This window comes from Erythrolamprus reginae, chromosome 5 (genome assembly GCF_031021105.1).
Source record: "Erythrolamprus reginae isolate rEryReg1 chromosome 5, rEryReg1.hap1, whole genome shotgun sequence".
In the NCBI taxonomy this organism is placed as follows: Eukaryota; Metazoa; Chordata; class Lepidosauria; order Squamata; family Dipsadidae; genus Erythrolamprus; species Erythrolamprus reginae.
In genome coordinates this window covers 117640938-117785116 of record NC_091954.1, presented here as the reverse complement: position 1 = coordinate 117785116, position 144179 = coordinate 117640938, and the positions used below count along the sequence as shown (strand labels likewise).

Genomic DNA, 144179 nt, shown 5'->3' with positions numbered 1-144179 from the left:
GTTCAGTTCTGGAGACCTTGCCTACAAAAAGAGATTGATAAAATTGAATGGGTTCAAAGATGGGCTACAAAAATGGTGGAAGGTCTTCAGCATAAAACCTCTCAGGAAAGACTTCATGAACTCCATCTGTAGAGACTGGAGGACAGAAGGGAAAAGGGGGGACATGATCGAAACATTTAAATGTGTGAAACTGTTCAATAAGGTTCAGGAGGGAAGTGTTTTTAATAGGAAAGTGAACACAAGAACAAGGGGACACAATCTGAGGTTAGGTGGGGGAAAGATCAGAAGCCATGTGAGAAAATATTATTTGACTCAAAGAGTAGTAGATGCTTGGAACAAATTTGCAGCAGACATGGTTGGTAAAGCCACAGGAACTGAATTGGAATATGCCTGGGATAAACATAGATGCATCCTAAGATAAAATACAGGAAATAGTATAAGGGCAGACTAGATGGACCATGAGGTCTTTTTCTGCCATCAATCTTCTATGTTTCTATGTTTATATACATGATACTAGTAAGAGAGAAACATGAGGACAGGGGATGGAAGGCACTTATGCACGCCCCTTACTGACCTCTTACGAATCAGGAGAGGTCAACAGTGGAGAGTCTGAGTGTAAAGTTTTGGGGGTTAGGTGATGATGCTACAGAGTCTGGGAGTGAGTTCCAGGCATCAACTACTCGGTTACTAAAGTCGTATTTCCTCCAGCTGAGTTTACTTTGAGTTTGTGTCTGTTGTGTGCTCGTGTGCTGCTGTGGTTGAAGCTGAAGTAGTCATTGACAGGAAGAACGTTGTAGCAGATGATTTTTCACATAATATAACTAACCAAACACACAACAACCTTCACACAAGGTAACTAGCCAAACCATAGCTAGCCAAACCAGCCGCTTTCGTGCACCTTCTACAGCATATGGAACGAACCAGGGATATGGATTCATCTTCAAAACTTAGTGGAATTGCTTCTCAGGTGTGAACGTGTTGGGTGAACCCAAGTTCCCAAGTGGCTGGGTGGGGTCTTTTGGGGTTGATTGGGAAGGGGGCGGTTTCTGGAAAATTGAAGTTGACTCGGATCTTTCTAACCCCACACCTTTGAGTCCAGTTCGGCTTAGATCCCTGCTGAATCGGAGAAAATAAAGCATTTGTAGATTATTTTGAGTGTTTGCTGCCAAATCCTTTTGCAGTTCAGTTTAACTTTCCAAGTTTTGTAAAGTTTTAAGTTTGCAAGTGCCAATGTCAGCGTTTTTTTACTGGTTGGCGACAGCTGATTGTTACATTTTCTGAAAGTTTGTGCAGTTTGTTGAGTCTTCGGAGAGGGGCGGCATACAAATCCAAATAATAAAATAAAAATAAATAAAATAAATAAATTGTTTGAGCCCCTACTACGCCTGGTATGCCAATCAAATGTTTGATACCTACATGGGTCTTTCTTCTTTCTTATCTTCTTTATCACCTCCTCCTATTGGTATTATTTATTTATGTATGTATTTATTAGATTTTTTTATGCCGCCCTTCTCCTTAGACTCAGGGCGGCTGACAACATGTTAGCCATAGCAATTATGGTGGTGGTGCTGGTGATGATTCTGTTGCTTTTGGGTGTACACTGGACTTTCTGCATCGGAGACAAATTCCTTGTGTTGCACTTGGCCAAATAAAGTACAGTGGTGCCTCTACCTAAGAAGGCCTCCACTTAAGAACTTTCCTAGATAAGAACCGGCTGTTCAAGATTTTTTGCCTCTTCTTAAGAACCATTTTCTACTTAAGAACCTGAGCCTGGAAAAATTTCCTAGGAAATTTGAGAGCGGCACGAAGGCCCGGCCAGTTTCCTGCCATTCCCCCTTTAACCCCGGCCATCTCGGGCTTTTCTGGGCTGCCAGAGGAGCCTTTCGGTGGCGCTTAAGGAGGCTTTGGCGGCCCAGAGCGAATGGAGCGTTTTCCTTTCTCTGGGCGCTTGGAGAGGGAATAAACCACTTCGCTGTGGTGACTCCCTCGCACTGCCTCCCATACACCCGGCAAGAGGTTGCTTCCCGGAGCGTTTGGGCCCAGAAAGGCAAAAGGGGGCACTTCACCCCGGCCAGATCAAGTCGGCTTCAGACAAACCAAGGAGTCACCACAGTGAAGGAAAGGTGACGGCTACAAAGGAGGCGAGCGAGATGAGAGGGCAGCCCTTCAGCATGGGAAGGAAGAGGAAGCAGGTAGCAGCAACAGCAGCAGCCGCCTTTCGGTCAAAAGAGCAGGAGGCTCCCTCATCTCACCCGCCTGGGTTTCTCTCTCTGGCGCAGTGTACGGGAGGCAGCTTTGCGCCGGGTGTATGGGAGGCACATGCTCCTCCTCACCGCCTCAGAGTCCCTCTTTTTTTTAAAGCCTTAAAGTTTTGGATCTTTTTGATTCTCCTCACCTCACCTTCTTCCTTCGGCAGTGACTGTCCTCCTCCTCCTCCTCCTCTTCCTCCTCCTCCTCCTCCCACCCAAATTCCGAGTTTTTATTTCTTCCCTAATGGGTTTGCACACATTATTTGCTTTTACATGGATCCCTATGGGAAAAATGGCTCCTACTTACAAACTTTTCTACTTAAGCACCTGGCCACGGAATGAATTAAGTCCATAAATGGAGGTACCACTGTATTGTAATTCTTTTATAAATTCTTTCGGGTGAATAGCTCATCCAGACACAAAGTGTTGGGTTGTGTCGGTTAGTCTAGCATCCAAATTAATTCCTTTATTAGCTGATACACTTTTTGTTTTGTTTTGTTTTTTAAATATTTTTTATTGTTTTCAAATGAATAAAACAAAGCATTACAAACAAACATAAAAAGACCAGACAAAACACATAACATAAAAAGGAGCTACAATTGCTCTGCTCCGAATAGAAGTCTTCTTGATACAAAAAGGAAAAACTATTATAGGTTAGATCAGTTCAGAGAAATAAACACATCTATTACAAAACTCTATCTAAGAACATTTCTATCTATTAAATTTAACTATTATTTTAACATCGTTAAGCATTTTTTAAATTCCACCAGATATAGACCCTCTGCCAAATTTCATAAAATTCCGATTCTTCTTGGTTGTTCAACCGCCTCGTCATCATGTCCAACTCTGCACATTCTATGATTTTCCTAAACACCTCCTCTTCTTAAGGTATTTCCATTTCTTTCCATCTTTCTGCAAAAACAATCCTGGCAGCTACTAATATGGGAGTTATTAAGTAATATATTTCTTTTTTATATTTATTATTTGTAATACCTAATAAGAAAAATTCTGGAGTTTTCCTAATTTCTTGTTGTGCAATTTCCCTTAACAATTGATACACTTTTTGGAACAAGCAGGTGATGACTATTTAAAACCTGAGCGTTTAGAAGAAATAAAGTCCACAGGTGAATTTGCCCTGTCGGTGAATCCTTCTCCTCCACAGGTGAAGGTTTTACGCAACTGGGAGAAAAGTATCTGTAATTACCTTCTTCATAATATTTGTCCAGTGACATGTTCGCGTCATGCAAGAGTTTTTCCCATATCAAAACTTTGCAATATAGGACTTGCAACAGCTCGTAGGAAACGATCGATTGAGAAACTTCTGCTGTCCCCGACTTTGCAGAACCAAGCGATAGGTTTGAAAACGCAACTTTTTGACAGTTAGAGTGACAGTTAGACCTCAGATTGGAATTTCAAACTTTGCATTTATTAAATCCACGTTTGGAAACTGGGAGCCGCTGGCAACTGGAAAGGCCAAATGGACACGGTGGCGAAATTGCAAACCCACAACGTTGTGGAGTTATTGGTTTTTTTCATCCAATGATACATTCCTTGGAGTCACACATGGAACTGCTAAGCTTGGTTAAAACAGGGTTGTGTAGTTTGGGATGAAGAAAGTTGTGAGAACCAGAAGCTCTGAGTAGCGTTGAACTATTTTCTCTTTGTCTGTTGGCTTTTGCAAGTGATGGAAACCCTGGAATTGTGGTTTGCGAAACCTGGTGCGTGATTCTACACACTGCGTGAACGTACAGGGACCTCGGTGTTTTTTTTAAAACTATTTTTTAAATTAATTTTCCACTTTTAAAAAGAAAACACAAAAGTAAATGAAAGAAAATTAAATTAATAATAGTATATACAAATATTAGCATTATATTACCATTAAAGTCACTATATTTATATTATATCAATTATACACTAGACCTCGGTGTTTTGTTGTGCAAAATATTATTTTTCATTTGGTGGGCAGGGAGGGATCCAAAAAAATACCTGGAGCAGTTCTTTCTTGTTATAGCTTGTCCTTTTCCCCCATGCCAGAGAGACAAGACGTGGATATAAAGAAATGCACTGTGTGCTTTTTAAAAAATAATAATAATAATATGTGAAACTCCCTGAATTTCTAAGGAATTCTCAACTCATCCAAGTCCTGGTTGACCCAAATTTGTTTTTTTTCTCCAAAAGCCAAGTGGAGTTTTTCCTTGTAAATTCCTTCCTCAACAGATCATGCCAAACCAATTTTATTCCATTCTTCCACATCATGACGAAACTAGTAGACCGGCGAAATACTGTAGAATAGAGTTGTAGAATTCTTTTTATTGGCCAAGTGTGATTGGACATACAAGGAATTTGTCATTGGTGCAGATGCTCTCAAAGAAAATACAGATTTATTTATTTATTCATTCATTCATTTATTTATTTATTTATTTATTTATCAAGAATCATGAGATACAACTCTTAATGGTTGTCATAGGAGTCAAATAAGAAATCCAAAAACAGTTAATATTAATATAAATCCTAAGGATACAAGCAACAAGTCACAGTCACAGAGTCATAAGTGGGCGGAGATGGGTGATAGGAAGATGAGAATAATAGTAATAGTAATGCAGCCTTAGTGAATTGTTTGACGGTGATGAGGCAATTGTTTTTTTAGCAGAGTGATGGCATTTGGGGAAAAATCTGTTCTTGTGTCTAGTTGTCTTGGTGTGCAGTACTCTATAGCGACGTTTTGAGGGTAAAAGTTGAAACAATTTATGTCCAGGATATGATGTGTCTGTAAATATTTTCACAGCCTTCTTTTTGACTCATGCAGTCTACAGGTCCTCAATGGAAGGCAGGTTGGCAGCCATTGTTTTTTCTGCAGTTCCGATTCTCCTCTGAATTATATCCTGTGGACAAATGTTTAGGCTTCAGCAAGGCATTCGACAAAGTAGACCACAACCTACGGTACCTCTTTGTAAAGTCTTCGGAGAGTGGCGGCATACAAATCTAAATAAATAAATAAAAAATAAATAAAAATAAAAAAATGGGATAGACAGCTTCACCACCAGATGGATTCACAGCTGGCTGACAAACCATGCCCAATGAGTAGTCCTTAAGGGGTCTAAGTCTACATGGAGAGAAGTAAGCAGTGGGATAGCACCAAGTTCCATTTGGGGGCCCGTACTCTTCAGTATCTGCATAAATGACTTAGATGAGGAACCTTACAAAATTTACAGATGATACTAAGCTGGCAAGAATAACTAACACCCTAGAGGCCAACTGCACTGGCTACCGCTCTGTTTCTGGACACAATTCAAAGTGTTGGGTATGACCTATAAAGCCCTACTTGGCATCGGACCAGACTATCTCCAAGACCGCCTTCTGCCGCACGAATCCCAGTGACCGGTGAGGTCCCACAGACTTGGTCTTCTCAGGGTCCTGTTGACCAAACAATGTCAGCTGGTGGGACTAGGGGAAGAGCCTTCTCGGGGGGTGGGCGGCCCTCTGTAATCAGCTCCCCCCAGAGATTCGTACTGCCCCCACCCTCCTCGCCTTCCGAAAGGGTTTAAAACCTCATCTTTGCTGCCAGGCTTGGGGTTCCTTAAATAATAATAATAATAATAATAATAATAATAATAATAATAATAATAATTATTATTATTATTATTATTATTATTATTATTATTATTATTATTAATTGGATTTGTATGCCGCCCCTCTCCGCAGACTCTTCCCCCTGACCGATGAATGCTTTAGTTTGATTGTTGAATGAATGATATTGATAGTTTTTTAATTAGAATTTTAAAGATTGTTTTTTAATGTATTAATTGGATTGTTATTCTTGTTTCTTGTTTTTCTGTGCATGCTGTGAGCCGCCCCGAGTCCTCGGAGAGGGGTGGCATACAAATCCAATTAAATCTAAATCTAGAAGATAGGCTCAAGGTCCAGACAGATCTTGAGAGACTTGAACCCTTGACTCTATCTAGCAAAATTCAATTCAATGTAAAGAAAAGTAAAGTCCTACACTTAGATAAGGAAAGAAAACCCCCATATATAAACTGGGTGAAACCACACTCAATAGCAGTGACTGTGAGAGGGATCTTGGAGTCTTAGTAGACAACTAGCCAACTATGAGCCAGCAGTGTGGGACCAGAGCTACAAGAGCCAATGGATCTTCAATTGCATTAACAGAGGGATACAATCACCATCCTGGAATTATAAAATACCATGCTATAAAGGCTTAGTAAGGCCACACCTAGAGTACTGCGTCCAGTTTTGGTCACCACACTGTAAAAAAAGATGTTGAGACTCTAGAGAAAATGCAGAGAAGAGCAACCAAGATGATTAGTGGACTGGAGACTAACATGGCTAAGGTGGGACTAGAACTCAATGTCTCCTAGTGATTGGCCCAAAGTCACCCAGCTTTGCTTTCATGACTAAGGCAGGACTAGAACTCACCCTCTCCTGGTGATTGGCCCAAAGTCACCCAATTGGTTTTCGTTCCTAAGGCAGATTTGAATTTATGGTCTGTCATCTCGCTGTGGATTTCTGGGAGTTATAGTCTGCAGCTCTTAACCTTGCCAAGTTTAATCCAAATGGCCCGATTGAAATGGTAAATTTATAAATCCATCATATTTTGCCTGATAAACTTTCAAAGTTTAAATCAATTCAGTCCTGAGCTTTTCACTCCCTGGCTTTAAAATGGAGGGGGGGGGGGGGGTTCGCGGCTTTTATATTGTTTGCCTTCTTTTTTCCTCCTTTTTTTTGATGTTTCAAAATAAGCCGTGTGCAATTTTTGGTACTTTCTTTGCATAGCTTTGTAAATCCTACCTTCCGGAGTGGGTTAAAAAGAGAATAAATCACCAATCTATGGACCAAACTAAAATAAAGGTGCTGAGCTCAACACACCAGAGATGTTGTTTTAAGTTCCTTGTTGCCGTGTGTCATCGTTATTACTTTTCCCTTGTATAATATTTATTTATTTATTTATTTACTATTTATTTATTAGACTTCTATGCTGCCCTTCTCAACCATCTCAGGGTGGCGATTCCTCTTTTAATAATTAGGAATATTCTTAACAATATTTTTAATAATTAGGAATAATTAGGAATATTCTTCCTCTTCTCTTTTTTAAATTGAAGGACGCAGGATAAATATTGTTCTCAGAGGAAATTTTATTTATAAATAATATAGGTGGCACTTTGTAGACTGACTTGGAAAGGGAATGCTTTGACAGGGAATACAGATGTTTAGCAAGAAATCGAGACTGAATCAGTAAAGATGTAAAATTCATGTTGGCAGCTGGATTCGAATCCAGGACGGGCTGTGCTTGAGTGTGTGCACACAAGTCCATCTTGATTCGCAATGGATAGGAAAGCAGGGGTTTTGGCAAACAGAAGATGTGATTCCTACGATTGTAATAAGTTCGGGAAGGGCCCTCGCAGGTCATCTAGTCCAACCCTCCACCTGCTACAGACCAAGACAGGAGGTCACACGGCAGCGCTTGGATTGGCTTCAAGTCAAAACATCACCTACTCACTATTTGGTCACACCCAACTTGACGCTTCCTTGTTAAAATAAGGAGAGGGCCAAAAACAATTGTCTTTCTCAATCCTGACAGCTTTCAGATGGGTGGACTCCAACTCCCAGAATTCCCTAGCCAGGGGAATTATGGGAGTCAGAGTCCAGCCACCTGAAAGCTGCCAGGATTCCAGCCATCTGAAAGCTGTCAAGATAGAGAAACAGTAGGTCAGACCCTCCTGTTAGCACCTGTCCTGGAAAGTTGGAAGCCCAGGCCAGTAAATCCTAGAAAGGCACATTTCACATGCTCAGAGGCTCCCTCTTCGCTCCCTTTTTTGCTCCAACACCGAACTTTAAAACAGTTGAGAATGGTGGAAACTTCTTCTCATGTTCCTGGTTGGGAAAATCTGCACTCGGCACCCGAAACTTCTTGATTGATTGGGGAAAGTTGCTCCTCAAGATGCAGCCAATGCCCTCTGTGCATGACCAGAGGCCCCACTTGTGAGGGACTCAGAGAACCAACCAATAGCTTTGCAGAAGACCCTGTGCATTTTTTCTGGGTCTCTCGAGCAAGTTAAGGGCGGTGTGCCAATGTGATTCATATTGTGGGGAGCCACTTTGGGCTGGGAGTCACCCCAAATTCGGTCTCAGGAAGAACCTGTCCCGCACGGCTGCCCCTCCCTTGTGGCACAGCCACACCCAGGCAGCTCCTGTTGTTGGGATCAGCTGCGATTTGAACCCTTTTTCTCAGGAGCTGGAAAATGGAAAAATACTCTGGAGGTATCTGAGGGAGTGGAAGAGAAGAGAAGAGAGGAGAGGAGAAGAGGAGAGCAGAGAAGAGAATAATTGGAGAATAGAATAGAAGGGAAGGGAAGGAAAGAGAAGAGGATGGAAGGGAAGAGAGGAGAGGAGAGGAGAGGAGAAGAGAAGAGAAGAATTGGATAATTGAATTGAAGAGAAGAAAAGAAAAGAGAAGAGAAGAGGATGAAATGGAATGGAAGGGAAGGGAAGGGAAGGGAAGGGAAGAGAAGAGGATGAAACAATCACCTCATAAATAGCACCTTGCATTTCTGCAGCTTTTCTACCCATTTTTAATTAATTAAATTTATATGCCATCAACTCTCTTGTTGGCTTATTTATTTAAAAAAACTGGGGGCTGTTAAAAATGCTACTAATTTTCTCACCATCCTGACTCTCCTCTCCCAAAAATAGGGTTTTTTTGTACCATCAAACACCAGGAACTTCAGGCTCAGCAGATGCCAGACAACACCCTGAACCTGGTTTCCAAAATCATCCCATTTCTGGATTTCCTTAGTCTCCTGAACAATCATTGGATGTTCAACCAACTAACTCAGCCAACTGGAGGAGGGAAGTTCTCCATGGCCAAACCCTGTAAAGAATCCATTCAGGAGGCTTCTGGTTTGGGGCATTAAAATGTGCCACAATCCATCCAGGTGGGAGGGAAGGAATATGCAGAATATTTGGGCAACCGGGTCAGAAAAGGCGGATGAGTGGGTAGATGGTATCGCCTTCCATCTATACCGGGAAACCCTGGGGCAAAATTGGCAGCCCTGGCTCCAGCTCAGAAACCAACCAGGAGCTCCTATGCACTCTGTTGCCACACGCAGTCTCCACTCTCTTTTTATTAATTAATTAATTTATTTATTTATGGGATTTATCTGCCGCCCATCTCCAATTGGACTTTACTTTTTACTAGTAGACGCTCCTTTATCATCCTGTAGCCCCTCCCTATCTCCTCCCCTTTTTCATAAGCAGGAACTTTTTTATCTATACTATGGCTCCACCCAGTCTCCGCCCCTTTTCCCAAGAGTTCCTTTATCCATCCTATGGGCCCATCCTATGCCCTCCGCCCAGTGAAGGGCTACCAAAATTTTCTATACTACACTGTGGGCTTGGCTTATTTTGTGGGTATGGATTGATGGTCATGTGACCAGGTAGGAGTGCTTGCTGGCCATGTGACCAAGTGGGAGTAACAATCATGTGACTTGACCAAATATCTGCAATTTTCCCTGCGATAGTGATGACAAGGAAATAGGAAAGACTCTTTTAAAAGCACAAATATTATCCGTGGCTTTGAGTTCCAGCTCTGCGTTGCTCTGCCAAAGTTTCTCTTCCTTCGTTCTCTGCAAGAGTCCACACCCTTTCATGTATGTCGTGTGAACTTAGACAAGTCCTGTCTTGCTTCTGGGAAGCGAAGCCTCGTTCCCTTCTCCTGCAGGTCCTATCGCTGGAGTTCCAGCTCTTGCGAAGGCTCCTCAAACCAGACCTCATTTGGTTCCAAACAGCAAAGTGCTGCAAAAGTTTTTACTAACATGCTGTGAGTGTGGCTTATTTTGTGGGTGTGGCTTGCTGGCCATGGTGGGAGTGGCTTGATTAAAGGTGGGCAACATGAGGTCACTCACATCAAGGGTTTGGGTTAGGGTGCCTGGACTCTCCTCACCTCAAAGAGTTATAATTTCCCTCTCTATTTACTATGACTCAACATCCAAAACATACTATTTAATTCTATGTATATAGGCCATATGTGTGCATACGTATTACACACAGGCACACAAAAATATACATTATGTACTATATTAACTGCATGTGTATGTACACACACATGCATGCACAGCTCTTCTAAAATTATACACATTCAACCTAGAAACATAGAAACCTAGAAGATTGACAGCAGAAAGAGACCTCCTGGTCCATCTAGTCAGCCCTTATACTATTTTCTGTATTTTATCTTAGGATGAATCTATGTTTATCCCAGGCATGTTTCAAGTCAGTTCCTGTGGATTGACCAACCATGTCTGCTGGAAGTTTTTTCCAAGCATCTATGACTCTTTCAGTCAAATAATATTTTCTCACATGGCTTCTGATCTTTCCCCCAACTAACCTCAGATTGTGTCCCCTTGTTCTTGTGTTCACTTTCCTATTAAAAACACTTCCTTCCTGCATCTTATTGAACCCTTTAACGTATTTAAATGTTCCGATCATGTCCCCCCTTTCCCTTCTGTCCTCCAGACTATACAGATTGAGTTCATGAAGTCTTTCCTGATACGTTTTATGCTTAAGACCTTCCACCATTCTTGTAGCCTGTCTTTGGACCCCTTCAATTTGATCCATCTCTTTTTGTAGGCGAGGTCTCCAGAACTGGACACAGTATTCCAAATGTGGTCTCACCAGCGCTCTATACAGCGGGATCACAATCTCTCTCTTCTTGCTTGTTAGACCTCTTTTAGCGTGATAGGAAAAACATACCCAGAACCCAGAAGGGAAAAAAGAAAAAAAATTCTACCGCTTCTGCGTAACTGACCAAAATTTCTCTACCAGTTCTGGGTATACTGGGTATACCTGACCATACCCATAGGAGCCCATCCCTGGTTCCAAACCCTCCCTAGAACCTCTGCTCCGTTGCCTCCGCGTCATCTCAGAAGCCCACCAGCCTCGAGGTGATGTTGAAAACCATCACGTCATTGTAGTTCTGGGCGTTTCCCTCCTGTTTTCTCCTTGGAAGCACATCAAAGGCCTCTCGGGTTATGAAAGAACAGCAAGGGAGCGTCACAAACGCGGGCGCCTGTTTTGGGGTATCGGTGTCGGGTTGCAAAACCCATCGTCCACAGAAGGGCGTCGGTGGGGAAGGTCCAAGAAGCCCACACAATGAGGGTTTGTTTATGTAGTTATATTGTGTGTGTGTGTTTGTTGATTTGTCTGTCCGTCCGTCCGTCCATCTATCTATCTGTCTGTCTGTCTGTCTGTCCATCCGTCCATCCGTCCATCCGTCCATCCGTCCATCCGTCCATCCGTCCATCCGTCCATCCGTCCATCCGTCCATCCGTCCATCCGTCCATCCGTCCATCCGTCCATCCGTCCATCCGTCCATCTGTCCATCCGTCCATCCGTCCATCCGTCCGTCCATCCATGCATCCATCTATATATCTTTCTATCTATTTAATTATTCCATTGGATTTGTATGCCGCCCCTCTTAATCCAATTAATATTAATCCAAGTAATATAACTAACTACAGTGACCCCTTGTTTTTCGCGGGGGATGCGTTCCGAGACCCCCTGTGAAAAACAAATTTCCGTGAAGTAGAGGAAAGATATTTTGTAATGTATTTAACAAGTATTTGGACTTTTAAAACCCACCCTTTGCATGAAACAGTCATTCTATAATGTTTCTCAGCTGGAACTACATGTGACGTCCTACCAGTTTCTTTAACAGAGTACAGGAGTACTGTAGAAGAATTTTATGAATTTTCAATGGATTTTAAATTTTTAATGGATTTAATGGATTTAAGCCCCTTTTGAAAACCCGTGAAGTAGCAAATCCGCAAAAGATGAACTGCGAAGTAGCGAAGGATTACTCTAAAACCCCAAAACATTAAAAATCATTCATTCACATTCAAGCAACCGCATTCATCACATTTGTCAGTCAGAAGCTGGGGTCAAGTGATCCCAAGCCTGACGACATAAATGGGTTTTCAAGTTCTTACGAAAGGCAAGGAGGGTGGGGGCAGTACAAATCTCCTGGGGGAGCTGACTCCAGAGGACAGGGGCCACCACAGAGAAGGCTCTTCCCCTAGGCCCTGCCAAGCAACATTGTCTAGTTGACGGGACCTGGAGAAGGCCGACTGTGTGGCACCTGACCAGGCGCTGGGATTCGTGCGGCAGGAGGCGGTCCTGCAGGTAACCTGGTTCAATGGAAGGCGGTCTTTCAAATGCATAGTTGCCATCCAGGGTGGGTTGTGAGCCAGGGACAGGTTCCTCTTACTGGTGCGCTGCACGAGCTCACATCCCCTGGTGCAATTTTGCTTCTGCACACAGCACATGCTCAGAGAGCAAAAAAAAAAAAATCCACAGAAAATTAGAGGGGGGAAAAGAGGGTGCCACACACGGACCGGCAAAGATGGAACTGGAGCTGTCGTGCGCAAATGGCGCTATCGGCGGCCCACTACCAGAGTGGTGCACTGGTGCGTGCTGCTAGAAACCCACCTCTGGTGGGAGCTGAGCATTAGATTACATGAATGCAGGGGGCTTTCAACTTGTCCACTTTAAGACTTGTGGCCTTCAACTCCAATCCTGGGAGTTGAAATCCACAAGTCTTAAAGTTGACAAGTTGAAGACCCCTGCATTAATAGAATAGAATAGAATGATCGGACACACAAGGAATTTGTCTTTGATGGAAATGCTCTCAGTGTACATAAAAGAAAAAGATACATTAGACTAAATTATACTAGACTATACTTGGAATGGAATGGAATGGAAAGGAAAGGAATGGAATGGAATGGAATGGAAGGGAATGGAATGGAAGGGAATGGAATAGAATAGAATAGAATAGAATAGAATAGAATAGAATTCTTTATTGGCCAAGTGTGATTGGACACACAAGGAACTTGTCTTTGATGCAGATGCTCTCAGTGTACATAAAGAAAAGAGACATTCATCAAGAATCAAGAGGTACAACACTTAATGATTGTCATAGGGGTCAAATAAGCAATGAAGAAACAACCAATATTAATAAAAATCTTAAAGATACAAGCAACAAGTTACAGTCACACGGTCATAAGTGGGAGGAAAACGGTGATAGAAATGATGAGAAAAAACTACTAGTAATAGTAGTGCAAATTTAGTGAATAGTTTGACAGTTGAGGGAATTATTTGTTTAGCAGAGTGATGGTGTTTATTTAAATAAACAGAATTTATTTCCATTCATAGCCCAATGCTCCAATGCAGATGGAACCTCTCAAAAGCTGGGACTCATAAGAATATAAGAACCTAAGAAGAGCCCTGCTGAATGGGGCCAAAGGCCATGGAGTCCAGCCTTCTGTGTCCCCCAGTGGCCCCCCAATTGTCCATGGGGGTCTTGAGCAGAAAGAGAAGGCAAGACCCTCCCTTTCCCCGGGCCCCTAACAAATGGGACCCCAGGGAACCCTGCCTGCCTCCACCAACATAGAGGCGGCACTTGGACATCCGTTTCAATCACCACTGACCGAGTCAAAGTCCCCAAGACTCAGGAGTCCTGGTTGACCCTTGTTGGGAGTTGGATCTGGAGTGACCTTCTGCCAGGGGGGGATCTTCTCTCCTCCCCCTACCCGGCCAGTTTTGCTGTTGTTCTCTCCATCTGGAGGGTCTCTTCCCAAGTTTGTTCCGCCTCCTCTCTTGGCACCGCCGTGTATTGTTCCTGGAATCCTTTGGAGGATTCGAACAGGGCGCGGCTGCCTCCACACATTCCGTTTTTGCAAAAGCTGCACCCTCTCAGCTGGCCCCGCAAACAAGCCAGCCAGCCGGGGGAAAGAGACGGCATGTCAGTGGGTCAGGAATGCGCCCTCCGTGACTTTTGCAAGGGTGGAGGAGAAGGTGCAGCCATCAACCGTCCCGGGACCGGCTACCACTTCAAAAAATAGCCCCAGGGGCGTCCGAGGGGGCTAGAAAAATAACTCCTGGCTACCAGATGTTCCAAAAGTTACAACTCCCCTTTCCCGGATTCCAGCAACTCCTCCGTGCAACCCTGGCGGGGGTGGGGGGTGGGGGGGTGGAAGCTGGGAGGCCCCGAAAAAAATATTTGTGTTTCTGGGATAAATGATGATGGGAGATTCTTCTCTTTCCAACAGCTGCTTCTGTTTAGGTGGCTCCATGGGGAAGGATGCAGAAGGCCAGGCGGGTGGGGGTAAACATCTGCCCCCCCCCCAGTCTGTGATCCACGAAACCCCCAAATTTTATCTGAAGGCTCCCTCGCACTCACTGTAGATTGGATTAAAGGGCAGGGGCCCAAAGAATGAATTTATTTGTTTGTTTGTTTATTTATTTATTTATTAGATTTTTATGCCACCCCTGTACAGAGACTCAGAGCGGCTCACAACACAAAACAAGACAAATCCAATGATTAAAACAATTTAACACCCTCAATATAAAAAGCAATCACACATCTCATATAAACCATACATAAAATGGAAAACGGCCCAGGGGAATCAATTCCCCCATGTCTGACGACAGAGGTGGGTTTTAAGGAGTTTGCAAAAGGCAAGGAGGGTGGGGGCAATCCTAATCTCCGGGGGAAGTTGGTTCCAGAGGGTCGGGGCCGCCACAGAGAAGGCTCTTCCCCTGGGTCCCACCAGATGACATGGTTTAGTCGACAGGAGCCGGAGAAGGCCAACTCTGTGGGATCTAATTGGTCGCTGGGATTCGTGCGGCAGAAGGCAGTCTTGGATATATTCTGGTCCAATGCCATGAAGGGCTTTATAGGTCATAACCAACACTTTGAATTGTGACCAAAAACTGATCGGCAGCCAATGCAGACTGCGGAGTGTTGGTGTAACATGGGCATATTTGGGGAAGCCCATGACTGCTCTCGCAGCTGCATTCTGCACAATCTGAAGTTTCCGAACACTCTTCAAAGGTAGCCCCATGTAGAGAGCATTACAGTAGTCGAGCCTCGAGGTGATGAGGGCATGAATGACTGTGAGCAATGAGTCCCGGTCCAGATAGGGCCGCAACTGGTGCACCAGGCGAACCTGGGCAAACGCCCCCCTCGCCACAGCTGAAAGGTGTTTCTCTAATGTGAGCTGTGGATGGAGGAGGACGCCCAAGTTGCGGACCCTCTCTGAGGGGGTCAATAATTCCCCCCCCAGGGTAATGGACGGACAGATGAAATTGTCCTTGGGAGGCAAAACCCACAAGCACTCCGTCTTATCAGGGTTGAGTTTGAGTCTGTTGGTTTAAACAGCACGGGTGAGGTCATGAAATGCCTTAATCAATTTAGAACTAAGGAGAAATTTCCTGAAAGTCAGGACAATTAATCCATGGAACAGCTTGCCACCAGAAGTTGTGAATGCGCTAACACTGTTTTTAAGAAGATGTTGGATAACCATCTGTCTGAAGTAGTGGAGGGTTTCCTGCCTAAGCAGGGGGTTGGACTAGAAGACCTCCAAGGTCCCTTCCAACTCTGTTGCTATTGTTGTTGTTGTTGTTGTTGTTGTTAAGATACCCAAATCTTCATCTGCCTTGGGTGGGACTTGCACATCTGGAACCTCCACCTAGCCAGGCTAAGGACCTTTCCAGCTGGCGTGGCCCTTGCAGGAAGAAGGAGGGTCCCCTGTGGCTCTTGGGGACTCATCAACGCTCCTTCTGGGTGCAGAGCTGGGACAGGAAATCAGGCAAAGGAGCCCAGAACTTCCCAAATCCTCTAAACGATCCTATTTTCAAGATAAGTATTAGGTTTGGCCTCCCCACCGTTGCTAAAAGACAATTACTGGCATTCTTTTTGCACCATAATTCATCGTTTCCTGTGTATTTTTTGTTTAAAGTAGCTAGCATTTTGGGAAAATTAGCTCTGCTCCTTTGGGTGGGGAGAGAAATTTGGGTTGAAATTAGCCACCCAACTTTGCGTCTAAGCAAAAGGTCCCTCGTCACAATGCAGGTGGTCAACTCACGAGGGAAATTCATTGGTTAACTCAGTTAAATGGAAACTGCAGTTTAATGTTTCCAAGTGTAAAATAATGCACTTGGGCAAAAGGAATCCTCAATCTAAGTATTGTATTGGCAGTTCTGTGCTAGCAAAAACTTCAGAAGAAAAGGATTTAGGGGTAGTGATTTCAGACAGTCTCAAAATGGGTGAACAGTGCAGTCAGGCGGTAGGGAAAGCAAGTAGGATGCTTGGCTGCATAGTTAGAGATATAACAAGCAGGAAGAGGGAGATTATGATCCCGCTATATAGAGTGCTGGTCAGACCACATTTGGAATACTGTGTTTAGTTCTGGAGACCTCACCTACAAAAAGATATTGACAAAATTGAACGGGTCCAAAGACGGGCTACAAGAATGGTGGAAGGTCTTAAGCATCAAACGTATCAGGAAAGACTTAATGAACTCAATCTGTAGAGTCTGGAGGACAGAAGGAAAAGGGGGGACATGATCGAAACATTTAAATATATTAAAGGGTTAAATAGGGTTCAGGAGGGTTTAAGTGGTTTTAATAGGAAAGTGAACACAAGAACAAGGGGACACAATCTGAAGTTAGTTGGGGGAAAGATCAAAAGCAACATGAGAAAATATTATTTTACTGAAAGAGTAGTAGATGCTTGGAACAAACTTCCAGCAGACATGGTTGGTAAATCCACAGTAACTGAATTTAAACATGCCTGGGATAAACATATATCCATCCTAAGATAAAACACAAAAAATAGTATAAGGGCAGACTAGATGGACCATGAGGTCTTTTTCTGCCATCAATCTTCTATGTTTCTATGTTTCTATGTTAAATAACTGCTGTAATTCACTTACCAACTGTTATCAGAGAGGTTGTAAAACATGGCAACATTCGCTTAACAGCCATCTCACTTAGCGACAGAAATTTGGGGTGGACTGACCCCAAAGTCATCCAGCCGGCTTTTGTGCCTAAGGTAGGACTTGAACTCACCATCGGCTGGTTTCTAGTCTGATGCTTTAACCACTAGACCAAATCAGTATACATTTTTTATTTTTTCTCCACCTTAAAAGCATACATACATAACAACACATATGCAGTGGTACCTCTACTTATGAACTTAATTCATTCCGTGACCAGGTTATCAAGTAGAAAAGTTTGTAAGAAGAAGCAATTTTCCCCATAGAAATCAATGTAAAAGCAAAGAATGCGTGCAATTGGGGAAACCACAGAGAGGGTGGAGGCCCTGTTTCCTCCCAGGAGATTCCTAGAGAGGCCCCACAGAGGATTCTTCCTGCCTTTTCCGGCCCTGTTTCCTCCCAGGAGATTCCTAGAGAGACCCCATGAAGGCTTCTCCCTGCCTTTTCCGGCCCTGTTTCCTTCCAGGAGATTCCTAGAAAGGCCCCATGGAGTCTTCTCCCTGCCTTTTCCGGCCCTGTTTCCTCCCAGGAGATTCCTAAAGAGCCCCCACGGAGACTTCTCCCTGCCTTTTCCGGTTACAGTTTTGGAGAGTCAGGTTTGTAAGTGGAAAATGGTTCTTGAGAAAATGCAAAAAAATCTTGAAGACCCGGTTCTTCTCTAGAAAAGTTCATAAGTAGAGGCATTCTTAGGTAGAGCTACCACTGTACTTAAAAGGTGGTAGATCTGAAATGCTGGGATGATGGAGCTGGACGGTGGATTTCCCTTCCTCTGGACCAGGAGAAAGGAATCAAATAGCAATAACCTTTAGATTTATATACCACTTCCTAGTGCTTTTCCAGCCCTCTCTAAGTGGTTTACAGAATCCGCCTCTTGCCCCCAACAATCTGGGTCCTCACTTGACCTCCCTCGGAAGGACGGAAGGCTGAGTCCACCTGGAGCCAGTGGTGAGATTTCATCTGCCAAACTGCTGGCAGCCGGTGATCAGCAGAAGGAGCTTTCAGTACTGCACTCTAACCACTGCACCACCGAGACTCTTTTATGTGGCTGCCCTCCAGTGAAGATCTTTCACATACAGGGGGCAGAAATTGGGGAGGTGGTCTTGCATCCTCTTGACTCTAGAACAGTGTTTCCCAATCTTGGCAACTTGAAGATATTTAGACTTCAACTCCCAGAATTCTGGGAGTTGAAGTCCAACTATCTTCAAGTTCCCAAGGTTGGGAAACACTGCTCTAGAATCTTCAACACTGGGAATTTTTAAGAAGATGTTGCATAACCATCTGTCTGAAGGGGTGTAGGGTTTCCTGCCTAAGCAGGGCGTTGGACTAGAAGACCTCCAAGGTCCCTTCCAACTCATTGTTGTTGTTGTTGTTGTTGTTGTTGTTGTTGTTGTTATTATTATTATTATTATTATTATTATTATTATTATTATATTAAGATGATCTTCTGCAGCTGAGATCAATAATGTTGGCTTAGCTGCTACTCCAAAGACCACTTGGAGAACATGGTTGGTGGCATTTGCTCTGGAGGGATGTGTTGGGTAGTTCTCCAGGTCATCTCAGTTATCAGATCCTGGGGTGTCCACTGCCCTTCTGAAACCAGAAGTTCCCTCCTCCTCCTCCTTCATCATCACCCCCAACATAATTCTCTTTCTCCTTCTCTTTATCACCTTAGAAACCTAGAAACCTAGAAGATTGTCGGCAGAAAAAGACCTCATGGTCCATCTAATCTGCCCTTATACTATTTCTTGTATTTTATCTTAGGATGGATCTATTGTTATCCCAGGTGGTATATGTTTATACCTTCTCCTCCACCACTTTTCCTACTTCTTCTCTGCCAGCATTTCTCCTTCTCCTCTACCAATACTCTTCCTCCTTCTACTCCTCCACCAGTTCTACTCCTTGTCCTCCACCGGTTCTCCTTTCTCTTTCTCCTCCTCTTCTCCTTGTCCCCCAGAAATTCTCCTTCTTTTCTTCTTCAATGGCATTTGGGGCAACCCCTGATATATTGGAAGGCTGCTATCCTGTCTCCCCTGGTCCTTCTCTTCATTAAACTAGCCAGGCCCAGTTCCTGCAACTATTCTTTGTATGTTTTAGCCTCCAGTCCCCTAATCATCTTTGTGGCTCTTCTCTGCACTCTTTCTAGAGTCTCCACATCCTTTTTGCATCGTGGCAACCAAAACTGAATGCCGTAGTCCAAGTGTGGCCTTATCAAGGCCTTATAAAGTGGTATTAATACTTCATATGATCTTGATTCTACCCCTCTGTTAATGCAGCCTAGAACTGTGTTGGCTTTTTTGGCAGCTATTGCACCCGGCTGGCTCATGTCCTTGTCCTTCTCCTCTTATCAGTTTTCCTACTCCTTCCTTCCTTCCTTCCTTCCTTCCCAGAATTTTGGATGAAGGGCAGCAGGAAGCGATTAAAGAACGGGAGTCATAATCCACCTCATTCCAAAGATGACACCGACAGAGGCGAGAACGTTTGTTTCATCCTCCGAGAACTTCAGATGCGGCTGGAGTTTGCACAAACACCGCTCCCCACTGTGAAAATGAAGGGGTTTTCGGTGCTTCTCTAGTCCTGAACTCTGCATTTAATTTATAACCAACGCCCTGAGCCACAAGGAAGCTGTTGACAGGAGGGGATCGAATGCTGTGATGTAAGGCAGCTTCTGAAGCCCCCTGGCAAACTCCACGCCACAGGAGCTACGAAGCCTCGCTCCCTGCGGAGGAAGGAAGGGGGTGTGGGGTATCCAGGAATCCATCCCCTCCTTCCCTTCTTTTAAGCCTCTTTTTGCCAGATTTCTCCCAGGCGCGTGGCCTCCTCAAGGCTGAATCTTGTACCTGTTTATTCAAAATCAGAACAGGGTGGAGGGGACACGGATTTGCATTATTTTGGAAGAATAACAGGAGTTGGAAGGGACCTTGGAGGTCTTCTAGTCTATCCCCCTTGCTCAAGCAGGAAACCTATGCCATTTCAATCCAATCTTTTCCTCATTTGACAATCATTAAGTGTTGCACCACATGATTCTTGGCGAATGTCTCTTTTTCTTTTATGTCCACTGAGAACATGTGCACCAAGACAAATTCCGTGTGTGCCCCATCACACTTGGCCAATAAAAATTCTATTCTATTCTATTTTACTTTTAAAAAAAATTAAACAGAACAACAAAAACATATAAATTGTTAACATTTTGAAGGGGGATGTATAATTTTTTAATTTTTGATCCAACCTACAATAAAACATACATAAAGTAATTTTAAAAAACACAGCATCAATGCCTAAACTGGTAATATATTGATTCCCCCGGCTGTCCCGTTTTATCCATGGTTTGTTGAGTTGTGTGATTGTTTTTAATAAAGGTTTCTTAATATGTTTTGTTTTAATATTGGATTTGTAGACTGTATTGTTTGTTGGAAGCCGCGGCATACAAATCTAATAAGTAATAATAGCAATAATAATTTCCTTCTTATATCAAACATTCAAAAGAGCATCTTAGAATATATTTTCCCTTTAAGCCATTCTCTCTTTCTTTCTAAAATATACTGCTCAAAATAAATAAATAAAGGGAACACTCAAAGAACACATCCTAGATCTGAATGAATGAAATATTCTCACTGAATATTTCATTTGCACAACTATTCCATTTGCACAACAGCCTGTGAAATTGATTGTTAATCAGTGTTGTTTCCTAAGGAGACAGTTTGATTTCACAGAAGTTTGATTGACTTGGACTTATATAGTGTTGTTTAAGTGTTCCCTTTATTTTTTTGAGCAGTGTATTTAAAATTAACTGAATATCAAGAACTTTCATATATAAAAATCATAAGCTAATATTCAATATCTCTTCCTCTATACAATTAATGTTCCCTTATCTTTCCCTTAAATTAAAATAAATAAATAAATAAATAATAAATAATAAATCTACTATAACTGATATATTAATATCTTACACTTTACCCCATTGGGTTTTCTCACGGCTCTTTCTATCGACATATTAATTACTATGGTTATTTATCTTATATATATTCTTGTTTTCCTTTTCCCCACATTACTGTAATCATTTTTTAAATTATTCAGTTAATACAGTTCATTCTATTGAGTACCATTTTAAAGAGGTTATTTATAAAACAAAGTCAATATCCTTAATTTTATAATTTGTTAATTATAACTAATAATTATAGAGGTGCAATCTGTTCTTCAAAACCTCCAGTGATGAGGCACCCACAACTTCTGGTGACAAGCAGTTCCACTGGTTAATTGTCCTCATTCTCAGGAAATTTCTCCTTAATCCCAGGTTTGCTTTTTCTCCTTAATTATTTTCCATTCATTGCTTCTTGTGCTGCCTTCTTTGGTGCTTTGGAGAATAATTTGACCCTCTCTTCTTTGAGGAAATCCCTCAAATATTGGAACAATGCTATCATACCACCCCTGGTGAGGCCACATTTGGAAGACTGTGTTCACTTCTAGAGACCTCACCTACAAAAAGATATGCATAAAATTGAAGGGGTCCAAAGACGAGCTACAAAATTGGTGGAAGGTCTTAAGCATGAAACGTATCAGGAAAGACTTGATGAACTCAATCTGTAAAGGTAGGTAGGTAGGTAGATAGATAGATAGATATTAATTGATTACCAATAAGATAGATAGATAGATAGATGATGGATAGATAGATGATATTCGTCCATCATGTTTGAAGAGGACCTTGACATCTAATGGGCTGTGTCCGCAAATGGCTGGTGAGATGGATGGATAGTCAGATTATAGATATTCATTGATTAATGATAGACAGATAGATGATAGACAGATAGTCCACAGGTGGCTGGTGAGGCCTATATGGGCATGAGATGTTCTGCCACATGTTGGGTAGACATGTGTGGACACCATTGTCACAGCATCTGCAGCTCTGGGTTTGCGGAGTGCTCGCTTCTCTTCCGCTATGAATGTTCTTCTGGTTTTGGATTCGACCTCCATGAAAGGCTGAAAGTCGGTGTGGACCCGAAATGCTCTTTTGTATTTCCCCCCCTCCGGAGAAGAAATTTGAGGTGTGAACAGCCCCTCCCTGATCTTCCAGGGTTGGGCTGGATTAAGACTTGAAAGCGAGACCACCGGAGGAGTTGCAAAGCCATGCCAGAATAAAGTCCTTTCCTGCGGTCTTCCAACAGGAAACCGGACGGATGAAGCTTGCATATAAAATAAAGCCAAACAGCAGAACGTCAACAACGAAAAAGTGAAAAGGAGGGAAGGGATGGGCTCAGAGACCCTCCCCTCCCCATTCCTTTCCTTTGGAGGCTCTCACCTCTTTCATTGTGTTGGTGGTTTGGATGCTTTCTGGGAAGAGAGTCATTAAGGCCTCCATTAGAACTTGATAATAATAATAATAATAATAATAATAATAATTTATTAGATTTGTATGCCGCCCCTCTCCGAGGACTTGTAGTGGCATACTTGATAAATTGATAAATTTATCAACTTGATAAATTGACGATAGAATTGAAAGAAAAGGGGGGTTCGGACTATTATAAAACTTGGGATTTATTGTATGAGTGGCTTGATAAAAGGAAATAAATAATGTACAGTATTAATGATTGGGATATTGTTATTGAAATAGTAAGGACAAATAATTATAGTATTTTATTCCATTAATATTTAGAAATATGTATATACCCTGTTTCCCTGAAAATAAGACAGCGTCTTATATTAATTTTTGCTCCCAAAGATGTGCGACGTCTTATTTTCAGGGGATGTCTTTTTTTTTTTCAATGAAGAAGAATTCACATTTATTGCAGAACAAAAAAAATGAACATTTAATATATACTGTACAGTAGTTGTCATCACAAACCAGCATAACCAGTAGTAGATCCTTGGAACAAACTTCCAGCAGACGTGGTAGATAAATCCACAGTAACTGAATTTAAACCTGCCTGGGATAAAATAGAGAAAATAGTATAAGGGCAGACTAGATGGACCACAAGGTCTTTTTCTGCCGTCAGACTTCTATGTTTCTATGTTTCTATAACCAGACAAACTGTGAATCCTATGAAGAATTTCTTACTACTACTGTACCATTATTTCCATGTACAACAATTATACTTTCTTCAAATCTAGGTTATATATGTTCTGTTTGGGAATGCTGCGAAACGAAATGACTCCTACGTCTTACTTTCAGGGGATGCCTTATATTAGGCAATTCTACAAAACCTCTCCTATGTCTTACTTTCGGGGGTGACTTATTTTCAGGGAAACAGGATATATATGTATGTATGTATGTAAAGTAATGGTGTTACAATTAAGATCCTTGAGATGTATTGATTATAAGCATAGTAGAAACAGGTAAAAATAGTAACCATAAAATAATAGTTGATACACACATCATAAAAATTGATGATAGAATTGGAAGAAAAAGAAGATTTGGAATATTATAAAACTTGGGATTTATTGAATGAGTGGCATGATAGAAGGAAATAATGTATTAATTATTATGATATTGTTGTTGAAATAGTAAGGACAAATAATTATAGTATAGAAGGGTCATCTAAGGCAGAGGTCTCCAACCTTGGCCACTCTAAGACTTGTGGACTTCAATTCCCAGAATTCCCCAGCCAGCCTTTTCTCTTATCACCTAAAGTAGAGAGATTGCAGAGGAAGGGATTGCAAGAGAGTAAGCTATGCCAGCTAGGAAATTCTGGGAGTTGAAAACCTCTATCCTAGTAGAACATGATAACTTTCTTTCAGATGGGAACATTGCAAATGGCATCACACTGTTGGTCCTTCCATCCAAGTGGATGTAAAACCACGTTCTCCTTTCTCTCTTTTCCAGGCAGCTTGCAAGGAACCCGGGCCTTAATGGTGGCCAGCATCCTTTTGGGTCTCATTGGATCTGTCGTCGCCATGGCTGGCATGAAATGCATGAAGTGCTTGGAAGACGACGAGGTGAAGAAGTTGAGGATGGCCATTCTCGGAGGTGTCATCTTCCTCATTTCAGGTGAGGAACCTCTGACTTCTTTAAATCCATGGCTACGGACCATGGTCCTTGGGTTATTTTGTGGTCTTGCAAAAAAAGACTTTGGTATGGAAGCTGTTGTGAGTGGCCCACAGCCAGCTCAGCTGGTCATGGACTTTGAGGAGGATGAGTAGGTCCGTCTGGGTATCCTAGGCCAGTGTTTTGCCAACTGAGTCTGAGAGTGAGAGTGAAGGGGAGTTAGAACCCGGGGAACATGGGGTACCACCAGAGACTGTAGAACCCCCAGCTATGGTAGTGTCTGAGTCAGGGGATGATGGGGACGTTGAGGACCCTATATTAGATGCGAGAGTCAGAAGAATGAGAGCCAGGCATGACTGTCTCTATAGACAGGGGTCTAGGCGTTGAATATCTCTATGGACATTTTCCCATCCTTGGTAGTATAAAAAGAGAGGCTCATGGGAAAGTGGGTGTGGAAGATCAACATTCCTAAAATGGAGAGCAAAGACTTGCACAGAGAACTTCTCCTAATCCTCCTGGATTCTGAATCCTGTTTTTGACTGGAGCTGAGTGAGCAAACTGTCCGAGTTGAGAATTAATGACTGAGAATTTATACAATTGTATAAGGTTGCCTGTGCATCCAAGTCTTAATTGTGGATTAATTACTGGTAATTGACCAGCCTGGGCAGAACAGAAGTCACCAGAGATGGGCTGGTAGGTTGGATTCCTGGGAAAGAGTGATACAAATGGAAAATCAACCATTTGTAGGATCTGGGTGGAGAGGAGGAGTCTACTCTGAGGTCAGACTTACTGAAGTTGAGGCTGATGGGTGGACAGTGGCTGACTTGAAGTGGACTTCGGAATCCTATCTGAAATTCAAGTGAGAAGACAACTGGGTGTAAATCTGGTCAATGAATAGTCTGAGCAAGACACAAAAAGGAGAAGTCCTATTTTGCAATGCAAGATGTTGACCAACCCTCTTCAAAGAAGGATCCTCCCACTCTGTAAACAATGGAGTAGTGTCTACAGAGTTGTGATACCTCCAACTCTTGAAGGCTTGTGCAAAGAAGAGGTCCTTCTCATGATGGCTTCGTTGGTTTTATTGCACATCGCAGAAGGATGAGATGGTTGTCTTCTCAAGGGTTGTCAATTTAAAGATGGGTAGACTTCAACTCCCACAATTCCCCAGGGAATTGTGGGAGTTGGGGCCCGCCCAAATTCAAGTTGACAATCCTGAGACATACTCTATGTCAGGGGTCCCCAACCTTGGCAAACATTAAGACTCGTGGAATCAATTCCCAGAGTTCCTCAACCACCAGGAATGCTGGAGTTGGAAGTCCACGAGTCTTAAAGTTGCCAAGGTTGGAGACCCCTGCTCTATACCATTCCTAGGTGTCCCAAACTATAATTCTGTTAATTTAGATGTATTGAACTTCCGTTCCCATATCACATCTGAAAGGGACCAACTTGAGAAAAGCTAGTGTGAGTTGGTGTCAAAGTAGCTACTCTCATTGGCTAACTACAAGTGGTCTTTCCTTCTTGGAAGTGGTTGACTTCACAATAACTCTCCTTTCTCTCCTTCCTTTCTATAGGCATGGCCGCGTTAGTGGCTACCTCCTGGTATGGCAACCTTGTCGCACAGGACTTCTTCAACCCCTACACACCCGTCAACTCCAAGTAAGTCAGATCTCAATGGACTCAACTGATGGGTGGGGCAGAAAGATCTCCACTGATATTCATGGTTGACCCTCTGCTGATGGAATAACAGAGTTGGAAGGGACCTCTGAGGTCTTCTAGTCCACCTCTTCTTAAAGCCTTCCAGTGATGGAACAACCATAACTTCTGGAGGGAAGTTGTTCCACTGATCGATTGGCAGGAAATTTATCCCGTTTCTCTCTTTGATTAGTTTTCATCCATTGCTTCTGGTTCTACCTTCTGGAGGTTTGGAGAATAGGAGGTTGACCCCCACTTCATCTTTGTGGCAGGCCCTTAAATTTAATTAAATTAAATTAAATTAATTGAATTTATATTCCCCCCACTCCCTGGGGACTCCCTTAAATCATAGGACTGCTATTGTATCATCCCCAGTTCTTCTCTTCATTAGACTTCATTAGGTCATCCTTCTGCTAGCTTCAACGTCTTCTTCATATCACGGTGACTCAAACTGGAGGCTGGTATTCCAGGTGTGGTCTTCCTAAGGCTTTGCAAAGAGCTCCTTCAAGTGATGTGGATTTTATGCCCTTGTTTATTCAACCAAGGATTGCATTAGCTTGTTTTGGCTGCCACCGTATACACCTGACTCATATTTAATTGATCCTCCACTATCATTCCAAGATCCCTTTCATGGTTCCTGTTTTTGAGCCAGGTTTCACCTAATCTATATTTGTAGCTTTGGTTTTTCCTACCTAAGTGTAAAGCCTGGCTTTGCTCCACCTTAAAATTCATTCTGTTGGATAGGGTCCCTTCTTCAAATCTCTCCAGATCTTTTCCCACCCCAAGCTGGTCTTCTGGGGTGTTGGCTATTCCTGCCAGCTTAGCGTCATCTGAAAATTTATTTATTTATTTATTGGATTTTTACGCCACCCCTCTCTGAGGTCTCAGGGCAGCTTACAATATGTAACAGAACAATATATAATGTCCTAAATCCATTTAATTTAAATTTAGAATCTAAACCCTCCAAAACCATAAGAAGACAGTCATTCCCATTCAATCAACTTACTCTCAACTTATTGGTCAGCCAGGGGGCTAGGGCATAGTGGCCCCAGGCTTGGCAGTATAGGTGAGTCTTAAGACTATTGCAAAAGGCAAGGAGGGTGGGGGCAGTGTGAATTTCTTGGGGGAGCTGATTCCAGAGAGCTGGGACCCACACAGAGAAGGCTCTTCTCCCAGGTCCTGCCAAATGACATTGCTTAGTTGATGGGACCTGGAGAAGGCCGACTCTGTGGGACCTAACCGGTCGTTGGGACTCATGTGGCAGAAACCGGTTCCGCAAGTATTCTGGGCCGCCGCCATGTAGGGCTTTATAGGTCATAAATTGGATGAGTTCCTCTTCCATCCCCTCATCTAAGTCATCGATGAAGAAATTGAAGAGTCCTAGGCCTAGGATGGAGCCTTGGGTTGCCCCACTGCTTACTTCTCTCCTTGTGGTTGCCGTACTAATAAGGACGACTTGTTGAGTAGGGTTTGCCAGCCAGTTCCAAATCCATTTGGTGGTGATGCTATTTATCCCCCATTTTTCTAGCATACAAAGAAGTAGTTTGTGGTTTATCTTGTCGATTGCCTTACTGAACTCTAAGCATATTATCTTCTCAGCATTTTACTGCTTTACTAATTTAGTCACTTTGTCAAAAAATGAAATAAGATTGGTTTGGCCCGATCTGCCCCTTTCTGGCTTCCAAAAAGAAAGTGCTTTCTCCTTGTCCCTTGGCCAGGCCACCTGCTCCAATCTGCCATTAGCGAGAGAAAGTCTAAAATCCATTTCCAAGGAGGCATATGAGCAATCTGCTCGGTGGTGATTTGCTCTGCGCTCCCCGACGCCCTTTTACCGCTCAGCAATGTTCACCAGACCTTACGTGCGCCCTGGGAAAAGGCCCGTGCCAATAGGAGAGGATTGTGCAATTCCACCCTCACTTCAGAACCTCATCAGGCCTCCCACTTTCATCCTTGCAACCTCAAGGAAGGCAGCCAAGACTCACGTGCTGAAACCTGTAGGTCATGTGGCTTTGTGTGCGGAATTTGGGAACCAGCCAAAGGATGTGAAAGAGGACAGAGCAGATTGTAAAGCAATGTCAGAATTATAAGGAGGAGGGGGGTTTACGCCTGCAGAGATGGGGGGACATTACTGGGAGAAAGATCTAAGCTAATGCTTCTCAGTTTTGGTCACTGTAAGTTGGCTGGGTTTTATAGGGTCTCCTGCTTGAGCAGAGGTTTGGACTAACAGAATACAGAGTACAGAATAACAGAGTTGGAAGGGACCTTGGAGGTCTTCTAGTCCAACCCCCTGCTTAAGCAGGAAACCTTACACCACTTCAATCAAATGGTTATTCAACATCTTCTTTAAAATTCAAAATGAATAGAATAGAATAGAATGGAATGGAATATCAGAATGGGAAGGGACCTTGGAGGTCTTCTAGTCCAACCCTCTACTTGGGCAGGAAACCCTACATTCAGACAGATGGATATCCAACATCTTCTTAAACATTTCCAGGGTTGGAGCATTCACAACTTCTGGTGGCAAGCTGTTCCACTGATTAATTGTTCTCACTGTCAGGAAATTCCTCCTTAGTTCTAAGTTGCTTCTCTCCTTGTTTAGTTTCCACCCATTGCTTTTTGTTCTACCCTCAGGTGCTTTGGAGAATAGCTTGACTCCAAAATCTTCTTTGTGTCCATCCCTGAGAACTTAGAAGACTGGTATCATGTCTCCCCTGGTCCTTCTTTTCGTTAAACTAGCCAGGCCCAGTTCCTGCAACCGTTCTTCATGTGTTTTAGCCTCCAGTCCCCTGATCATCTTTGTCGCTCTTCTCTGCACTCTTTCTAAAGTCTTGACAACTTTTTTATAATATGGTGACCAAAACTGGATGCTGTATTCAAAGTGTGGCCTTACCAAGGTCATATAAAGTGGTATTAACCCTTCACGTGATCTTGATTCTATTCTTCTGTTAATGCAACCTAGGAATTGCATTGGCCTTTTTGCTGCTGGCTCGTATTAAAGTGATTGTCCACTAGGACTTGCAAGATCCTCCAATATCTCAGGGGTTGCCCCAAAGAAGAAGGAGTCAACCTATTATCCAAAGTACCTGATCAAAAAACAGTGGATGGAAACAAAACAAGGGGGAAAGCTACTTAGAACTAAGGAGAAATTTCCTGACAGTGAGAACAATTAACCAGTGGAACAGCTTGCCACCAGACGTTGGGAATGCTCCAACACTGGAAGTTTTTAAGATGTTGGATAACCAGTGTAGGGTTTCCTGCCTAAGCAGAAGGTTGGACTAGAAGACCTTCTTGTTGTTGTTGTTGTTGTGATGATGATGATGATGATTATTATTAATCATTATTAATCATTATTAATCATTATTAATCATTATTAATCATTATTAATCATTATTAATCATTATTAATCATTATTAATCATTATTAATTATTATTATTATCCCTCTCATATGAGACCTCCAAGGTCCCTTCCAACTCTGTTTTCTGTTATTTTGAGTGTCACCCAAATCAAGGACTGAATTCTCGATGGATTGTCCCACTTCATCCTTGGACTTCGACTGACCATCTTCTTTCCTCCTCAGGTTTGAATTCGGCCAGGCGCTTTTCATTGGCTGGGCAGCCTCGTCCCTGAGCATTTTGGGAGGTGCCTTCCTTTGCTGCGCCTGCCCCCGGCGAGAGACCTCCTACCCCCCGACTCGGGCGTACCCCACGTGCGTCCCCTCCACTGGGAAGGATTATGTATAATACAACGGGGAAGGATGACATGAGAGGCTGGCCTCGGGCAACCGCCAATGGACACTGCTTTACTTCTGCCCTGCCCTGAACAGGATAATCCTGCTTCGCCCACCCACCACCATAAATGAACTAGGCCCCTTTGTAACCCCACACCCATTTCTGTTCCTGGTCGGATCCTGCTCTCGTCTCGGATAGGAAAACGGAGGAAAGGATTTGTCCATACATCATAGGTACCGTAACACCACTTTCTCTCGGTGAGAGGACCGACCATCCCCTTTATCGGACCCTCCCTCACTCTCTTCAAAGGATGGACAGTCTCTCTTTGAAACCTTGCAATAGATTTCTCCTGAAGGGCCAGAAGAAGTTTAAGTTAAGTTTAAGTTTATTGAGAACTCGGGGCGGCTTACAACATATAAAAAAGACAATATATATCGAAATCCAAATAATACATTCGGAACCACCTTCTGCCACACGAATCCTAGCGACCAGTTAGGTCCCACAGAGCTGGCCTTCTCTGGGTCCTGTCGACAAAACAATGCTGTCTGGCTGGACCCAGGGGAAGAGCCTTCTCTGTGTTGAGTTGAGTTGATTCCGCCCTCTGGAATCAACTCCCCCCTGGAGATTAGGACCGCCCCCACCCTCCTCGCCTTTCGTAAACTCCTAAAAACCCACATTTGCCACCAGGCATGGGGAAATTGATTCCCCTCGGCCGCTCCGTTTTATGTATGGTTTGTTTGAGTTGTATGAGTGTTTTTAAATCAAGGCAATTTCTGGGGGGAGCTGATTCCAGAGGGCCAGGCCCCCCCCAGAGAAGGCTCTTCCCTTAGGTCCCGCCAAGCGATATTGTCTAGTTCAGTGTTTCCGAACCTTGGCTGGGGAATGCTGGGAGTTGAAGTCCAAATATCTTCAAGTTGCCAAGGTTGGGAAACACTGGTCTAGTTGATGGGACCTGTAGAAGGCCGAATCGGTGGGACCTCACCGGTTGATGGGATTCATGTGGCAGGAGGTGGTCCCATAAGTAATCTGGTCCCGTGCGATGTAGAGGTCATGACCAACACTTTGAGTTGAGTCCGGAAACCAATCGGCAGCCAGCACAGACTGCGGAGTAGCCTGCAGTACTGCGCTCTAACCACTGCACCACCAAGGCTCTTAACCAGATGTAGCCCTGACTGCACCTGTGGGAATTCCCCCTGGGCTGATCCGCTGACCCATTAACTCTTCCTTCCCTGCAGTTGGAAAGGAAGCAAGGCAGAATTATAGAACTCGGAGGTACCTTAGTGTAGAATAGAGTTGAAGGCACCTTGGAGGTCTTCTAGTCCAGCCCCTATCTCAGACAAGTGACTGTTCCAATCTCTTCTTCAAAACTTCCAGTGATGAAGCTCCCACAACTTCTGGTGGCAGGCTGTTCCACCGGTTGAATTGTCCCCACTGTCAGGAGGTTTCTCCTTAATTCCCAGGTGGTCCCCTTGATTCATTGCTGGTCCATTGTTGTTTCTTCTGCTGCCTTCAGGTGCTTTGGAGAACAGGTGAATCACCTCTTCTTCTTTGGGGCAATTCCCTCAAGGCTGCTATCACGTCATCCCCATTCTCTCGGTTAGACTGCAGAGATTGCAAACACACGCAAACACATTTTGTTATTGTGTTAATCGCAGTCTTGAACACACAAGAACGGCCCCAGCTCGGAGGCATCCAGATGTGTTGGGTTGCAAGTTGCAACTGCGCAGTGCAAAAACATCTGGCGTGCAAGCCAACCTGGAGAAGCCAGAGATGGAACACAATCTTTGTAAAAACCCCTAACGGAAAGTGGAGGAAAAGTCCATTTTCCCACCCCTGTGGCAAAGCCCCCCGCCCCATTGTAAATAGGAATATTTCCACCTCTCTTGCTGCAGGAGTGGGCTGTGAAACACACTTACACACGCAAATACGCGCGCCTGGCCTCACCAAGGTAGGTTTCCTTGTTTTCACTACCAGGAACCTCACCTGAAGCGCTTCACCTGTGATTAAGTTTGCAAAGTGGCCAACTCTTACTTGGGAGTAAACCTCACCAGTCTTAGGGCCCTCCTGAGCAAATCTGTCTGGGATCCAAATAGCATTTTTTTATTAAAAAATAAAAACTGAGATTGTTGGTGAACTTTGAGCCAGCTCGGTCTGTCGATCGTGGGGGGCAGCTATGCCCTTTGGCGGGAGGGGGGGTTAGGGACACACAATTCTGTGAGGAATAAAACCTGTATAAAGTATTAACTGTTTTCAATAAATGTACCTTTTCATTTTTTAAGAAAACGAGTCTCGGTGTGTTGCTATTTAATTTGTTATTTCGGTGTGCAGAGAGAGTTTTCGTCAAAAGGAGAACGGTGGTGCCAAATTATTCTTTATAAGGACAATGCCACTAATGCAATCCAACAGAGAGGGGCGGCATACAAATCCAATAAATAAATAAACTTCAACGTAAAACTTTGGTTTTTTAAAAAGGCTGTGGGGGTTGCGGGAACTCAGGCTATGTTGGAGAGTAGTTTAGGGCAATGGTTCTCAACCTTGGTGGCTTGAAGATGGGTGAACTTCAACTCCCCAAATTCCCCCAACCAGGGTCTTTAAGATGTATAGGCTGCAACTCCCAGAATCCCCCAGAGATCTTGTTTTAGGATGGGTGGACTTTGACTCCCAGAATTCTCCAGCCAATAACCTTGAAAATGGGTGGACATTAATTCCCAGAATTCTCCAGCCAGTGTGCTTTAGCGTTGCTAGACGTCAACTCCCAGAATTCCCCAGCCAGCATGCTTGAAAATGGGTGGACTTCAACTTCTAGCATTCCATAACCAGCGTACTTTAACATTTACCAGTAATTTAATTTATTTGATTTATATGTCGCCCAATCCTATAGGACTCAGGGAGACTTGCAACAATAAAATAATACAGATACGAGCACATTATCTTTATAAGAGGATAGATATTTACCATAATTTTAGCTTGTGCTCTTATAAATGGAAGTTCTAGAATTGAGTTAAATTTAAAAGGTTTAGACATGGAAGAGATACATAAAAGCATACATACATAACAACACATATGCAGTGGTACCTCTACTTACGAACTTAATTCGTTCCGTACAAAAGTAGAAAAGTTTGTAAGTAGAAGCAATTTTCCCCATAGGAATCAATGTAAAAGCATATAATGTGTGCGATTGGGGAAACCACAGGGAGGGTGGAGGCCCTGTTTCCTCTCAGGAGATTCCTAGAGGGGCCCCACGGAGGCTTCTCCCTGCCTTCTCTGGCCCTGTTTCCTCCCAGGAGATTCCTACAGAGGCCCCACGGAGGCTTCTCCCCGCCTTTTCTGGTTACAGTTTTGGAGGCTCGGGTTTGGTAAGTGGAAAATGGTTCTTGAGAAGAGGCAAAAAAATCTTGAACACCTGGTTCTTATCTGGAAACGTTCGTAAGTCGAGGCGTCTGTAGGTAGAGGTACCACTGTATTAAATATATACCAATATATTTAGTAATTGATATAATATATATTTAAAAAAAAGAACGACAAACTGCTGAAATGTAAGCCTAAAAAAACTCAATTAATGTGAAACATGTTGGTTAATTTTGTTTATTTTAATTGTTCAATAAAATTTACTTTTTTTCAAAAATTAAAAAATAAACTAATCCACCAATTAAACGTTGGTGGACTTCAACTCCCAGAATTCCACAGTCAGTATGGCCAGCTGGGGAATTCTGGGAATTGAAGTCCACCCCTCTTAAAGTCCACCACGGTCAAGAAGCCCTGATTTATAGAGAGTTAGCATGAACCAGCTCACTCCAGAAGAGGTGATGGAGGAGTTACTCACTGGTCCATCCCTCCGCCACCCACTGGCCCCTTGCACAAACAGGGCGATGGTGTTGCAACGCGCTCCTTGAGTCAGTCTCCCCAAAACCGACCTTCCCAAAGAGATGAGCCGATTAGGGGGGAAATGCAAGCAGACCGGCCCGACCAGTTTCCCCGAACGAAGGCAGCCTCCCCCACATTCCTTCCAGGACACTCATCATCCCCGAAAGGAACATCCTGCAATTAAGACGGATGGATGGGAGGCACTCAAGTTCTCCTGCATTTGTTCTCTCTCTCTCTCTCTCTCTCCCCACACCGCCCTCCATCTTGCCCAACTCGTGGGAAGAAGATCCTGATTTGGGAAAAAACTTTCTGGCGCGGAGGAGAAGGGGATTTCAGCCAGGGCAGGGTGGGGTCTTCTCCATAGGAACATGCTAAGGAGGAGCATGGGGTGGCCCAGTGCCAAGACACATGACTGGATGGGTAGGCATGATGCATGCCTGTAGGCCTTCTGTGGATTGCACTGGCATTTAGCATTTGGACTTATATGCCGCTTCACAGGGCTTTCCAGCCCTCTCTAAGCGGTTTGGAGAGAGTAAGCATATTGCCCCCAACACAAAGATAGAAAGAAAGAAAGAGAGAGAGAGAGGGAGGGAGGGAGGGAGGGAGGGATGGAGAGAGAAAGGGAGGCAGCGAGGGAGGGAGGAAGAGAAACAAGAAAGAAAGAAAGAAAGAAAGAAGGAAGAGAGGAAGGAAGGAAGGAAGGAAGAGAGAGGGGGAGAGGGAGGAAAAGAAAGAATGAAAGAAAGAGAGAGAGAGAGAAAGGGAGGCAGCGAGGGAGGGAGGAAGAGAAATGAGAAAGAAAGAGAGAGAGAGAGGAAGGAAGGGAGAGGAAGAGAGGGAAGAAAAGAAAGAAAGAAAGAAAGAAAGAAAGAAAGAAAGCTTTAGCAATAGCCGCTCCGAGTCCCCAGAGAGGGGCAGCATACAAATCTAATAAATTATTTTTTTTTAATTTATTTTTATTTTTATTTTTATTTTTATTTTTATTTTTATTTTTTGTTTTTTGTTTTTTGTTTTTTGTTTTTTGTTTTTTATTTTTTTATTTTTTATTTTTTTATTTTTATTTATTTTTAATAGCATTGAGACTTATATACCGCTTCATCGTGCTCTTCCAGCCTTCTCTGAGCGGTTCACAGAGAGTGAGCCTGTGACCCCCCATAATCTGGGTCCTCATTTGACCCCTCCCCCTCGGAAGGACGGAAGGCTAAGTCAACCTGGAGCCTTCTGAGATTCGATGTGCAAAATTGCTGGCAGAAGGCGTTTGCAGTACTGCACTCTGACCACTGCGCCACTGAGGCTCATACTCATACATTCCACTAGTACGTGGAAAAAACACCTTGAGGTTAAGATTTGTTCCTTGGTATAGGCTGACCTACAAAGGCTGGAGGCTCTCCATCACAGTCTCTGGGGGCTTTGAAGAAGAAGAAGCTGGAAAAACCTGCAATTTTTTTTACTACCACCCTATGGGCGTGGCTTATTGTGTGGGTGTGGCTTGCCAGCCATGTGACCAGGTGGGAGTGGCTTGACGATCATGTGATCGAGGGTTGGCTTATAGGTCATGTGACCGGCTTAAAGGTTCCTCCCAGGAGATTCCTAGAGAGGCCCCACGGCCAGCTTGACGTCACTCACGTGAAGGGTTAGGGTGAGGGTGCCTGGCCTCCCCTCGCCTCACCAAGATACAATTTCCCCCTCTATTTACTATGACTGAACATCCAAAATATACTCTTGAATGTGTATATGCCATATGTGTACATGCATATTACACACAGGAACACAAAAATATTGATTATCTACTATATAAACTATATGTGTATGTACACACACACATGCACAACTCTTCTAGAATCATACACACTCAACCTCATTTACTGTGATAAGAAAAACATGCCCAGAGCCCAGTAGAGGAAAAAAGGAAAAAATTCAGAATTTTGCTACCGGTTCTGCATGCGACCAATTTTTTTGACTGGTTCTGCAAACCTGACTGTGCAAGTAAGAGGCCATCACTGGCGGAAGCAAAAAATTCACCGAAATCTCACCCGCCCGCGCATCTTCTCACGAGATTTGCTTCTTGTGCCTGTGCAGAAGCGAAATCTCGCTCCGATGCTCATGCGCGGCTGCCGGTCCCTGGAGCTGCGCCCCCATCAGCCCCACTAGCGGCTGTAAGTTGGAGCCCCCACCTGCCGAAGGATTATATCGACTGTCCATCTTTGGTTCTGGGGTGGGGGAGAGATTACGCCCCTCAAAATGGGTTCTCACTTTGGGTGTGCTTCTAGACTCACAGCTAGGATTAGACCAACATTTGACAGCTGTGGCTAGGGGGACCTTTGCCCAGGTTTGCCTGGTGCACCAATTGTGACCCTACTTGGATCAGGAGGCTCTTCTGACAGTCACTCGTGCCCTTGTCACCTCATGGCTGGACTATTGCAATGCACTCTACATGGGGCTACCCTTGGAGAGTGTTCAGAGACTACAATTGGTCCAGGATTTTATTTATTTTATTTTATTATTTAGATTTGTATGCCGCCCCTCTCCGAAGACTCGGAGGATGCAGCCACGTGAGCTGTTGTGGGTGCTCCTACACACACCCACATCACACCAACTCTCCGCGTACTGCACTGATTCCCGGTTGGTCTCTGGATGCAATTCAAGGTGTTGGTCCTTACCTTTAAAGCCATACATGGCTTAGGGCCAGGTTATCTTCGAGACTGCCATAGCTCCCAGCCTACAGAGTTAGCCTTCTCTGGATCCCACCAGCTAAACAGTGTTGGCTGGCAGGTCCGCAGGGAAGAGCCTCCTTGGTGGTGGCTCCAGCTTTCTGGAACCAGTTACCTTCTGAGATCTGCAGTACCCTCGCCCTACTGGCCTTCTGGAAAGCTCTAAGGAGCTGGCTTTTCCAGCAGGCCTGGAGACGTTGATCTGATGGTGGAAACCATGAAGATCTGGCCATAAATGGTAATGTATGGTTTTTAACTCTTGGATTTGAACTGTTTTTAAATTGGTTTTTTAGAGGTTTTAATATTATCTGTATGTTTTGATTTTGGATGTGAGCCGCCTAGAATCCCTCAGGAAATGAGCGGCATACAAATTGAATGAATTAATGGATGGATGGATGAGTAAATAAGTAAGTAAGCAAGCAAGTAAGTAAGTAAGTAAGTAAGTAAGTAAGTAAGTAAGTAGGCAACTAAGTAAATAAGTAAGTAAGCAAGCAAATAAGTAAGTACCGTAAGTAAGTAAGCAACTGAGTAACTAAATAGCTAAGCAAGCAAAAAAGTAAGTAAGTAAGTTGTAAGTAAGTAATTAAGTAAGCAAGCAAGCAAGTAAATAAATAAATAAACAAACCGCCTTCCAAGAATAACAAGGAAGTCCAGTTGCAAAGCATCTTTGAGACAACCACGACCTGGATGACTGAGAATCTCTCGTAGACATTTACAAGCGCCAGAGTGAATAATAAGGAACAGTCAGAACAAGACAAATAGAATGCAAAACACACAGGAATACGCGACATGTCTTGTTTGCTAATAACCACCAGTGGCTGCCAGGTGATAGTAACCTGCCCTGTGTCTCATCAAATGGCTATTTTCCTGTTTTGCCTGCCGCTTGCAGATGAGACCATCGGTCTGGGGTTCAAGCCCAGGAGTTTCTTGCCTGTCCTTCGGTAATTGTTCGACTTCTTTTACTGTATTGTATTTATTCTTATATTTGTACCGCTGTTGTAAGCTGCTCTGAGTCCTTCAGGATTTGGCAGCATAGAAGTCGGATAGATAGATAGATAGATAGATAGATAGATAGATAGATAGATAGATGATAGATAGATGATAGGTAGGTAGGTAGGCAGGCAGGCAGGCAGGCAGACAGACAGATAATGATAGATGGATGGATGGATGGACGGACGGACGGACGGACGGACAGACAGACAGACAGACAGATAGATGTGTGTGCTTTTCAACTCCCAGAATTCCCCAGCCAGCCATGAATTCTGGGAGTTGGAGCCTAGCTACAAAAGCTTGACGTTTTCCTTGGACTGAGCTGGATGTAGAATTCTGGGAGTGGAAAGCCCTATATCTTTTTTTTAAAAAAAATATTTTTATTGAATATAAACTATAGCTCCGCCTCCTTAAGCGCCACCGAAAGGCTCCTCTGGCAGCCCAGAAAGGCCCGAGATGGCCGGGATTAAAGGGGGAAGGGCAGGAAACTGACCAGGCCTTCGTGCCGCTCTGAAATTTCCTGGGAGATTTTTCCTGGCTCGGGTTCTTAAGTAGAAAATGGTTCTTGAGAAGAGGCAAAAAAATGTTGAACACCCGGTTCTCATCTAGAAAAGTTCTGAAGTCGAGGTGTCTGTAGGTAGAGGTCCCACTGTACACAGGAACATGCAAATGCATGCAAGCGAACCCAAGCTGTACATGCAGCACATCGGTAGTGGCGGCAATGGGAATCTGCCCAAGAGTGGAGCCCACCTTGGGTGGTGTGTAACGCTGGCGGTAGGCTCAGCAAATGGGAGGAGGCAGGGCAGGGAACCCCAAAAAACAAAGGGGTCACCCCAAAACTGACTCCTTCCAGGAAATGCCTCAGGTGACACAGAAGGATCGTCCGGCTGCCGTTCCAACTGGGGATTTCCTACCCCACTTTTCCAGGGCCATGTGCGAGTGTGAGCATGTGTTGCTGTGCTCTTGCCATCCCTTTACACAAATCCAAGACGCAGTGTTATGGAATCAGCACAGCCGGAATAACACACCTCTCCTGTTTGGCACACCTGGATTTTCAAGTGGTGCCAGGTTGCAAGAGGCAGCGAGGTCCTCGTGTGAGTATGCACGCACACACACATGTACACAGGCTGCCAGTAGAAGTGTGAAGATGTTAGTTGGGCCAGGTGGGGTCTCAAAGGGGGCTTGAGTTTAAATTAAACCACCTCCCTTGCTCAAAGGGGATTTAAAAACTCAAGCAATCAAACAGAATCCCCTACGCAACAAGAGCCTACAAAACTTTGGCCAGACCCATCCTTGAATACAGCTCATCTGTCTGGAACCCACACTGCATTTCAGACATAAACACTTGAGAAAACAGAGATACTTTAAGAGAAGAGCCCTCCACTCCTCCACTCACAACAGAATCCCCTACACAACTAGACTCACAATCCTGGGTTTAGGAAGCTTAGAATTATGCTGCCTTAAACACGACCAATCTCTCATAGATTATGGAGGGATGGATGGAGGGATGGAGAGAGGGGGGGAGGGAGAGAGATGGAGAGAGAGAGATCCAATCTCTGTGGCTCTTGGGCGAACCAAGGTGGCCGAATGGCCACTTCAAAGACAGGGCGGGCGGCATTGAAGGAGATGAAGTTTCTTTCTTCTTAAAACAGCAGATGGGGGGGGGGGATTGTGTAAAGGTATGGGGGGGTGGTAAGAGACTCTGGAAGAGACCCCCCCCCGGAAAAGGCACCCTAACAGGATTAAATTGGAGTGAGTGGAGAAGCCGGCAAATGGGTCACATCCAGACAAACACACACTCCAAAAATCCAGGAAACAAATTAAAGCCTCAAAGTTATTGCCACAAAGAAGGAGTCAGGCTATTCTCCAAAGCCCCTGAGGATAGAACGAGAAGCAACGGGTGGAAACTAAACAAGGAGAGAAGCAACTGAGAACTAAGGAGAAATTTCCTGACAGTTAGAACAATTAACCAGTGGAACAGCTTGCCACCATAAATTGTGAATACTCCTACACTGGAAATATGAGATATTGGAAGACTGAGATATTGGAAGACTGCTATCATGTCTTTCCTGGTCCTTTTCTTTCTTTCTTTCTTTCTTTCTTTCTTTCTTTCTTTCTTTCTTCCTCCCTCCCTTCCTTTCTTTCTTTCTCTACCTTCCTTCCTTCTTTCTTTTTCGTTGGAGAATAAGTTGACTCCTTCTTCTTTGTGGCAACCCCTGAGATACTGGAAGGCTGCTATCGTGTCTCCCCTGGTCCTTCTTCTCATTGAAATAGCCATGCCCAGTTCCTGCAACCGTTCTTCATGTGTTTTAGCCTCCAGTCCCCTGATCCTCTTTGTTGCTCTTCTCTGCACTCTGTCTAGAGTCACAGCATCCTTTTTGCATCGTGGTGACCAAAACCGGATGCCGTATTCCAAGTGTGGCTTTATAAAGTGGTATTAACCTTTCACATGATCTTGATTCTCTCCCTCTGTTGATGCAGCCGAGAACTGTGTTGGCTTTTTTGGCTGCTGCTGCACACGGCTGGATCCTATTTCAATGGTGGTCCACAAGGACCCCAAGATCCCTCTCTGTTGAGCAAGGTGCCTCATATACTGTACCTATGCTTTTTGTTTTTCTTGCCTAAATGTAGAACCTCATTTTTTTCACCCTTGAATTTCATTTTGTTAGAGAGTGCCCACTCTTCAAGTTTGTCTAGATCCTAATGCTACCTGAAACCTTGACATACACTCGAATCCCACCCACTTGTTGCTTGTATCCTGAGATTTATATTAATATTGACTGTTTCTTCATTGCTTATTTGACCCCTATGACAATCATTAAGTGTTGTACCACATGATTCTTGATGAATGTATATTTTTCTTTTATGTCCACTGAGAGAATCTGCACCAAAGACAAATTCCTTGTGTGTCCAATCACAATTGGCCAATAAAGAATTCTATTCTATTCTATTCTATTTTCTATTCTATTCTATTCTATTTTATATTCTATTCTATCCTATTTTATATTCTATTCTATTCTATTCTATTCTATTCTGCTAGAAACCGGGTGCCAGAATGAAGCAGCCCCTGAGAAGGTATCTCCTTGTAAGGGTTGAATGTGAGAAGAGTTGTGGATGAGACCTCCTTCCTACTTGGACAGGATCTGCCCAGCCCTTGATTAAATTCCTCCATGCTGGGCTCCACCCTCCGGGCTGCATTCCAGGAAACATATTAATAACCGGGAATCTTTTTTTTTTTCATTTTATAAAAGTAATTATCTCGGCAGCCGGCAGGGACTCGAATTGAAATATCTGTGGGGTGAGGAAACTGCCTGCATTGAAACGTGTGCCCTGCGCATTTTGGATAATGAGTGTGTATGTTGTGTGAATTGGTGTGCCCAAAGACAGGAGTGTTTCAACTACCCATCTATTATTATTATTATTATTATTATTATTATTATTATTATTTGCATGTTGCCCCTCTCCGAAGACTCAGAGTGGCTCACAACAAGAAAACAGTACAAATCCAATAGTTAAAAACAATTTAAAACCCCTTAATATAAAAAACAGTCACACATCTCAGACAAACCATACATAAACCATACATATCTCATCTTATTATTTTATTTTTTGTATTTATCAAAGAATTATAGGATGGTAATTTGTACAAATAAAATATTAAGTAAAAATAAAAGTAATGGTAGAAGACAATAGGACAGGGGTGGTAGGCACAATGGGACACTTATGCACGCCCCTTACAGACCTCTTACAAAAGGGGAGAGGTCAATTGTAGATAGCCTAAAGTTAAAGGTTTTAGGGTTAGGAGTAGAAACCACAGAGTCCAGGTGTTGCTCACTCTGTTGCTGAAGTCGTATTTTTTGCAGGCTAGTTTGGAGAGGTTGACATTGAGTTTGAATCTATTTCATGCTCGTGTGTTGTTGCGGTTGACGGTGAAGTAGTCACCTAACAGGATGATTTTATCTATCTATCTATCTATCTATCTATCTATCTATCTATCTATCTATCTATCTATCTATCTATCTATCTATCTATCTATTGGATTTGTATGCCGCCCCTCTCCGTAGACTCAGAGCGGCTAACAACAACAATAAAAAACAGCATGTAAATCCAATACTAAAACAACTAAAAAACCCTTATTGTAAAACTAATCATACATACAAGCAAACATACCATGCATAAATTGTAAAGGCCTAGGGGGAAAGTATATCTCAGTTCCCCCATGCCTGATGGCAGAGATGGGTTTTAAGGAGCTTACGAAAGGCGAGGAGGGTGGGGGCAATTCTAATCTCCGGGGGGAGTGGGTTCCAGAGGGCCGGGGCCTCCACAGAGAAGGCTCTTCCCCTGGGCTCCGCCAAATGACATTGTTTAGTTGACGGGACCTAGAGAAGGCCAACTCTGTGGGACCTAACTGGTCGCTGGGATTCGTGCAGCAGAAGGCGGTCCCTGAGATTTTATGAACTATGGTAAAGTCGGAACGGAGATGACGGAGCTGTAAGTTAAACCCATTTCCAATCCACCCATTTAATTAAGAGCAGGGTCCCATCGAGGGATCTGGCAAACAATGCATAAAAACAATGCAATAATCAGTGCAAAATTTAATCTGCCTCTTTGCATCCCTTTCATTTGCAACGGTGGAGAGCGTGAAGACTTGTGGAAAGGAGGGGGGGAGGAGAAGCCCTTGTATCTGCATCTTCATTTGCATAGATTTGCATGGTCTAGTCATCAGGGCATTGAACACTCGTGGACTTCCCTGCTAACTTCCATCCTCCACACAGAAGGAGAGGCGGTGAATAACATCTTCCTACAGATGTCGGGACGAACCGTGAAAAAATGGTGTTTGCACACAGTTTGGGGCGGGCCCTGGCATTGCACAAGAATGGAGTGGGAGGGGGGAGTGTGAAGTGTGTGTTCGCCTGTTCGCAATTGGACTCCCTCTCCCATCGTCCTCAGAGGTCAGCGTGGGAAGGAAGAGAGTAGACTATTCCCTGGAGGTCACCATGTCCAAATGTGGATTTTGCAACACTGGAAGTTTTTAGGAAGAGCTTGGACAACCTGAAAAAGTATAGGGGTTCCTGCCTGAGCAGGGGGTTGGACTAGAAGACCTCCAAGGTCCCTTCCAACTCTGTTATTATTCTGTTCTGTTCTGCTCTGTTCTATTCTTATTCCTAGTCTATTCCATTCCCTTCCAGTCCAGTCCATTTTCTATTCTATTCTAACAATAATAATAACAACAGATTTGGAAGGCTTGGAGGTCATCTAGTCCACCCCCCTGCTTAGGCAGGAAACCCTACACCCCTTCAGACAGATGGTTATCCAACATCTTCTTAAAAACTTCCAGTGTTGGAACATACACAACTTCTGGTGGCAAGCTGTTCCACTGGTTAATCATGTCTCCCCTGGTCCTTCTTGTCATTAAACTAGCCCTGCCTAGTTCCTGCAACCATCTTTCGTATGTTTTAGCCTCTAATTCCCTAATCATTTTTTGTCGCTCTTCTCTGCATTTTTTCTAGAGTCTCAATATCCTTTTTGCATCATGGCGACCAAAACTGGATGCCGTATTGCAAGTGTGGCCTCACCAAGGCCTTGTAAAGTGGTATTAACCCTTCACGTGATCTTGATTCTCTCCCTCTGTTGATGCAGCCGAGAACTGTGTTGGCTTTTTTGGCAGCTGCTGCACACGGCTGGGATTCCATTCCATCCCTATTCTATTCTATTCTATTCTATTCCATTCCATTCCATTCCATTCCATTCTATTCTCCAATTATTTTGTTCCATTTCATTCTATTCTCTAATTCTTCCCCTCCCTTCCCTTTTCTTTTCCAATTATTCTCTTCTCTTCTACTCTACTCTGCTCTGCTCTGCTCTGCTCTCCTCTCCTCTATTCTTCACTTCTCTCCTCTCCCATTCCATTCCATTCTTCTCTCTTCTCTTTGACTCCCTTTTCTTTGGGGCAGCCCCTGAGACATTGGGAGGCAACGAGTGCAGCTGTTGGTCCCTGGAGGAAAAGGCTGGTGGGCAAAAGGGGTAGGAGATCTCATCTACCAGGGTACAACTGTCTGCCTTCGGTGTTGGGGAAAACTTCCAAAAAGATGGTTGTCGGCTAGAAAAACACCACAAGGCTTCGTTGAACCAGCTGTTCAAAGTCTCAAGAACAAATGTAAGTTAACAAAATCAAAAGTGAGAAAGCTTCCTATCCTGACAGTGAAAACAACCAGCGGAACAATTTGCCTTCAGACGTTGTGGGTACTCCAAGACTGGAGGATTTTAAGCCCTGCAGGCTACTTCAGCTAACCACTAGCTGTAGTCCAGCAGTTCAAATCTCACCACCGGCTCAATAGCCTTCCATCCTTCCTTGGTGGGTCAAATGAGGACCCAGATTGTGGGGGGAAATATGGTGATTCTGTCAACCTCTTACAGAGAGCTGTAAAGCCCTCTGAAGGGGGATATAAGTCTAAATGCTATTGCGATTAAGAAGACACTACATAACATTTGGCCACAATGGTATATGGCAGTAATGGTCAACCTTTTCTGCCCACACTCAAAATGCAATGCCCTCCCTCCCTCCCAGCATATGTACACAAACACCGTGTTTATTTATTTATTTATTTATTTATTAAATTTGTGTGCCGCCCCTCTCCGTAGACTCGGGGCGGCTCACAATTGCCCCTTGTGCATGGACACAACCCAAACTATAGAGTCTCCTGCTTGAGCAGGGGGCTGGGTTAGATGATCCAGGGTCTTGGTAGACAACCAGCTAAATATGAGCCAGCCACCTGCAGCGGTAGCCGAAAAATACAACACAAGCCAAGATTGCAATTAACAAAGCGATTGAATTAAGATCAGGGGAGGTATTGCTACTAATACCACTCTATAAAGCCACACCTGGCATCCAGTTTGGGTCGCCATGATGCATAAAGGATGTTGAGACTCTAGAAAGAGTGCAGAGAAGAACCACAAAGAGGATCAGGGGACTGGAGGCTAAAACACATGAAGAACGGTTGCAGGAACTGGGCCTGGCTGGTTTAATGAAAAGAAGGACCAGGGGAGACAGGAGAGCTGTCTTCCAATATCTCAGGGGTTGCCAGAGAGAAGAGGAGGTCAAGCTATTCTCCAAAGCACCTGAAGGCCAGACAAGGAACAATGGATGGAAACGGAATAAGGAGAGATTGAACCTGGAAATAAGGAGGAACTTTCTGACAGTGAGAACAATCAACCCATGGGACAGAAGTTGCCTTCAGAAGTTGTGGGAGCTTCATCCCTGGAGGCTTTGAAGAAGAGACTGGACAGCCATCAGTCAGAAGTGATGTAGTCTTTTTCTGCTTGTGCCGGGGGTTGGACTAGATGACTTCCAAACTCTCTGAATCTGTTAAATCTGTTAAATCTTCAAAATCCCTTCCGACTCCTGTTATTCTGCCTCTTAAACCATCCATTGTGTTCTCCTCTAAAATAAAGCTTGGCTTTTAGCGCCCTCTACGGGCTATGGAAGTCTTGGCATTAAGTGACTCTGGGTTTCCCCATCAACTTGGCTTAGAAACATAGAAACATAGAAGATTGAGGGCAGAAAAAGACCTCCTGGTCCATCTAGTCTGCCTTTATACTATTTCCTGTATTTTATCTTAGGATGGATCTAGGTTTATCCCAGGCATGTTTACATTCAGTTACTGTGTATTTACCAACCACGTCTGCTGGAAGTTTGTTCCAAGGATCTACTACTCTTTCAGTCAAATAATATTTTCTCCCGTTGCTTTTGATCTTTCCCCCAACTAACTTCAGATTGTGTCCCCTTGTTCTTGGGTTCACTTTCCTATTAAAAACACTTCCCTCCTGAACCTTATTGAACCCTTTAACATATTTAAATGTTTCGATCCTCTCCCCCCTTTTCCTTCTGTCCTCCAGACTAGACAGATGGAGTTCATGAAGTCTTTCCTGATACGTTTTATACTTCAGACCTTCCACCATTCTTGTAGCCCGTCTTTGGACCTGTTCAATTTGACCCATCTCTTTTTGTAGGTGAGGTCTCCAGAACTGGACACAGTACTATTCCAAATGGAGTCTCACCAGCGCTCTATACAGCGGGATCACAATCTCCCTCTTCCTGCTTGTGATACCTCTAGCTATGCAGCCAAGCATTCGACTTGCTTTTCCTACCACCTGACTGGCTTGTCAGAATCCATCTGGGAAGACCGGAAATGGTGATCCTGTGGACCAAAGGAAGGATGCTGCAAACCACCATCGCTGCATGCAGGTGGTCAAGCGCCTAAATTTTGTCCGTGTAACCATAGGGATGCGACAACCATTATTAAGCGAGGACGCCAGTTGCCTTTTCAGCACAGTTAATAACTTTCAATGGACACTAAAAAAAATGATTATAAGTCAAGGCTGATTAATTCTCCCATTCGGTCTTGTGCTGTAAGTGTAGCTTTTTTGAAGCTTTTTTTTCCAGCCCTAACGAGGCTGAATAATCTTCCTGGCTTGCAGGCTTGTTTTCATTGCTACTCCCAATAAGTTTTTTTCCAGCCCTTTGCAGGCTTGTTTTCATTGCTAATCTCTCCGAAAAAGAGTTTTTTTTTCAGCCCTATCAAGGTGCTAACTTCCCAGCTTTCAGGATTTTTTCATTGCAAGTTTTTTTCTAGCCCTAAGACTTTGCAGGCTTGTTTCCATGGCTACTCCCAATAAGTTTTTTTGCAGCTCTTTGCAGGCTTGCTTTCATTGCTACTCTCTCCAAAGAAGAGGGGTTTTTCAGCCCTATCAAGGGATAAAATGATGTGCTGAAATTGACCAGACTAAGGATGCTTAGCCAGATGAATACCTGGTAGGCAGATTTCCCCCTCCCTATTTTCCTCCCCCAAAACTAAGCTGCGTCTTATACTCAAGCGCGTCTTATATTCCAAAAAATACGGTAGCTTTACAGAAGCCTGGAAATACAGCACTACAAAGAATGTCCACCAGGTGTCAGAAGACTCCCAGAATGAAAGCTGGAGATCTGCCTTTTTTCTAATCTCTGAACAAGATGAGGTCCAATGTAGATGCTCCTTGACCTGCAACCATTCATTCAGCGACTGTTCAAAGTTACAACGGCACAGAAAAAAAGTGACTTGCAACCGTTTTTCACTTAAACATAGAAACATAGAAGGTTGACGGCAGAAAGAGACCTCCTGGTCCATCTAGTCTGCCCTTCTACTATTTCCTGTATTTGATCTTAGGAGGAATCTATATTTATCCCAGGCAGGTTTCAATACAGTGACTGTGGATTTACCAATCACGCCTGCTGGAAGTTTGTTCCAAGCATCTACTCCTCTTTCAGTAAAATAATATTTTCTCATGTTGCTTTTGATCTTTCCCCCAACTGACCTCAGATTGTGCCCCCTTGTTCTTGGGTTCACTTTCCTATTAAAAACACTTCCCTCCTGGACCTTATTTAAACCTTTCACATATTTAAATGTTTCAGTCGTGTCCCCCCTTTTCCTTCGGTCCTCCAAACTAGACAGATGGAGTCCATGAAGTCTTTCCTGGTAAGTTTTAGGCTTAAGACCTTCCACCATTTTTGTAGCCTGTCTTTAGACTGGTTCAATTTGATCCATCTCTTTTTGTAGGTGAGGTCTCCAGAACTGGACACAGTTCTGTATACTTCACCAGAAGAGCCCTTCACTCCTCCACCATGAGACTAGATTTTCAACCCTGGGTCTAGAAAGCCTAGAACTGCAATGCCTTAAACATGATCTAAGTATTGCCCACAAGATCATATGCTGCAAAATCCTGCCTATCAACGGCTACTTCAATTTCAACCGCAACAACCCAAGAGCACGCAACAGATTCAAACTTAATATCAACCGCTCCAAACTTGACTGTAAAAAATATGACTTTAGCAATCGAGTCGTGAAAGGGTGGAACTCATTACCGGGCTCAGTTGTGTCAACCTCCAACCCCAACATTTTTCCCTTAGACTGTCCAAGATTGACCTCACCCGGTTCCTAACAGGTCAGTAAGGGGTGAGCATAAGTGCACCGGTGTGCCTCCCGTCCACTGTCCAATTGTCCCTCCTATATCTTATATATCTTCTCTTCCATTCATATATCTTTTTCTCTATTCTTCATTGATGTATTCTATTCTCATATCTTTTCTTCTATCCTTTCCTTGATATTTACTACTACATGTTTTTATTCTCTTTAACTTTCAATTTGTATTGGACAAAATAAATAAAATAAAATAAAATAAAATAAAATAAAATAAAATAAAATAAAATAAAATACATACATACATACATACATACATACATACATACATACATACATACATAAAGAGTATTATTCCAAATGGGGTCTCACCAGGGCTCTTTCCAGGAGGGAGCCCTTCCTGGCATCCTCCCATCACCCCCCACCATCGGCTGCCTCCACTGCAGTTCCCACCGACCCCTCCCTCCCTCCCGGCCGAGGCCCAGGGCTGTAAGAGGATCCCCTCTGGCTCTTGGGGGTCACCCCCAGCCCTCAGAAGCCTGGCCTTTGGGGGAGGGGGCTTCCGGAGAGGCACTGGGAGGAGGGGGAGGGGGAGGAAGCCAGAAACCCCATCTCGGTAAGAGAGCGCCGGCCACGTCTGTGATGCAAAGGGGGGGAGAGGTTTTGGGGGGGCTGAGTGGGAGGGAGGCATGTTTCTGCTCCCCACCCTCTGGAAAGAAGGAAGGAAAGAGAGGCAGGGGGAAGGGGAGGGGAGGAAAGGAAAGGAGGGAAGGGAAGAAGGGAAAGGAAGGAAAAAACAAGGAAGGGAAGGAGAAGGGAGGGGAGGAAAGGAAAGAGAAGAAAAAAATTCAAGGAAAGAACGGAATGAAAGAAGGGAAGGACACCACAATGGAGGGAAGGGAAGGGAAGAGGAAAGGGAGAGGGGATGGGATGGTATCTTTCTAGATGGATGGATAGATAGATAGATAGATAGATAGATAGATAGATAGATAGATAGATAGATAGATATAGATGATAGATAGATAGATAGATAGATAGATAGATAGATAGATAGATAGATAGATAGATAGATAGATAGATAGATAGATATAGATAGATAGATATGACGGTCTTGGTATATTCAGGTTTCTTCCCGTGTAGGATTCAGAGATTTCTGGCGACGTTTTGACGAGGTCCCACTCGTCATCTTCAGGCTGGTGCTTCTGTCCTTGTTCTAGGGCGAACACAGCGAGACCTGAGCTGCCTTCCCTCTGTAGATACTGGTGGGTGGGTTTGATGGCTCAGCAATTGCCTGCTGTGTAGAAACTTCCTGGTGAGTCAGTGGGGTAACACCTGGGGTCGTTGATGTAGCTGAGGTATGCTGATTAGTTGATGTTTGTGGGTTGGGGGTGATATCCTGAGTGGTTGGATCTCTAAATCCTACACGGGAAGAAACCCAAATATGCCAAGACCATCATACCTGTACCCGTGAAAATCTACGAAAACATATATATATGCTGAAGCTGAAGGGATTGGATACTGTAACCTAGAGGTTAATTCTCTGCCTTACAAGGCAACGGTTGCAGGTTCAAATCCCAGTGAGGGTATGGCTAGCTGATGAGGCCAAAATAAGATCAAAATAGATCTATTCTAGTTTCCCTTAATTTTCAAATTCAGCAAAAAGATTGTTCTGAGTTCGGGTTTTGCCCCGTGTAATATTTTGCGTGTCTATGCGACGTTTTGGTGAAATCACATTCACCATCATCAGGTTGAAGTTGTAAGCTTCGTGCTGCTGTATATGTTTGTATGTATGTATGTATGTATGTATGTATGTATGTATGTATGTATGTACGTATCATGTTTTTTGCTGAAATTTTAAAATTAAGGGAGACTAGGATGGCACACTTTCGGCCTTGTTCTGGCCTCATCAGCTAGCCACATATATATATATATATATATTTCTAAAATTGTTCTAACTGCCAGGAAGTTTCCCCTTAGTTCTAAGTTGTAAGTTGCTCCTCTCCTTGTTTAGTTTCCACCCATTGCTTTTTGTTCTACTCTCTGGTTTAATTTCTAGCCACTTGTAAAAAAAATTCCCCATACTGTACAGTCAAACACTCTCACCAAGCGAGGCCTTCAACCTCCTCACCGAGACCCCCCTGCAGGAAGATTTATCGAGCTGGCAGGACGGCCTCGTTCCTGTGTGTTCAAAATCCTGAAGTGTGTGCAAGCACACACACACAACGGCAGGCCTCCTGCAGCCTGGGTGTGATAAGCCCAAGAGGAGCGGAGCAACGTGGGGGTCTTTGGGGTATTTTTCAGACCCACCAGGTTGAAAAGATTTCCTCATCTTCCAGGCTTCAGGGGTGGATTAAGGCTGGCTTCGTTGCTTCTTAACTCCAGGTCTTTAAACAAAGTTTCCATAGGGGTCCCCCCCCCCCCCGTCACCCCCCAAGGACACCCCTCCCCCCATTCATTGCCCAAACAAAGCTCCAGCGAAGGCAGCCAGGCGTGGAGAGATTTGGGCTTTTGTGGTGCTGGTGGTAAGCAGTGAGTAAAACCAGAGGAAGCCCCTGCTAAAGTCGAAAAATGGTCCCCTTCACTGACATGCTCGCAAAAGGGGAAAGGTTGACATTACACATTTTACTGTCAATCACAAATGATTGAGAGTATGTATGATTTTTCTTAAGGTTTATTCATGTATTTATCCTGTTTTATTGTTGTTATTGCAGTTTATATTTATATTGTTTCAATTGCACAAAAAAAATCATTGGCAAAGGTAATAGAAACATAGAAGTCTGACGGCAGAAAAAGACCTCATGGTCCATCTAGTCTGCCCTTATACTATTTTCTGTATTTTATCTTAGGATGGATATATGTTTATCCCAGGCATGTTTAAATTCAGTTACTGTGGATTTATCTACCACATCTGCTGGAAGTCTTCAGAGAGGGGCGGCATACAAATCTAAGTAATAAAATAAATAAATAAAGTTTGTTCCAAGGATCTACTACTCTTTCAGTAAAATAATATTTTCTCATGTTGCTTTTGATCTTTCCCCCAACTAACTTCAGATTGTGTCCCCTTGTTCTTGTGTTCACTTTCCTATTAAAAACACTTCCCTCCTGGACCTTATTTAACCCTTTATCCTATTTAAATGTTTCGATCATGTCCCCCCTTTCCCTTCTGTCCTCCAGACTATACAGATTGAGTTCATTAAGTCTTTCCTGATACGTTTTATGCTTAAGACCTTCCACCATTCTTGTAGCCCGACTTTGGACCCGTTCAATTTTGTCAATATCTTTTTGTAGGTGAGGTCTCCAGAACTGAACACAGTATTCCAAATGTGGTCTCACCAGCATTCTATATAGTGGGATCATAATCTCCCTCTTCCTGCTTGTTATACCTCTAGCTATGCAGCCAAGCATCCTACTTGCTTTCCCTACCGCCTGACTGCACTGTTCACCCATTTTGAGACTGTCAGAAATCACTACCCCTAAATCCTTTTCTTTTGAAGTATTTGCCAACACTGAACTGCCAATGCAATACTCAGATTGAGGATTCCTTTTCCCCAAGTGCATTATTTTACATTTGGAAACATTAAACTGCAGTTTCCATTGCTTAGACCATTTATCTAGTAAAGCTAAATCATTTACCATATGTCTGTTTTAAGGAGTTCGATGGGCTGATTCCAAAAATATGCTCAAAGTTTCTGATATGGAAGCATTTTTGTTATCACGTAATTTTTACATTTTTAATGTATGGGGTAATGACTGTTTTCTTAATGTTGCCAGTGTATTTGGAGTCTTGTTGGAGTCTTCAGACAAGGGCAGCATACAAATCTAATAAATAATAATAATAATAATAATAATAATAATAATAATAATAATAAAACAATAACAACAATAATAATAGTAATAATAATAATTTCCTATTGGGTCATTCTTGTCAAGTGGACCAATTTTCAGAGTCTTCCCCACTCGACCACCTTCAATTTCAATGAAACTTTGCACAATTTTGTCACCCTGTACTTAAAGGCCTCTGAAACCCTGAATGTTTGCAATAGGGACCTAAAATTTTGCACATCTGAGTTTTACACCATAAGGGATATATGTGCAAAGTTTCACTGAAATTGAAGGTGGTCGAGTGGGGACACCTGGCCCACTTGACAAAGAATGACCCTATACCTTATCATAACGATGCTGCTCCATAGCAACTATACCTGCTACAGAAAATAACAATACACCTTTTTGAAATCAGAAACAAAAAATGATTAAGAAAAGTACAAAGTCAGCTGTGGTGACTGCAAAAAACATTTTTGGGTAGACCGGTGTTATTGTTATTATTGTGAGCCACCCATAGTTCAATTGGAGTGGCCAGAATAAAAATTGTACAATTAATTAATTAATTAATTACAGGACCACCTCCTGCCGCACGAGTCCCAGCGGCCGGTCAGGTCCCCCAGAATCGGCCTTCTCCAGGTCCCATCAACCAGATAATGTCACTTGGCGGGTCCAAAGGGAAGAGCCTTCTCTGTGGCAGCCCCAGCCCTCTGGAATAAACTCCCCCCCAGAGATTCAAACTCCCCCCACCCTCCTCGCCTTCTGCAAGAGTCTTAAGATTCACCTATGCCGCCAAGCATAGGCTTCCTGGCCAACGAATATTTTGTATGATTGCTGTTTGAATGAGTATGATAGATATTTTTAACATCAAGATCTACAGTCAGCTTCAGTGGCCTGCAGTATGTTGTAAGCCGCCCGGGTTTTTGGAGAGGGGCAGCATATAAATCCAATCAATCAATCAATCAATCAATCAATAATTGCTCCATCTCAACTGGAATAATAATTGCTTCATCTCATTTATTATTGAAAATGTCATGATTCCATATTTATTTATTTTTATTTATTTATTTTGTCCCATGCGCAATAATACACAATGAAAGTTTTAGTGGTTATACTCGAGTCAAGTATATTAGAGAAAGAACAGAAGGGAAAATTTAGGAATAGAAGATATCAATTACAGCAGTGTCTCCCAACCTTGGCAACTTGAAGATATCTGGACTTCAACTCCCAGAATCCCCCAGCCAGCAAATGCTGTCTGGGGGATTCTGGGAGTTGAAGTCCAGATATCTTCAAGTTGTCAAGGTTGGGAGACACTGAATTAGAGAATAGAAGGATATTATGAGAATAGCATAAGAAGAATAGGATAGAGGAATAGTAGATATGATATATGAGATATAAGAGAGACAATAGGACAGGGGATGGGAGGCACGCTAGTGTGCTTATGCACTAACCAAACCACATGGGTTTGGATGGCCGAGATACCCCCTAAAATCTTCCTTGGGTCTCTAACAACATTCAGAGCTGCCCCATCCCCCCTGCCTCAAAATGGGGCAGAAATGAGGAAATTCGTTTGGATGGACGCAAAGCAGCCTGGAACAATCCCCAAAAGTCACACACACAGAGCCACCAATTGGTGCGTCTGGCACCGAACATTTTGACGGCGGAAAAATATTTCAAAGGCGTCTTTGCAGAAGTGGGATGACGCAGCTGCCCAGGAATGCTGGATGGCAGCTGAAGGAGAGAGGGGGGAGGAGCTTTAAATAATGGGCTCATTCACCCAGGTGGGCAGGTGGGGGGGAGGAGAGGGGAGTGTCCAGACCAGTGAAACCAGACCCGAAGGAAAGGGAGAGGCTGGAGGAGACAAGGGTACTTTCTGGGTTGTGTGATGTCCTTGGTGCCCTCTTGAGCTTGGTTGGGGGCCTCCAGGCGTTTCCTTACCCAACTAGGTAAGATCATCAGGGAAGGGAGGAGGAAGAGGAGGACTGAGTGGTCCTTGGGGCTCTGCGAATTAGGTGGTTTCCTTGTAGATGTTTCATGAGCCATCTCGGGAACCTCATCAGTGCCAGAAGGGAGGAGGAGGAGGAAAGAGGGAAGGTGGAAGAGGAGGAAAGGAGGAGAGAGGAGGAGGACTGAGTAGTTTCCTTGTAGATGTTTCATGAGCCATCTCGGGAACCTCATCAGTGCCAGAAGGGAGGAGGAGGAGGAAAGAGGGAAGGTGGAAGAGGAGGAAAGGAGGAGAGAGGAGGAGGACTGAGTAGTTTCCTTTTAGATGTTTTGTGAGCCATCTCGGGAACCTCATCAGTGCCAGAAGGGAGGAGGAGGAGGAAAGAGGGAAGGTGGAAGAGGAGGAAAGGAGGAGGGAGGAGGAGGACTGAGTAGTTTCCTTGTAGATGTTTCATGAGCCATCTAGGTAACCTCATCAGTGCCAGAAGGGAGGAGGAAGAGGAAAAGGAGGAGGAGGAGGACTGGGGGTGTGTGTCCTTGGTTCAGTCTGAGATTGGTGGTTTCCTTGCAGACGTTTCATGACCCAACTAGCGAACATCATCAGTGTCAGATGGAAGGAGGAGGAGGAGGAGGAGGAAGAGGAGGAGGAGGAGGCAAGGCAGATGGATTTTTTTTCAGCCCTGGGAAGCCAGCAAAAGCACCTTCTCCTTCCAGACAGCGCTCAGTTGCAGAATCAACGTTTCCAGGTTGCCCATTCCTTGCACACTTATCTACTCACAACACACACACACACACCCACACACAACAGAAGTGCAAGGAATCCAGCTGTTGTGACATATCCCAGCAGTGATGGATCAACACTACTGCAAGGACGGGTTATGGTGACTGACCAGGCCGTGGTCTCCCCTCCTCTGGGGATGCGCTGGGAAGAGCCACTGATGCCCCAGGGCTGGGTGTGTGTGTCTCTCTTGCCCCCTTAAGAGCCGGGGTGGCTCAGTGGTTAGAGTGCAGCCCTGCAGGCTCCTTCAGCTAACTGCCAGCTGTAGTTCACCACCAGCTCAAGGTTAACTCAGCCTTCTATCCATGCAAGGTGGGTCATTTGAGGACCCGGATTATTGGGAGTGAGAGGCTGAGTCTCTGTCAACCGCTTAGAGTGGGCTGGAAAAGTAGTATGACGTGGGATATAAGGCTAAAGGCTAGTGCAATAAAGGAAGGAAGAAAGGAAGGGAAACAAAGAGAGAAGGGGAGAAAGAAGGATGGAAGGAAGGAAGGAAAAGAGAAGGAAGGGAGGGAGGAAGGGAGGAAGGAAGGAAGGGAGAGAGAGAGAGAAACAAAGAAAGAGAAGGAGAGAAAGGAAGGAAGGAAAAGAGAAGGAAGGGAGGAAAGAAAAAAGGAAGGGAGAGAGAGAGACAAAGAGGTAGAGAAGGAGAGAAAGGAAGGAAGGAAGGATGGAAGGAAAAGAGAAGGAAGGGAGGAAAGAAGGAAGGAAGGGTGGAAGGAAGGGTGGAAGGAAGGGAGAGAGAGAGGGAGAGAGAGAGACAAAGAGACAGAGAAGGAGAGAAAGGAAGGAAGGGAGGGAGGAAGGAAGGAAGGAGCTAGGGCATTGAGACCCACACGTGTGTGATATTGTCAAGGCCAGCAACCACACTCTAATGCTGAACAGCTGGGCACAAAAGGCACTTTGTGTAAAGATATTTTCTTTCTTTCTTTTTCCTCCAAGCCGAGGAGAGAAAGGGAAAACAAGGTACCGAGGCCTTCCAGTTCCAGGCAGAGTTGGGCTCTTTTTCTTCCCCTAAAAGCCGCTCTTCCGCTAGCCAAAGATGACCGCAGCACGTGCCTCCCTGAGGTTGGCGGCTTCCTCTCTTTTCAGGGATGGCAAGAGGAGGACGGTGGGATCCGGTTTCCTTCCTTGGAAGGGGGAGGGGATTACAGGGGGGAAGGGGGGTTCACACAGACCTTCAGAAAGGCTGCTGGTCACCCAAATGGGCAGCCTCGAGACGGGGCCCATGGCTGCTACAGTCCTGGCTGCGATTCAAAGTAAATGGGGCAAATCCTTGGAGATCAGCAGCTCTTAAGCAGGAGGGGGATTTGGGGGGGGGGGGTGATGAGAAATAAGAGGGAGGGAAGGAAAGAAGGGGGAGGAGAAAGAGGGAGGAAGGAAGGAAGAAGAAAGAGAGAGAGAAAAAGAAAGAGAGAGAAAGAGAGAAAGAAAGAAAGACAGAAAGAAAGACAGAAAGAACGAAAGACGGAGACAGAGGCAAAGACAGAGAAGGAGATGAAGGAAGGGGGAGAGAAAGAAAGAAAGAAAAGAAAGACAAAGAGACAGAGAAGGAGAGGAAGGAAGAAGGAAGAAAGGAAGGAAAAAGATGAAGAAAGGAAACAAAGAGGGCAGGAAAAAGTGGGAAAGGGAAAAGGGAGGGAGGGAGGGACAGGCAGGGAGGAAGGAAGATAAGACAGGTAGGGAGAGCGGATGATAGAAATAAAGGGAGGGAAGGACAGCAAAGGAGGGAGGATGGGACAGGGAGAAAGGGAGGCAAGGAAGGAAGAAAGGAAGGAAGAAAAAGAAAGAAAGAAAGAAAGAAAAGACAGAGACAGAGAAGGAGATGAAGGGAAGGAAGGAAAGAAAGAAGGGGGAAAGAGAAAAAGGGAGGGGGAAGGAAGTAAGGAAAAAGAAAGAAAGAAAAAGAGAGACAAAGGGTGATCAAATGCCATTTCCTGCTGCCATATTGGAAGTAGCCTCTTCTCTAAGACTCTCTCGGTGGAGCATCCGTGTAGTAGCAGGGCCTCTCCTGCTCCCAGCCTCCAGGAGGACCTTCCCAGGTGAGTCCTTGGCTGCCTCTTGCAGGGTACAGAAGGTGGGCCTGGTGTCTGATGCTGCTCCAGGACCTTCTCCAAACTGCCCACCACCTTGGATTCCTCGAGGACTTCTTGGATCTCATGACCCCCCTCCCACCCCCATAGGAAAAAACACCAAGCGGTGCCTGGTAGGAAAGAGATCCGAGGAGAGAGAGGTCCTGTTGGCTCCTTCTCCTTCTCTACTCCCTCTGCTTAGAATCCCCTAAGGCAGTGGTCTCCAACCTTGGACCCTTTCTCATGGACTTCAACTCCCAGCATTGAAGAGAATTCAATTAAAAGAGAGAGATTGCAGAGGAAGGGATTTCAAGAGAGTAAGCGTAGCTTAATCTCTTGCAATCCCTTCCTCTGCAATCTCTCTGGGCAATTCTGAGAGTTGAAGTCCACAAGTAGTAGTAGTAGTAGTAGTAGTAGTAGTAGTAGTAGTAGTGTAGTAGCAGTAGTTGTTGTTGTTGTTGTTGTTATTATTATTATTATTTGTACACAAACAACAAAAACAGACATACAGCAAACATTTGGGTTATTTATACACCCGTTTCTATCGTACGTTATTATCAGATACATGTATGTATGTATATATGTATGTATGCGTGCATGTAACATATTTTTGCTGATAATGAAAAGGAAGGGACATTGTTTTGTTGATGTTATGGTTGCACTTTCTTTATTTATACTGTAAATAAAATTACTTCTATTTGTTAACTTGCTATACAATGTCCCTGTGTAATTTTACTTCCATTCTCATTTCTTTCTTCCAAACAATTATAGAAATTTATTCCATATTATATAATCATCAGGATCCACTTTTCATTTTCCTAGCGAGCGCATCCATTTCTGCGCAGTCTGTAATTTTTTTCACTATCGTTCTCTCTTTTGCCTTTTCTTCATTTTTTCATTGTTGTGCATATAGACCATCATCGCCTCTGTCACAACGTGAATAATAAGATACTGAATTTCTTTTTTTGTAAACCTCATTAAAAATACCTAATAACAATCCTTTTTTTTCTATTTTTCATTTTTTAATTTCTATTTCATGTTTTATCATTTCTTTTAACCCTGGTTCCAATACATTTTTTGCTTCTGGGCCAGTCCACCATAGATGGTAAAATGTTCGCACAAGTTTTTAAGTGGCCAAGGTCAGAGAGTTTTCCTAATTTTTCCTAATTTGAAATACGGAGTCCGACTCAGCTCAAAGAAAGTCTTCAGATTGCCAATGGTGGGTATTTTTGCCACGGGAGTCACTTCAGGATAACGCCAGGTGCCAAAAACATCTCCCTTTCCATGCCATGCCATACCAAAGGTGTCTTTGGGTGAGTGGAATCCAGCTACTCCTTGAACTGCTCCCCTAAGCCACAAATTCCTGGGTTTTTTCCCAAACAATAATGTAAAATAAAAATAAACGATGGATAAAGGAACCTTTTCAGCAGAGCAGAGAAGCTGCCTATGGAAGCGAACGCAACTTGTCCTTCCAGGTAAAGCAGTAGTTCTCAACCGTTCCAATGCTGTGTGACCCCTTAATACAGTTCCTTGTGTGGTGGTGACCCCCAACCATAAGTATAGTGCTAATTCTCCCAACAGATAAGTCGTTAAGTCTGCACTACTATTAGTCTTCTCATCTCCTCCATTTATGACTGTATGACGGTAACTTGTTGCTTGTATCTTTAAAATTTTTATTAATATTGATTGTTTCCTGATTGCTTATTTGTATCCGATGACAATAATTAAGTATAGTACCTCACGATTCTTGACAAATCTATATTTTCTTTTATGTCCACTGAGAGCATCTGCACCAAAGACAAATTCCTTGTGTGTCCAATCACAGTTGGCCAATAAAGAATTCTATTCAGTTCTGTTCTGTTCTATTCCATATTCTATTCTATTCCATTCCATTCCATTCCATATTCTTTTTCATTCCAATTTCTATTCTATTCCATTCCATTCTATTCTATTTCTAACACTATTCCTATTCCATTCCATTCCATTCTATTCTATTCAGGAAGGGCTTCGATGGAGCAAAAAAGCCAATGCTTCTAGCAGATGTTTCTCCCAACCCGTCCTAATGGGAAGAGATGGATTGTTCTCTCTACTACAACCTCCTTCAGTCCCACTTCTCAAACAATAGATTGGAATTTTTAAATTGCTTTTGGCATCTCTAGACTCCTTTCCAGAGCAGCACCGAGGGGCTTCAAAATCCCCCTCCTCTCTCTCTCTCTTTCCCCCCAAAAAATAACTCATAAAAGTCTTGGATGCAGAAAGAAGCCATCTGAAAGACATCTGACTCAGCCAGCCGCAGATACATTTAAAATCCGTATTGGACCCACTTCTCCATTTCAACCTCCACGGAGTCCAACGTGCCAAGGAATTACCTAGAATGGAGTCCAGCTGGCACTTCTCTTTTCCTCTCTCTTCCTCTCCCTCTCTCTCTCCCCCCCCCCAACTTGGAAGAATGAAGCTGGACTGGGGGATCGTTCTGGCTACTTTCTCTTTAAAAAGCAAAGCGGCTCTGCTGATAATGACTTCAAGATAAATATACAGGTAGTCCTGGATTTACCGGCCGATCGTTTAGTCACCTTTCAAAAATTAACAATATTTTAATCGGAGTCGTTTTAATCTCTTCACTATGTTTTTAGCTGTTTGATGGCTTGTAAGCAGTCCACAGTCAATTTGTAGAGGAGATAGGTGGCATAATAATAATAATAATAATAATAATAATAATAATAATAGATCACATACTCAGCTTCTGCAAAAAGACCGCATAGACTGACTACAAGCACAGACATGATGCTGTGGCACAGATGATCCACTGGAACTTGTGCCATAACTACCATCTACCAGTGGCAAAGAACTGGTGGGATCACAAGCCTGAAAAAGTGGTCAAAAATGAGCAAGCAAAACTACAGTGGACTTCTGACTGACCGAATTTTGGAACATAACACACCAGACATCCTGATTGTGGAGAAAAAGAAAGTATTGATCATCGACATCGCAATCCCAGGAGACAGCAGAATATTGATATTATTATTATTGTTGTTGTTATTATTATTATTATTATTATTATTATTATTATTATTATTATTATTATGTCAATACAACACAGCAAGCAAGATCACTATGCTGGATTTCGTATTTCATCACCATCCCAAGCACCTAGGACTGTGTGATGTAGCGGTGAATTATGTGTGCGGATCCCAGTAAAGCGGCCTTTTGCAATTGACAGGTGGAGATTTTGTCAATTCCAATGGTTTTCAAATGTCCGCTGAGATCCTTTGGCACTGCGCCCAGCGTGCCAAGGACCACTGGGACCACTTTCACCAGCTTATGCCAGAGTCGTTGCAGCTCGATTTTTAGATCTTCTTCGTATTTCACTAATTTCTCTAGCTGCTTCTCCTCAATTCTGCTGTCTCCTGGGATTGCGATGTCGATGATCCATACTTTCTTTTTCTCCACAATCACAATGTCTGGTGTGTTATGCTTCAGAATTCGGTCAGTCTGAAGTCGGAAGTCCCACAGTAGTTTTGCTTGCTCATTTCCGACCACTTTTTCGGGGTTATGATCCCACCAGTTCTTTGCCACTGGGAAATGGTAGTTCCGGCACAAGTTCCAGTGGATCATCTGTGCCACAGCATCATGTCTATGCTTGTAGTTGGTCTGTGCAATCTTTTATTTTTTTTATTATTATTATTATTATTATTATTATTATTATTAAAACATGCAAGGTTTTAGTTTTAGTTATTATTATTATTATTATTATTATTATTATTATTATTATTTATTGGATTTGTATGCCGTCCCTCTCCCTCTTCGTTACATTCTTAGACCTTTTTGGAAAAGTAGGATGAACAACCGTGTCATTGCGTGGACCAATAATATGGTTTACATGTTCGCGTGCGTACAAAAAGGGAAGTAAAAAAGTAAAATCAACAGAAAATATGGTTTCATGGTGAAATAATGACAAGGTAAGTGCAAGTACAGCATATGGGATACGGGATACAGGATAGATATATATAGATTCTTCAGCATTCAGATGTTTCCTAAGTTTCACTTCCCAATTCCCGTCGCCTGGGTATGTGTCCATGCGCATGTTGCTCAAGGGAGAGAGATAAGAGAAAAAGGAAGCAAAGAAAAATACAGACTATGCAGTTATGAATCTTTTACAGGGTGGAACTAAGGATGAGAAGTTTTGCAAAACTTAAAGATTAAGAAAAGTGTTATAAAGGTACTTGAGATATATAGGATTCTTATTAAAGCACACCTGAGGTATATAGCCCCGGAGTGGCTGTGGATTCTGCCTCCCAAGGACACCTCCATCTGTCCATCCATTACCCTGGGGGGGGATGGTTGATCCCCTCAGAGAGGGTCTGCAACTTGGGCGTCCTCCTCGATCCACAGCTCACATTAGAGAAACATCTTTCAGCTGTGGCGAGGGGGCGTTTGCCCAGGTTCGCCTGGTGCACCAGTTGCGGCCCTATTTGGACCGGGACTCATTGCTCACAGTCACTCATGCCCTCATCACCTCGAGGTTCGACTACTGCAACACTCCCTACATGGGGCTGCCTTTGAAGAGGGTTTGAAAACTCCTGATCATGCAGAATGCGGCCGCGAGAGCAGTTTTGGGCCTCCCTAGGTACGCCCATGTCACACAAACACTCCGCAGCCTGCACTGGCTACTGATCAGTTTCCGGTCACAATTTAAAGTGTTGGTAATGACCTATAAAGCCCTACATGGCCTTGGACCAGAATACTTTCAGAACCACCTTCTGCCGCACGAATCCCAGCGGCCGATTAGGTCCTACAGAGTTGGCCTTCTCCGGGTCCTGTCGACTAAACAATGCTGTCTGGCGGAACCCAGGGGAAGAGCCTTCTCTGTGGGGGCCCCAGCCAGTGTTCCCTCTAATTTTTTGGGGGGTGGGCGGAAAAGTATAGTGTCTGAGTGGCAGTCCCAAACAAACAAACAAACAAACAAACAAACAAATAAAAAACCCACCCTGTTTTGCCTCAGAGAATTTCAAAATAAAATACTGTACTGTGTGTCTATAACAGTGAGCTCCTAATAGGGCAACTCTATCAATATCAAAATGCCACTTAAATAGTTGAGCTAGTTTCAAACTAGATTTTGATTTTCTTTCTCTCTTCCTTACTCCCATTCTTTTTCTTTCTCTTTTCCTTCCTCTCTTTTTTCTATCTGTTTCTCTCTCTTCCTCTCTCTCTCCTTCCCTCTCACTCTTTCCCTCTCGGCTTCTGGGCAGGTTTGGAAAACTCTGAGTTGATGATGATTTTTAAGTGAGCGATTGCTCCCTGCTCAGCTTAGAGGGAACTATGGCCCCAGCCCTTGGGAATCAACTCCCCACGGAGATTCAAATTTCCCCCACCCTCCCCATCTTCCACAAGATGTTAAAGACCCACTTAGGTCACCAGGCATGGGGGGACCAATTTCTCCCCCCCCCCTTTGCTGATTATAGCACTTGAGAATGGTATGATTGTGTAGTACTGATTGTTTTTTTTTAATATTAAGGGATTTTAACTTCAATTTTACTAATATTAGATTTGTACCACTGTTTATTGTATTTTATTATTGTTGTGAGCTGCCCCGAGTCCTTGGAGAGGGTCGGCATACAAATCTAATAAATTATTATTATTATTATTATTATTATTATTATTATTATTATTATTATTTATTTTATTTATTTATTCATTAGTCCAATACATAAATACATAGGAAGAAAATAGACATGTGATAATATAAAAAGAGGGTGAAGGTGAACTTAGAGGAGAGGATATATGAAAGGAAGAGAATATATACGATAGGTGAAGGAAAGGAAAGACAATTGGACAGGGGACGAAAGGCAAACCAGTGCACTTATATACGCCCCTTACTGGCCTCTTAGGAACCTGGAGAGGTCAATCGTGGAGAGTCTAAGGGAGAAATGTTGGGGGTTAGGGGTTGACACAATTGATAACTCGATTGTTGAAATCATATTTTTTACAGTCAAGTTTGGTGCGGTTCGTATTAAGTTTGAATCTGCTGTTATTATTAATTGGATTTTTTAGTTATGTATACTGTATATTGTTTTTCGACATGTTATGAGCCACCCATAGTCCTCGGAGAGGGGCAGCATACAAATCCAATCAAACAATAAATACATATTAAATAAATATGGGAAAATACATATGTTGGAGTGTCTCCCTCAAGTCCAACCCCGTTCTAGTGGCAAGCTGTTACACTGGTTAACTGTCCTCACCGCTAGGAAGTTTCTCCTTAGTTTCAGGTTAGCTTTCTTGATTGAACGGGTCCAAAGATGGGTTACAAGAATGGTGGAAGGTCTTAAGCATAAAAGTTATTAGGAAAGACTTCATGGACTTCATCTGTAGAGTCTGGAGGACAGAAGGAAAAGTGTGGACATGATCGAAGCATTTAAATATGTTAAAGGGTTAAATGAGGTTTAGGAGGGAAGTGTTTTTAATAGGAAAGTGAACCCAAGAACAAGGGGGCACAATCTGTGTTTTGTTGGGGGAAAGATCAGAAGCAACGTGAGAAAATATTATTTGACAGAAAGACTAGTAGATGCTTGAAACTAACTTCCCGCAGACCTGGTTGGTCAATCCACAACTGATGCCTGGGATAAACATCCATCCATCCTAAGATAAAATATAGGAAAAAGTATAAGGGCAGACTAGATGGACCAGGAGGTCTTTTTCTGCTGTCAATCTTCTATGTTTCCATGTTTGATGCCTTTCCACCGGGTGCTTCTTCATTTTTTTTTCCTTCTGGGACTTTGGAGAAAAAAGATCTCTGGGGATCGAAGGGGACGGGGATCTCCAACACTCCCCCGGGCGATCCAGAGGGCTGCGCGCGCTTCTCTCCCTACCTCCCCTCCCCAATCGAGATCTGGAGCGCGCTTCCCTCGCCGGCCGCCGCACGCCCTCCAGGGCGCAGCGTCGGGATGGCGGCCAGAATCCCTGGGGATCTCCGGCGGATCCTTTCCAGGCTGAAGGGGGCGGGCCAGGAGGGAGGAGGAGGAGGAGAGAAGCCCCGCCGGGGGAATCGCCCGATCGCCGCCCGGCAGCCGCAGAGCCCGGACGGCGGAGAGCCCGAGCGGCGGCGTCTCCTCCTCCTCCTCCTCCTCCTTCTCCGAGGCGGAGCGTCCGGGGAAGCCTGGCCGGTGTTGGGCGCCACCTGCCCGGGATGGCGTCAGGGCTGCGGCTGGTGCTGGTTCTGGTGCTGGCGGGCCGGGCGAGCTGCGCCCCCGAGCCGCCCTTCGAGGCTCTTTACGCGGCCGGGCTGGAGGCGCACCGTCGGGCGGACTTCGCGGGCGCGGCGCGCTGGTTGGAGGAGGCGCTGAGCGCCGAGCGGCGGCAGCGGGAGAAGCGGGCGGGCTGCGGGCTGCGCTGCCGCCGGGAAGAGCCGCTGGAGCCCGGCGGGGACCCACTGCCTTGGGCCGGCGCCTTCCTCCGCCGCGCCCGCTGCCTCCGCGCCTGCCTGGGGGCCCCGGGCGCCGCCGCCGCCCCCGCCGGCCAGGAGGTGCGCGCCGACTTCCAGCGCCGCCTGCCCTACAGCTACCTGCACCGCGCCTACGTCCAGGTGAGGCGGCGGCCGCGGCCTGGGAAGGGCTTCTCTTGGGCGGGCTGCTGGGCGGGCTGAGCGAGGCTCTTTCTTTTAGGCGCCTTCCCGAGTAGGGGGGTGGACTAGGAGACCTCGTAGGTCCCCTCCGATTCTGTTCTGTGATTCTGAGCTGGACAAGATGACCTCTAAGGTCCCTTCTAACTCTTATTATATGATTCTGAGCAGGGGTTGGACTAGATGACCTCTAAAGTCCCCTCCGATTCTGGGATTCTGAACAGGGGTTTGACTAGAAGACTTATAAGGTCCCTTCCAATTGTGTTATTCTCTGGTCTTGAGTAGAGGGTTGCAGAAGAAGCCCTCTAAGCTTGGCTTCCAATTCTGTTTTCCTGGGATTCTGAACAAGGAGTTGGACTAGATGACCTCTGAGGTCTCCTCCAACTTGTGATTCTGGGATTCTGAGCAGGGGGTTGGAGTACAAGACCCCTAAAGTCCCTCCCAATTATGATTTTGAGTAGGGTAGGGGGTTGCAGTAGAAGACCTCTAAGGTTCCCTCCAATTCTGTTATTCTGGGATTCCAAGCAGGGGGTTGGACTAGGTGACCTCTGAGGTTCCCCCAATTCTGTTATTCTGTTATTCTGAACAATGGATGGAAACGAACCAAGGAGAAAAGCAACTTGGAACTAAGGAGAAACTTCCTAACTGTGAAGACAATCAGCCAGTGGAACACCTTGCCACCACAAGTTGTGGATGCTCCAATGGGAAGGTGTTAAGAAGAGACTGGACAGCTACTTGTCTGAAAGGGAATAGGGTCTCCTGTTGGAGTACAGGGTCAAAGACCTCTAAGGTCCCTTCCAATTCTGTTATTCTATTATTCTGAGCAGGGTTTGGACTAGAAGACCTCTAGGTCCCTTCTAATTCTGTTATTCTGTGATTCTGAGCAGGGTGTTGGAGTAGATCAGGGGTAGGCAAAGTTGGCTCTTCTCTGACATGTGGACTTCAACTCCCAGAATTCCTGAGCCAATTTTTCTAGCTCAGGAATTCTGGGAGTTGGTCCACAAGTCATAGAAGAGCCAGCTTTGCCTACCCCTGAACTAGATGACCTCTAAATTCCCTAGGATACTGTTATTCTGTGATTCTGAACAGGGGTTGGACTAGGTGACCTCTAAGGTTCCGTAGAATACTGTTACAGTATTCTGTGATTCTGAGCAGGGGGTTGGACTAGGAGACCTTAATGTCCCTTCATGGCTAAGGCGCGACTAGAACTCCCAGCCTCCTGGTGATTGACCCAAAGTCTCCCAGCTGACTTTCTTTTCTAAGGCAGGACTAGAACTCATCGTCCCCTGGTATCCGAGTCTGCGGAGAGAGGCGGCATACAAATCTAATAAATTATTATTATTATTATTATTATTATTATTATTATTATTATTATTATTATTATGTCAATACAACACAGCAAACGAGATCACTATGCTGGATTTCGTATTTCATCACCAATCGGGCGCTTCCCAAGCACCTAGGACTGCGTGATGTAGCGGCAAATTATGTGTGTCGATCCCAGTAAAGCGGACTTTTGCAATTGACAGATGGAGATTTTGTCAATTCCAATGGTTTTCAAATGTCCGCTGAGATCCTTTGGCACTGCGCCCAGCATGCCAAGTACCACTGGGACCACTTTCACTGGCTTATGCCACAGTCGTTGCAGCTCGATTTTTAGCAAAGTCATTGCATCTTTATTATTATTATTATTATTATTATTATTATTATTATTATTATTATTATTATTGTATTTATTGTATTTATTGTATTTATTGTATTTATTATATTTATTATATTTATTATATTTATTATATTTATTATATTTATTATCAAGGTTGGCCCCTTAACCACTGGTTAATCCTGGCACCAGGAAAAAAGACTCCATTAAGTCTAACAGATAATATCTCTCTTTTAACCTTGGTCAAATAAACCAATGTTATATTCCTTCCTTTTACTTCTAACAAGCTTGATCTTTAGTCCCTTCAAATAATGTCTGAAAACTTGATTTCTTTTCCTTTTTTGAAGTGTGCGTGTGTGTCCCTTCTTAGATGCTGTTAACAAGCACTTTCCAAAAAAACGATCAGAAAGGAAATATGCCAACTTAGTGTCTTTGAGGCCGACTGCAATTCGAGCAGCATGTTTATTCCTTCCTGTCCCAAACCTCTAAACCTGCCAAAAACCAGTAGCTTGTGGTCTCTTGGCAAGAAGCAACTGTGTTGAAGCATTGGGCAATCTCAAATTCCCTCTTTGTCGAGAGAGGAATTATCAAAAGAACCACTTTGTTCACTGGCTCTTTGTACCACCGAGGTACCGTTATTGGAAGATATTGAAAAGAGTAGTAGATGCTTGGAACAAACTTCCAGCAGACGTGGTTGGTAAATCAACAGGAACTGAATTGAAACATGCCTGGGATAAACACAGATCCATCCTAAGGTAAAATACAGGAAATAGTATTAGGGCAGACTAGATGGACCATGAGGTCTTTGTCCACATATGATTCTGACATTTCTCCCCTGGTCCTTCTCTTCATTAAACCAGCCAGGCCCAGTTCCTGCAACCGTTCTTCATATGTTTTAGCCTCCAGTCCCCTGATCCTCTTTGTTGCTCTTCTCTACACTCTTTCTAGAGTCTTAATGTCTTTTTTTTACACCATAAAATGACATCGTAAATTACATTTACTTTGCAAATCTTGTCTGTTTGGGAGCTGCACTGGGGTGGGGGGCTAAGTTTGTTCCTTAGGCCTCTGCTTGGAGGTGAGTCGGTGGGAGGCTAAGAGAACCCAACCTTGCAATGCTCCTATCAAATGCCAAAGCCTGCAACAACATCGCCAAAAAGGCTTCAAGAGTTGTCAACCTAATCCTACGTAGCTTCTGCTCCGGGAATCTCACACTACTAACCAGAGCATACAAAGCTTTTGCCAGACCAATCCTCGAATACAGCTCATCTGTCTGGAACCCACACCGCATTTCGGACATCAACACACTAGGAAAACGTCCAGAGATACTTTACGAGAAGAGCCCTCCACTCCTCCACTCGCAACAGAATCCCCTACGCAACCAGACTCACAATCCTGGGCTTAGAAAGCTAAGAACTACGACCACTTAAATATGACTTAAGCATAGTCATAGAAACATAGAAACATAGAAGACTGACAGTCTGCCCTTATACTATTTCCTGTATTTTATCTTAGGATGGATATATGTTTATCCCAGGTGTGTTTAAATTCAGTTACTGTGAATTTACCAACCACGTCTGATGGAAGTTTGTTCCAAGGATCTACTACTCTTAGTCCATAAAATCATCTGCTACAACGTCCTTCCTGTCAATGACTACTTCAACTTCAACCACAACAACACACGAGCACACAATAGATACAAAGTTAAAGTAAACCATTCCAAGCTCGACTCCAGGAAATACGACTTTATTAACCGAGTAGTTGATGCCTGGAACTCAATACCTGACTCTGTAGTATCATCACCTAACCCCCAAACCTGATCCTCAGACTATCCACTGTTGACCTCTCCCTATTCCTAAGAGGTCAGTGAGGGCCGTGCATAAGTGCACCAGCGGGCCTTCCGTCCCCTGTCCTAGTTTTTCTCTCTTACTAGTATCATGTAGTTAAATATTGTTATATCTTTCTTTCTTTCTTTCTTTCTTTCTTTCTTTCTTTATTTATTTATTTATTTATTTATTTGATTTTTTTTTTAATGCCGCCCTTCTCCTTAGACTCAGGGTGGCTTACAACATGTTAGCAATAGCACCAATGCGTACTTGGCAAAGCAAATAACTAAATTCCCACCTTGCAAGATTGTGTTATAAGTGCTGGAGAGCTAATGGACATTTTGCAGACTTGCTGGAGTTTTTACAACCAATATTGTGGATTGTGAAAGGACTCTTTTTTTCCATTCATTATGTCATCCTGGGTGTCATCCTGGGGGAGCGCCAACCATTTGGCCCCCCCCGGATAGAGTTTCTTTTAATACCCCCTCTTGCACATGTTGGATGAAAAAGAGACTGTTTTTCATTTAGATGGCTGTTTTTCGAAAGGCGGCAATTCCAACTTAATGAGGTCTGGAAAACCTTCGCAAACTGTCTAAATTCCGTGGTTTGGGGCAAGACGACGGCTTCTTAATGCAGCCTTTTGTTTTCCAAGCTTTTGCTATGGGGTGGGCAAAAATCCGCTTTGATCAAGTCCTGGTTTGAGTTGGGTTGTTGTTGTGTTTTGGGTCTTCCTGTTTTCGGCCATGTCCTTTTGGCTCTTCTCTTGCCTTAATTTATTCATTGGTTTGTTTGTTTTGTTAGGTACGTATTGGTGGTATACAAAGATATAATATTTTTATATATGATACTAGTAAGAGAGAAACATTAGGACAGGGGAGGGAAGGCAGGCTGGTGCAGTTATGTGCACCCCTTACTGACCCTTTAGGAATCGGGAGAGGTCAACAGTGGAGAGTCTAAGGGTCAGGTTTTGGGGCTTAGGTGATAATACTACAGAGTCAGGTAGTGAGTTCCAGGCATCAACGACTCGGTTACCAAAGTCGCATTTCCTACAGTCGAGTATGGAGCGGTTTACTTTGAGTTTGTATCTGTTATGTGCTCGTGTGTTGTTGTGGTTGAAGCTGAAGTAGTCGTTGACAGGAAGGACGTTGTAGCAGATGATTTTATGGGCTATGCTTAGGTCATGTTTAAGGCGACGTAGTTCTAAGCTTTCTAAACCTAGGATTGTAAGTCTAGTTGCGTAGGGTATTCTATTGCGAGTAGAGGAATGGAGGACTCTTCTAGTAAAACACTCTAGAAAATGTTTGAGTGTGTATCTGTTGTGTGCTCATGTACTTCGATTGCAGATTCTCCATAAACTGTACACAAATGTTTTTGTGAATGTTCCCAACAGTTTCTTTCTCAACAGTAATTCAATGACACCATGCAGCTTGTAACGTCCATCACTTAGAGACGCCATTTCGAAACACAGCTGCAGCTACGCTACCTGTCTGAAGAAACACAAAATTTACACACACACTCCTGACAATTCAGATAATGTATATCCAACGTTTTGCATTCGTACCATTATTGTAGGCTGAGAAAAAAATGTGGTGCATTACTTTCTTGGCGACCCATCTATCTATCTATCTATCTATCTATCTATCTATCTATCTATCTATCTATCTATCTATCTATCTATCTATCTATCTACAGTATCTATCTACAGTATCTATCTATCTATCTATCTATCTATCTATCTATCATCTATGCATCTATGTATGAATCTGTCTGTCTGTCTGTCTGTCTCTATCTATCTATCATCTATGAATCTATCTATGAATCTGTCTGTCTGTCTGTCTCTATCTATCTATCATCTATGAATCTAGCTAGCTAGCTATCATCAATGCATCTCTATCTCTCTCTCTCCCCCATCTAATCTAATCTATCTATCTATACATCTATCCATCCATCTACCTACCTACCTACCTATCTATCATCTATGCATCTACTGTATCTATGAATCTGTCTGTCTGTCTGTCTGTCTGTCTATCTATCTATCATCTACCTATCAACCTATCTATCTATCTATCTATCTATCTATCTATCTATCTATCTATCCATCCATCCATCTATCAACCATCATCTATTTATCTTTCTCTCTCTCTCTCTCCATCCATCCATCCATCCATCCATCCATCCATCCATCTATCAACCATCATCATCTCTCTCTCTCTCTCTCTCTCTCTCTCTATTTCTATCTATCTATCTATCTATCTATCCATCCATCTATCAACCATCATCTATTTATCTTTCTCTCTCTCTCTCTCTCTCCATCCATCCATCCATCCATCCATCCATCTATCAACCATCATCATCTCTCTCTCTCTCTCTCTCTCTCTATTTCTATCTATCTATCTATCTATCTATCTATCTCTCTCTCTCTCTCTATCTATCTCTCTCTCTCTCTCTATCTATCTATCTATCTATCTATCTATCTATCTATCTATCTATCTATCTATCTATCTATCTATAGCAAGGGGGTGCAGTGGTTAGAGTGCAGCCCTGCAGGCTCCTTCAGCTCCTTGCCAGCTGTAGTTCAGCCACTCAAATTCTCACCACCGGCTCCAGGTGGACTCAGCCTTCCCTCCTTCCCAGGTGAGTCAACTGCTGAGAGAGGGCTGTCAATCACCGTGAAGGGCTCTTTCCCTGCAGCCCCTTTCAGCTGCATCTGGCCCAGGTTGCTCTCCGGCTCCTGGTCTCCTGGAATGAACCTGGGTGGATCCCTTGGCATGTTCCAGACCAGCTTCCTCTGGCACGTCACATCCCCCCCCGGGGGGAGGGGGAGGAGAGTCCCCAGCGCTTCCTCCCAAGGCCGCTCAGCCAGCCGGGACGAAGGTCAGAGCCTCCGGGAGTCAGCAGGCGATGTGCCAAGGGACAGATAACAACGCGGGATTTGTCATGAGAAAGTTGAACGGTCCCTCCGCAGAGGAGCTGCTCTCTGCCTTTGCCCTACTTGAGTTGCCTTTCCACTCCGTTCTTTTCCTGGCCTGATGTTTCAACTGCTTTGCAACACTTAAAACAATAGACCCAATTGACATAGACTTTTGTAAAGCCTTTGATTCAGTAGTGCATGACAAACTACTTCTGAAACTAAAATCCTACGGCAGTGATGGCACGTGAGCCGTTAGCCTAGCTCAGGGGTAGGCAAAGTTGGCTCTGCTATGACATGTGGACTTCAACTCCCAGAATTCCTGACCTGATTGATTGGCTCAGGAATTCTGGGAGTTGAAGTCCACACATCATAGAAGAGCCCACGTTGCCTACCTCAACAACATTGCCAAAGAAAGCACTAAGAGTTGTTAATCTAATCATATGTAGCTGCTTCTCTGGCAACATTACACTGCTAACCAAAACATACAAAACATTTGTTAGACCCAATTCTGGAATACAGCTCACTTGTCTGGAACCCATACTGCATAACAGACAATAATACAAGTCAGAGAGTCCAGAAATATTTCACGAGAAGAGTCCTTCACTCCTCCTCCTGCAACAAAATTACCTTGTTCCACCAGACTTGAAATACTGGGATTGGACAATTTGCAACTACGTCCCCTCCGATCTGATCTAAATGTAGTTCATAAAATCATCTACCAAAATGTTCTTCCTGTTAATGAATACTTTCACCTTCAACCGCAGCAATATACGAGCACGCTACAGATTCAAACTCAATGTAAACTAACGTTGTCAGACGGGCACGGGCAATGAGCAAATTGAGCAGCATTATATAAGATCAATTCAGTCTTCAATGGGGATTTTAACACTCTGATGACGTTAGTAGAGGACTAATGAAAGCTTTAGTAGCTTTTAATAAATTTTAAACGTTCTGGAGATCGTGATGCGTCATCATGTATAATACAACCGGAAATTGCATTTTTAGGACAATTCTTGATATGTGTGTGTTTGTGTGTGTGTGTGTGTTCCAGCTCTGTTCTGATTAAATAATAATAATAATAATAATAATAATAATAAAAATAATAATAATAATAATAATAAAAATAATAATAATAATAATAATAATAATAATAATAATAATAATAATAATTTTTATTTATGATTTGTATGCCGCCCCCTCTCCGTAGACTCGGAGCGGCTCACAACAAAATAATAACAGTATAACAAATCTAATATTAAAAACATCTAAAAACCCAACATTAAGACCATACAACACAATCATACCATGCGTAAACTATATAAGCCTGGGGGAAGTATCTCAATTTCCTAGCGATACAGGTGGGTCTTAAGCAATTTACGAAAGACAAGGAGGGAGGGGGGCAGTACTGATCTCCGGGGGGAGTTGATTCCAGAGGGCTGGGGCTGCCACAGAGAAGGCTCTTCCCCTGGGGCCCGCCAGATGACATTGTTAGTTGACGAGATCCGGAGAAGGCCAACTTTGTGGGACCTTATCAGTTGCTGGGATTTGTGCGGCAGAAGACGGTCCCGGAGGTATTCTGGTCCAATGCCATGTAGGGCTTTATAGTTCCTTACCAACACTTTGAATTGTGACTGGAAACTTGGAGAGACGTGGCGAATCTGGGTAGCCCCACGATAGCTCCTCGCGGCCGCATTCTGCATGATCTGAAGTTTCCGAACACTTTTCAAAGGTAGCCCCATGTAGAGAGTGTTGCAGTAGTCGAACCTCGAGGTGATGAGGGCATGAGCGACTGTGAGCAGTGACTCCCAATCCAGATAGGGCCGCAACTGGTGCACCAGGCGAACCTGGGCAAACTCCCTCCTCAACCACAGCTGAAAGATGATGTTCCAATATTAGCTGTGGATCGAGGAGGGCGCCCAAGTTGCGGACCCTCTTCAAGGGTTCAAAATATATAGAGCTGGGCCTTAGGAAAGTTAACATTTTCCAGAAGTATCAAAATATTTGACTGTAATTGTCCAGGCGTGATCTATAAGCGATTATTCGTAAGTCACCATTTTTCAACCCCTTTGGGTAACCGGATCCATAAATCTGCAGAGAATCTATTCCAACCATCCAGCTGTCGGTTCTTACATGGCATTGAAAAGAATGCATCCATTGAACAATATCGAGCATTTATTTCCAAATCAAGTTAATATATACTTGTAGTTGTATCTCCCCGGGGAAAAACTGGAGGGGTGGTTTTTTCTTTATTTTTTCCTTTATTCGAATCTTCTTGCGTCTCACAATTTTTAATTGTAAGTTTAAGTTATTTTTGTTTTATTTATTTAATTTATAGGCTGCCCAACTCCTGGACTCTGTTTTCACATGTTGGTGAGTCTGTTTTTAAGGATTCATGTTTTTATTCGTGGGCAGGTAGCCCTGACGTACGACCACAATTCGAGCCCAAAATTCGTGTTGCTAAGTGAGGCAGCCATTAAGTGAGTTTTGCCCCGTTTTTTGAGCATTCCTGCCATGAATGTTAAGTGAATCATTGCAGTTGTCCTCTAAAGTCCTCTCTAACTCTGCTATTCTGAAATGTAGAGGTTCTTTAGTTCTATGTGCCAGTGAATGGCTTATTTCTCCAAGTGCCAAACTTCCAGGAATCCTCTGGCGCTTTGGGCCTTGTTTTGGTTTAGGATGGTCACAGTTTCCTATTTGAAAACTCTCTAGAAGTCCATCCATGACAAGAAAACAAATGTTTGGAAACGAACCAAATGAGAGAAGCAACCTGGGATTTAGGAGAAATGTCCTGATGGTGGAAGGACAATTAAGCAGGCGAACAGAAGTTGCCTCCAGAACTTCTGGATAATAATAATAATAATTTATTAGATTTGTATGCCACCCATCTCCGAAGACTCAGGGCGGCTCACAACATAGCAATAATACAATACGTTAAAAATCTAATAATAAAATTGAAAAGTCAATTTAAAAACATTAATATAAAGTAACCATAAAATCACCAACTATGCTTCATCACTGGTAGTTTTTAAGAAAAGGCAGGAAGGTCACTTATTTGGAATACTATAGGTTCTCCTGCTTGAGCAGGGGCTGGCCTAGAAGACCTCCAAGGCCCTATTCTATTCTATTCTAGTCTAGTCTAGTCTAGTCTAGTCTAGTCTATTATTCTCTTCTCTTCTCTTCTATTCCATTTATCCTATTCTATATCCTTTCCTCTCCTCTCCTATTCTCTCTTCTCTTCTTTTGTTCAATTCTATTCTCTATTCTCTCTTCTCCTATTCTATTCATTTTCTGCATTCTGTTGTATTCTTCTCTTCTCTTCTATTCTTCATTCCACTATTCTATTCTATTCTATTCTCTATTCATTTTTTCTCTATTCTATTCATTTTCCTATATTTTATTCTACTCTATTCTCCTCTGGGTTTTCATCACTGCAAAGTCTCCTTGTATTTCAGGGAAAAGTCAAGGCTGGGCTTCCTTGAGGCTTCTTAAAGTCACAGGTTACCCCATCTTCTTTTCTTCCTTCCCTGCTTGACCTCTTGCCCCCCCCCCCCCCCCATTGTCAGCTGTGCTTCGACAGCTACGGAAAACAAGCAATTGTCTGTCTCTTGCAAAATTTATGTAATTCACTGGCAATTGTTCTTTGGTAATTATACACAGGCCGTTGGTAGAAGAAGGACAGAGAGAGAGAGAGAGAGTTTCTGGCTCTTCCCCAGCTCAGGCCAATAATGACTGCAGTTCTCAGTCTGGGGTAATGAAATAGCAGCAGAGTTAAAATTAAATACGGGACGGAAATAAAACTTGGGAGAATGTCACGGCCTCGCTGGGGGCATCTGCTTGGCCGGCATCTCAAAAATTCATGGACTGAGTGTCCGGTTCTTTTTTCCATGTCCCCAAATTGCTCCTAAAGTGCACAAAAGGCTTCTTCTTTTTTTTCAAATAACCACATGTCAATCTTTGCTGTCCAAATGCCCAGACCTCTGAATTCCTAAATAGGATTTGGGGGGGGGGGGTGCTGGAAAATTCCTGCTCCCGTCTCGGCCTCTTTTTCTCTTCCAAGGGAAACCAAGTGGGAGCTGCAGCAAATTAGCCATCATGATACAAATTCTCCCACTCCCCACATTCCCAATTAGAGTGGGCTGGACGGCTGTCTGGAGTTAATGAAACTGTGGGCCCCCCACAGGGAGAGGGTCTCAGCCTACGGAGCCTTTCGGAGGGTTTCATTTATAAAATCAAGACTTTCTTTTCCTTCTTGTTTTTTTTTCTTTCCCCTGTCCTGCTGAGAGATGGACGTGAGTGGGCAGATAAGGCAATGGAAGGTCCTGGCTTTTGGGCAGCCTCCTGCTTAGGTCCGGCCTCTGCTTTTAATCTCCCTGGAAAATAATGAGAGAGAGAGAGAAGAGAAGGGGTGTGAAGACTGGATGGACGGACAGATGGACAAAAGGGATGGATGCAAAGGAGAGAAAGAATGGATGAGTCGATGGATGGATGGAAAGAGATAAATTGACTGATTGAGAAGATAGATCGGTAAATAGATAGTGATAGATAGATAGATAGATAGATAGATAGATAGATAGATAGATAGGTGGGTGGGTGGGTGGGGGTGGGTGGGGTGGGTGGGGGGTGGGTGGGGTGGGGTGGGTGGGTGGACAGAAGGATAGGTGGGTAGGTAGGTAGGTAGGTAGGTAGGTAGGTTGATAGATAGATAGATAGATAGATAGATAGATAGATAGATAGATAGATAGATAGATAGATAGACAGATAGACAGACAGACAGACGGGTGGGTGGCTGGATGGATGGATGGATGGACAGAAGGATAGGTGGGTAGGTAGGTAGGTAGGTAGGTAGGTAGGTTGATAGATAGATAGATAGATAGATAGATAGATAGATAGATAGATAGACAGACAGACAGACATGACAGACAGACAGACAGACAGACAGGACAGACAGAGTGGGGGGAGAGGAGAAATGTACCCGTTCCAGGCTGTCCCTTAGTCTTTCCTACCCTGGTTGTCCATCTATGAACCAATCTGGTCACCCACTTGGATTCTGGAGGGCAGCCCAGATCACCTGCCTCTGGCCAACAGCAGTGGAAGCAGTCAGAACACTCTTGGCTGGGGGGGGGAGAGATTTTGGGGTGGGGTCTCCCTTCCTCTCCTCTGTCTGCCTGAGGGGAGAGCTGCAGCTTCCCTTACTGCTTCTCCCTGGCGTCTGCAATCTCTTCTTTTTCAGCTTGGGGAAGAAAGAGTCAAGCAGCTGGCCAGCTTCCCAGCCGTGGACGGCACCTCCCATGGTGGCAAGGAGGATGATTTATAGTTGCCCGACTCCGGCAAAACCCTGGGTGGCTTACAAGATCCTGCGTCCAATTCAAAACATAGCCATAAAAAGGCCTTGACTGAGATGCGCAGATGGGGAATATATGCACGTTTTCTCTGTTTCAACTGAACTGGGTGAAAATCTGATTTGCAAAATTAATTGCAAAGGTTTTTAAAGAAAACCCCTAACCCCCAACATTTTTCCCCTTAGACTGTCCACGGGTGACCTCTCCAGATTCCTAAGAGGTCAGTAAGGGGCATGCATAAGCGCACTAGAGTGCCTTCTATCCCCTGTCCTATACTCTCCTATATCTCGTATTTCTTCTCTACTATATCCTCTATAACCTTCATTGTGTATTATTGTGTATTGGACTGACTAACTAACTAACTAACTAACTAACTAACTAACTAACTAACTAACTAACTAACTAACTAACTAAATAAATAAACAAACAAACAAACAAACAAACAAACAAATAAAATGTTGGAGAACTCTGTGTCTGAAGTAGAGTAGGGTTTCCTGCCTAAACAGGGGGTTGGACTAGAAGACCTCCAGGGTCCCTTCCAACTCTGTTATTATTATAGCCTTGGTGGTGTAGTGGTTAGAGTACAGTAATACAATCTACCTCTGCTGGTCTCTGGCTGCCTGCAGTTTGGCCGATCGAATCTCAGTAGGCTCCAGGTTGACTCAGCCTTCCGAGGTGGGTCATATGAGGACCCAGACTGTTGGGGGTATGCTATACTATGCCATGCTGTGTTAGGGTTACATCAATGCAAACATTAATAAAATCTCCTAGCTAAATTTTAATATTGTATCATATAGTTAATAAAAAATTCTATATACTATATAGATATCTTTAATGAAAGAAACTATTCATAATACATCACCTACTTCATAAAATAAAGTTCTATGTGTTTAAAGTCTAAACAATGAGTAAATTCTGTGTTATATATAGTGCTACCACCATTTTTCATCTTCCCCATCTGACTTCCAAGATTTAGATCAAATTCTCATGTTTCAATTATTTATTTATTTATTTATTTACTTATTTACTTACTTACTTACTTACTTACTTACTTACTTACTTACTTACTTACTTACTTACTTACTTACTTACTTATTGCATTTGTATGCCGCCCCTCTCCGGAGACTTGGGGCGGCTAACAGCAACAACAAGATAGTGTACAATAATAATCCAATACTAAAAACTATTAAAAAACCATTAATATAAAAACCAAACATACATACAGACATACCATGCATAAAATTGTAAATGCCTAGGGGGAAAGTGTATCTTAGTTCCCCCATGCCTGACGGCAGAGGTGGGTTTTAAGTAGCTTACGAAAGGCAAGGAAGGTGGAGGCAATTCTAATTTCTGGGGGGAGTTGGTTCCAGAGGGTCGGGGCCACCACAGAGAAAGCTCTTCCCCTGGGTCCCGCCAAGCGGCATTGTTTAGTTGATGGGATCCAGAGAAGACCCACTCTGTGGGACCTAACTGGTCGCTGGGATTTGTGCAGCAGAAGGCGGTCCCGGAGATAATCTGGTCCGGTGCATTGAAGGGCTTTATAGGTCATAACCAACACTTTGAATTGTGACCGGAAACTGATCGGCAACCAATGCAGACTGCGGAGTGTTGGTGTAACATGGGCATACTTGTGAAAGCCCATGATTGCTCTCGCAGCTGCATTCTGCACGATCTGAAGTTTCCGAACACTTTTCAAAGGTCGCCCCATGTAGAGAGCGTTACAGTAGTCGAGCCTCGAGGTGATAAGTGCATGAGTGACTGTGATTGTGTTAATTTTCCCAAAATTAACCCATTACTAATATGCACGTATCTCTTAGTTTTCTATCCAATCATAAAACTTCCCCCAAATTTTATAATAATCCGAGTCTTGTTTATCTTTAAGTTTCAAAGTCAGTCTACTCATCTCTGTACAATCCATAATTTTTTCTCAAAACTTCCCTTTCTGTTGTTGTTTGGTTGTTGTTTTTTTGGCTGAGTTTCTATTATAAAAATTAGAAAGGCAAAAGTTTTGTTGTCTTTTTTTGCAAAGTAGGGAAAAAAGATGTAAGAAATCCGATAATTATACATCGCGTTTGATACGCGGCTGTTGTTGACATTCTTTCCTTGTGACTTTGGGGTTTTGCTTTTACTTTTTTTTTACTTTTTTAATAAGCCGTTGATATTATCAGACATTGCTGGGTTCTGTATTTTCAACATCCGCCTGGACGTCTGATGATAAGATTTATATATTTTCTTTCTGAAAAGGATGTGCAAATGCCAAGGAAAGTTTTACCTCCTTCAGTTCTGCTTCGTGTTAATAAAAGGGCAAAACTCCTGTTTTTTGTGGCGTGGCCTCAGTTCAGACAAAAGTTAGTTTTCCAGCTGCCAAAACAGAAGTTAAAAAGCCTTCATAGACATTGGATGAACCTTGGCGGTCAGTTTTATTCTAAGCCAAGAGTCTCCAACCACTTTGAAACCTCGGGGCTTCAGCTCCCAGAATTCCCCAGTCGGCTTTGAATGAAATTAAATTTATATATGCGGCCCATCTATCCCTCCACCCATCGTTCCTCTCCCCATTGTACCCACCCATTGTTTCTGTCTCTCCATCCGTCTGTATGTCTGTCATCCCCCTATCTATCTATCATCTATCATCTCTGCCTATCTCTACTTTCTTTATCTCTCTGTCTATCCATGTACCATTCATCTCCACCATATCCATCATGGTCTGTTGGTCTGGCTCTCCATCCATCTGTCCAACCATCTGTCTCTCTTCTATCTATTCATTGATCATCCATCCATGCATATATCTACCCATCATCTCTCTCCATATCATATATCTATTCAGTATTTCTGTATATCCGTCAATCCAACTATCGAATATCTACCTACCTACCTACCTACCTATCTATGTATCTATCTATCTCCTATCATCTATCTAACTCCTATTATCTATCTATCTATCTATCTATCTATCTATCTATCTATCTATCTATCTATCTATCTATCTATCTATCTATCTACCTACCTACCTACCTACCTACCTATCTATCTATCTGCTATTATCTATCATCTATCTATCATCTCCCTCCCCCCCTCTCTATCTTCTATCTATCTTCTATCTATAATCTCTCTCTCTCTCTCTCTCTCTCTCTCTCAATCATCTCTCTTTCTCTGTCTGTCTCTAACCTATCATATATGTCTATATTTCTATCTACCATCCATCCATCCATCCCAGGTTTACTCTGATGTGACTTTTTCCTGGTTGCAATTACATTGTCAATCCTTTTGCATCCTGTTGGATTTTGTTTGTCGGTCACCGAGCAATCTCTGTGCCAAAAGCCAGGGCATAAAACCCAGAACAGAGCAGATCCGGTCCACCTCCGTCCAGGGGGAGCCTGGGAATGTGATATCTGCAGAATGAATTTCTTTGCATTTGGCAAAACGAACGCCCGGCCTTCAGGGACCCCCTTTTGCCTACAAACTTTGATTCCTCTGCAAAACATTACACTGGAAAAATAACTTGTCCCAGAGAGTGAATTTATATGCGACCTTGTTTGCAGAACCCTGGACCCCTGCTATTTTAATCAACGCGCTTTGTTTTCCATGGCTGTTTCCAAAACTCTTCTGTCCTGGATGAGTTTCAAAAACACAGTGCAAAGGTCCTTGAAGACTTCTCTGGCTTTTGAGAAAAACTGACGCACAAACTCCATCCCTCTGATGACCATTTCAGCTGGCTCCCGGTTCGTAAATGGAGAGGTTTATTCCCAGGCTACTCCAGATGTGTTTTAAGTTACAGCAGTGTTTCTGAAAACATGTGGACTTCAACTCCCAGAATTCCTTTGGATGGCTATCACCGTTGTGGTCTGCTTACTCTCTTGTAATTGCCTTCAATCTTGAAACGGTCAAGAAATTCTCGGGCGGCACTTCGCCCTTGGAGGGAAACAGAATGAGGACGCTCCTCTCTAACATTCACCACAATGACCCCTGGCACCGCTTGGTCTCTTCCGCTGGCTTCCCGCTACACGATAGTAATGCCAACTTCTCCACGAACATTCCCCCGCAAGACGAATGTGTTGGAAGGGACCCTGTGGATCTTTTAGTCCAACCTCCTGCTAGTGCAGGAGACCCTATATCAGTGATGGCGAACCTTTTACTCCTTGGGTGCTGAAAAAGTGTGCACACATGTTATCGTACAGGCGCGCGTGCCCACACCCATAATTCAATGCCTGCGGAGGGGGAAAACAGCTTCCCCCGCCCCCTGGAGGCCCTCTGGAGGCCAGAAACGGCCTGTTTCCCAACTTCTGGTGGGCCCAGTAGGGTCGTGCTTCACCCTCCCCAGGTTCAAAGGCTTCCCTGGAGCCGGAGGAGGGTAAAAACACCCTCCCCCATCCTCCTGGAGGCTCTTTGGAAGCCAAAAACATCCTCCCAGAGCCTCTGTGTGAGCCAAAAATTAGTTGGGCAGCCGGCAGGACGGAGTAGAATGCAGTTCCACTGGCAGAAATGAAGATGCGTGTGCAGCTCCAGCTGATTGGTGGCTGTCACTTCCTGGATTACCGGGCTCGGCTCGGCTCTCCTTTTCCCCCCTGCTGCTGCTGCTGCGTCTGAGCTCCTTGCTTTTTTCCTCTTTCCTCCTTCCTGGCCTCGGACGAGCTTCCCTCTCTCCTGCCCGGCTCCCCTCCAGCCTCACGTGGCCACCTCCTGCCTGAGCTGCAAGCAGAAGACCTGAGTGGAAGCAGCACTGGCAGCATTGATGCTTCCAGGAATTCTGGGAGTTGAAGTCCAAATACCTTCAAGTTGCCAAGGTTGGGAAACACTGGACTAGGGTATTATAAAGTGGTATAAGTACTTCCTTAGTTCTAGATTGTATCCCTCTGTTGATGCACCTTAAGATTGTGTTGACTTTTTTAGCTGCCGCTGCACACTGCTGGCTCATGCTTAGTTGGTTGTCCACCAAGACTCCTAGATCTCTCTCACAGTCACTTGTGTTGAGTGTGGTTTCACCCAGTTTGTGTGTGTGTTTTGGGTTTTTCTTACCTGGGTGTAGGATTTTACTTTTCTCTATGTTGAACTTCATTTTCTTTGTTTGTCTAGATCTTTCTGCACCCTGAGCCTCTCCTCTGGGGCAGGCCAAGTTGGCTCTTCTATGACTTGTGGACTTCAACTCCCAGAATTCTTGAGCCAATTATGCTAGCTCGGGAATTCTGGGAGTTGAAGTCCACAAGTCATAAAAGAGCCAACTTTGCCTACCCCAGCTCTGGGGTATTGGCTACTCCTGCCAGCTTGGTGTCATCTTATAACCTGACTTTCCGGATAACCCTAGTAATAAAGGCTACCTAATATACAAAAGATAATAATAATAATAATAATAATAATTATTATTATTATTATTTTATTTATTTATTTATTTGTTTGTTTGTTTGTTTGTTTGTTTGTTTGTTTATTTATTTATTTATTTATTTTATTTGATTTGATTTGATTTGATTTGATTTGATTTGATTTGATTTGTATGCCGTCCCTCTCCGAGGATTCGGGGCAGCTAACAACAAAATAAACAGTGTACAAATCCAATTTTAAAATACAATTGAAAACCCTTATAATAAAATAAAATAATCACACAACCAATCAAACCATACACCAGCCTTGACAATTGGGGTGTGTGTTAGTTTCCCCATGCCTGGCGGCAAAGATGAGTTTTTAATAACTTAGGAAAGGCGAGGAGGGTGGGGGCAGTCCTAATCTCTGGGGGGAGTTGGTTCCAGAGGGCTGGGGCCGCCACAGAGAAGGCTCTCCCCCTGGGTCCCGCCAGACGACATTGTTTAGTTGACGGGACCCAGAGAAGGCCAACTCTTTGGGACCTAATCGGTCGCTGGGTTTCGTGCGGCAGAAGGCGGTTCCGGAGATATTCTGGTCCAATGCCATTTAGGGCTTTGTAGGTCATAACCAACACTTTGAATTGCAGAGTGTTGTTGAGACATGGGCATACCTGGGGAGGCCCACAATAGCTCTCGCGCCCGCATAAAGGAATTTGGGTTTGTCATGTTTGATGAGCTGGGTCAGAACAATTTATGGAGGCAAGCAGTTCCACTGGTTAATTGTTCTGACTGTCAGGAAATTCCTCCTTAGTTCGAAGTTGCTTCTCTCTTTGTTCATCTTCCACCCGTTGCTTCTTGTCCTGCCCTCAGGGGCTTTGGAGATTACAAAAGATTCCTTTAATATAACCCTAATAAAGGAATCTTATGAGTTCACATCATAAGAGGGTTTGTCCTGTTTGAGGAGCAAGGTCAGAACACCTCTCCCTCCCTCCCTCCCTCCCTCCCTCTCTTTTTTCTCTCCTTCCTGTTCTGCAAGCAAGACAAGGGATGTGCCAAGCCTGAAATAAAAATATGAATAATAACAATGGGAAAAAAGTGTCGGTCACCCTTGTTTCCGACTTGGAAAAAGCATCCAACTTTTGGCAGTCCCCGAAGCAGGGAGAGGAAGTGGGCCCTGGCACCAGAATTGTGTGGTGAATCGCCGAACGGTTGCGGTTTGGGCTTTCCAGGGACATGGGGAGTCGGCCAAAGCTAATTAACATGTCTCCCCCCCCCAAACCACAGCTTTCTGGGAGTTGAAATCTACCCATCTTCAAGCTATCCAGGTTGAGAATCATGGGTCTAAACTAGAAACATAGAAGATTGACGGCAGAAAAAGACCCCCTGGTCCATCTCATCTGCCCTTATGCTATTTCCTGTATTTTATCTTAGGATGGATCTATGTTTATCCCAGGCATGTTTAAATTCAGTTACTGTGGATTGACCAATCACATCTGCTGGAAGTTTGTTCTAAGCATCTACTACTCTTTCAGTCAAATAATTTTTTCTCATGTTGCTTTTGATCTTTCCCCCAACTAACTTCAGATTGTGCCCCCTTGTTCTTGGGTTCACTTTCCTATTAAAAACACTTCCCTCCTAACCTTATTTAACCCCTTTAACATATTTAAATGTTTCAATCGTGTCCCCCCTTTTCCTTCTGTCCTCCAGACTCTACAGAGTGAGTTCATGAAGTCTTTCCTGATACATTTTATGCTCAAGACCTTCCACCATTCTTGTAGCCCGTCTTTGGACCCGTTCAATTTGATCCATCTCTTTTGTAGGTGAGGTCTCCAGAACTGGACACAGTATTATTCCAAATGTGTTGTCACCAGCGCTCTATACAGCGGGATCACAATCTCCCTCTTCCTGCTTGTGATACCTCTAGCCATGCAGCCAAGCATTCTACTCGCTTTCCCTACTGCCTGACTGCACTGTTCACCCATTTGGAGACTGTCAGAAATCACGACCCCTAAAAACTCGGGTGCCTCTCATTAAAATGGGATTGTTAGGTGTCCCCAAATGTCACAGCTTAGATTTTTTTGGAGAGGGGGACTTTTATTTTCTGACTTTGGAAAACTGTGATCCCACCCCACAATATGATGGGATTCAATCTCTCTCTACAGCTATCGAATTGGAAGGGACCTTGTAGGTCATCTAGTGCAGGAGAATATCTTATTCAGAGGGGAATAACAATGAAAGGGCCTGTTGGGAACATCGTAAGAGCTGGGAACATCATTAGAACCTTGTTAGGGCTGGAAAGAAACTTGTTTGGAGCAAGTAGAGTAATGAAAAAAAAGCCTGCAAAGACTTAGGGCTTGGAAAACCTTTGCAGAGAGTAACAATGAAAGATCCTGCAAGGGAAGAGCTGGGATGATCATTAGCACCTGGTTAGGGGTTGGGAAAAAAAAGCTTCGAAAAAAGCTACAATCAGAGTATGAGAGTATCCAAATTTTCAGCTTCTTCTAGGTAGGAAAAAGGTGCGTCTTATACTCCAAAAATATGGTAATTATTTGTTAAGAATCGATAGGGAGGAGGATATAGCAGAAGGAAATATGATAGCTTGGGCAAAATATGTTGGCTACAATATTCAATTGGAGGATTGGGGGAAATTGTGGAAGAAAACTTATCAATTAACAATGTCAACCTCATATAAAGAAAACCTGTATAAAATGTTTAGTTTTATTGTAAAATATAAAATGTTTAGCCGCCCTGAGTCCCATGGGATCGGGAGGCATAGAAGTCTAATAAATTAGATTAAATTAAATTTTATCGTTGGCATCTGGCACCAGCAAGATTGGCAAAAAAATGTACCCGAATCCGAGTCCCAAATGTTGGAAATGTAAGCATGAACTTTCGTAACCATGCCCTGGAGCGAGAAAATATTGGAAGAAAATAAGGAGTTGGTGCAAGAAATAACAGGTTCCCGAGTGGAATTCAAAGCGGAGATGTTTTTACCAGGAATAATTAGAGGAACCTTTGCAAAATAGATTATAATACACATACTGAGTTCACAGGCAGAATTGGAAATTAGAGAGTAGGCCGCCTGAAAACATGATAATTAAGAAAGTAATGAGCTGTGTCGAGATGGTTAAATTGACCTTGGAACTCCAGGATAGAGAAGATAAGGAATATTATATGTTATGGGGGAAATAGAATAGAAATTTTTAATTGGCCAAGTGTGACTGGACACACAAGGAATTTGTCTTGGGTGCAGATGCTCTCAGTGTTCATAAAAGGAAAGAGACATTTGTCAAGAATCAGGAAGTACAACCCTTAATGATTGTCATAGGGGTAAAATAAGCAATGAAGAAACAATCAATATTAATAAAATCTTAAGGATACAAGCAAATTACAGTCATACAGTCCGAGATGGAGGAAATGGGGTGATAGGAATGATGAGAAAAAATAGTAGTAATGGTAGTGCAGGCTTAGTAAATAGTTTGACAGTGTTGAAGGAATTATTGGTTTAGCAGAGTGATGGCGTTTGGAAAAAACTCCTCTTGTGTCTACTTGTCTTGGTGTGCAGTGCTCTGTTGTGACGTTTTGAGGGTAGGAGTTGAAACAGTTTATGTCCAGGATGCAGGGGGCCCATAAATATTTTCCCCGTCCTCTTTTTGACTCATGCAATCTACAGGTCCTCAATGGAAGGCAGGTTGGCAGCCATTGTTATTTTCTGCACTTCTGATTCTCCTCGTGTCGGTCTTGTTGGGTTGCAGAACCAAACCAGACAGTTATAGAGGTGCAGATGACAGATAAATGTCAATGATACTGTAGTATTATTGGTTAGAAAGCAGAAATAATAAGTATGCTTATACTGTACTGTATATGTAATATAAAATTATAGGAAATGTAAATGTAAATAGGAATATTATATATTGCATATATGAATACTACATACAATATAAATAAGATGAAAAATATGTATGAGGATAGCCAAAATGAATCTTGATGTCTCAGGATTGGGAAGATCGGAAGTGTTTTTAAATGTAAAAAAGCTCAATAAATATTTTTTTGTAAAACAAATATAACATTCCTGCCAGAAAATCCCAGCAATGTTTTTTTCCCCCTTTCCCCTAATTTATTGCTATGCTCTTATCCAGGCTCCTTGTCCTCCAGATGTTCTGGCTTGGTTGTTCCTCCAATCCCAACCTGTTGTGAGTCATCCAGGTGTGGTTGTGAGTCAGGATGCCAAACCTCTCCCAACTGGCAGTACTACTTGTGTGATGTTGCGTGGGGATGGCCTTGTGAGATGGGGAGGAAGAGGGGCTGCCTAGAAAACGTGGTCAGATAAGGGAGGGCTTAGCCCACCACTACATAATGGATAGAGAAATGGGGCCAGGAGGGACCCTCCCTAGGTTCTCCCGCTGCAAAAGAGACAGTGAGAGATTTGTACCTTCAAATGTGCAAGATTCTATTAACGTAGCTTTAAAGAGCAGGCAGATAAGCGACTGCACGACCTATAACTGAAAATGAGCAGAGAAAGAGAATCTGAAGGACCCTCCCGAGTTTCTCAGGATGTAAAAGAGACAGTGGGAGATTTCTACTTTCAGACACACAAGATTCTATTAATGTAGCTTTAGGCAACAGCGGATAAGAGAACACATAGCCCTCAGCTGCATAATGGATGGGAAAGGAGGCTCACAAGGGACCTTCCTTATTTTCTCAGACAGTTTTTGTACTGTCAAACCTACAATATCTATTAATGTACCTTTAGGGAAGAGGCAGCTTAGCCCACAGGTGCATAACGGTTGGAGGAAGAGGCTCAGAAGGGAACCCCCCCCTAGTTTCAGAGGCTGTCAAAGAGACGGTGGGCGATTAGGTCCCAGAGAGTTCGCCTTCTCAGGGTCCTGTCGACTAAACAATACCATCTGGTGGGACCCAGGGGAAGAGCCTTCTCTGTGGCAGCCGTGACCCTCTGGAATCAACTCCTCCTGGAGATTAGGACTGCCCCCACCCTCCTTGACTTTCACAAAGTCCTAAAAACCCACCTTTCTCACCAGGCATGGGGAAATTAATTCCCCTCGGCCGCTCCATTTTATGTGTGGTTTGTTTGGGTTGTATGAGTGTTTCTCAATCAAGGGTTTTTAACTGTTTTGTTGTTTTAATCATTGGATTTGTATTTTGTATTGCTGTTGTGAGCCGCTCTGAGTCTTTGGAGAGGGGTGGCATACAATTATTATTATTATTATTATTATTATTATTATTATTATTATTATTATTATTATTATTATTATGTCAATACAACACAGCAAACGAGATCACTATGCTGGATTTCGTATTTCATCCCCAGTCGGCGCGCTTCCCAAGCACCTAGGACTGCGGGATGTAACGGCGAATTATGTTTGCCGATCCCAGTAAAGCGGCCTTTTGCAATTGACAGATGGAGATTTTGTCAATTCCGATGGTTTTCAAATGTCCGCTGAGATCCTTTGATACTGCGCCCAGCGTGCCAAGTACCACTGGGACCACTTTCACGGGCTTATGCCAGAGTCGTTGCAGCTCGATTTTTAGATCTTTGTATTTCACTAATTTCTCTAGCTGCTTCTCCTCAATTCTGCTGTCCCCTGGGATTGCGATGTCAATGATCCATACTTTCGTTTTCTCCACAATCACAATGTCTGGTGTGTTATGCTTCAGAATTTGGTCAGTCTGAAGTCGGAAGTCCCACAGTATTTTTGCTTGCTCATTTTCGACCACTTTTTCGGGCTTATAGAATAGAATAGAATAATAGAATAGAATAGAATTTTTATTGGCCAAGTGTGATTGGACACACAAGGAATTTGTCTTGGTGCATATGCTCTCAACGTACATAAAATAAAATATACATTTGTCAAGAATCATGTGATACAACACTTAATGATTGTCATAGGGGTCAAATAAGCAATGAAGAAGCAATATTAATAAAAATCTTAGGATATACGCAACAAGTCACAGTCATACAGTCAACATGGGAGGAAATGGGTGATAGGAATGATGAGAAAAAACTAGTAGAATAGAAGTGCAGATTTAGTAGAAAGTCTGACAGTTTTGAGGGAATTATTTGTTTAGTAGAGTGATGGCGTTCGGGGAAAAACTGTTCTTGTGTGTAGTTGTCTTGGTGTGCAGGCTCTGCGTTTTGAGGGTAGGAGTTGAAACAATTTGTGTCCAGGATGCGAGGGGTCAGTAAATATTTTACCCGCCCTCTTTTTGACTCGTGCAGTCTACAGGTCCTCAATGGAAGGCAAATTGGCAGCAATTGTTTTTTCTGCAATTCTGATTATCCTCTGAAGTCTGTGTCAGTCCTGTTGGGTTGCAGCACCAAACCAGACAGTTATAGAGGTGCAGATGACAGACTCAATGATTCCTCTGTAGAACTGAATCAGCAGCTCCTTGGGCAGTTTGAGCTTCCTGAGCTGGCGCAGAAAGAACGTTCTTTGTTGTGCTTTTTTGATGATGTTTTTGATGTTAGGTGACCATTTTAGGTCTTGAGATATGATAGAACCTAGAAATTTGAAGGTCTCTACTGTTGATACTGTGTTGTCTAGTATTGTGAGAGGTGGAAGGGTGGAAGGGTTTCTGTTAAAGTCCTACCACCATTTCTACAGTTTTGAGTGTGTTCAGTTCTAGATTGTTCTGGTCACACCACAAGGATAGTTGTTCAACTTCCCGTCTGTATGCGGATTCATCATTGTCTCGAATGAGTCCGATCACTGTTGTATCATCTGCAAACTTCAGTAGTTTAACAGATGGATCGTATGAGATGCAGTCATTAGTGTATAGAGAGAAGAGAAGTGGTGAGAGTACACAGCCTTGGGGGGCACCTGTGCTAATTGTACATATATCTGATGTGATTTTTCTAGCTTCACCTGCTGCTCCTGTCTGTTAGGAAGCTTGTGATCCACTTACAAGTGTGTTCAGGTACCGCTAGCTGATTTAGTTTGGTTAAGAGAATGTCCGGTACAATGGTATTGAATGCTGAACTGAAGTCCACAAAGAGGACCCTGGCGTAGGTCATTGGAGATTCAAGATGTTGAAGGGATGTAGTGTAGAGCCATATTAACAGCATCATCTGTTGATCTATTTGCTCAGTATGCAAATTGCAGGGGGTCTAACAGTGGATCCGTGATGGCTCTCAAATGGAACATCACTAGCCTTTCAAAGGTTTTTATAACTACAGATGTTAGAGCAACTGGTCTGTAGTCATCAGTTCCTTGATGGAGGGCTTCTTTGGCACTGGGATGATAGTCGAGCGTTTGAAGCAGGAAGGAACATAGCACAACTCTAGTGATTTGTTGAAGATTTGGGTGAAGATTGGGGCCAATTGGTCAGCACAGACTTTTAAGCAAGAAGGAGTTATCTTGTCTGGCCTGGTGCTTTTTCCAGGCTTCTGTCTGAGAAATAGATCTTTCACTTACCTTTTCTGTGATCACTAGGGGTTGTAAACACAATGGGATGGGTTCAGTTGTAGAAGATTTAGCTGTTTGTTGGTGTGTCTGGGATGGAGGTTGTGCACATAAGTGGTTGAGGTTTCTTTCAAACCTGCAGTAGAACACATTCAGGTCATCTGCCAATTGCTGATCTCCTTCAGCTTGGGAAGGTGGTTTGCTGTAACAGGTGATTTTTTGAGAGTTTTCCACATGTTTGCTGGTTCATTTGTTGAGAATTGATTCTTTAGCTTTTCAGAGTAGTTCCTGTGATCCCACCAGTTCTTTGCCACTGGTAAATGGTAGTTCTGGCCAGTGTTCCCTCTAATTTTTTTTGGGGGGTGGGCGGAAAAGTATAGTGTCTGAGCGGCAGTCCCTTCGGGACTGGGCGGCACAGAAATAATAAATAAATAAAGAAACAAACAAACAAACAAATAAACAAAAAACCCACCCTGTTTTGCCTCAGAGAATTTCAAAATAAAATACTGTACTGTGTGTCTATAACAGTGAGCTCATAATAGGGCAACTCTATCAATATCAAAATGCCACTTAAATAGTTGAGCTAGTTTCAAACTAGATTTTGATTTTCTTTCTCTCTTCCTTACTCCCATTCTTTTTCTTTCTCTTTTCCTTCCTCTCTTTTTTCTATCTGTTTCTCTCCCTTCCTCTCTTTCTCTCTCTCTTCTTCCCTCTCACTCTTTCCCTCTCGGCTTCTGGGCAGGTTTGGAAAACTCTGAGTTGATGATGATTTGTAAGTGAGCGATTGCTCACTGCTCAGCTTAGAGGGAACTATGGTTCTGGCACAAGTTCCAGTGGATTATCTGTGCCACAGCATCATGTCTATGCTTGTAGTCAGTCTGTGCGATCTTTTTGCAGCAGCTGAGTATGTGATCGATTGTTTCATCTGTTTCTTTACAGAGTCTGCACCTTTTTCTGTTGATTTTTCAATTCTGGCTTTGACAGCATTTGTTCTAATGGCCTGTTCTTGTGCCGCCAGTATTAGTCCTTCTGTCTCCTTTTTGAGTGTTCCACTTGTAAGCTATGACCAGGTTTTTTCTTTATCCACTTTGCCTTCAATCTTCTCCAAGAACTGGCCATGCAATGCTTTATTCCGCCAACTGTCCATACGACATTGAGTTACAGTTTTTCTGTACTGGTCCTTAGTTTGCTTCACCTTGAGAAGCTTCCTATTGTTGTCCTCCATCAACGTTGACTCTTTGCTCTCCTTCACATAGTCAGCTAATGCATGCTTCCCTTCTTCTACTGTCTGCTTCACTTGCAAAAGTCCTCTGCCGCCTATTTTCCTTGGTAAATACACCCTGTCAACGTCACTGCGGGGGTGTAGTGAATGATGGATTGTCATTAATTTTCTGGTTTTCCTGTCCAGGTTGTCCAGCTCTGCTTGAGTCCAGTTCACTATGCCAGCTGTGTATCTAATGACAGGTATGGCCCACGTATTTATAGCCTTGATAGTGTTGCCACCATTTAGTTTGCTCTTCAAAAATTTTCTGGTCCTCTGGATGTACTCTTTGCTGATCACAGTTTTCACATGGCCATGCTTGATATTATCCAGTTGCAAGATGCCCAAGTATCTGTAGGCTTCTGGCTGGTGGCACTTGATGGTTTGACCATTTGGCATTTCAATGCCCTCACTTTCAGTGATTTCCCCCTTTTTCAATGCCAATGTGGCACATTTATCCAGGCCAAACTCCATACTGATGTCATTGCTGAAGATTCGCACAGTGTTGGTTAGTGACTGTATCTCAGTTTCTGATTTTCCGTACAACTTGAGTACGGAAGTTATTATTATTATTATAATTATTATTATATAATAATAATAATAATAATAATAATAATAATAATAATATATTAGATTAGATTTGTATGCCGCCCCTCACCGCATAGAGAGGGCTGTAATGCTTTGTGAAGCGATATGTAAGCCTAAATGCTATTGCTATTAAAGCATGTTGGCTGTGGAACGTTGGGAGTGGAAGCCCACTCCTCTTAAATCATGCTGGCTGGGGGATTCTGGGAATTGAAGTCCATGCATCTTGATGTTGCTCAGGTCAAGAAGCACCACTTTTCAAGCTTCAGAGTGTGGTTGTGGAATTTGGGTTCCCCTCGCTGTGTTTGCTGTCGGACTAAATTAGCTGGAGAGGCCCAACCGCTCTCGGGATTGCTCACCAATTACTCACCGCCACCGAGTCCTTTCGAGTAAACGCTTTGCATTCCTTGCACTTGAGAGCCCGCTGGATGGAATTCCTTGCTGCTGGGGTCATTCTCCTTCGTCATTCACCAGAGGAAGATTGCAGGCAAGGCTCCTTCTGTCAAAGACCTTGCTATGCTCATCTCCAATGACCCAAGTGCCAAAGGCCACGGCAACAACATTGCCAAAAGGGCTTCAAGAGTTGTTAACATAATCCTATGTAGCTTCTGCTCCGGTAATCTCACGCTACTAACCAGAGCATATAAAACCTTTGCCAGACCCATCCTTGAATACAGCTCATCTGTCTGGAACCCACACTGCATTTCGGACATAAACACTCTAGAAAATGTCCAGAGATACTTTCCGAGAAGAGCCCTCCACTCCTCCACTCACAACAGAATCCCCTACGCAACTAGACTTACAATCCTAGGTTTAGAAAGCTTAGAACTACGTCACTTTAAACATGACCTCAGAATAGCCCATAAAATCATCTGCTACAACAGCCTTCCTGTCAATGACTACCTCAGCTTCAACCACAAGAACACACAAGCACACAACAGATACAAACATAAAATGAACCCCTCCAAACTCGATTGCAGGAAATAACGTAACTAAGTAGTTGATGCATGGAATTCACTACCAGACTCTGTAGTATCATCACCAAGACCCCAAAACTTTACCCTTTTAGACTGTCCACTGCTGACCTCTCCCAATTCCTAAGAGGTCAGTAAGGGCCGCGCATAAGTGTACCAGCGTGCCTTCCGTCCCCTGTCCTAATGTTTTTCTTTTACTACTAGCATGTCTATGAATATTATTGTATCTTTGTGTACCACCAATACCTACTTGACAAAACAAACAAATTAATAAATAAATAAAACACAAGGTCCTTCCTTTCAATGACTACTTCAGCTTCAACCACAACAATACATGAGCACATGACAGATACAAACTAAAAATGAACTTCTCCAACCTTGACTGTAGAAAATACAACTTTACCAACCAAGTATTTGATGCCTGGAACTCACTACCTGACTCTGTAGTATCATCACCTAATCCCCAAAACTTTACCCTTAGACTATCCACTGTTGACCTCATCCGATTCCTAAGAGGTCAGTGCCCCTCTTATTAGTACCCATAAACAGTGTTATATCTACCTTATTTTTCGGAATATAACACGCACCAGAGTAAAACATGCACCTTAGTTTTGGGGAAGGAAAATAGGGAAAAGAATCTGCTTACCAGGTATTCATCTGGCCAGCGTCTTTAGTCTGGTCATTATTTTATCCCCTGGTTAGGGCTGAAAAAGAATCTTATTGGGAGGGAGTAGCAATGAAAGTGAGCCTGCAAAGACTTTTAAAAAAACTTTATTTGGAAAGAGTAATAATGAAAGAGCTTGCAAGCTGTTAACAGCTGGGAACATCATTAGCACCTGGAAAGAAACATTTGGAGCAAGTAGAGCAATGAAAAAAACCCTGCAAAGACTTAGGGCTTGGAAAACATTCTTTGCAGAGAGTAACAATGAAAGAGCCTGCAAGGTAAGAGCTGGGAAGAGCGTTAGCACCTGGTTAGGGCTGGAGAAAAAAGCTTAGAAAAAAGCTACATTCAGAGTATAAGGCGCACTTGAAATTTATTCATTCATTCATTCATTCATTCATTCATTGGATTTGCCGCCCCTCTCCATGGACGAGGCGGCTAACAACAGTGATAAAAACAGCATGTTACAATCCAATACTAAAACAACTAAAAAACCCTTATTTATAAAACCAAACATTACATACAAACATACCATGCATAAATTGTAGAGGCCTAGGGGGAAAGAATATCTCACTTCCCCCATGCCTGGTGGCAGAGGTGGGTTTTAAGAAGCTTACAAAATGGAGATAATCTGGTCCAGTCTCATGAAGGACTTTATAGGTCATAACCAACACTTTGAATTGTGACCGGAAACTGATTGGCAACCAATGCAGACTGCAGAGTGTTGTGTAACATGGGCATACCTAGGGAAGCCCATGATAGCTCTCGCAGCTGCATTCTGCACGATCTGAAGTTTCCGAACACTTTTCAAAGGTAGCCCCATGTAGAGAGCATTACAGTAGTCGAGCCTTGAGGTGATGAGGGCATGAGTGACTGTGAGCAGTGACTCCCGGTCCAGATAGGGCCGCAACTGATGCACCAGGCGAACCTGGGCAAATGCCCCCCTCGCCACAGCTGAAAGATGGTGCTCTAATGTGAGCTGTGGATTGAGGAAGACACCCAAGTTGTGGACCTTCTCTGAGGGGGTCAATAATTCCCCCCCCCCAGGGTGATGGACGGACAGATGGAATTGTCCTTGGGAGGCAAAACCCACAGCCACTCCGTCTTATCAGGGTTGAGTTTGAGTCTGTTGACACCCATCCAGACCCCAACAGCCTCCAGGCACTGGCACATCACTTCCACTGCTTCTTTTAAGTCTCTTTTAGGGAGGAAAAAGCTGCATCTTATATTCTGAAAAATACGGTATGTATACTACCAATACGTACTTGACAAAATAAATAAAGATGGCCTGAGATCAGCAGAGGTTTTCTCCCCCAACCGGCTGCCTGCCTGCTCGCCTTCCCTGGTGGGCTCTGCACTCAGGCAGATGGAATCTGAGGTTAACCAGAGAGGTCCAGGGGCAGGAGGAAGCCCAACTCAGTTTCCACTACGCCTTGCAAAAAATAGAATTGGCTGCAAGGAACCTTTGGGTTTTTCTTAATGGGGCGGAGAGGAGCATGAAAGGGTTCCCTATAAAGAAAACCTCCATAAGTTGTTTTATTGGTGTCATTTCACTTGTTAAATTTACTCTTGATGTTGGAAATGCAAAAAAAATATGGAACATACTGTCACCTATGGGGGTCATGTCCAATAGCAAGAATTTACTGGATCAAAATCAAAACCTGGCTTAAAAAAATGATACATTGCAAAATAATAATAATAATAATAATAATAATAATAATAATTATTATTATTATTATTATTATTATTATTATTCATAATAATGTATTAGAATGTATTGTATGCCGCCCCTCTCCGCAATTCTAATATAGAATTAAGACCTGAGATCTATTTATTAGGAATCATTAAAGGACATTACACCAAATCAAATTACTAACTTATCATCCACATCCGTATTGGTGGTATACAAAGATACATGTTACTAGTAGAGAAACGTTAGGACGGGGGACGGAAGGCACTACAGTACTCGGTTACTAAAGTCAGATTTCCTGCAGTCACGTTTAGAGCAGTTTACTTTAAGTTTGTATCTATTGTGTGCTCATGTATTGTTGTGGTTGAAGCTGAAGTAGTCATTGATAGGAAGGACGTGGTAGCAGATGATTTTATGGGCTATGCTTAGGTCGTGTTTAAGGTGTTGTAGTTCTAAGCTTTCTAAGCGCAGGATTTCAAGTCTGGTTGCGTAGGGTATTCTGTTGCGAGTGGAGGAGTGGAGGGCTCATCTCATAAAGTATCTCTGGACATTTTCTAGAGTGTTTATGTCCGAAATGCAGTGGGGGTTCCAGACAGATGAGCTGTATTCAAGGATTGGTCTGGTAAAGGCTCTGTATGCTCTGGTTAGTAGTGTGAGATTACCGGAGCAGAAGCTACATAGGATCAGGTTTACCAACTCTTGCAGCCTTTTTGGTGATATTGTTGCAGTGGCCTTTGGCACTGAGGTCACTTGATAGGAGTCTTCCAAGGTCTTTGACGGAGTGAGGGTTGTCTGCAAGGTCTTGTTTACTCGGCTTGTATTTGGTGTTCTGATCCTTTTTGCCAATGTGTAGGACATAGCATTTGTTGGTTGAGACTTGTAGTTGCCAAATGTTTGACCATTCAGACACAAAGTCACGGTCTTTTTGGAGAGTAGCTGTGTTGTTGGTGGTGTTGAAAAGTTTGCTATCATCATCAGACTGACCTCAAAATAACACCGCATGTATGTGTGTGTCACAACTCTGTTGTGTGTCCTTCCACAGTGGAACAGGGCCAATGACATCACTAGCTTCCCAGCCCAGCTTTTGGACAATATAAAGCCCAAGTGTATTGGGGAAAACATGGAATAAACTCATCCCTTCAGCAGGCTTTTCAAAAACTACCTGAGTGTTAACACAATCCAGATGTAGCTGCAAGAAAAAAAATTGATTGAGACTCAGTTGTCCAAATTGCTGAGCTCTTATTTTGGGGAAAATTTTTGGGACTGGTGTTGATGGTCTTACTCTTGGATTGCTCATGCGAAAATATCTTCCTTGGATGAGAGTTAAGATGGCTTCAGAAGGAACGAAGTTGGCTGCCCATCTCTGTTGTTGGCGGTTCAAGTAACTCTCAGCTGCGGTGGTTCACACCTCCCAGCCTTGTAGGTTGTACAAAGAGAGGGATAGAACCAAAATCAGTATTAGTTCCGCTTTATAAAGCCTTTAGTAAGGCCACAGCTGTCCTACTACATCCAGTTTTGGTCACCACATTTGAAAAAGGTGTGGAGACTTTGGAAAAAATGCAAAGAAGAGCAACTCAGAGGATTAAAAGGCCTGGGAAAGAAATAGCAATAGTATTTAGACTTATATACCTCTTCCTAGTTCTTCTCCAGCCCTTTCCAAGTGGTTTACAGAATCAGCCTCTTGCCCCCAACAATGTGGGTCCTCATTTGATCCAGGAAGGAAGGAAGGAAGGAAGGAAGGAAGGAAGGAAGGAAGGAAGGAAGGAAGGAAGGAAGGAAGGAAGGAAGGAAGGAATAGCAATAGCATTTAGACTTATCTACTGCTTCACAGTACTTTTCCAGCCCTCTCTAAGCAGTTTACAGAGTCAGCCTCTTGCCCCCAACAATCTGGGTCCTCATTTGACCCACCTGGGAAGGATGGAAGACTGAGTCCACCTGGAGCTGGTGGTGAGATTTGAACTGATGAACTACAGCCGGCAGTTAGCCGAAGGAGCCTGCAATGCAGGCTCTAACCACTCATTTCAACAACCTCCCTGCCTAGCAGTGAAAATTGTGGTTGTAAATCAAGACTTAGGACTTAGAATAACTTTATTGTCACTTTGAATGTAAAGTAACCAGCATACATTAAAATGAAAATTTCTTTGCATCTGGCTCTCAAAGGCTCCACTACATGAACATGACAAAATAAATAAATAAGTGTAGGCTATTGTCGATTATGGCAATGATATGGCAAACCTATCTTGTCAATAAAGCATCTTATTCTTCTGCCTTATTTAAATCAAAAAGTTATTTGTATCTAGGGAAAAGGATAAAACGTGGCTTAACTATCCATGTCTATAAGAATGTGGGATGCCTTCTGTGGATATGATAGGATCAAACTTATGTGCCTGGTTCAGGCAAGCCACCCATTCATTCATTCATTCATTCATTCATTCATTCATTGGATTTGTATGCCACCCCTCTCCGAGGACTGAGGGCAGCTCACAACATATCATAGAAACATAGAAACATAGAAGACTGATGGCAGAAAAAGACCTCATGGTCCATCTAGTCTGTCCTGTATTTTATCTTACGATGGATATATGCTTATCCCAGGCATGTTTAAATTCAGTTCCTGTGGATTTACCAACCACGTCTGCTGGAAGTTTGTTCCAAGGATCTACTACTCTTTCAGTGAAATAATATTTTCTCACGTTGCTTTTGATCTTTCCCCCAACTAACTTCAAATTGTGTCCCCTTGTTCTTGTGTTCACTTTCAGCTATACTTCCGGACTCTTTATACCTCCTATAGGCAGCCATTTTTTCATTGACTATAGCCCCTACATCATTGCTAAATCATAGTGGTTTCTTCTTCCTTTTACCTTTAGTTATTTGCCTTACCTAAAGTCCAGTGGCTTTTAAGATGGCCTTTTTTAATACAGTCCACTGGGTGCTCGCTCCTGCCATTTTATCCCTCCCCTTTAATTCATTATTTAAATATTCCCCCATTGCATTAAAATTTGTTTTTCTGAAATCCAATACTTTGGTTGCAGTATAGGATTGCTCACAATATCAAAAGTACAAAGCAATATACATCTCAAAAAATCCAATTAATATGACTAAAATAACTTAAGAACTCCAATATAATTTTTTTTTAAACTTCATCATCATTCACTCCATAAATACACTAAAACACACATTTGATTAGCTTAAGGAAATAATTATCCATTTAAGCGTCCGTTAACCTAAGGTAAAAAACTAATTAGATGCTGTTCTGTTTGTTTAGGATATTTCCTAAAGAGATATTTCCAACCTGGATAAAACGCTGTTCCAGAAATCATGTCCCTGTGTCTGTCATTTTTACAAATAAGTACAAAATTATGTGTACATTTTACTTATGCACAATTTAAAAACTGGATTTAAAAACATTAGGTAAGGAAATGAAGGAAAACCCCTGTATTTAGCAGGAAGGGCTTTGCTCTCTCTTTACGAGCACATCTGCAGAACGGCAAGTAGCAAGCAGCCTCCAAACTCGGCGAGATGGTTTCTTGCTTTAATGCAATTCAAAAACAAAGGAATGCACAACGACGGAATTTCAGATTTTCCTTCTCCTGCAGAAATCTCTCTGACCTGAGGTTCAGACAGATGGACGTGCAAGGCTTGGCCAGTGGAATAAATAGAGCCGGGGAGATTTCCTTGAGGAGAGCCAACACAAATGAGTTGTGAACGGTTGTGGTGACCTCGCAGCAGATGTGGGAAATCCTGAGTGGGCTTTAAACTGACGTCATTGTTGAGTTGTGTCCTTGGCTCGGGTCTCATCCAGTTCGTGCAGCTTTGGACAAAGTTGTGAGATCATGAAATGCTGGGGCTGGGAGGGGGCTAGGAGCCATGGGGCACAGTGGTTAGAGTGCAGCACAGCAGGCTACCTCAACCAACTGCTAGCTGTAGTTCAGCGGTTCAAATCCCACCACCGGCTGAAGGTTGAGACTCAGCCTTCTGTCCATCTGAGGGGGGTCAAATGAGGACCCAGATTGTTGGGGTCAAAAGGCGGATTTGGTCAACCGCTTCGAGAGGGCTGTCAAAGCTCTGTGAAGCAGCATATGTCTAAAGTGCTATTGTTTAATTGTTCTAACTGTTGGGAAATAGTCCCAATAGTCAAATCAATCCTGCTCTCTCTGAATTAAATCAAATCGGCTCTTGGTGACTCACATCTCGTAGTGTTGCAAGAAACAAGCCTGAGAAAATATTTTCCCCCTTGTTGAGAGTGGGACTAATTAGTTAATCCCCATTAAAACCGGTTCCAAGATTTGGGATAAAAGCAAATCAGGAGGAATGTGGTAGCAACAAGGTTCCTAAATTTCGCTCCCAAGGCTCAAGTTTTGGTGACGTTCTTGACAGTTTTGCCTCCGTAAACCCAACGTAGTAATTCTGCTTCTGCAGTGGCCGAAAAGGGCAAACGCCTCGATAATCCCAGGTTGATCCCAAATTGTTGTCCGTGGAGCAAATATGGCAGGCATCCCAGATCTCCCTGCTCCCTTACACACACACACACACACACACACACACACACCAAGCTTGGAAGTTACACAATTTGAGCCCATCTGCAAACATTTTCCTTTCTTGCTGCCTGAATTCTGGGGAAGCTCACAGAGTCCATTAAAAAGCAGCCCCCAGCGACACAAGGTCATTGATCAGCATGAGACTTTGGAAGTGGAAATGGCTTTCTTTCTTTCTTTCTTTCTTTCTTTCTTTCTTTCTTTCTTTCTTTCCTTCCTTCTTTCTTTCTTTTTTTCTCAGAGGGGTGGCATGCAAATCCAATTAAACATTAAACGTTTAAACAGACATTTCTTTTTTCTTTCCTTTTTCTTTCTTTCTCCTTCCTTTCTTCCTTCTTTTTCTTTCTCTTCCTTTTTTCTTTTCCCTTCTTCCTTCTTTCTCTTCCTTCCTTTATTCCTTCTTTCCTTTCTTTTCTTTCTTCCTTCTCTTCCTTCCTTTCTTTTTCCTTCTTTTTCTTTTTTCTTTCTTCCTCCCTCCCTTCCTTCCTTCATCCCTCCTTCTTTCTTTTCTTTCTTTCTTTTTTCTTTCTTTCTCTTTACTTTCTTCCTTTCTTTTTCTTTCTCTTCCTTCCTTTTCCCCCCTTCCTTCTTTCCTTTCTTTTCTTTTCTCTCTTTTCTTTTCTTCCTTGCTTCCTTCCTTCATTCTTTCCTTCCCTCCTTTCTCTTTTTTCTTTCTTCCTTCTTTACTTCCTTTTTTCTTTTTCCCTTCCTTCCTTCCTTCTTTCTCTTTCTTTCTTTCTCCCCCCCCTCTCTCTCCCCATATCCCCTCCTCTCCCTCTCTCTCTCCTCCTTCCCCCCACCATTCCTCTCCTGAGCTTTGTAATTCTCGTCCGCCTGCCATGTTTTACCCGGTCGATGGGGAAGAGCTTTCCGAATCAATCAGGCTGCTGGGACGGGATGCAAAGCAACACCTGGCGCTTGCACATTCTTTCCGCGTTTTTCTGACGCAAGCGGTGCCACGGAGAGGCCTGGTGGGAATCAGAATGTTAAGGGGAGAGAAGGGACGGGTGCGAGGGAGTTCTGTGGGGGAAACGGAGCGAGCCAGCAGCAAAGGGGCTGTTTTTCATCTGCGGGGTCCTTGGAGCTCTCCGGTTTGGCTGCTTTCTTTCATGACCCACCAGGGTGACCTCATCCATGAGAGAAGGGACGGGGGGGGGAGGTTGCTGGTAAGAGGAGGAGGAGGGCTGGGGGTCCTTGGGGGTCTCTGAGCTGGGCGGTTTTCTTACAGATGTTTCATGACCCAGCTAGGGAACATCATCAGTGCTAGGAAGGAGGGGTTTGTACATGGGAGGAGCAGGAGGATATTTGCAATTCAAAGTTAAACTGTGGGGTCCTCTGAGCTTGGTTGCTTCCTTATAGACGTCTCACAACCCAACTAGGTAACATAATGATAATGATAATGATAAATAAATAAATAAATAAATAAATAAATAAATAAATAAATACATAAATAAATACATAAATAAGTAGGTAGGTAGGTAGGTAGGTAGAAAGAGATAGATAGATGGATGGATGGATGGATGGATGGATAGATAGATATAGATAATGATGATGATGATGACATAGATGGGTCATCAATAACTTACAAAAGGCAAGGGGGGTGGGGGTGGTTCTAATCTTCGAGGGAGTTGATTCCAGAGGGCCGGGGCCGCCACAGAGAAGGCTCTTCTCCTGAGTCCCACCAGAAGACATTGTTTTGTCGACGGGATCTGGGGGAGGCCAACTCTGTGGGACTTAATCGGTTGCTGGGATTCGTGCGGCAGAAGACAGTCCCAAAGCTATTCTGATCCGATGCCACGTAGGGCATAATCAGTGCTTTATGGAGAGGTATTTGCTTTCTATTTATATTAACTTACTGTTTTAACTATTAGATTTGTATACACATTGTTTTGTATTGCACGTTGTGAGCCGCTCCAGGTCCTGCCCTTCAAGTACTGGAAGATGATATCATGTCACCCCTAGTCCTTCTCTAGTCTAGAATGGTGGTGGCGAACAAGGATGATTAGGGGACTGGAGGCTAAAACATATGAAGAACGGTTGCAGGAACTGGGCCTGGCTGGTTTAATGAAAAAAAGAACCAGGGGAGACACAATAGCAGCCTCCCAACATCTCAGGGGTTTCCACAAAGAAGAGGGAGTCAATCTATTCTCCAAAGCACCTGAGGGTAGAACAAGAAGCAATGGATAGAAACTAAACAAGGAGAGAAGCAACTTAGAACTAAGGAGGAATTTCCTGACAGTCAGAACAATTAATCCGTGGAACAGAAGTTGCCTCCAGAAGTTGTGAATGCTCCAACACTGGAAGTTTTTAGGCAGATGTTGGACAACCATCTGTCTGAAGTAGTGTAGGGTTTCCTGCCTAAGCAGGGGGCTTGACTAGAAGACCTCCCAGGTCCCTTCCAACTCTTGTTGTTGTTGTTGTTGTTGTTGTTGTTGTTGTTGTTGTTATCATCATCATCATCATCATCATTATCCCACTTTCCAGTGCTTTCCAGCTCTCTCTACACGGTTTACAGAGTCAGCCTCTTGACCCCAACAATCATTTTACTGACCTTGGAAGGATGGAAGGACGAGTCAACCTTCCACCTCTATTCTGATTCAAGAATCCTAGAATCCTAGAGTTGGAAGGGACCTCCAGGGTCATCGCGTCCAACCCTCTGCTCAATGCAGGATACATTAAACTATCCCAGAAAGTTGACTGTCCAGTCTCTGTTTGAAGACCTCCAGTGAAGGCGAACCCACCACCTCCTGTGGCAAACTGTTCCACCAGTTTATCACCCTCACCGTTAGAAAGTTTTTTCTAATATCTCATCTAAATCTGCTCCCTTGCAGTTTCATCCCATTGTTTCTAGTCGTTCCATGTGCTAAGGAGAACAAGGCTGACCCCTCTGCTCTGTGACAGCCCTTCAGATATTGGTAGACAGCTATCAAGTCTCCTCTCAGTCTCCTCCTTTGGAGGCTAAACCTCCCGAGATCCTTCAACCGTTCCTCATAGGACGTGGTTTCCAGACCACTCACCCTCCTTGCAACTCTCCTCTGAACTTGTTCTAGTTTATCAATGTCCTTTTTAAATTATGGACCCCAGAACTGAACACAGTATTCCAAGTGTGGTCGTATGAAAGGACTGTAGAGAGGAATAATTCCTTCATGTGAGCGAGGTTCTATGCTCCTCTTGATGCATCCCAGGGTTGTGTTGGCCTTTTGTGCAGCTGCTTCATACTGTCCACTCATGTTTAATCTGTGACCTACCAATACGCCCAGGTCCTTCTCACCTGTGCTGCTGCTGAAACATATTCCTTGACCTCTTCTGCAAACCCCTCCAGTGAAGGAGTAAGATCAGTAGGGTCAACTGTGCAAGATCTGCTACCTAATTAAGAAATTTCTTCTTCTTTGCCCATTTCCACTGGGGGGGGGGCTTGGAATGGGGTGGAATGACAGGCCCATCAGGGAGCCTTCAGCCCTGACAAGCCTGTTTACATGTTTAATTGCTTTATTAAGGGGAAAAAACCCAGGGAGTTCAGCCAACGCACGGGTCGGCCAACATTTCCTGTCTGGGGTGACACAGAACAGATGTCATGGAGATCTCTCGCACACAGAATCCATTACCGAGTTTGCATTTCTTAATTAAAGGGTGTTTCGGGCCAATTCCCATCCCTCCCTCTGCCCCCAGTTTTGCTTCTAATGGGGGGGGAGCCGAGATGGAAAAGAGTTGGTTTGGAATTCCCCTGGAGAATGTGGGAGTTCCTAACAACGGAGTCAAGTCCCATCCTCCCACAATGCTTGCACCTGGAGATAGTTTCATCACAAAAAAGGCCATTGTGTCTCGGTAGAAAAATTGTTCCTTGGAAAAATTGCGTCAGAAAACTACAGTGGGACCTCTACCTAAGAACGCCTCTACTTAAGAACTTTTCTAGATGAGAACCAGGTGTTCAAGATTTTTCTGACTCTTCTTAAGAACCATTTTCTACTTAAGAACCCGGGCCCAGAAAATTCTCCCAGGAAATTTGAGAGCGGCACAAAGGCCCGGCCAGTTTCCTGCCATTCCCCCTTTAATCCCGGCCATCTTAGGCTTTTCTGGGCTGTCAGAGGAGCCTTTCGGTGGCGCTTAAGGAGGCTTTGGCAGCCCAGAGCGAACGAAGCGTTTTCCTTTCTCTGGGCGCTTGGAGAGGGAATAAACCTCTGCCAGCACCCAGAGAAAGGAAACGCCCCCTTCACTCTGGGCAGCAACTGTCCTCCTCCTCCAAAAATCTCGCTCCTGGAAGGACATTTGTGCGAGAATTCGGTTGCTGCACATGCGCAGCAGCCGAATCTAGCCGCGGCACCTAGAGCGGTAGTTGGGGCCAGCACGAATAGCGGTGGACCCGAGTTCTGGCTGCGTGGCCTGCTCTCTCCCCTCCCGCGCCACAGGCCTCCATCGGTGCATGCAGCAATGGCGCCCGGAGGCAGTCATGGCCTTCGAGAGCAGAGAGATGCCTGTGGCACAGGAGGGCACAGAACAGGCCACACGGCCAGAGCTTGGGGCCGCGCGGCCTGCTCTCTGCCATCTTCTTGGCACTGAAAGGGTAAGGCTCGAGGTTCGACTACTGCAATGCTCTCTACATGGGGCTTCCTTTGAAGAGTGTTCGGGAACTTCAACTCGTCCAAAATGCAGCTGCGCGAGCAGTCTTGGGCCTTCCAAGAAATGCTCATATATCACCATCACTCCGCGGACTGCATTGGCAACCGATGTGTTTCCGGGCGCAATTCAAAGTGTTGGTTATGACCTATAAAGCCCTACATGGCATAGGACCAGACTATTTCCGAGACCGTCTTCTGCCGCACGAATCCCAGCAACCGGTGACGTCCCACAGAGTTGGTCTCCTTAGGGTCCCGTCGATCAAACAATGTCAGCTGGTGGTACCTTCTCTGTGGGGGGCCCGGCCCTCTGGAATCAGCCCCCCTGGAGATTTGCACTGCCCCCACCCTCCTCGCCCTCCGAAAGAGTTTAAAAACTCATCTTTGCTTGGGGTTCCTTAGGTCTTCCCCCCTGACCAATGAATGTTTTCAGTATGATTGTTGAATTATTGGTTTTTAATTGAATTTAATGGTTGTTTTGATGTAGTATTAATTGGATTCATATTATTGTTCTGTTATTGTACAGGCTGTGAGCTGCCCCAAGTCCTCGGAGAGGGGCGAAATACAAAACCAATTAAATAGATAAATAAAATAAATAAGGCAGAAGCTTATTGAGAGCTCGCGAGCAAGTGGTGAGCTGGAGCGAGGCCCCAAAAGCTGAGGGCCGGGTGGGGGAGCCGTGAGTGGCAAGGATGTGACGCAGAGTTTGGGACATGTGCAGGAAACAAAAACGCACTTAAATCTCACGAGGGGACATGCGCGCAAGAAAGATTTTGACGTTTTGTGGGGGTTTTGCTGCCAGGAACAAAAAATTGCAGGAACAAAAAATTCCCGATATCTCCCTCTCACACGGGTCCCCTTGTGAGATTGATTGATTGATTGATTGATTGATTGTTAGAGTTGGAAGGGACCATGTGGGTCACCAAGTCCAACCCCCTGCCTTAGCAGGAACCCTATAGCATCCCAGCCAAATGGCAGTCCAATCTCCTCTTTAAAATGTCCAGAGTATTGGAGTTCACAACGTCTGCTGGTAGGTTGTTCCATTGGTTGATCGTTCTGACCGTCAGGAAGTTCTTCCTTATTTCCAGGTTGAATCTCTCCTTGGTCAGCATACAGCCGTCGTTCCTCGTCCGGCCCTCCGGTGCCCTGGAGAATAAAGTGATCCCCTCCTCTCTGTGGCAACCCCTCGTATACCTGTAGACTGCTATCATGTCCGCTCTGGCCCTCCTTTTCTCTAGGCTATCCATGCCCAGTTCCCTCAGTCTCCCTTCGTAAGTCTTGGTTTCTAGTCCCCTGATCATTTTGGTTGCTCTTTTCTGCACCTTCTCCAGAGTTTCAATGTCTTTTTTGAAGTGTGGTGACCAGAACTGAATACAGTACTCCAGGTATGGTCTGACCAGGGCGTAGTAGAGTGGTATTAAGACGCTACTGCTAAGAGGGGTTTCTCCCAGGTTGTATGTGTGTCCAGGTTGTTTTTTTTACCTAGGTGAAGGACTTTGCTCTTGTCGATGTTGAACATCATTTTGTTGGTGTGGGTCCACTGTGTTAGTCTGTCTAGGTCTTTCTGTAATTTGAGCCTGTCTTCAAGGGTACTGGCTACCCCTGCCAGCTTGGTTCTGTGCATTTATTTATTTATTCATTTATTAGATTTGTATGCCACCCCTCTCTGAAGACTTGGAGCGGCTCACAACAGGAACACAAAATACAAATCCAATAATTTAAAAAAACCCCAACCCAAACAGTTAAAAACCCTTGATTAAAAACACTCATACAACCCAAACAAACCATACATAAAACGGAGCCGCCCAGGGGAATCAATTTCCCAATACTTGGCAGCAAAGGTGGGTTTTTAAGAGTTTGCAAAAGGCAAGGAGGGTGGGGGCAATCCTAATCTCCGGGGGGAGTTGATTCCAGAGGGCCGGGGCCGCCACAGAGAAGGCTCTTCCCCTAAGTCCCGCCAGACGACATTGTTTAGTTGACGGGACCCGGAGAAGGCCAACTCTGTGGGATCTAATCGGTCAATGAGATTTGTGCGGCAGAAGCCGGTCCCGAAGGTATTCTGGTCCGATGCCATGTAGGGCTTTATAGGTCATTACCAACACTTGGAATTGTGACCGGAAACTAAGGGGCAACCAGTGCAGGCTGTGGAGTGTTGGTGTGACATGGGCATATTTGGGGAAGCCATGATTGCTCTCACAGCTGCATTCTGCACAATCTGAAGTTTCCGAACACTTTTCAAAGGTAGCCCCATGTAGAGAGCATTACAGTAGTTGAGCCTCAAGGTGATGAGGGCATGAGTGACTGTGAGCAGTGACTCCCGGTCCAGATAGGGCCGCAACTGGTGCACCAGGCGAACCTGGGCAAACGCCCCCCTCGCCACAGCTGAAAGATGGTTCTCTAATGTGAGCTGTGGATCGAGGAGGACGCCCAAGTTGCGGACCCTCTCTGAGGGGGTCAGTAATTGCCCCCCCCAGCTAATGGACGGACAGATGGAATTGTCCTTAGGAGGCAGAACCCACAGCCACTCCGTCTTATCAGAGTTGAGTTTGAGCCTGTTGACACCTATCCAGACCCCAACAGCCTCCAGGCACCAGCACACCACGTCCACTGCTTCACTGACTGGACATGGAATAATGCATGCAATCCCCTCCCTCTTTTCCTACTTTTCCACCTTTTGCTTTGTGTTTTTTTGCATTTTATACTTTGATAAACTAATTTTAAAAAGCGAAATCACTAAGTGAACTGTTTGTAAAGCGAGTGCTCCCTATCTCCGCTAAACCTGGAGAGTTCAACCTTTGCAAAGGGTGAAAAAGCCCGTAAGAAATTTGTTCCTTTCGTCCTTTGCTAAGCAACCAACTTGGTGGTGTTAAGAAGAGCAGAAATAAAGCCCAGGTTTGCAAACCAACCACTGAGATTTTTTTTAAAAAATTCAAATGACAGGGACATCCTGGAAATTAATTTAGCGTAGAACGAAAGAGGGGAATAATTTTCTTTGCTTGCCATTCCGTCCCCACTTCTTAAGACCAATAATGCAGGAATTAATTCCTGGTGAGAAAGTGAGCATTAATTAGCTTTTTTCGCATCGTTCCTATCCCCCACCTCCTCCCACTTATGAGTGTATGACTGTAGTTTATTGCCTGCATCCTTACAATTTATATTAATATTGATTGTTTCCTGATTGCTTATTTGACCCCTATGACCATCATTAAGTGGTGCACCTCATGATTTTTAACAAATGTGTATTTTCTTTTATGTCCACTGAGAGCATAAGGACCATAGACAAATTCCTTGTGTGTCCAATGACACTTGGCCAAGAAAGAATTATATTCTATTCTATTCACTATTCTATTCTATTCTGTTCCATTCTATTCTATTCTATTCTAATGTACTTTTTCTTTTATGTCCACTGAGAGCATCTGTACCAGACAAATTCCTTGTGTGTCCAATCACACTTGGCCAATAAAAAATTATATTCTTTTCTATTCTATTCTATTCCCTATTCTATTCTATTCTAATGTACTTTTTATTTTATGTCCACTGAGAGCATCTGCACCAAAGACAAATTCCTTGTGTGTCCAATCACACTTGGCCAATAAAGAATTCCATTCTATTCTATTCTATTCTATTCTATTCACTAAATGAAAAAAACTGAAGGCTGGGAAAAAATATAGTAAAAATGCTTTAACTCTCTGTTTCTCAAGCAAAGCTGGCTGGGGAATTCTGGGAGTTAAAGTCCATCTGTCTTGAAGCTGCCGATTTGGAGAAACATTTCTTTAACAACTGCTACTTGACAGACCCGTTGTTGCTGAAGTGACAGGCATTCAAACACAGGGATTTGCTTTCCAGCTCTGCAGCTGGAAAATAAATTAAACCCACCACTTTTAAGAGGAATTTGTTGGACAGAGGTCCTATAAATTCCTCTAATTCTAGTCGTCCCTCTGAGATTTTTCTTGCTTATCATTCCAATGTTGTTAGAACCTTGGACAGTGTCAGGGGGGTTAACTGGGAACACTGAAAGAGGAAGATTAAAAAACAAAAAGATTTCAGGGTTTTGTGTGTTCTGCAAGAAGCTCACAACTCCATCAATCTCCAAACAAACTTGAGAAGCGGTGGTTGTGGGGGCCAGAAAGCGGCCTCTGGACAGTGTATGTCAAGATGGAAATTTGTTTTACAGGGCGGCTTGGAGGGAATCCAGGCATGTCAACAGCCTCCGGTCTCTGACCTTTCGGAAGACTTCTGTGGTCCTGCTCCAGCTGCAAGCCAGTCCTTTCCTTCCTTCCTTCCTTCCTTCCTTCCTTCCTTCCTTCCTTCCTTCCTTCCTTCTCTTTCCTTCCTTCCTTCTTTCCTTCCTTCCTTCCTTCTCCTTCCTTCTCCTTCCTTCCTTCTCTTTCCTTCCTTCCTTCTTTCCTTCCTTCTCTTTCCTTCCTTCCTTCTTTCCTTCCTTCCTTCCTTCCTTCTCATATTGCCAGGCAGATTCTGGATTTGCACCAAGTTAGCGTTTCCTAACTGTCTGTCTGTCTGTCTGTCTATCTATCTCTATCATCTACCTATCATCTATCTATCTATCTATCTATCTATCTATCTATCTATCTATCTATCATCTATCTATCTATATCTATTCCTATCATCTATCTTTCTTTCTTTCTATCTATCTATCTATCTATCTACCTACCTACCTACCTACTTACCTATCATCTATCTATCTACCTACCTACCTATCATCTATCTATCTATCTATCTATCTATCTATCTATCTATCTTTATCTATCTATCTTTATCTATCTATCTATTATCTATCTATCTATCTATTATCTATCGATCTATTGATCTATCATCTATCTTATTGTTAATCAATTAATATCTCTCATCCATCCTTTATTTTTTGAGCAGTATATTTATCCTGGGAAATGATGAATTGCTTTCCTTCTCAGAAGCTGGAGACAGAGGGAGCATGGTTTGCATTATAATCTCAACAATGAGCATAACATGTTGTTCAAATGCTCGGTGGCGGCGGCTGCAGAATTAAGTAACCAATTAATTAAAGTGACCGCAATAGACTGGGTCATCGACTCATTCTTTGCATGGGTCACGGGAGGACTCCGGAGGCAACAACTCTGGTGTCGCAAGAGAGACACACACGGCTCCCACAGATTTTAAATGGAGAGGAGAGGAGAAGGGACCTTGGAGGTCTTCTAGTCCAACCCCCTGCTTAGGCAGGAAACCCTACCCCACTTCAGACAGATGGTTCTCCAACATCTTCTTAAAAACTACCAGTGTTGGAGCATTCACAACAACACACACAGAGAGAGACAGAGTGTTGGATCTAGCTACACACACACAAACACAGAAACAGACACACCAGCAGGGGGTGGTTCCTGGTTCGACCTGATTCTCTGAACTGGGAGCAGCAGTGGCCCAGGATGGATGTGCGGAAGTATTGTGCAGACGCATGAGCTCACATGCGCACGGGTAGCAACGGGTTTTAGAACCCACTAATGACACACACACATACACACACACACACACATGGATATACTGTACATAGATATAGACATATACACAAACATGTACTATCCAGATAGATAGATAGATAGATAGATAGATGATAGATAGATAGATAGATAGATAGATAGATAGATAGATAGACAGACAGACAGAGACAGACAGACAGACAATGAAATATAGATAGATGAGAGACAGACTGACAGACAGATAGATGAGAGATAGACACAGACAGATAAATAGATGACAAACAGATAGATGACAGATAGATAATGAAAGACAGACAGACAGATAGATGGATGACAGACGGACAGAGATAAATAGATGACACATAGATAGATGACAGAGAGATAATGAATGAATGAAAGATAGATGGATAGATGGAAAGAAAGAGAGAGAGAGAAAGAGAGAGAGAGAGAGAGATCCTTGGTGGTGCAGTGGTTGGAGTGCAGCCCTGCAAGCTACTTCTGCTGATCACCGGCTGCCAGCAGTTTGGCAGATCGAATCTCAGGAGGCTCCAGGTTGACTCAGCCTTCCGTCCTTCCCAGGTGGATCAAATGAGGACCCAGATAAGCTGTTTCTGTAAGCCACTTAGAGAAGGCTGGAAAAATATTATGAAGCGGTACCTAAGTCTATTGCTATCTTGTTGCTTCTCTCCTTGGTCCAAAAGGAGTTGGGCGGAATAATTTTAATAAATTAAATGAAATTAAATTGGTTAGTTTGACCTCCACCTGTCTTAAAGTCGCTGAGGTGGATGAATCTCAGTGAAACGGATGTCCATGTGCCGCCTCTATGTTGGTGGAAGCAGGCAGGGTTCCCTGGGGTCCCATTTTTTGGGGGTCAAGGGAAAGGGAGGGTCTTGCCTTCTCTTTCTGCTCAAGATCCCCATGCACAATTGGGGGGCCACTGTGGGACACAGAATGCTGGACTCCATGGGCGTTGGCCCCATTCAGCAGGGCTCCTCTTAGGTCCTTAGGTTCTTAGATCGAAAAGCTCTGATTTATAGCAACGTTCCCCCATCTCCCATGGAGGCGGCTGTTTGGGAATCCACCCTCCCAAATTCCGACTTCGAAAGGCTGCCAGGCCTCTGCACCATTCAACCCATCACGTCCTCAGTGCTCCTTATCTGGAGTTGTGATGACGTCACCCCTTGGCAGAAAGACGGCCTGGGGTGGGGTGAGAGTTTGCGGGAAGCCCCTCATGCAGTCTTGCCTTGTGCAACGTGTTCTGTTGGGAATTTGGTCTCCCTCTTCTCTAGTTCAGATCAATCTAACGTTTGTTTTGTCTACGCATTGGTGGTATACAGAGATATAACAATATTTATATACATGATACTAGTCAGAGAGAAACGTTAGGACAGGGGATGGAAGGTATGCCGGTGCACTTATGCACGCTCTACAATTTCTGGTGGCAAGCAGTTCCACTGTTCCCACTCTGAAGAAGGACCACAGGATGGTCTTAGAACTGGGCAACTTTAAGACTTGTGGACTTCAACTTCCAGAATTCCTCAGCCAGCCATGAATGATAGAGTTGGAAGAGCCCAGAAGGGTCATCTAAGTTAGGGGTCTCCAACCTTGGCAACTTTATTTATTTATTTAATTACCGGTAGTTTATTTATTTGTTTTGTCAAGTACGTATTGGTGGTATACAAAGACATGATAATGTTTATATACAATAAATGATACTAGTCAAAGAAAAACATAAGGACAGGGGATGGAAGACACGGTGGTGCACTTATGCACGCCCCTTACTGACCTCTTAGGAACCGGGAGAGGTCAACAGTGGACAGTCTAAAGTTTGGGGGGTTTGGTGACGATACTACCGAGTCCGGGAGTGAGTTCCAGGCATCAACTACTCGGTTGCTAAAGTCGTATTTCCTGCAGTCAGGTTTGGAGCAGTTTACTTTGAGTTTGTTTCTGTTGTTGTGGTTGAAGCTGAAGTAGCTGTCAACAGGAAGGACGTTGTAGCAGATGATTTTATAAGACAACGTAGTTCTAAGCTTTCTAAGCCAAGGATTGTAAGTTGAGTTGCGTAGAGGATTCTGTTGTGAGTGGAGGAGTGGAGGGCTCTTCTTGTAAAGTATCTCTGGACATTTTCTAGAGTGTTTATGTCCAAAATGCGGTGTGGGTTCCAGACAGATGAGCTGCATTCAAGGATTGGTCTGGTGAAGATTTTGTATGCTCTGGTTAGTAGAGTGAGATTGCCGGAGCAGAAGCTACATAGGATTAGGTGAACAACTCTTGAAGCCTTCTTGGCAATGTTGTTGCAGGGGGCTTTGGCACTTGGGTCATTGGAGATGACTATTCCAAGGTCGTTGACAGAGTGAGGGTTGCCTGTAAGGTCTTGTTGTTGCAGTGGGCACTCCCCCAAAATTACTTCCATGTCCACTTGATTCTTCGAAGCCCCCGCCAGGGATTGGCAATCTAATCCTCTTCAGCCAGGAAGGGCCAAAGAATAAGCCTCCGTCGTTCTTGCAGAGGGCCTGGCATGGCAACCTCGGAGATGCCCTGCAGCCTTTCAGCTGCCGATTAGTCTCCTTCAAGGGCACAGCCTCCCTCTCGCCTTCCCTCTGCAGGTTGTGCCAAGCAGGCAGGTCCTGGCAAGAACTGGCAAGGCAGGAAGCAGTGCCCCATGCCAAGCCCTGCCCCACCTTGTACATTCCAGGACATGCAGGAGGCCAGATTCTCCTCCTCCTCCTCCTCCTCTCTGCAAACCCCACTCTTCTAGCACTGATGATGTTCCCTAGTTGGATCATGAAAGGTCTGTAAGGAATCTACCCATTCCGGAGAGTACTATGGATCCCACAATCGTCTTCCTCCTCCTCCTTCTTCCTGTTCCTCCTTCCTTTTTCCTTCTTCTTTTTCCTCCTCCTCCTCCCCTTCTCCTTCTCTTCATCAATCTTCTTTATCTCTCCTTCTCCTCTTTTTCTATACCACCATTACCAGCCCATCTTCTCCTTCTTCACCACTGTGGCTACCTCCACCTCCTCTTGTTCTTCGTCTTCTCTTTCTTCATCCCTCCAACATCCTTCCTGCTCCTCCTCCTTTTCCACCACCATTGCTCCTTCTCTTTCTTAACCTTCTCTCCTCTTCCTCCTCCATCACTGTTAGTACTATGTACATAACTGGTTGGGTTTGGCAATATATAAAACCAACCAACCATGTGTGCTTAAATGTATTGAAACATGATTGCTTTATGAGTTAGTATTACGGATGGCCACAAGAGGGAGCCAGAAGCATAGTCTGCGGAGAGGGGCGGCATACAAATCTAAATAATAAATAAATAAATAAATAGTTCTTTCTCTCTGCTATTTCTGTTACGTTCTCTGTGACTGCTGTAGTAAGAACTGAGTGTTAAATGCTGGTTTATGTATTTGTAAGCTGAACAAGTAAGGCTTATAGAATTGTATATGTATTGACTGTTTTAACTGGGTATGACTAGGATTGTTCTTGACTGAGATATTTGCCAAAATAAATAATATTTTATACCCTTAATGTATCTGGATCATATTACTGAATTATTATTCATAGCTCTGGGTTATTAGCTGGATACCTGCTAGAACTCCAGTGTGTTTCCTCCAGGTATGTATACCTTTGACAACTCAGAGATCGCTCTGCACACACAATCACTACTACTAACATTGCTGCCTCCGGCTCCTTTTCTTCTCCATCTTTCTTCAGCTCCACCATCCCTCCTCCTCCTCTTCCATCACCACCCGCATTGCTGTCTCTACCTCTTCATCATTCTCCTCTTTCTTCATTTCTACCATCCCTCACTTCTCCACCTCCACCACCCTTCCTCCTTTCCTTTCATATCCTGTTGTGGCCCGCTCAAGTCCCATGCAATTAGTCATGGACCCAGAGGATGCTGAGACAGTGGGGGGGTGGGGGTGGCATCATGTGTTTCTGGCAACCGAGACTGACAGCGAAGGGGAAGTGGTGTCAGAGACTGAAGAGCAACCAGGGCCTTCTGCACCTCCTGAGATGAGTGACTCAGGAGAAGAGGAGGAGCCTCTTCTTGATGCTAGGGTTCAAGGGGCCTCTAAGAGGCATGAGTGGTTTGCTAGGAGGAAGTTTTCTCATGAGTAGCACTGCTGGCTATTGGGCCACACCCTCAAACTATTTATTTATTATTTATTTATTACTTAGATTTGTATGCCGCCCCTCTCCGAAGACTATTTAAGAGTGAACCACACTACACCTTGATGCAGAAAACAACACAGTTCATTTCAGAAAATCTAGTATCAGCTCTTGTATTCGGCTTGTGTTTAAAAGAATAGCAATAGCATTTAGACTTGTATATCGCTTCATGGTGCTTTTTCAGCCCTCTCTAAGCAGTTTACAGAATCAGCCTCTTGCCCCCATCAATCTGGGTCCTCATTTGACCCACCTCGGAAGGACGGAAGGCTGAGTCTCAATCTTAAACCGGTGGTGAGATTTGAACTGCTGAACTACAGCTAGCAGTTGGTTGAAGTAGCATGCAGTGCTGCACTCTAACCACGGTGCCACCCCAGCTGAGATTTTGGCTTTCTTAATTGAGCTCCGGGCTTCCAGCCAGTTTCTGACATGTATGTTGTTGAATCTTGCTCTAACCTGGTAATTATTGTCATATTATTCTCTTTCTGGGACTCTGGCCAGCTGATAAGATTTGATAATCAGCATGGTGAAGACTGTACTAGACTTTATTCTCCTTTTTAAAAGACTTTAAAAGACTGAGACTTTTGTAAATATTAAATCCTTCATTATTTAATCCGTTGGTGTTCATCTGATTTTGGGGGGCTCGGCACTGGGACAGAACATCCCTCTCTTCCTCCTCCTCCTCTTCCTTCCACTATCACTTCTTCTCTTTCTCCCTCCTTCACCACCAATGCTTCTTCCACCCCGTCCTCTCCTCGAAGCTCATCCCTCTTCAAAACTGCCACCGTTGGGAAGGGCTTCGAGAGGAATGCTTGGGATCGATCCAGAGATGGTCTGATTAATTTAGCAGATGAAAGAATTTGCCTGGCTTCCACGCAGCCCAATTCCTGGGCAATTCTACGGGGAGCTTTGAAAACTTCATGCCGTGTTTTGGCACCTGTCCTTCAAGGGAAGTGGTTGGGACAGCTTTTCATGTGGGCTTCTGGAAGGCCTTCAAAGATACGGACCATGTCCCACTATGAAAACAGATGCTGGAGGATTGTGGCCAATTAAACTTGGGATGGTTGACTTGAAACCTTTTGAGTAAACACATTTTACTACTTCAGAATAAGAGAATCGGAAGGGACCTTAGAGGTCTTCTAGTCCAACCTCCTACTTCAGCAGGAGAACCTCTATACCATTCCAGACAAATGGTGATCCAGTCTCTTCTTAAAAGCCTCCAATGATGGAGCACGCACAACTTCTGGTGGCAAGCTGTTCCACTGTTTCATTGTCCTCACTGTTAGGAAATTTGTCCTTATTTCCAGGTTGGTGTCAAGGTTCCAGGTAGCATCCGAGCTAAATCAGAATCCGAGTCCAAGTGCTCCTCAAAGTTCCAATTTATTTCTGGAGCTCTCCTGGCACCCACACTGGGGGACCTGATTCCGAGCTTCCCACCCAGTTGAAAGTTCACATCGGCCAACTGGGGAACAGAACGGACGGTGTGGAGCCGAGCTCCGTTAAACACCACCGTTTTTCAGGTTCTCTTTGGTCCCAAGGGGACCCCAGACTCTGCGAAAAAGGGTCTGGCGTTAAGGGGATACCGTCAGCTCGATTTGTGGTGGCGGCCCGATCGGCGGAGCGGACATTCCCCCCTACGACTGAGGGCCTGCAAGCTAGGAGCGTCATGGCGGCCTAGAGTGTTCCCAGCTGGTGGTGACTAAACTAACGCTAGCAAAGGCGACCGGGGTAGAGGAGTTGACGAATAACATACCGGAGCTGGATTGAGCGTGAGATCTACGAATTTAACTTCTTTTTCCTCACATACGGGCTGGCGTCACTAGAGCTAAAAATCTAATAAGCAGCGACAAGAGAAGGAGGAGGGAGGAATTGACAGCTTCCCCCTTCCGGCTGGCGGCGAGCGTTTGTTTTGAGTCACAATATCCATTAATGGAAGCTATCAATAACATCTTTTAAAGCGTATATCATTTACTAAGAAGACCTGACGCCCCGCGAGGAAATATAAAAATCTGAATGAACTTTTAAATGGTTAAATCTGGGATTTTCTAAAGAGGACCCAACGAGACTGCCGATTCATCCACTTCCTGGTTCCTGGTTCCTCTCTGGCCCTTCGATCTTGGTTATTGCTGCTGCGTCACAGGAGAGCGAGTTAAGGAAGTGTCGGCTTTCCCTTTTTTCAACTTTCTTGGTCTAGGAGAGACGGCGAGCGGAGGCATCTCTTTCATCTGATTTCGGGAGGGGTAGGCAGCAGGAGAGATCATAAGCGGCCGGAGCACCCCAGAGATTATTAAAGAGATCGGTCCTACTGACAACTGACTCAGCGATATAACGATCTCAAAACAACACCAGCGTGTCATATTAATGAAATCCTACCCGAACTCCAGGAAGTAAAGTTTGAAGTCTTAGAAGGGTTTGCAATTTAATTGTTTAATTGCACAAGTAACTCTTACGATCTATTGTCTCGCAAATTCCTAATCTCTATTATTATTTGAAGTTCTACACAAGGATTCTGTACTCTACCAAGTTTGTATCCCTCGACTCTATATCGTCATTATTTATATCAAATAACTTAAGGCCTTAATCAACTCTAATGTAATGAATTTATATGAATAAGCTTATTGACTTTACTATTTAATATATTATATATTATATTTAATATAACAAGACATTAACTGCTATTATTAATTTTTTGTATATATTAATTGATAATTATTGTCTTTCTGTAAAAAAAAAAAAAAAACTTAGATATAAGAATATTTGAATATATTATTAACTCTGCAAGTATTAACACTAAACTATAAAACTTGTACTGGGTATTTAATAGAAATAGAACAATAGAAATAGAAATATAAGATAAGATAAGATATATCTGCAACAATATTCTGAATTAATCTATATATATTACTCTGTCTTTGTTAATTAGTTATCGGTCAATAGTAAATGACATCTTATTTAGAAGCTTATTATAATTAAGATAAGGTAGTATTTACACTGTAACAGTTATATACTTTGTTTAACTTACATATATATACTTACTTAATAATTAATTAGTTCATAACCTGTTTGAACTCATTCCTTTTATCTTCCCCTACGTATTTATACTCTCTAGAGGGAAGAATTATTCTTAAATTTTCAAGGTTTAATATTGAGTCCAACAGGAATTGTTATCCTAATTACATATTACTTAAAATATACTGTTTTACTTTATTGATACCAAAATCTGGATCAGACCATCAAACAACTGTACCAGTGGGCAAATTGGTGGTCAGCTATAAAAATGACAAGCCTTTCTAATTTGTCTAGGCTAGGATCAGGGAAAAAATCAATCACCCACTCTACATCTGCGATACCAAGTCCCTCTACCCAGAGATCTCTCGACGATATGATATCTAGAGAGAGGTCTAATTCTTATAAAGATCTCCAAGCTACGCTGCTTCAAATGCAGGAGCTAATGTTGAAAAATCATCAGGATATTAAAAAAGAACTAGGTGAGGTGAGGAGTGACACAACCGAATTAAAAGAGTGGATGCAGAACATGGACAAAAAGCACGAGGCTTTTCAACAACAAATGACTAAACAAGAACAGAGGATACAGGTCTTAGAAGACAAAATAGACCAAGAGCACAAACAAATGGAAGACCTGACAGATAAATTAATCCACGCCAACAAAGATTTAGAGAACACAGTAATCCAATTAGAAAGCGAAAAAGCTAACCAATATCTCAGATTTCAAAATCTTAGGGAGGAAAAAAGTGAAGACCTACCAGATGTTATGGCCGATATCCTTTCCAAGGCTCTGGGCATTGAAAAGGATACAATGCTAAACGAAATCGATGAAGCCTATCGTATAAACACTAATTACGCAAGACGCCATAACCTCCCCAAAGAAGTTCACATCAAATTTATCAAAAAATCAGTCAGGGATGAAATCCTTCACAGAGCCCGGGAAGACCCTATAGAACATAAAGGAAGACAATTGGTAATATTAAAACAGGTCCCAAAACACGTCAGAGACCTTCGTAGGCCATACTCCTTTCTGTCAGCAAAACTGACCAGACACAATATAAATTTCAGATGGCTGGTCCCAGAGGGTATGCTGGTGACCTGGCAAGATAGGAAAATAAAAATTGACTCTGTCGAAAAAGCTGAAGAATTTTTCGACAAAAATTTCTCTACCGACCGAACTCCTGAAAATCAAGACGATACTGGAACAATGACCCTCCCTTCCACTAGTGTACAACCAATAGAACAGAGCCCAACAAGTTTAGAAAGAACGCAGGCTACTGAAAAACTAACTTTAGGCAACAATGGCTATACAGGATACCCAAAAGAAACTAGAAGCACAAGGGCAACAAGACCCAAGTACAGATAACTTAAACTTGGCACAAGGAAAATTAAACAAAGGAATTGACCTATATTCAATTAACATAAATGGCCTAAATGCACCAAAAAAAAGAAGCCAAACTTTAAATAAAATTGCTAAATTAAACTGCGACATTATTGCATTGCAAGAAGTGCACATTAAAAAAAAATTTGAGCACTTACTCAAAAGGAATAAACTTGGAAATCTGTTTACGTCGCTTGCTGGGGAAAAAAAGAGGGGTGTAATATGTTATATCAATCCTAATATTCAAGCCGAATTGAAATATAAAGATAGAGAAGGTAGAATTTTAATCCTAGAACTTACTATAGAAAAAGACAAAATAACTTTAATAAATATTTATGCCCCGAATGAAGGCCAAGAAAATTTTTACAAAAAACTATTAATCACCATCAGAGAACATTCCTCTGAGAACATCTGCTTATTAGGTGACTTTAATGGCATAATTAGTACCGAAATGGACTATAAGAATGACAAAAAGACCAAACAAAAGAAAAGAATACTACCTAAAACTTTTTTCGATCTAATTAAAGAACTAAAATTGAAAGATAGCTGGAGGGACAGAAACCCCAAACTTAAAAAATTTACCTTTTATTCTGATAGGCATCAATCTTGGTCAAGATTGGATATGGTCTGGACGACAATAGAACTTAACACCAAAATTCACTCGATAGATATAGAACCTAATTATATTTCAGACCATAGTGCGCTCAAAGTTTGTTGGAAAGGGAATAAACAGAGTTGTAGATGGTCGCTTCAGAAATCTATTTTAAGTCAGGAAGACTTTAAGCGAAAACTTAAAACTGAAATGAACTATTTCTTCCAAGAAAACTCAAAAGAGGATACTAACCTTCAAAATGTTTGGGATACAGCCAAAGCTGTTATTAGAGGGATAGCTATTTCATTCATGGCTAGAGAATTTAAACAAAAAAAACAGAAGTTAGCTAATTTAGAAGAAGAGTATAGGGCTTTAGAAGAAGAACTCCAGAACTTCCCCACTAAAAAAGAAATCAAACAAAGTATGTTACATATTAAACACCAACTAAACTTAATCGACCAACAAAACTGGGCACAACAAATAAAAAGAACTAACCAACACAATTTTGAGAATGCCAATAAACCTAGCAAATGGCTAGCTAATAAGCTCAGGAAGCAAAAGGAAAAGAAACTGATTAACTGTCTTAAAAACAAAAATGGGGAACCATGTCATGACTTGGAAAGGAAAAAATCGATTGCTAGCGATTTCTATAGTAAACTTTATGGACATTCTGAAATTATGCAAAATAATACCCAAGACGCAAAAATTCAAGAAATCCTAGAACAGGCTAAACTCCCTAAAGTACCACAAGAAATGGTCAATATAATCAATAAACCGATTACTGAAACAGAATTAAAGGAAGTAATAAAAAATCAAAAAAACAATAAAGCTCCAGGTCCGGATGGACTCCCCACAGAACTTTATAAGGACCTTCCTAAAGAAATGGAAAAAGCCTTTTTAGAGACGTTAAATGAAGCTCTAGATAGTGGCAAAATCCCAAATTCATGGACAGAAGCAAACCTAGCGTTAATTCCAAAAAAAGATACAGACCAGACAGATATAGCTAATTATCGTCCGATCTCTCTTTTAAATGCCGATTACAAGATATTCACCTCTATCTTAGCGAACAGAATCAAAAGTTTTTTAAATTATTTTATACATCCAGATCAGAACGGTTTTCTCCCCGGGAGACAGTTAAAGAATAATATTAGAATAGTATTAGACACGCTCGAATACTACGAAGCCCATAATGAGAAACAAGTGGCGTTAATATTTCTCGACGCCCAGAAGGCCTTCGATAATGTGTCTTGGAAATTTATGATAAAACAGCTGGAGTATATGGAATTTGGCCCCAAATTTATTAACGCAATAAAAGCTGTCTACTCTGTCCAATCGGCCTATATAATCCTTAACGGAGATACATCATCCAAAATCTCTTTGCACAAAGGCACAAGACAAGGTTGTCCACTGTCCCCTTTACTATTCATCTTAACTCTTGAAGTACTAACAAGAATAATTAGAGATAAGGAAGACATACGGGGTCTAAACTGTAAGAAAGAAATTTATAAACTCCAAGCTTTCGCAGACGATTTGGTATTTATCTTAGAAGATCCTTTAAAATCAGGTCCTAAATTATTAGAAGTTCTGGAAGAATATGGTACAGTGGCAGGCCTCAAAATAAATAAATCTAAAACCCAAATTTTAACCAAAAACATGCGACAAGCACAAAAAGATATCTTATCTGCTAAATTAGACATTCAAATTGTCACAAAAATCAAATACCTTGGCATCATTCTAACAAATAGAGTGTCAAGCTTGAAATCAAATAATTACGATACATTACTGGATAAGATAAATAAAGACCTGTCAAAATGGAGGAATTTACAACTATCTCTCCTTGGGAGAATTGCAGCCATAAAAATGAACACTCTGCCTAAAATATTATTTTTATTTCAAACTATCCCTATACAAGTTAAACAGGACTTTTTTACCAATTTGAATAAAATAACCAACAAATTTATCTGGCAAAACAAACGGCCTCGAATTCGACTAAAATACTTACAAGGGAAAAAAGAAGAGGGCGGTCTGGCCCTTCCAAATTGGAAGAACTACTACACTGCTGCATCGCTAGACTGGACAAGAGACTGGATGAGTTTATTAAATACTAGACTGCTTAAATTAGAAGGCCACGACCTCCATGCAGGGTGGCATTATTATCTCTGGGACGAAAAGCCGTCAACCCACAAATACTTTTCCAACCATCTGATTAGAAAATCGTTAATTGGCACCTGGAAAAAAACTAAAACTAAATTTTACAAAGGAATTCCCATGTGGTATGCTCCTTTAGAAGCCTATGTACATCCTAATCTACATAAGAATAATAATATATTAAGATATAAAGACATTTTAAACCCAAATGGGACAATTAAAACAAGATTAGAACTTGAAAATTTGGGCCAAAAAGTGGAATGGTGGGAATACCTTCAGATCCAGACCAAATTTAACAAAGACACCAAAAATTCCGGGATTACCAAAAATGCTTTGTTAGATAAGCTATGTATAGGCCCACAAGATAAGATAATCAAAAACTTCTATGGCTATTTAAATTACAATGATCTGGACTCCTTTAACCAAAAATCCAATGTTAAAAAATGGCACTTAGACCTTAAAAAAGAGATAAAAGAGGAGGAATGGCAAACACTTTGGACAAGGAACTATAAACTGACAATTGCCACCTCTTATAAAGAAAACCTGGTCAAAATGTTTTACCGTTGGCATATTACCCCAATTAAACTAACCAAAGTGAACAATAAACTTTCACCAATCTGTTGGAAATGTCAACAAGAATTGGGTACATACTTTCATTTATGGTGGGAATGCAGTAAAGCCAAACCCTATTGGGAGATGATTGGAAATTGGATTGAAGAAATATTAAATTTGACGTTCGACAAAACCCCTGAATGTTTCTTACTAGGTATAATTAGGCAAAAACTGTCAAAACCACAAGCTCATCTTATCATCCACTTAACTACCGCAGCAAGACTAACATATGCGCAGTGGTGGAAAAATGAAGATCTTCCCCCAAAAGAAGCAATACTTAGGAAAATAATGTACTGCGCAGAAATGTCGAAACTGACCCTATTAGTCAGGAACGAACCGCTAGATACATTTAACAGTTGTTGGGACCCTCTATATAAATGGTTAGAAAATATCAGAGAGACCAATTGGCTTTAAGAAGGTTTAAAACCAAAAAAAAACAAACCATGAACTGTCACAAATCCGGTATAACGTATTTCATTATCTAATATTATTACATGAGATTGTATATGTATTTAACTATCTAAACCTATCATTATTTTTTTGCGAACTTTCTAATAATATATGTAAATACAACGCTGGCTTCTAACACTTTTGGATAACTTATTTGAAATATGTTAACTGAGCAAAAATATCTAGATCTAATTTTCGTTTTCAATTCAACTCCTCTGCCTATTCGCCGATACTGTCATTAGTTTTGTTTTTGTTTGTTCTGCTTGTTTTTTTTATTTGTTTTTTGTTTTTTTTTTGTTATCCTTTTCTTTATATATGATATGCCCCGCACTATAACTTGTATCATATATTGTATATATTGATGTATATGTCTATATTTTAATAATAAAAAAATTAAAAAAAAAAAAAAAAAAAAAAAAAAGAAAGTTCACATCCCTTGTCCCTCACCCACAAACCTGTCACATTGCCCACTCAAATTGTGCCAGCATGGCCAGTCCTCCTTCCACTTCCGCCCAGGTGGGTGGGCCTAGGATGGCCTTGAACCACTCAAGCCAGTGCAGAGGTTGGTACCACATTATCTATAGAAGGCCTGATGTTGATGGGAACTTGGAAGGGGGGATTTTCAAGAGGGAGCAGATGCAGCCACAAAGCATTCTTTTAAGGGGTTCAAGGTCATCCTATGCCTACCCATCTGGACGGAAGCAGAAGGAGGACCGGCCACGAAACAGGGCCGGAAGAGACGGGGAGAAGCCTCTATGGGGCCTCTCTAGGGATCTCCTGGGAGGAAACAGGACCTCCACCCTCCCTGTGGTTTCCCCAACCGCACGCATTATTTGCTTTTACATTGATTCCTATGGGAAAAATTGCTGCTTCTTACAAACTTTTCTACTTAAGAATGAATTAAGTTCGTAAGTAGAGGTATAGCGGTATAATGTTCTTTTTCTTGTTTATTCTATAATTCCAATATAAGTTTGCTTAACTTTGCACAATCTAACATTTTTCTAACCATGTGCATCCTTGATAACTCAGGGGTGACTCTGCACACTCCTTAAGAGAAACTGTCGATGAGGTCATTGCACAAAGGGTGGAGGTTGGATATTCTTCATTGAATGGTCCAAGTGGCTTCTCTTCGCGTGTCTTCCCTTGGAGCTCAAGTCTTTTTCTGAATTCCTTCGTGGTATTTGGGGCTGTTTGATGAAGATGCTTTTTAAAAAAATGATGATGGGTGTTTAAATATCTCCCTTTCTTTCTTTCTTTCTTTCTTTCTTTCTTTCTTTCTTTCTTTCTTTCTTTCTTTCCTTCTTTCCTGCCTTCTTTCCTTCCTTCCTCTCTCTCGCAGCTGAATGAGTTGGACAAGGCGGCCGATGCTGCCCACACCTTCTTTGCGGCCAACCCAGAACACCTGGAGATGCAGCAGGACCTGGACAATTACAAGACCCTCTCAGGGAAGGTGGACCTGGTGGACCGAGAGGCTCAGCCCCACATGGTAAAGGTGGTCTCTCTGGGTGTGAGCGTCTGTGGGAGGGTGGATGTGAGAGACAGGGAGGGGGGGTGAAAGGAAAAAGAGAGATAAGAGAGAGAGAGAGAGAAAGGAAGGAAGGATGGATGGAAAGAAAGAAAGAAAGAAAGAAAAGGAAAAAGAAAGAAAGGAAAGAAGAAAGAAAGAAAAAGAAAGAAAGAAAGAAAGAAAGAGGCAGGAGATAAAAAAGAAAGAGAAAGAAAGAAAAATGAATGTGAGAGAGAGAGGGAGGGAGGGAGGAAAAAGAGAGAGGAGAGAGAGAGAGAAAGCAAGAAAGAAAGAAAAGAAGAAAGAAATAAAGAAAGACAGACAGACAGACAGAAAAAGAGGGAGGGAGGGAGGAGAAAAAGAAAAAAGAGAGAGAAAGGAAGAAAAGTGAATGTGTGTGAGAGAGAGGGGGAAGGAAGGAAAGATGGAAAAAGAGAAAAGAAAGAGAGAGAGAGAAAGAGAGAGAAAAAGAGAGGGAGAGAGAAAGAAAGAGAGAGAGAGGTAGGGATGGAGGTACGGAGGAAAAAAGGAAGGAAGGGAGGAAAAGGAAGGAAAGAAGGAAGCTGAAGTCAGAGAGGGAAGAATGATCCTCGCCCTTACGACCATTGCAGTAGGCCCACGGTCACATGAATTTCGCTAGCTGTCTCATACTTATGACGGTTGCAGCGATCACTATTTCCGAGCTTCCCAGCCAGCTTCTGACCAGCCAAGCCGATTGGGGGCAGCCGGATCCCCTCAAACGACGGCATGGGTCTCTTAACAAACGCAGGGATTCCGCTTAAGGACCCTGGCAAACAAGATGGTAACATTGGATGTGACTCAGTCAACGACCTCCGGGTTTTGCCGTGGGAATTCTGGTCACAACTGCAGTTGTAAGATAGGGACCACTCTGAGAGTCCGCAAGTGGAGAGGGTCCTCGAGGTCATGAAGCCCACCCCCCTTATGGAGTGAAGTTAGCCAGGCAGGGGTCTCCTCCTCATCCTCCCTGGCTTCAGGTGTCTTCTTGTCTCTTCCAGGAGAATTATCTGGCCGGAATCTGGCATTACGAACGGGAGGAATACGATTTGGCCATTGTCCACCTAGAACAGGCCCTGGAGGATTACGAGGCGGCGGATGCCCAGTGCCAGGTCTTGTGCGAAGGTCCTCAGAGATTTGAGGGATACGAGTACCTGGATTATAAGGCCGATCTGTACGAGGCCATTGCAGGTAAGGGCCCCCCAGCACAAGGAGAAAGTGGGCCCCCTCCCAGCCTGGCCAAAGAGGGCTTCACGTCCAGTTCTCTTGGAGGGCTGGAGGCTAAAACAGACGAACAACATGGCTAGCTGAATGACAAGAAGGACAAGGGGAGACACGATAGCAGCCTTCCAATATCTCAGGGGTTGCCACAAAGAAGATTTGGGACTCAAGATATTCTCCAAAGCAAAATAGAAAGAAAGAAAGAAAGAAAGAGAGAGAGAAAGAGAGAAAGAGAAGGAAGGAAGGACGGAAGGAAGAAAGGACGGAAGGAAGAAAGGAAGGAAAAGAGAGAAAGAGAAAGAAGGAGGGAAGAAAGGAAGGGGGAGGGGGAGGAAGGAGAGGGAGGGAGGGAAGAAGGAAGAAAAAGAAAAGAAAGAAGGAAGGAAGGAAGGAAAAAAGATAGAAAAAAGAAAGAAAGAAGGGGGAGGAAGGGGAGGGAGGGAGGGAAGAAGGAAGGAAGGAAGGAAGGAAGGAAGGAAGGAAGGAAGGAAATGGATGGAAACTAACCAGAGAGAAGCAACCTGGAATTAAGGAGGCTTATTTCATCCAGAGGCTTCCGGGAAGCTTCCTGAAGTCCCAGAGTGCGAAAAACAGCACAACAAGCAAACCAGAATTCCATTTTTCTGAACTTCCATTTTCTGAACTTCCAGTTTGCCTGTTGGACTGTTTTTTTGCACTCTGGAGCTTCAGGGAAGCTCCCCTGACGCCTCCAGAGGGTGAAACCGCCTCTCCCCAAGTGTGCCCCCTGATATGGCTCCGCATGTCACCTGTGGCATTATTTATTAATTTATTACTTTAATTTATATGCCACTCAATTCCCGAAGGAGTCTGGGTGGCTTGCAATATCTAAAAGGAGAGAATTTAAGACAATTTAAAACCCCATTAATGAAACCATGCATATCTAGGAGGCCATTGGTGCCACAGGTCTGACATCACTGCCCTATGGAAAACTTCCCCACCAGTTTCCAACCAGCCAAGTTAATGCAAAAACCAGGATTAATCACACTGCAGGATTAATCACTTAATCTTGCGATAGAAAGGGGTGTGAATCTGGGTGTGAAACACTTTTTTTCTGCTTTCAATGGAAAGTCTCATCCCAGTTTGGTCATAAATCAAGGACCCTCTGACTCATGTGTTCTCTAACTCTCAAGTGGGCCGGGGAGCATGTCTCATCGCTTGCACCCCCACGCAGACACAAATTCACCAGGGGACTGGATGTTCCTAGTGCCTGGCCTGTTGTGTAATACATCGAAATGAAGCATTCGACACAATAGAATGTGCTGACTGAGTCCCCATGAAGGACAAAACAGCCTCTCCCTGCAGAGGCCACAAACTGCAGCCCTTTCAGAAACCGGCCGTAGGAGGTTTCCTAAATGATTTGTCCCCATGATATTGCTTAGGTCTTCCCCTCGGAATGGGGTCTTGCGGCTTTAAGCCCCCCCCCCCCAAGAATAGGGCATCCAATTTTGGTTACCGTGATGTAAAGAGGGAAAAAAATTTAACAGATTAACAGAGTGGGAAGGGAGCTTAGAGGTCATCGAATCCAACCCACCCTGCTCGAGCAGGAGAACCTATACTATTTCAAATTGATTGATTGGTTGATTGATTGATTGATTTTTTTTTCCGGGTAATTTTTTTTACATTTTTCTTCTCCAATCACGTGTACAGACAAAAAGATACCATTAATTTTAAATTAATTTACAATATATCATTTTTGCAGTTTCGGTATACATGTTGTGAGCCGCCTTGAGTCTGTGGAGAGGGATGGCATACAAATCTAATAAATTATTATTATTATTATTATTATTATTATTAATTATTATAAATTAACCAATGCCACCTCCTTACCATTTGACATCTGAACCAAAAAATAATTATTCCAATTCCTTATATGATAATAAATTAGAAAAAAACTGTTAGCCAACATACATTTTAGGCTGTTACTCTTTCTTAATCACATGAAATTAATTAGATCATAATGTTTCAATTTTCTCAAAATCTCCTCCATATCAATTTTCATGTATGCTTTAAACCCTCTTCCATAATAAATGCCTTTTAGAATAAAAGAGAAAGAAAAAGGACATGAAGGGAAAAGAAAAGGAGCAAAAATTTCCAATTACCTCCAATGATTGATTGATTGATTGATTGATTGATTGACTGACTGACTGACTGACTGACTGACTGACTGACTGACTGACTGACTGACTGACTGACTGACTGACTGATTGATTGACTGAGTGACTGATTGGATATGTGCTGCCCTTCTCCAAATGGAATGGTCTTCCAATCTCTTTTTTAAAGCCTCCATGATGCATCATCCACATGCTGTAGTGGCAGGTTTTTCGGAAACTGTTACAGAATAACAGAGCTGGAAGGGACCTTGGAGGTCATCCAGTCCAACCCCCAAGTGAGAGACCTTACACGATTTCTGACAAATGGCAGTGCAGTCTCTTCTTGAAAACCTCCAGGGATGAAGCTCCCACAACTTCTGAAAGCCACTTCTGTTCCATCGGTTGATCATTCTCACTGTCAGGAAATTCCTCCTTATTTCCATGTTGAATCTCTCTGGGATTAATTTCCATCCATCATTTCTGACAGAAAGAACAGGGAAAAAAGAAAGAAAGAACAGAAGGGATGGAGGGAGAAAGGAAGGAAGGAAGGAAGGCAGGCAGGAAAAATATAAAAGAAGGAAGAGAGGGAGAGGGAGGGAGGGAGGGAGGGAGGAAAATATTAAAAAAGGGAAGGAAGGAAGGGAGAGAGGGAGAGAAGGAAGAAAGAGTGGGGGGAAAGAGAGGAAAGAAGGAAATAAATAAAATAAAACAGGAAGGAAAAATATAAAAGAGAAGGGGAAGGGAGAGAAGAAAGCATGAAAAAGGGAGGGAGGGAGAAGGAAGGAAGGAAGGAAAGAAAGAAAGAAAAACAGGAGGGAAGGAGAAAAGGAAGGAAGGCAGGAAGGAAGGAAGAAAAATATAAAAGGGAGGGGGGAGGGAGAATAGAAAGAAAGCATGGAAGGAAAGGGAGAAAGGAAAGAAATAAAGGAAGGAAGGAAAGAAAAAAGAAAGAAAGAAAGAAAGAACAGAGGGGAGGGAGAAATTAGACATGACTCCAGGAGTGACACAGCATCTTCCAGTATTTGAGGGGCTGCCCCAGAGAAGAGGCAGGGTCCACCTATTCCCCAAATCACCTGAAGGCAGGAGAAGAAGGAAAGAAGCCACCAGGAACTCAGTTGATGGTGAGAACAATTCACCCGTGAAACCATCTGCCTTCAGAAGCTGTGGATGCTCCATTATGGGAGATGTTTTAAGAAGAGAGACTGGACAACCATTTGATCGGGATGTGATAAGGTCTCCTGCTTGCGAAGGGGGTTGAACTAGAAGACCTCCGAGGTCCCTTCCGACTCCATAATTCCGTAAGGGCTCCTATGAAACTCAGTTGCCTTCAATGATAGGAATTGTTTGCAAAGATTGTGTTTTCTCCCTTCCTTGCAGAGCACTGCATGCAAGTCCTTCTGTGTCAGCACGAGTGTGTGCGACAACTCGCCACAAGACCCGGGAGGCTCTCGCCCATCAACAACTTCCTGCCCTTGCATTACGACTTCTTGCAGTTTGCCTACTTCCGAGGTAGGTCCGGCTCTTCTGAGCTCCCTCGGCAGGCAACGGGTTTTATTTTATTATGTTTTGGTTTCGTTTGGTTTGTTTAAGTTAGTTAGAATAGAATAGAATTTTACTGGCCAAGTGTGATTGGACACACAAGGAATTTGTCTTGGTGCAGATGCTCTCAGTGTACATAAAAGAAAAAGAGATGTTAGTTAGTTAGTTAGCTAGTTAGCTACTTAGTTACTTAGTTAGTAAGTTAGTAAGTTAATTAGTTATTTTGTCAAGTACATATGGTAATATACAAGAAATGATTATTTATTGTATAGTACCATATGTAGTATATTGATTATATACATGAGATGGGTACTATATTGATTATATACACTGATTATATACATGAGATGGGTACTAGTAAGAGAGAAACATGAGGACAGGGGATAGAAGCACTCTGGTGCACTTATGCACACCCCTTACTGACCTCTTAGGAACTGGGAGAGGTCAACAGTGGACAGTCTATGGGTAAAGTTTTGGGGGTTAGGTGAGGATACTACAGAGTCTGGTAGTGAGTTCCATGCAACAATTACTCAGTTACTTAAGTCGTATTTCCTGCAGTCCAGTTTGGAGCGGTTTACTTTAAGTTTGTATCTGTTGTGTGCTCATGTGTTGTTGTGGTTGAAGCTAAAGTAGTCGTCGACATGAAGGCTGTGCTTAGGTCGTGTTTAAGACGATGTAGTTCTAAGCTTTCTAAACCTAGGATTGTAAGTCTAGTTGTGTAGGGTATTCGGTTGTGAGTGGAGTGGAGGGCTCTTCTCGGAAAGTATCTCTGGATACTTTCTAATATATTTATGTCCGATTTGTGGTGTGGGTTCCAGACAGATGAGTTGTATTCAAGGATTGGTCTGGCGAAAGTTTTGTATTCTCTGGTTAGTAGTGTGAGATTGCCAGAGCAGAAGCTACGTAGGATTAGATGAACAACTCTTGAAGCCATTTTGGCGATGTGTTGCAGGGGGCTTTGGCACTGAAGTCATTGGATAGGAGTATTCCAAGATCTTTGGCACTGATCTTTGATGGTTGTCTGCAAGGTCTTGTCTATTCAGCTTGTATTTGTTGTTGTGATTCTTTTTGCCAGAGTTGAGTCATCACCCAAAAGCTAAAGCATGCACAGATCTACCAATACAAGAACAGCCCTTCTGGGTCAAGCCAAGCTCACCTCAGTCCAGAATTGTGTACAAAGTGGATACACACTTGTTCCTTGGCAGTTGAGATTTAGAAGTCGGTGACCTCCAACTTGAAAGTAATATGGAGTCTTTAGGACCAGGAGACCTCAAAAAGACCTTTAATCCTTCAATTTAGTCACTCTTGGGGTTTTTTAAAATCAGGCCATTTAGTGCCCCTGGTGCATCTTCTGGAGATGTTAGCATATTCTTTGACAAGTGAAATTTGGAGGCAGTCTTTTTTTAAAAAAACTATTATTTTTAAATTTATTTTTAATTCAATTTTAAAAGTATAAAATTCTTTTTCTTTGATTGTTCTGAAGTTCTAGAGCAGCGTTTCCCAACCTTGGCAACTTGAAGATATCTGGACTTCAATTCCCAGAATTCCCCAGCCAGCATTCCCCAGCCAGCTAGGAATTCTGGGAGTTGAAGTCCAAATATCTTCAAGTTGCCAAGGTTGGGAAACGCTGCTCTAGAGAGTAAGCCCACTCATTTTGGCACAGTCTAATGTTTTTTTTAATCACCATGTCTTCAGCTGGTGTTTTCTTTTTTCACAGGTTTGTGCGAAAGTTAATCTAGATGCTGTCATACCTTTGCAGATATATCTACATTTGTAGGGGGGTGTTTCCTGTCAAGATGGGGGGCTGAGTGTACATTAATGAGAAATAAAATGAACTTTTTTTGCTTTAACCAAATGGCTGCAATGAAACAAAAAGGGAAAAATTTAAAGGGGTCTGAATACTTTCCATACCCGCTGTATTTGTGTTATTTTGAAAAATCATTTAATAAAGTTTATTTATTTTTTTACAAAAAAAGTACTGGGTGGAACTGAGCATGCTCAGAAATTGTGGAGTGGAGGGGGCACTTCATAAGGTGGGGTGCATGCCACCCCTTCTGTACTATTGGCTGCTGTTGCCTTCCTTCTCCAGGTTGTGCCCAAGCTAACCTCTTGTAGCAATTTCTCATTAGCTTCCATTGAGTTTTGACCAGCCAGGATGTAGCCAAACTGAAGACAAACCCTGAATTGTGGCTTATTTCCCTCCCCCCCTCCTCACAGTGGGCAATTACATCCAAGCGTTGCAGTGCACCAGGACGTATCTCCTCTTCCATCCAGACGACGAAGATGTCCTGGAGAATGAGGAGCATTACAAGAGGTTCTTAGGAGGATTCCTGGACCTGGATGATGTCAAACCCAGAGAGGTAAGTGGCTCGGATGTGGGAGTGACGCTTGGGTGTAACGTTGAGGATCCTCGGCCTTGGTGAGGAACAAGCCATCTTCTGCAGGGCTTACATCAAGGCCATGCAGAAAGAAGAGGATGTTTGCAGATCAGGATTGAATTGTTGGTCCTTGGTACTCTACCGGGGTTGCCGGGAAGAGGAGGAGGAGGAGGAGGAGGAGGAGGAGGAGGAGGAGGAGGAGGAGGAGGAGGAGGAGGAGGAGTGCCTGATGGTGTCTGAGCTTGGTGGTCTTCTTGCAGACGTTTCATGACCCAACCAGAGTACATCAATGCTGATTGTTCTGTCCCAGCGCCAAGCCCCCCAAGAATCAAGTGCACCCCACCATATTAACTAATACCCCAACACTGGAAGTTTTGAAGCAGATGTTGGATAACCATCTGTCTGAAGTATTGTAGGGTTTCCTGCCTGAGCAGGGGGTTGGACTAGAAGACCTCCAAGGTGCCTTCCAACTCTGTTATTATTATTATTATAATACACGTTTTACTATGTACAAAAGTCTTATGCAGTTGAGTCTTTTTGCAAAGGAGTTAAATGCTAGCCATAAGCTTCACCGCACTGATATTAAAGCCTTGGCAGCTCTCCAGAGTCCCAGGAATAGATAAATACAATGACTAATGACTAGATTATAGTAGGTTTTCTTATCGTCAACTAACAGAATTTGGCTGGAAGCCCGGTTTTCATCCAGAAAGCCAAGCATGCAGTCTTTTTAAACACAGGCTGGAATACAGGAATGGAAACTAGATTTCTAAGATGAATGACATTGTTCTCTGTGCTGGAGTGACACATGACTCCATCTTAAATAGCCTGAGGGTGTGGCCCAATAGCCAGCAGTAATAAACCTCTTCCTAAATGTTGTGGTTGGCTCACAGCCAGGCCCTCTGGCCATGGACTTTGAGCCTGATGAACTGGGGCCATTTGGGCACAATCGGCCTGTGTGGCTGTCGGAGGAGTCAGAGAGTGAGCTGGAGGAAGAGGATGGAGAGTCTGGGTGTGAGGAGCCTACAGAGGCTATAGAACCCCCAACTGGGGAGTTGCAGCACCCAATTGTGGCCAGGGTCTAAGGAGGAGAAAGAGGAGATAAGGGATCTGATACTCAATGTACGGGTGAGAAGGATGCAGGGGAGGCAGGAGCAGCTATGGAGGCTCAGAAAGAGGAAGTGAGCTCAGCTGTGCATAGTCTGCATTCCCAGAGAGTATATAAGGAGGAGGAGTTGGCAGGTGCTCTTTGCAAGAAGCCAACGTTAGCGCCTCTGGAGAAAAAGAGACTGAGAAGAGGGGTTTTGCCTGACAAACCTTACTACAGTACTGGACATTTTGTAGAGTCAATTTCTTGTAAGTAGACTTTGGCTGAGAAGCAACTGTGTGGGACTTTATCTTATCAAGTTGGCCTCATGCCTGGATTTTCGGCAGTTGAAAGCCTTTGTTTTGGTTCACGTTTGTGCAGTTCACCAAACGTCTTTGTAAATAGACTCTTGTTCCTTTTGAAACCTTTGTGTTTGAGTTTTAATTTGGGGATAATTCCCGGCTGGCTGCTGTGCAAGACAGAACACTAAGTAACCACTCGTGCCTCTAAGAGGCTTTGTGCACCCTAGCATCTAGAAGAGGCTCCTCTTCTTCTCCTGAGTCACTCGTCTCAGGAGGGGCAGGTTGCTTTTGGTTGCTTTTCAGCCTCTGACACCTCACCCTCTTGGCTGTCAGTCTTGGTTGTCAAGAACACAGGACGCCTGTACCGCCCCTCCACTATCTCTGAGTCCTCTGGGTCCATTGCTAATTGCACAGGACGCGAACGGGCTACAACACTGATACTGAGCACTGATGCTATTATCTAGTTGGGTCATGAAATATCTGCAAGAAGAGAACTCAGCTCAGGGGCCAACACAGACCCCACAGATCACAGTGGAGAATAGAGGTCGCAGTAGTCCTTAATGTCCACCACTAGGTCTCTCTTATTTATTTTTCCAGGAAGTTGTGACCTTCCTCAGGAGACACCGGTTGGAAGCCGATTTGCTAGAGGCCGGAGCCAGCATCCTGGGCTTCTCACACACGGAACCGGTGAGAATGCGGCCGTGGAGTCTCAGGGGGGCAGACGGAGCCACAAATCATGGCTTAGGCCTGGCCCAACCCAGCCTTGCTTGGAGGAACATCTCATTCAGCCCCAAGGGCCCTGGAGATCATCGGGAATCCAGGCTTAGCAAAGATGTCTGGATTTTAAGATTGTGGGCTTCAACTTGTGTGGATCAAAACTGTGAAGGTGCAAATGTTCCCACAACCCCCTAAGCTCAACTAGGATGGAGTCGGGTGCCTTCTGGGTCCATGGCTAGCTGCTGTCTCCACTGGCTATGCAGACCAGGGTTGGCAGGAATGCGACACACTCTTGAAGCACGAAAGGTTGTGTGTAATGGAGCGTTTGTACCTGTTGAAGCGGGATTTATGGTTCGGGGGGGATTCGTGGGCCTGATTCTTGAGAGAGTTACAGGGAGACATTTTTGGAACAGATCTTTGGAGGAGATGGGTGGATGTGTTGTGGGGAGGGTCCTTCCTTCCTTCCTTCCTTCATTCATTCATTCATTCATTTCTCTTTTCCTTTCTTCCTTTTTTCCTTCATTCCTTCCCTTCCTTCATTTCTCTTTCCCTTCTTTCATTCTATTCTATGCTATGCTATGCTATGCTATGCTATGCTATTCTATTCTTCTTTCCTTGCTGCCTTCATTTCTCTTTTCCTTCTTTCCTTCCTTCTATTCTGTTCTATTCTCCCTTCCTTCCTTCCCTCCCTCCTTCCTTTCTCTTTTCCTTCCTTCTTTTCTCTTTTCTCCCTTCCTTCCTTCCTTCACCTTTTCTTTCCTTCCTCTCTCCCGTTCTCCCTCTCTTTCTCTCTCCCTCTCCCTCTCCTTCTCACTTTCTCTCTCCCGCCTTAACCAACCAACCTTCCTTCTTTCAGAACTACTGGAACATCACTGGGTCCCGTCACGACAGGCAAAGGTAAGACACCAAAAGGAAAAGCCAAATTCACTTAACAACCGTGGGACTCGTTGAAGAACTGCAGTGATTCACTTAACAACTGTGGCGGGAAAGGTCGTCGTAAGCGACATGGATTTTGGGGCTCCACTTGTGGTCGTAACATTGAGGAATTCCCTTTAACGCTCCATCTCAAATTAGTTGATTAATTTTGGGCATCTTGGCTTCTTCAGCCTAACATTCAGTTGGGGATTTTTGGGAATCTCGGTAGGACGTTCAGTCTCATTGTGGGGACTCAACCGGAGGCTCCTGGTTTGCCTTCTGCAGGGATCCTTCCATGCTGCAGGACCACCAGGCCAATGAGGCTGGGTCTGCCCCTCCTGAGCAGGATTTGTCCACAATGAGGTGCCCACTGCGGGAAGGTAAGAAGACCTCAAGAGTTGTAAACCTAATCCTACGTAGCTTCTGCTCTGGCAATCTCACACTACTTACCAGAGCTTACAAAACTTTCGCCAGACCCATCCTGGAATACAGCTCATCTGTTTGGAACACATATCGCATCTCAGACATTAACACCCTTGAAAATGTCCAAAGATCCTTCACCAGAAGAGCCCTTCACTCCTCCACTCGAAACAGAAGACCCTACGAGACTAGACTTACAATCCTGGGTCTTGAAAGCTTAGAACTAAGACGCCTTAAACAAGATCTAAGCATTGCCCACAAGATCATATGCTGCAACGTCCTGCCTGTCGGCGACTACTTCAGCTTCAACCACAACAACACAAGAGCACACAACAGATTCCAGCTTAATATTAACCACTCTAAACTTGACTGTAAAAAATACGACTTCAGTAACCAAGTTGTCGAAGCGTGGAGCTCATTACCAGACTCCATAGTGTCAACCCTTAACTCCCAACATTTTTCCCTTAGACTATCCACGGTTGACCTCTCCCGATTCCTAAGAGGTCAGTAAGGGGCGAGTACAAGTGCACTAGAGTGCCTTCCGTCCCCTGTCCTATTGCTCTCCTATATCTCCTATACCATTCTTCTATTCCTATATCTCTTCTTCTATTCTTTCATTGATATGTTTTATTCCTCCCTCCCTTCCTTTTCTCTTCCTCCCTCCCTCTTCCTCTCTCCGCCTAGGAGGCCCCCTCCTGTTCAATGAAGTCCAGGTTGTCTACAATTCCCAGCAGCTGAACGGGACCCAGCGCGTCCTCCTCGACAATGTCATCTCGCCAAGTGAGTGCCAGGAGCTGGAACACATTGCCAACGTGAGTAACTGCCCGTCTGCAGGGTCCAAAGCAGAGGAGGCCTCTGAGCAGGAGTCTAGTGGCAATTTGAGGTCCATCACGGTCCATCTGGCCCATCTCATGAAGCCCCTGGCCTCTTGGAGACCACCAACCCCTTGAAAGTATTATGCTGAAGGAGAAGTCTTCAATTGCATCAATAGTAATCCAATTTCTTCTTTAAAACTTCCAGTGTTGGAGCATCCACAATCTCTGGTGGCAAGGAGTTCCTCTGGTTAATGGTTCTCACTGTGAGGAAGTTTCTCCTTAATTCCAGATTGCTTCTCTCTTTTGGTTCGTTTCCATCCATTGCTTCTTGCATTCAGGTGCCTTTGGAGCAGGGGTCTCTAACCTTGACAATATCTTGTGGACTTCAACTCCCAGAATTCCTCAGCCAGCCATGAATGATAGAGTTGGAAGAGGCTAGAATGGTCATCTAAGTTAGGCACGTGTCTCCAATCTTGGCAACATGTACACTTGTGGGCTTCTCCAAGAATTCCTCAGTCAGCCATGAATGATAGAGTTGGAAGAGGCCAGAAGTGTCATCTAAGTCAGGAGTCTCCAACCTTGGCCACTTTAAGACTTGTGGATTCCCAGAATTCCCCAGCCAGCTATTTCTGTTTCCTTTTCTCTTGTCACCTAAAGTAGAGAGATTGCAGAGGAAGGGATTATAAGAGAGTAAGCTATGCTGGTTGAGGAATTCTGGGAATTGAAGTCCATTTCAAGTTACCAAAGCTGGAGACCTCTGGTCTAGGACAGGGTATTTTTTCCCCTCCTACCTCTAAAGCAGAGAGATTGCAGAGGAAGGGATTACAAGACAGTAAGCTTTACTATCTGAGGATTTCTGGGAGTTGAAGTCCACAAGTCTTTAAGTTGCCAAGTTTGGGGACCCCTGCCTTGGAGAATAGATGGATCCCCTCCTCTTTGTGTCAACCCCTGAGATAACGGAAGATGCTCTCATGTCATCCCCTAGATTTCTCTTCCTTAGACTAGACCTACTCAGGTCCTGCAACCATTCTTAACAAGTTTTGGGCCTCCAGAGTCCTAACCATGGTTCTTCTCCTGCAGAACATCCTCCTGGCTGGGGATGGGTACAGGGGAAAGACCTCTCCTCACACCCCTAATGAGAAGTTTGAAGGAGCCACCATCCTCAATGCTCTGAAGGTAAGAATGTGTTGCGCTAGGGTGGACCTGTCCTCCTGTGGAGTGAGAATATCTGGAGACCTCCAAAGCTAATTTATATCAAGTCCATCAGCAGCTCCTGATGGAAGAGCCCTGTTTTGGCCCTCTCGCATCCGGTGCAATTAATCATGGACCCTGAGACAGTAGAGACGGCATCCTGTGTTCCTGGCGCCTGAGACTGACAGCGAAGGAGATGTGGTGTCAGAGGCTGGAGAGCAACTGGGTCCTCCTGTACTCCCTGAGATGAGTGACTCGGGAGAAGAGGAGCAGCTTCTTCTGGATGCTAGAGTGTGCAGGGCCTCTAGGAGGCATGAGGGGTTTGCTAGGAGGAGGTTTACTTGTGAGAAAGGAAGGAAAGAACGAGAGAGAGAGAGGGACAGACAGACAGACAAAGAAACAGAGAGACAGAGAAGAGAGAAGGAAGGAAGGAAGGAGAGAAAGAGAGAGATAGAGACAGAGGAGAAACAAGGAAAGGAAAGGAAAAAAGGAAGGGAGGGAGGAAGGAAAAAAGAAAGAGAGAGAGAGAGAACTTTCTCATTTGATTTGCTTCTAGTTTGGCTACGAGGGGCAGATCCCTTTGAAAAGTGCCCGCCTCTTCTATGACGTCAGTGAGAAAGCCCGGAAGATAGTGGAATCCTACTTCATGCTGAACTCCACCCTCTATTTCTCTTATACACACCTGGTGTGCCGCACAGCTCTGTCAGGTAAGTCCGGAGAGAGAGCAAGATTGAGAAAGGCTAGCATAGAGCGAAGGTCTCCAACCATGGCCACTGAAAGACTTGTGGACTACAATTCCCAGAATCCCCCAGCCAGCTATGCCTGTTTCTTTTCCTCCCGTCTCTTAGAGCAGAGAGATTTCAGAGAAAGGGATTAAAGAGAGTCAGCAGATCACAATGGAGAGGCATGTCATAAAGAATGCATGGAGAAATCACAGACACATGATTTATTGAACCAAAAGCTTGTCCAGGACAGGAATTCCCTCTGTGTGAGCAGCTTCCTGATTTGAAGTTCTGTCCTAAACTTGTTAATTATTTATAACCAGTTTCTTGTGTGTACGAATATAAAGCATTAATTCTTCACTTAACCTAGTTACAATGTGAATAGTTTAATATGTACCACACAGCACGCAGACATAATCTTGTGAAGGCAAGATGGCTAAAATAAATAGAAGAATGCACTACCTGACTCTGTGGCTTCTTCCCCCAACCCCAAAATCTTCAACCTTAGATTGTCTACAGTTGACCTCTCCCCTTTTCTAAGAGGTTTGTAAGGGGTGTGCATAAGCGCATCCGTGTGCCCACCATCCCTGTCCTACTGTCCTATTGTCTTCTTTTATCATTACTTTCTAAGTTATATTTATATAAACTACTATCCTATCCTTTATTGACAAATAAATTAAATAAATAAATAAAATAAGAGTATCTATTAGGTTTTTTTTACTTTAGACAAACAGAAGGGTTTCACTTACCTTAGATAAACGGAAGCCTAACAAATAACTATTTCGTTAAACTAATTCAGGCACGTAGGTTTTAATCCTATCATATCCACAGAGGGCATTCCATGATTGCTAATGTAACCTTTTGCTCTTAGCTAGAACAATGGAAGAGCAGAAGTATCAAGTAACCTTTACCCTAGATACATAGAAAGTATAATGTTTTAGACTTAAGTAAGAGAGAATAATAAAATGCTTATTATTGACAAGATAGGTTTTTCATATTGTTGCAATAATTTGGTAATAATCTACAATGCATTCTGGGAGACAGAGTCTTAAATCGGCTACATTTGGAGACCCCCTAGTGCAAAGGAATTGGGGAAGGGGGTTGAGAGGTGTGCAGGAGGTGTGTAAGGACAACGAATTCTCAAGGAGCGGGGAGTGTGTGTGCAAGGTAGCAATGAAAAAGGAGTATGGGGCACCTTGAGGTCTTCAGTCCTTGATCCCTTCAGGTCACCAGGAACGGAGGAATGATCTCAGCCACCCCATCCACGCAGACAATTGTCTCTTGGACTCCGAGGCCAACGAGTGTTGGAAGGAGCCCCCAGCTTACACCTTCCGAGACTACAGGTAAGTTGATTGCTCAGGGCCCTGAAGGTAAGAAGGGTCTTTGGGTGCTCTTCGCCAAGACCAAAGAGAGGAATCGAGAGCAGGGGGTCGGGATAGAAGACCTCCAAGGTCCCTTCCAACTCTGTTATTCTGTAGGTTGTTCCTTCCTTCCTCCCTTCTTTCCCCTGTTTCTTCCTCCCTCCCTTACCACTTCCTCTCTCCCTCCGTTCCTTCCTTCCTTCCTCTCCCCCCTCCCTCCTTTCCCATTTCTTCCTCCCTTCCTCCCTCCCTCCTTTCCCATTCCTTCCTTCCTCCCTCCCTCATTTCCCCTGTTTCTTCCTTCCTTCCTCCCTCCCTCCCTCCCTCCTTTCCCATTCCTTCCTTCCTCCCTCCCTCATTTCCCCTGTTTCTTCCTCCCTCCCTCCCTCCCTCCCTCCCTTCCTTCCCCTGTTCTTTCTTTCCTTCCTTCCCTTTCTCTGTCCCTCTCTGTATAGAATAGAATAGAATTCTTTATTGGCCAAGTGTGATTGGACACACAAGGGATTTGTCTTTGGTGCAGATTCTCTCACTGTACATAAAAGAAAAAGAGACATTTGTCTAGAATCAGGAGGTGCAACACTTCATGATTGTCATAGGGGTCAAATAAGCAATCAGGAAACCATCAATATTAATTAAAAAAACCTTAAGAATACAAACAACGTTACAGTCCTACAGTAATAAGTGGGAGGAGATGGGTGATAGGAATGATTAGATCAAACTAGTAGTAATAGTAGTGCAACCTTAGTAAAATGTTTGACAGTGTTGAGGGAATTATTTGTTTAGCAGAGTGATGGCGTTTGGGAAAAAACTGTCCTTGTGTCTAGTTGTCTTGGTGTGCAGGGCTCTGTAGCGACGTTTTGAGGGTCGGAGTTGAAACGGTTTGTGTCCAGGATGCGAGGGGTCAGTCAATATTTTCCCCGCCCTTTTTTTGACTCGTGCAGTCTACAGGTCCTCAATGGAAGGCAGGTTTATTTATTTATTAATTAAATTTCTGTGTCATCCTTCTTGAGGCGACTCAGGGTGGCGTACAACATATTTATTGGGAGCAATTGTTTTATATATGTTTTTATATATATTTATATTTATTTATTTATATATATTTCTCGTATTAGAGAAATATTTAATATATGTAATCATAATAGTATAAATCATTGCCCTAAAGGGTATTTTGTATAACTGTTAGTGTATTATTTAATGTTTTTGTCTTGATGTTTTCTATTTTTGTTTGTGTGTGTTGTGTTTTTCTTTTGTTTTAGTTTTTAATGTGTATAACTTAATAAAAAATATTTAAAAAAACAAAACAAAATGCAATGACAAGTTGGAAGGGACCTTATAGATCATCTAACCCAACTCCCTGACCAAACATATCACTTCGGACATACTACTTAGATCAGGGGGTCTCCAACCTTGTCAACTTTAAGACTCGTGGACTTCAACTCCCAGAATTCCTCAACCACCTTTGCTTAATCTCTTGCGATCCCTTCCTCTGCGATCTCTCTGTTGTAACTGAATCCTCTTCAATGCTGTCAGTTGAAGTCCACGAGCCTTCAAGTTGCCACGGTTGGAGACTCCTGACTTAGATCATTTAGATCACTAGAATTGGAAAAGGATCTTGTAGGTCATCTAGTCCAACCCCCCTCCTCTCAAGTTGGCCTCCAGCTTCACCTGTTGGATGGAAACCCTCTTCGAACTCACCTTCCTCTCCTTTTTTTGCAGCGCTCTCCTCTACATAAACAGCGATTTCGAAGGCGGGGAGTTTATTTTCACAGAAATGGATGCCAAGACGGTCACGGTGAGTAGATAGATAATCTGGACTGGGCAAGGTTCCCCACGATTGACGAGTGTTTCATTGAACAACTGTTCAAAGTTACAGCGGCACTGGGAAAAAATGGCTCCTTGTCCGGCTTTTTAGACTTAACGACCATTGCAGGTCGCGGGATGAAAATTCAGAAGCTGGGCCACTGGCGTGTACTTATATGACGGTTGTGGGGTCTTGGCGGTCACGTGATTGTCAAGGATTAGGCATTGGACCAGAATACCTCCGGAACCGCCTTCTACTGCACGAATCCCAGCGGCCGATAAGGTCCCACAGAGTTGGCCTTCTCCGGGTCCCGTCGACCAAACAATGTCGTTTGGTGGGCCCCAGGGGAAGAGCCTTCTCTGTGGCGGCCCCGGCCCTCTGGAATCAACTCCCCCGGAGATTAGAACGGCCCCCACCCTCCTTGTCTTTCGCAAGTTACTCAAGACCCACCTATATCGCCAGGCATGGGGGAATTAAGACATCTCCCCCAGGCTTTCTTATATTTTATGTTTGGTATGTATGCGTTGTATGGTTTTTAAATTGTTGGGGGTTTTTAATGTAATTTTATTATTAGATTTGTTCCATTGTGATACTGTTTTTATTGTTGTTGTGAGCCGCCCCGAGGCTTCGGAGAGGGGTGGCATACAAATCTAATAAATTGAATTGAATTGAATTAATTAAATCCTAGATGATATTCTATGATATTACCATATAAGGTAAAATAAAGTTGTAAGCTTGTTGAATGCTTAGCCATAGGGTGTAAACTTCAATCTGATTGGGCGAGAGCGTTATAAAATGCAAAGCAACCTTACAATGGTTGTTAGCGGTTAGCTGTCGTCTGCTTGTGATCGGTGGTGATATTGTTAGTTGGCTGGCTAGAGCAATTTGAGCGTGAGTTAAATAGTGAGTTAAGATATTGGGTTAGAGCTGTGGTGTTGAAACCGAGAAACCTGGATTGGTTTAGAATTTACGTGTAAATAAGCTGCATGTCAATAAAGTTTGTTCCTGTAAACAGAAGACTAGGACAGAAGATATTTTTGCTTGCACTGAAGAGTAAAGCTGTTTACTACTGTTTTTCTACAAAAGCGTCTTCGTTATTTCCCTGCACTGGTTCCTAAATTGCCACAATATAAATTCTAGTCTCTTGTCAAGTCCTGCTGCTTAGCTCTGTATATCCGAACCGTGATTTCCACTTTGGGGGCCTTCTGATTGAGCTACGTCTGCTGGGAAACCAGGTTGATTCACTTAGTGGCCGTCTTACTAACTTAACTGCAGTGATTCACTTAACAACGGTGGCGTCAAATGGGGGGCAAAATTATGGGCTCAGTTAATGGTCGTAATAATAATAATAATAATAATAATAATAATAATAATAATAATAATAATCTATTAGATTTGTATGCCGCCCCTTTCCGAAGACTTGGGGCGGCTCCCAACAACATAAAACAGTGTACAAATCCAATTTTTAAAAAATACAATTTAAAACCCTTATAATAAAATAATCACACAATCCAATCAAACCATACACCAACCTTGATAATTGGTGTGTGTGTTAATTTCCCCATGCCTGGCGGCAAAGATGACATCCACGAAAAGCGATGAGGGTGGGGGCAGTCCTAATCTCTGGGTGGAGTTGGTTCCAGAGGGCCAGGGCCGCCACAGAGAAGGCTCTTCCCCTGGGTCCCGCCAGACGGGACTCGGAGAAGGCCAACTCTGTGGGACCTAATCGGCCGCTGGGATTTGTGCGTAAGTTGGGGATTGCCTGTATTTGACTGGCAAGAAGAGGTCAGTGGCTCCCTTCGGCTCTGATCCGCCTGCCCTCCTTCTTCCAGGCCTCTGTCCAACCCAAATGCGGGCGCATGGTCAGCTTTTCATCTGGAGGGGAGAATCCCCACGGGGTCAAGGCCGTCACCAGAGGCCAGCGATGTGCCGTGGCTCTCTGGTTCACCCTCAACCCTCTTTACCAGGAACTGGTGAGTTTGGCCTGGCCAGAGTTGAGACCAGAGAAGGAGGGAAGGAGGGAAAAGAAGGGACGGAAAGAGGAAAGGGACGGAAGGAAGGGATTGATGGAGAGAGAAAGGAAAGCAACAAGAGGGGGGCGGAAGGACGAAAGGAGAGAGAGGAAGGGAGCAGGAAGAAGGTGTTCTGTCTGGGTTTTCCCAGACCTCAACACCAACTGAAAAAACAGCCAGACACTCTGGTAAAAGCCAAAAGTATTTTATAGCTGGAAAAAATAAGCACAAAGGAAAACCTGTCTTCACAACAGACAAGCTATAATACGTTACAGCAGGGTCCTGATGTCCAGTCAATACCACAAGCTTCTTGCTGGCACCCCCCCCCAAGGTTTCAATAGTCCAAGGCACAAACCAGGATTGTAAGCCACCAAAGTTCACAGACAGGTCTCACGAATCTCCAAGATAAAACTCCACAAGCCAGGAAGGGTGGGTCCGCCTTTTATCCTTTCCCAAGAGCACCACACCCAAACCCAGCTGTGACCTCTAATGCTGGAAATACTTAGCCAATTGAGTCCGTCTTTGATTAGCTCTCCTTTGTCGCATATCTATGATGTCTTGAGCATTTTCCCCTAAGGAATCCAGGCTGCTTGCTGGGGAGAGCTCCCCCTGGTGGGACTCTGGCTGTCCTTCTTCTTCAGCCTGGGATTCCTCTTCTTCGTCAGTCTGCACCTCCTGTTCCTCAGCCTCTCCCTCTGAGCTGGAAACCGACAGAAGGTCAGCCATTCCCGGAGGGGTCCCAGACTGAACCACAACAGAAGGGAGGGAGGGAGGACATGAAAGAAGGAAGGAAGAGGGGAAGGGAAGGAAAGAAGGGAGGGAAGGAGGGAAATGGAAAGGGAGGACGGAAGGAAACACTGAACGAGGTAGGAGAGGGAGGGAAGAAAGGAAGGAAACACTGAAGGAAGATAGAGGAGAGATAGGGAGGAAAGAGAGGGAGGGAGGACATGAGAGAAGTAAGAGAGGAAGGAAATGGAGAAAGGGAGAGAAGGAAAGAAGGAGAGAAAAGGAAAGGGAGGAAGGAAGCAAGGAAGCATTGAAGTAGGATGGAGGAGAGGAAGGGAGGGAAGGAAGGGAAGAAGGAAGGAAGAGAAGAGAAGAAGGAAGGAGCGAAAAGGAAAGGGGGGAAGGAAGGAAACACTGAAGGAGGATGGAGGAGAGAGAGGGAGGGAAGGAAGGGAGGGAGGGAGGGTGGGAGGCAGGGGAGGAGGGGAGAAGAAGTGGTTGATGTTAGCCCAGAATCCAGAGTCCGTGAGCTCCTTTGCAAGCCAACCACTTTACTTTCATGTCAAAGTTTTTTGCAGCAGCCTCAGGGACGTCTGTTTGTCTGAAAAGACACCTTCTCAGGTGTAACCTCCGCTTATATTTGTATTTATCAGCATCTGCAACCATAGTTCCCTCTAAGCTGAGCAGTGAGCAATCGCTCACTTAAAAATCATCCTCAACTCAGAGTTTTCCAAACCTGCCCAGAAGCCGAGAGGGAAAGAGTGAGAGGGAAGGAGAGAGAGAGGAAGAGAGGAAGAGAGAGAAACAGATAGAAAAAAGAGAGGAAGGAAAAGAGGGAAAAAAAGAATGGGAGTAAGGAAAGAAAAATCTAGTTTGAAACTAGCTCAACTATTTAAGTGGCATTTTGATATTGATAGAGTTGCCCTATTATGAGCTCACTGTTATAGACACACAGTACAGTATTTTATTTTGAAATTCTATGAGGCAAAACAGGGTGGGTTTTTTGTTTGTTTGTTTGTTTGTTTATTTATTTATTTATTATTTCTGTGCCGCCCAGTCCCGAAGGGACTGCCGCTCAGACACTATACTTTTCCGCCCATCCCCCCCAAAAATTAGAGGGAACACTGTCTGCAACCTCCAAGTCCAACTTTTGATCCTAAAAGCTTCCTATTTTTTATATCCTAACTACAACTTGTAGAATATTACTTGTAGAAGAGCGCCCCCAAGTGGTTAAAAAACACCAAGCAAACCAGGAGGGAAATTGGGGGGCCCTTGACATGCAACTGACTAAGATGTAGAAGTTTGGCCGGCTTCCTTTTCACCCCGAAGCCACAATTCCATACAGAGAAGAAAATAGAATTTTAAAAAAAACATATATACTGATGGCAGAAATTCAATGGTAGAAATAATGAGGAATAACCAAAAGACATCGCTGATTGCAATTTACGCTCCAAACGATAATCAAGATGTATTTTATACAAAAGCTACACAAGAAAATTAATGTTAGACCCGCAGTGACTAAGATGTAGAAGTTTGGCTGGCTTCTTTTTTCACCCCGAAAGTCAATTGGATGCCACAATTCTAGAAGGAGATGGTCAATGTATAATTACCAATTATTTTTCAATGGTGAAAAAAGTCAGGTGCTATATTTAGGCAAGGAAAAAACAAATGCACAGGTGCAGTGAATGTGGTACTTTGCTCAACAGTAGTAACTGTGAAAGGGACCTTGGAGTCCTAGTGGACAACCATTGAAATAGGAGCCAGCTGTGGGCAGCAGCTGCCAAAAAAGCCACCACAGTTCTAGGCTGCATCAACAGAGGGAGAGGATCAAGATCACGCGAAGGGTTAATACCACTTTATAAGGCCTTGGGAAGGCCACACTTGGAACATTGCATCCAGTTTGGGTCGCCACAATGCAAAAAAAGATGTTGAGACTCTAGAAAGAGTGCAGAGAAGAGCGATAAAGAGGATTAGGGGACTGGAGGATAAAACACATGAAGAACGGATGCAGGAATTGGGCATGGCTGGTTCAATGGAAAGAAGGACCAGGGGAGACAGGATAGCAGCCTCCCAATCTCTCAGAGGTTGCCACAAAGAAGAGGGAGTCAAGCTATTCTCCAAAGCACCTGAGGGTAGAACAAGAAGCAATGGGTGGAAACTAAACCAGGAGAGAAGCAACTTAGAACTGAGGAGAAATTTCCTGACAGTCAGAACAGTTGACTAGTGGAACAGCTTGCCACCAGAAGTTGTGAATGCGCCAACATTGGAAGTTTTAAAGAAGATGTTGGATAACCCTCTGTCTGAAGTAGTGTAGGGTTTCCTGCCTAATCAGTGGGGTTGGACTAGAAGACCTCCAAGGTCCCTTCCAACTGTTGTTTTTAATTGGGGAGGAGTGATTACACGAGAGGAAAAAATACTAGCCACAACAAATTATTTCCAGAGATTCAAGGTCATCTTTTGTTAAGCACCAGCCAGATGTACAGGGGAGGATTGTGGATTTTTTTATTATTGTAAGCTGCGTAGACAGTAACTCCATAGTGAAAAATAATTTTGAGCGAATAATAAGTGGTCTTTCCAGACTGGATCAGACCTTTTGAGAACGATGGGGCTGCAATTCGTCCTTGGGTCAGCTTTCACCTCTTGTCTTTTTGTCCCTCAGGAGCGACTCCATGCAGATGAGATCATCGCCTTGTTAGACCACCAACAATCCTTCAGTCCCACCAATCTGGACATCAACCCCAAGGATGAACTATGAGCCAAGCCAAAGGACTCTCTACCCCAAATATTTATTTTAAAATATTGGTTGTAAATCTTTTACGAGAACCCTTTATATTTTTGTACAGCCTTGGTAATAATTTAAAGATGGGGTGAAATAGGGTGATGGGATCCCTCTGGGTTGACCTCAGTAACAATAACAACAGAGTGGGAAGGGACCATGGAGGTCTTCTAGTCCAACCCCTGCTTAGGAAGGAAATCATACAGAGGTTTATCCGACATTGGCTGCCATGATGCAAAAAGGATGTTGAGACTCCAGAAAGAGGGCAGAGAAGAGCAACAAAGATGATTAGGGGACCGGAGGCTAAAACATATGAAGAACAGTTGCAGGAACTGGGCATGGCTAGTTTAATGACAAGAAGGACCAGGGGAGACAGGATAGCAGCCTTCCAATATCTCAGGGGTGGCCCCAAAGAAGAGGGAGTCAGGCTATTCTCCAAAGCACCAAAGAACAAGAAGCAACGGGTAGAAGCTGAACAAGGAGAGAAGCAACTTAGAACTAAGGAGACATTTCCGGACAGTGAGAACAATTAACCAGGGGAACTCTTTGTCTCCAGAAGCTGTGAATGTTCCAACACTGGAAATTTTTAAGCCGATGTTGGATAACCATCTGTCTGAAGTAGTGTAAGGTTTCCTGCCTAAGCAGGGGGTTGGACTAGATGACCTCCAAGGTCCCTTTCAGTTCTGTTGTTGTTGTTGTTGTTGTTATTATTGAGGTCAACCCAGAAGGATCCC

The 144179-nt window shown here is 43.6% G+C and overlaps 2 protein-coding genes across 4 annotated transcripts in view; both read left to right on the top strand.

The window, feature by feature from the left end:
• CLDN1 (claudin 1) overlaps positions 1–31775 on the top strand; it is a 32844-nt gene extending 1069 nt beyond the window's left edge. The window contains exons 2-4 of the mRNA XM_070754182.1: positions 23910–24074; positions 25643–25727; positions 29342–31775. Of these exons, the coding sequence (XP_070610283.1) occupies positions 23910–24074; positions 25643–25727; positions 29342–29504 (413 nt within the window). The 3' untranslated portion in view covers positions 29505–31775. The remainder of the gene's footprint in view (positions 1–23909; positions 24075–25642; positions 25728–29341) is intronic.
• A 30897-nt stretch (positions 31776–62672) lies between these two features.
• On the top strand, positions 62673–143484 carry P3H2 (prolyl 3-hydroxylase 2). 3 transcript variants are annotated; one of them, XM_070753847.1, is made up of 15 exons: positions 62673–63205; positions 121172–121318; positions 122356–122545; positions 126064–126195; positions 128443–128585; positions 130587–130676; positions 131563–131603; positions 131907–132001; positions 132726–132853; positions 133937–134032; positions 134604–134754; positions 135995–136112; positions 137847–137922; positions 139764–139904; positions 143329–143484. In XM_070753847.1, exons 1-15 carry the CDS (start codon positions 62810–62812, stop codon positions 143422–143424), a joined length of 2040 nt encoding a protein of 679 aa, XP_070609948.1. In that variant the 5' UTR covers positions 62673–62809; the 3' UTR covers positions 143425–143484. The 3 variants fall into 3 exon arrangements, with proteins under 3 accessions (XP_070609948.1, XP_070609947.1, XP_070609949.1); XM_070753848.1 differs by lacking the exon at positions 62673–63205 and adding an exon at positions 71982–72005; XM_070753846.1 differs by lacking the exon at positions 139764–139904 and having other exon boundaries at positions 62718–63205.
• Positions 143485–144179: the final 695 nt, after the last annotated feature.

Coding starts and splice junctions, on each gene's coding strand:
- P3H2 (XM_070753847.1), top strand. CDS start 62,810: ATGGCGTCAGGGCTGCGGCTGGTGCTGGTTCTGGTGCTGGCGGGCCGG. Junction 128,586..130,586: donor ATGATGTCAAACCCAGAGAG/GTAAGTGGCTCG, acceptor TTATTTTTCCAG/GAAGTTGTGACCTTCCTCAG. Junction 131,604..131,906: donor TCCCGTCACGACAGGCAAAG/GTAAGACACCAA, acceptor TGCCTTCTGCAG/GGATCCTTCCATGCTGCAGG.